This window comes from Thermobia domestica, chromosome 2 (assembly GCF_964235325.1).
Source record: "Thermobia domestica chromosome 2, izTheDome1.hap1.1, whole genome shotgun sequence".
In the NCBI taxonomy this organism is placed as follows: Eukaryota; Metazoa; Arthropoda; class Insecta; order Zygentoma; family Lepismatidae; genus Thermobia; species Thermobia domestica.
In genome coordinates this window covers 43,012,797-43,148,130 of record NC_137455.1, presented here as the reverse complement: position 1 = coordinate 43,148,130, position 135,334 = coordinate 43,012,797, and the positions used below count along the sequence as shown (strand labels likewise).

At 35.1% G+C, this 135,334-nt stretch overlaps 1 protein-coding gene across 3 annotated transcripts; it reads right to left on the bottom strand.

Annotated features, from left to right (window-relative positions):
- Positions 1-44,765: 44,765 nt before the first annotated feature.
- Positions 44,766-121,521, bottom strand: LOC145671517 (uncharacterized protein C13G5.2-like). 3 transcript variants are annotated; one of them, XM_081740717.1, is made up of 3 exons: positions 121,099-121,517; positions 70,980-71,132; positions 44,766-50,854 (listed from the first exon to the last, which is right to left on the bottom strand). In XM_081740717.1, the coding sequence occupies exon 3, from the start codon at positions 50,780-50,782 to the stop codon at positions 50,135-50,137; it is 648 nt and encodes a 215-aa protein (XP_081596843.1). In that variant the 5' UTR covers positions 50,783-50,854; positions 70,980-71,132; positions 121,099-121,517; the 3' UTR covers positions 44,766-50,134. The 3 variants fall into 3 exon arrangements, with proteins under 3 accessions (XP_081596843.1, XP_081596839.1, XP_081596835.1); XM_081740709.1 differs by lacking the exon at positions 44,766-50,854 and adding an exon at positions 58,574-60,069 and having other exon boundaries at positions 121,099-121,512; XM_081740713.1 differs by lacking the exons at positions 44,766-50,854; positions 70,980-71,132 and adding an exon at positions 58,573-60,069 and having other exon boundaries at positions 121,099-121,521.
- Between the last annotated feature and the right edge of the window lie 13,813 nt (positions 121,522-135,334).

Genomic DNA, 135,334 nt, shown 5'->3' with positions numbered 1-135,334 from the left:
TTATTATTATTATTATTATTATTATTATTATTATTATTATTATTATTATTATTATTATTATCATATTTGGAATTGTAGACTTTAGTGCTTGACCTTACGTGATGTGTCTGTAGAGGTAAGAAATGAAATAAGGAAAAAGCGCGCCCAAATATATGGCCTTAAATTTAAAGGAATAGAGATAAAATATGTGGCTTTATTCCTCTACAAATACAATTTTCTATTTCAATACAATTTCAATTTTCTAATATTTATATAATTCTATCGCTTTATTATTATTATTATTATTATTATTATTATTATTATTATTATTATTATTATTATTATTATTATTATTATTATTATTATTATTATTATTATCATATTTGGAATTGTAGACTTTAGTGCTTGACCTTACGTGATGTGTCTGTAGAAGTAAGAAATGAAATAAGGAAAAAGCGCGTCCAAATATATGGCCTTAAATTTAAAGGAATAGAGATAAAATATGTGGCTTTATTTCTCTACAAATACAATTTTCTATTTCAATACAATTTCAATTTTCAAATATTTATATACTTCTATCGCTTTATTATTATTATTATCAATATTATTATTATTATTATTATTATAATAATAATTATTATTATTATTATAAACATTTAAACATTATTATTATTATTATTATTATTATTATTATTATTATCATATTTGGAATTGTAGACTTTAGTGCTTGACCTTACGTGATGTGTCTGTAGAGGTAAGAAATGAAATAAGGAAAAAGCGCGTCCAAATATATGGCCTTAAATGTAAAGGAATAGAGATAAAATATGTGGCTTTATTTCTCTACAAATACATTTTTCTATTCCAATACAATTTCAATTTTCAAATATTTATATACTTCTATCGCTTTATTATTATTATTATTATTATTATTATTATTATTATTATTATTATTATTATTATTATTATTATTATTATTATTATTATTATTATTATTATTATTATCATATTTGGAATTGTAGACTTTAGTGCTTCACCTTACGTGATGTGTCTGTAGAGGTAAGAAATGAAATAATGAAAAAGCGCGTCCAAATATATGGCCTTAAATTTAAAGGAATAGAGATAAAATATGTGGCTTTATTCCTCTACAAATACAATTTTCTATTTCAATACAATTTCAATTTTCAAATATTTATATACTTCTATCGCTTTATTATTATTATTATTATTATTATTATTATTATTATTATTATTATTATTATTATTATTATTATCATATTTGGAATTGTAGACTTTAGTGCTTGACCTTACGTGATGTGTCTGTAGAGGTAAGAAATGAAATAAGGAAAAAGCGCGTCCAAATATATGGCCTTAAATTTAAAGGAATAGAGATAAAATATGTGGCTTTATTCCTCTACAAATACAATTTTCTATTCCAATACAATTTCAATTTTCAAATATTTATATACTTCTATCGCTTTTTTATTATTATTATTATTATTATTATTATTATTATTATTATCATATTTGGAATTGTAGACTTTAGTGCTTGACCTTACGTGATGTGTCTGTAGAGGTAAGAAATGAAATAAGGAAAAAGCGCGTCCAAATATATGGCCTTAAATTTAAAGGAATAGAGATAAAATATGTGGCTTTATTCCTCTACAAATACAATTTTCTATTTCAATACAATTTCAATTTTCAAATATTTATATACTTCTATCGCTTTATTATTATTATTATTATTATTATTATTTTTATTATTATTATTATTATTATTATTATTATTATTATTATTATTATTATTATTATTATTATTATCATATTTGGAATTGTAGACTTTAGTGCTTGACCTTACGTGATGTGTCTTTAGAGGTAAGAAATAAAATAAGGAAAAAACGCACCCAAATATATGGCCTTAAATTTAAAGGAATAGAGATAAAGTATGTGGCTTTATTCCTCTACAAATACAATTTTCTATTTCAATACAATTTCAATTTTCAAATATTTATATACTTCTATCGCTTTATTATTATTATTATTATTATTATTATTATTATTATTATTATTATTATTATTATTATTATTATTATTATTATTATTATTATTATTATTATCATATTTGGAATTGTAGACTTTAGTGCTTGACCTTACGTGATGTGTCTGTAGAGGTAAGAAATGAAATAAGGAAAAAGCGCGTCCAAATATATGGCCTTAAATTTAAAGGAATAGAGATAAAATATGTGGCTTTATTCCTCTACAAATACAATTTTCTATTTCAATATAATTTCAATTTTCAAATATTTATATACTTCTATCGCTTTATTATTATTATTATTATTATTATTATTATTATTATTATTATTATTATCATATTTGGAATTGTAGACTTTAGTGCTTGACCTTACGTGATGTGTCTGTAGAGGTAAGAAATGAAATAAGGAAAAAGCGCGTCCAAATATATGGCCTTAAATTTAAAGGAATAGAGATAAAATATGTGGCTTTATTCCTCTACAAATACAATTTTCTATTTCAATACAATTTCAATTTTCAAATATTTATATAGTTCTATCGCTTTATTATTATTATTATTATTATTATTATTATTATTATTATTATTATTATTATTATTAAGAAAATAAATGAAATTAATGATCCTACCAACAATGTAGATAAAATGTCTGAAAATTTGTATGACAAAATATATGAAGTTTTCGATTCCCATGTACCAAAGAAACTGTATAATAATATGACATATAAGGACCCGTGGATGAATAGAGACCTTAAATCATTAATAAACAAGAAAACAAAATATTTTATAAAGGCCAAACAATCAAATAATAAAATATGGTATCAGAGGTACTCCGATTTAAGAAAGTTGGTCAAAAAGAAATATCTAGAGGCTAGAAAATTTTACTTTTTAACGTTGGAGAACAGTATTTGTAATGACAGTTTGTACTTCTGGAGAACATTCAAACAATCACATAACAAACAAATGCCAAAACAGATAAAATATAATAATACTTCAGTGTCAGAAATTTTAGATATAGCAGAATGTTTTAAAGTTGTATTTCATAATTCTTTTAATTCTGATTCCAACCAAAATAAAAAATGTAAGGTTCTGAAACTGACAGAAAATAATGATAATTATGTACCCATTTGTACCCCATCTTTCACGCAAAAAGAAATAATTGAAACAATCAGTAAAATTAAGGGAAGTACTACACCTGGGCCTGATAACATTCCATATTATATCATTAAAGCCTGTAGTAATGAAATAGCGTCAAATTTAGCTATTATATGTAACGCATCGTTAAAGACTGGAGTATTTCCTTCAAAATGGAAGCAAACATATGTTGTGCCAATATACAAATCTGGTGATAGATATGATGTTAAAAATTATAGGTCTATTAGTTTGGTAAGTGCATTCTCTAAGATTTTTGAATTAATCGTACACCAACATTTATATTTTAATGTAAAGAATATTTTAAGTGATACGCAACATGGTTTTTATAAAGGTAGATCGATTGCAACGAATCTCATTCATTTTACAGATTTTACGTACTTTGCACTAAAAAGTAATTTACAGGTTGATGTTATATATATTGATATGTCAAAGGCCTTTGACTCTATTGATCATAAATTACTTCTGAATAAATTATCAAACATTGGCCTATCACCGTCTTATATTAAATGGTTTGAAAGTTACTTATCAAATAGAACTTTTAAGGTAAAAATTGGCAAGGTAACATCTACTCAAGGTCAAATAGGGAAGGGAATACCTCAAGGGTCTCCCCTGGGTCCGCTTCTTTTTTCTCTATTCATCAATGACCTACCAGGAAAAGTAAGGTATTCAAAAATACTATTATACGCAGACGACATAAAGCTCTTTAGAATAGTTAATAATGAGTATGATAATTATCTCCTGCAGAAAGACTTAGATGCAGTAAACCATTGGTGCGAGAATAATTTATTAACTATTAACTCTGGAAAAACTAGATATATGACATTTACTAATAAGACTCAGTACTTTGTCAGTAAATATAAAATTCATGGAGTAAGAATAAACAAAGTAGAACAAATTAAAGATCTCGGTATCATTTATGACAGACAATTGAGATTTAGTAATCACATAAATGATTTAGTACAATCAACGACAAAAACCATAGGTTTTATCTTTAATCAATGGCCTGATTTTTTAAATGGTAGTTCTTATGTGTACTTATATAAGACACTTGTTAGATCCAAACTTGAATTTGGTTCAGTCGTTTGGAACAGCTTGTCTAATATACTTATTAACAAACTTGAAGCAGTACAGAAATGTTTTATACGACTACTATGTTATAAAATGAAAAAGGACTACTATTCACACGAGTATGAATATTGGCTAACTTTTTGGGGACTTCATTCTCTAGTAGAAAGAAGAAATTTTATGGATAAATGTTTTATTCAAATGGTATTGGATAATAAATATAGTAGCAATTACTGCTTAGAAAATATAGGAATAAGAGTGCCGTGTTATAGTGTAAGAAATCAGTCAACATTGGTAGCACTAAATTCAAAACGCGAAATATTGAGAAGAGTGACAATGTCTTATAACAGCTTAAAATGAACATATGTTGGGAGAAACAATAGGGCAATTATTTTATTTTATTATATTTTTTTTTCCAAAGATTAATCTGTTTTAACTTCACGACAAGGGCCTTCATTTTATTATTATTATATATCTTCAGAATATCTTTATTTATAACATTTTATTCAAAGAAAAAATATTTTATGTGGAAATGTGACAATAGGTAACCAGGATCTTTTACATAGAAGATACGAAATTTTAAGCAAAGTTGACTCATTATTTTAACGATAGTTAAATGAAACTTTGATTTCCATAGTTCTGTTAATAGTATTTTATGATATTGACTGTATCTATTTTAATCTTATTTTATAATCAGCTTTAATCTTGTAATGTGAATATATTAAACTTCTGACAAGGGTCTTAACCTACTAATATTCATTTTATATCACAAATTTTCTGGTCTGTTTAAAATGATTGTATAATAGTCTTAACATAGTGCTGTATTTTTGCCAATGAGCTGTTCACGGCACTGAAAATAAAGTTATTATTATTATTATTATTATTATTATTATTATTATTATTATTATTATTATTATTATCATATTTGGAATTGTAGACTTTAGTGCTTGACCTTACGTGATGTGTCTGTAGAGGTAAGAAATGAAATAAGGAAAAAACGCGTCCAAATATATGGCCTTAAATTTAAAGGAATAGAGATAAAATATGTGGCTTTATTCCTCTACAAATACAATTTTCTATTTCAATACAATTTCAATTTTCAAATATTTATATACTTCTATCGCTTTATTATTATTATTATTATTATTATTATTATTATTATTATTATTATTATCATATTTGGAATTGTAGACTTTAGTGCTTGACCTTACGTGATGTGTCTGTAGAGGTAAGAAATGAAATAAGGAAAAAGCGCGTCCAAATATATGGCCTTAAATTTAAAGGAATAGAGATAAAATATGTGGCTTTATTCCTCTACAAATACAATTTTCTATTTCAATACAATTTCAATTTTCAAATATGTATATACTTCTATCGCTTTATTATTATTATTATGATTATTCTGATTCTGTAATATCTGGACGCAATAGCTGATTACAAGACGCAACACGTCAAGCGTTCGAGACACGATGTAGACCATGGGCAATTTTAACTACCTTCGCAGTTTTGGTGTTCATGTCCTTCCAGAAAAAATAAGACATTAAATACAATTCAGTATTAAACCATGGAGTCACATAATGAATTTAAAACATCAGTAGAGCACCCCCTTCTGATGGGATTGGTTTCTGGTTCGCTTCCGGACTGCTTAAACCTAAATTATGTTAAATGAAATTCAGGTTTAACATCTCTCAAAAATGTGCTCCGTATTTTAAGGGAGACGGTAATGATGATAACGGATGAAATGGCGGAACGAAGAAAGTGGGAGAAAAAACGGGATATACCGAGAAAACTCTCTCAAACAGTATTTGTACCATAAAGCCCACTTTGCACGAACAAGAATCGAACCAGAATCTCCATGAACTAGATATGAGCGCTCGCGGGACGTAAGGCTAGAAACTTCATTTTATTTATTATTATTATGCTTAACTAGCGTCAATTATTCGCTTCACTGGTTTAAAATAAGAAAAATTAGTTGTATGTTTCGTTAATCAATCGCATTTTACTATTAGTAAAGCGCTTTTTGATATCAGTCATTTTCGATCATTATATATATATATATCCATTCCCCAAGTTACGGGGCTGAATTTGGATTTAAACGTCATTGGAAATGTCATTGTTCATCTCAGCGACCCAGAAAACTATGGATTCGACTAATATCGGTCATTTTCAATCATTTTTATATATCTCCTCCTTCCACTGCCCTGATTGCTCTGTCAAAGTGAAATGACAAAAACTATCACAGGCCTGAACCTGAACTATGTTGAAAACTTCATCGAGATCGGTCTGGTGGTTCAAAAGGTATTAAATACAGTTATTTTCATTTTTTATGTATATAGATAGCTAGTGGTAATCTGATATTTAGCTCGAGAATAGCTTATTTTGCCTCGATGAAACATCTAACTATCGATCAGAACACTATTATTTCTGCCTTGATTAACCTTTAATTCACTACTTCGTTAGTCAAGTGATTTCCCACTTGTTCTTAGAAGCTGAATTCAAATATAAACCAACGGTAATTCCTGAGCCTTTCTTAGTGAATAACTCACTCCCAAAGTGAATTTAAAAAAAAAAAAAAAGAAAGAAAGAAAGAAAGAAAAATTGTTTAAATCATATACCATCCAGAAAAAAAACGCGTCTAAGGGGTAAACAAACCCTCGTAAATTTTCAACGTTGATTTTTTTTAAAATAGAACATTTATTAATAAAATATTAACAAAATTGTCTGATTTGTTTTTTGAGAAAATCGTCTAGGAAAATCTCATTCCTAAGTCTGGTAACTTTCCGATTTTAAATTTTCTATATTAATACTAATTTTATTCAACTCTTTATTTACGCGAGGAAGTTGAATATAAGAAATTCTCATTTACAAAACCCAGTTGAACAGAACATTTTTTACACATTACGTCGTATCTATTGTCAAGAATGCCTACCTTTTTGAGTATCTTATTCGTTTATATGAACTGATTTTTTTATATAATAAAATTACAGTTAAAGCTCTGACTAAACTTAAGCACTGCAGTCATCTCAGAGTAAAACTCCTACTTATTAATATTACTATTACTACTCACATTTAAACCTTTATCAGTTCAGATACACTTTCAGCGTCTTGAAGAACTAATGTATTTTCTGTACCGGTAACTAAATCAATAATGTATTTCTTGAGTTGAGTTGATTTTGAGTTTAACGTCCCTTTCAGCAGCGGGGCTATGTGAGACGTGGACCTACTGATTAACGTGGAATCCGAACCACATGAGCTCCCGGAATAATATATTTCATATTTCCATTATTGCCTAATGGTAAAACAAAACTCCATTCCGAGGTGATAGGAAGTGACACATCCTTTACTAGGGATGGCCACAAAGTTCCGGTTTCGGCTGAACCTGTTCCGCGAAAAAAACAGTTCTTGCAAATTCGGTTTTCAGAACCAGTTCCAGACCTGGATCCGTAAACCCGGTTCCGGAACCGAATCTTCTAAAACAGGATCCGTTCAGAGCCGAAAACCCGTTCCATAGGAATCGGTTACGACCATCCATAGTGAAAACAAAAAATGTAATGTATTTAGAATTCCATTGTAATGTATTTAGAATTTGCAGGGAATTGAAATTGTCCGTAGATACATTCTTGTGGTAATTTTTCATCAGAAATATTTAAATACACACAGGGAAAGTAAAAGTTACTTGTGTAGTGAAAGCTGGAACGAGTCGAGCTATTCATGTTCAGTAGTGATTTTGTATTACACCATTTGTTTCAGAAATCGATTGCGAAAAATAAAATCAGCTGTAGCTTACACACAAAAAATTCCTGTTCGATTCCGTTCACACATTCCTCCTTACAAGACAACATCGTACATAAATTCAGAACCGTTTCCGGAAACGGATTTCAGGAACCGGTTCCAGACATGGATCCGAAAACCCGGTTCCGGAACAGGATCTTCTAGAACCGGACCCGTTCATAGCCGAAAACCGGTTCCGGCATCTCTATCCGTTACCCGCTGCTCTAGGCAGTTGTCGCAAAACCAAGGTTCAGTATTTATTTATTTATTAATATCACGTTTGCCTAAATTTTAACACATCGTCGATCACATCTATTGCATGCGATACTATCTTCCTTTATGACATTTTTACAACACGCATATTCACTGCCAGCACAGTTTACAACACTCAATCGAATTCTAGTCATTACTAACGTTCATAAATTTCCCCAGGTAGACATCCACATACATCGCCAACAGTAAACAGTAATCTTTATCAGAGCAGAAATAACTTTCTAACAATACAACAACACATTTTCGCCGTACCATAAAACCATAGTAACGTTCGTGAAAATTGCATCCGGAATGTGAATAGCTAAAACTGTACCATCCGACTTAGTAACAAAATAAATTAAAAAGATGAAAAAGGGATGAATGATGGGTCAATATTGTACGTGTATAAAAATGAAAATGACTGAGTTTGTGACTTCAAACATCTTGAACCACTTGGCCGATCTCGATCAAATTTTCAACATAGATGAGATTCGTTTCAATATTGCTCTATATAAAGCAAAAAAGATGAGTGATACCGAGAACCATTTTGTTTAAACGATTTAGCGTTTAAAGAATAAGATTGAGGGATTTTACTCTCAATTCAAACCGAAGTATAAGAAGTTAACGACTTCAAATTTTAATGTTGATGACTATAGACTGAAAGTGATAATAGATAACGAAAACCGGTTTCCAGCAGTCGACTATAAGCAGTCCAAATATATATATATATATATATATATATATATATATATATATATATATATATATATATATATATATATACCATCTCCACTCGAATTTATGTCCTCTTTCGGTTTCAGTATTAATTAAGAAAATATCAAGAAAATTTCTGGAAATGTTGTGCACGTAGTGCAACTACTTGTATTTCTTTATTATTATTATTATTATTATTATTATTATTATTATTATTATTAGTAGTAGTAGTAGTAGTAGTAGTAGTAGTAGTAGTAGTAGTAGTAGTAGTAGTAGTAGTAGTAGTAGTAGTAGTAGTATTTTATTAATTTATTTATTTTTAACTTGATCGTTTTGTCTGAATATTTCTTTCGGTCCTTATTACCAATAAACGGTACGATAATGGTTCTTTGCATCGTTGAAAAAGGTATGAAGTTAGTTATTTCTTGTTTCCAGAAACGTGAGTGCTTTGTTGGACGAATATTCCGTAAAATTAAACTGTATCGATTATACGAAACAACATGTTTCACACGTTTTTGTTTCTTCGTATTTAACTTTTAAAAAATACGTATCATGCAATAATTTATATAGACTAACTTATGAACTATGGGCATAAGGTGTTCCCAAGTTAGCCTCCTTCTCCAAAAAAAAGGGCCCCTGCCTCTATTTTTTCTTCTGACTACGAACCTAGATTATACCCACTGTCTTCAGTCATAAAATCTTTCAGTTATACGTCCCACGATTATGCCGGCTAGGCTAAAGGAGAAGGTGTTGAGAAATGGTGAAATGAGGAATACGGGAGGAAACAGGAGAACCCCTAGAAAACCCACACACACGGTGTTTGTCCACCACAAAGTTCACTTGGCGCTAGCTGGGATCGAACCAGGGACTCCATGCACCAGAGGTGAACGCTCTACCACAGGGCCATCGCGACTCCTGATACCCACTGTCGTTAACACTGGTAACTGTAAATAATAGTTTTTATTATAAATCTGAACACAATAAGTGGGCAAGCATCAAGAAAATAAGTGTGTTACAGGCATTAGAATACTATTTCCACCAAGAAATGTGATGTTAAGCGTTCTAACGCTGTGATCACATATTCTTAATCTGCACCGAAACTTTATTTGTTAGAAACGCATGAAATCAAGCTAATTACGCGAAAACAAAATATATTTAAGAGTAACCTTTCAGCGGACGCGCATCACGCCATAACACCACGGGCGCGTTGAGCACTGTGTGATATAGAGTAATACTGACAGTACCTATTAATTTTAACAGAAAAGTGTTTTTTTCGTGTAGGTTTCAATTATTTATATGTTTCTTCACAATATTAGCACAGAAATATTACACATGACATTGAAAATTAGAACACAAAATATATTTAGTACTCAATAGAATATTATGTTTTGAATGAAGTTATGTTTTACAGAACGGAAATATATTTTCACTGAATATTCTGCTTAGAAGGTGTTATAATATGATAAAGTCACACTTGATTCAATATACATTACTTCTTTCTTTTACTCGAAGACATCTAACCTATTCCACACACCTCTCAGATTATGACTTAATGTTATCTTGAATTTCCGGTATTTATGCACAATCAGAATCATTTGCATTGCATTCAACGCAAACAATAATTTTTGATGAGTGATTTTGCAGGTGTAAAAACACTTACTACATTTCATTGTTGTGGTCTTAGCTCATCGGCAGCGCGCAAAATCTATAGATGACAAAATCTCATATTCAGTATCAGGCATTTCTTATTCTGAATTACTTTCATATTGATTTATTTATGTTTTTTTCACGTAGGTCACTATCACTATCAATTTCATATTCTACGTCATCATCTGACTTTACCTTATCAACCCGTCACACACAAGGGCACCGATTTCTCTGTAAATTTGGGGGGGGACTCAGACGAAGAAGGTATATATATGAGGATGTTGAGACAAATTACATTCAAATTATGCCAAATATTGTATATTCATAAATACACTAGAGGGGGCGCACATGAGCAGAATCGGTACCCTTGGTCACAGATCAGTTGTCTGTAAATTTCTTCCGCTATCGTAAAAATGCATCTACCTCAGACGGAAAACAGAATAACACGAGCTGGCGCGCTGCGCATTTTGTGCGATACAATCCACTTCCCTTCAATAACATGTAATAATGAAAAATAGACGCGTGGGAGGACAATAATGACTATTAGAATATGTAACTGAAGAACCTCGTGAGGAATAGAAACAAGCCATGTTTCGCTCAAACTGATGAAAGAGCTGCATTTTTGAAAAGTGATATTTTTCGCACTTTTTGCGCATTCGCGCCTGCTCGTGGTTAAAATTAGTTTCCACCTATTCGAAATTACTAAAACTAATAATTACATAAATTAGTTAGCATGTATTTGAAATTCTCTTGTTCTTCTTATCTCCTCTTTCTTTCTCCTTTTGCCTCAGACCTGCAATAATCTGTATTCAGTGCGAAGATTTCTACAACTAAAGAAATATCTACAGCTGGCAAATTTCCGAAGTTTGCGTTTATAAATCCAATGATTGTATAAAAATAATCATGCTTTTTCACTAGCCCATGCTAAAGGGCGATCGAAAAGTCCCCGAACCCAAACTTAAAAAAAAAAAAAATGCCGGTAAGGTGAATATTTCTGTGTAAACTGATTTGCTAGGGTTTTGGCTCAGAGATGTGCGTCTACGCGTAAAAAACGATAGTTTACGTTTACGTGTCAACAATGCGTAGACAATGTAAACAACGTAGACTATGTAGAATATGTCAACAACACGTAATTTAATATGGCGTCGTGGACAATAAAGGAGCTTTCTTTTGTCGTTACCTTGCGATATTGCGTACAAAATAAAATGCCTAGACCAGCGAATAGTAACTTCCGAATACTTAGTTTCGTCTTGATAAAAGAAAATGACGAATATTATGCATTTTGTAAAATACCGTAAAACGGGGCTACTTTGACATTTAGTGTTACTTTGACATAGAGTGGGGCTACTTTGACAGATGAGCAATCCGTGCTTCCTGTGAGAATTGTTGCATATAATTTCATAGATAAAGGCTGATATGGTGTTCACGGTGCGAATTGCCGGAGGGGATGAAGGATTTCTCCCATTGTATTTCTACCCCCTCTCAATATCCTTCCTGTCCCCCAATATATAATATAAGGACTTCTAGATCCGCCACTGTTTATTCCCCCCAAAAATGAATAATCTAATTCGCACTCTGATGATATAGAGAGTGGATTCAATGTGTGCTGTGCAAAAAATGGGTGTATGGGTTTTGTAATGGTGGATCAAACATCCTCAATATGCTTGTTACGACTGTGATATTGACGACTAAGGTTTTTCTTTCCATTGTTACATGTAAAGATAACATACCGGTACATATGTAATTATGTTAAAAGTAAAGTAAAGTAAAAAAAATGAAGTAGAGTAAAAAATAAAGTAACAATGTAAGGTAAAGCACCGTGTATGTTCAAAGTAAAATATGTTAAAAGTAAAGCTTTAGAAAAACTTGTATAGTGGTGTATAATGATATACCACAACAAAATAAAGATTTCGTGCTTATCAAGTATACAGCATACCGTACCTTACACATGACCAAAACAGTGTTTTATACACTTTACATAAATTCCATGTCAAAATAACTCCATACATTGAGTAACTTTGACCTTGTGCAGCAAATACATAAGATGTCAAAGTAGCCCCACCCCCGGGGCTACTTTGACCGGTATTCCTTAATTTCTTCCCGCCAAAACTTACTTGTAGAAACTTAGTTTTAGTAGTGGATGTGATAGTCTAGATACCTATTGTTATGATGAGAATAGTGTCATTCATTAGTTGCAGAAAGTGTCCCGTGTACGCATCTAAACTAGTCCAAAACCTGTCAAAGTAGCCCCGTTTTACGGTATGCAAGAAAAAATTGGCAAATACAGCAGCTTCAAGACTGAAAGCCCACAGGTGAGAATTAGTTTCGTAAGTTTCATTATAAAAGCAGTGCTCAAAGTGGAAAATCTAAGGAAGTGGTATGTGCAGAGCAGAGTAAACATACCCGCTTGTTATCCGGAACGTGAAAAAAAGCAAGGTAACTCTTTACTTTGGGTTGCACTTGCAAGTAGTAGTAGGGCAGGTTAGAAGCCTCACAGGGCGCGCTGTGTTCTGATCTCGAAATTGATTACACTAATAGTAGTAGTAGTAGTAGTAGTAGTAGTAGTAGTAGTAGTAGTGGATGCAGTAGTAGTAGAAGGACTGATTAGACGCGGTTGAAGTCACTGTGCGACCCAAAGTCGCTGATCGTAATTCTCCTGAGAAGGTGGCATGCTATATCCCCACTTCGAGCACTGGATAAAAGTGATCCAATGTGTTTGTGTTCAAGGAGTGTACAATTTTTACAAGGGTTAAGTTTAGAGTTACCCCTCCGCTTTTTATAAAAATCAGGAAAATTTACAGGAGAAATGAGGTAAGAAATGATAATTTAAAGTTTTTATTTGATGTTTAAGAATGTAAGTTCGGCAGGAGAGTTATGTTTAATGCGAGAAAAGATAATGTGGAAGTTAGTACTATTTGCCGGATGTGGAAGCATTCGCGGAAGGTTTCAGCACATTGGTAGTTGTAAAATATGGCGAATATGGCGAACAGGTGTAACGGATGCGCAAAAATAATGAGGAAAACTTTTAATTTTTGTGAAGCCCACGGAGTACTGAAGTTACGTAAAGGGCCATTCCATCGTCACGGGCAGGACATTTACACTACATTTTTGATGCTTTAAAGTTGTATATTTCTAAAAGTACAACATACATTCTGCTAATTGTATGATATATGAGCAGTACAGACTTAGGAGTGTATGTAGCTGATGCTTTCAATATTTTTTTCTGCTTAGAGTAGAAAATATTAATTCCTAAATGTCTGTCACGGGTGGGGACAAAAAAGAGAAGTGACTTTCGACACACCAAGTGAATGTTACAAAACTCTGTGAATTCTTCGCTCAAAATGTTTTTATTTAAACGGAAATGTATAAAGGATGAAATTTTTTTAACAAACTTCACATAAGAGAAATTTGTCAAATATTTATTTAATGAATAAACTAAACTTTACTGTGTCACGGGCAGGACACATGATTGTCACGGGCAGGACACCGTGTGAATCAACACACAACACCTCAATAAGAATGATTTCAAAAATGAAATAAAATGGAAAATAAGTTAATTTCTGCTGTTCTGTTATAGCATTTTACATAAATAATTATATTTACTTTACTTGAGGCTCGCTTTTACCACGTAAAAATAATAATATGCCGTACACTTATTTCTCACCACCTACACTTTAGGAAATGGTTTTATTTGCCCATTTACACCCACCTTGTAGGGAAATTCGTACAAAACACTGTCTAACAGTATATAAAATAGGTGCTGGTATCCAGTGCCCGTGCCGTGGAAAATCAGCGCCCGGGGCGAGAGTATACGACGCGTCGCGACGGCGCCCCCGTAAATATGAGTGAGATCGACAGACCAGCAGCAAAGCGTCACCATGGTTGGCGCGATGCGTAAGAAAATTTTCAAAAATAAACCCTGCTTTTCCTTGATTTTGAGCACTTTTTAATACTGTTTTTCTTCCATTTTATATATATATATATATATATATATATATATATATATATATATATATATATATATATATATACATATTATTTTTCCTCTTGAATTTTGCGCCCCCTTACTTTGACTTGACGCCCGGGGCCGTAACCACGCTCGTCCCCCCCAGGGGCACAGCACTGCTGGTATCAAAGGTATTATTTGATCGAAATGCACGTAAGACACATCTTCAACAGTCTTGAAAATTTTACCGCAATCGCTTACGGTCTTCATACGAATTTCCTTGACTTCTTCGTCCTCTTCCACTGGGCTTTGTGCGATAGTTGCATGTCTATGTTTTCTTTTTCTGTCCACTAGAGAAAAATTCCATCAACAAAAATGTTTATTGTGTTATATCTTCAACAGCTGGTCTAACACAAGCCTTGTTAACATGCAAACCTAAGTCGTCGCTCAGGATAGCTTCATGGCTTTCGGAATCATCATTTTCAGAATCTGAATAAAAGTCTGTTAGAAATTTAAAGATTTTTATACGGATGAAGCTCTAATTTACAAGTTCGACGAACTACCAAATTTTCGCTGTCAAATTGCAGGAATAATTGTTTTGATTGGGGACATTCAATTGACAAGAGCATTTTCCCGTCTTTTATTCAAACGTCTTTTTTTTTTTTTTTTTTTTCAATTTCTACTTATGATAGTAGTAAAACAGATATATTTTGAAACGAAGAGTTTAAAGCTGCTACGAAATTAGCAGTACATTCTACAATTACTTTGTTTTGTTACACAAAGTTCCATATTGGCCGTTTTGTACGTACTTCAATCCCATCTACTGCTCCCTTGAAACGAACAGAAAGGTGACACTAATGATAATATTTATATGACATTTATTTTAAGTTAAAACATCATACTGACAGTAATATATAATCCTCTATTTAAGTAACTAATGTTCATGCTTAGAAAACTTTATTTTAGTACACATGGAATAATTTTCTATCGTGAATAACCAATGTACTCAAACTATCCCACCAGTGGCATGCCCACTGTCACGGGCAGGACAAGTTTTCAAATTGAAATAAATCGAAATATATTGTTAGCATTAGTCCAAAATTTGGTAAATGTGAAGTGCACGTGAAAATTGTTACTTCTACTAAGTACGAACCACATTCACAAATTTAGTAATTCAGTACAATAACTTTTGGTAGTTTTCTGTCACGGGCAGGACACTCAAGTTGACGTTTATATCTTTAATGATATTATAAACAATTTTTATCCTGTAAACACTATTTCAACTGCAGCTTGTAGCAAAAAGTAGCATCTTGAATAGCTCGAAGTTACTTCAGCCAAACATGCACAATATACCGTAAAATGTGGCCGATAACAAGAATAAAAAATTTCCTCCCAGCTGACATGTTACAAATTCACAACTCAGACTTAAAATTTTAAATGAATTCTAAGTATAAAGAAGTTTTTCTTTGTGATAAAGTAAATTTCGTTCTATTTACTTCATATATACGTAAAAATGCATTGATTTTGACAGTTTTCGAAAATTTGGGTTCAGGCTCACTTTCGCGTGGAATGGCCCTAAAATGTAACAATTTTTAATACTTTAATCATTGTTTTTGTATGTTGCAAAGTACAAGGGCACCTTCAGACTGGAGGGGCAACTCTTATTTTAAATTCTTCCTTACATTTGATCGTGGTTGTCTACATAGTCTACACGAGAAAAGGTGTAATGTAGATTACGTATAGATTACAGTAGACAATCGCGTAGACGTAAAATTATAGTTTACGGCACATCACTGTTTTGGCTATACATGATCCAAGAGATGGCGCTGGAGAGTGGCGCTAGCAGTCGTGGCGAAGAAATAAACTACATAAAGTGCTGTTAGCAAAATAATCAGTCCAGCTGCAAGGATGAATTTGTCGGTGAAAGAGCGTGTGTTTTGTTAGATGAGTACAGTGAAACCTCTGAATAACGGACACCAGTGAGACATGAATTTTTGTCCGTTATTGAGAGGTGTCCGTTACAGAGAGGTTACAGAAATTTAATTTCTCACAATGGTAGGTCTAATTGTATTCAATAATATACAGTAAAAGCATTATGTATGAGCATAGATACATAAAATTTAATATGAAAATACCCTATTTAGTGCATATTTGAATTACTGGGAGGGATGAAGGAGAAATTCATTTCTTTTAAATAATATTATTACTGTTAGATGTGTTAATATATTCTTTCTTTGGCGGAATGGATGAAAAGGCAAGTTATTGGGTGTGCATATGTCTATCGATCCAGTCCAAATCACAAAGAATATCCTCTTAGTGACAATGAAAAGGAAGCAGGAAAAACTCCAACTCAGAATTGTTACAGTATCATGAGTAAAAGAAAAATGTTGCTTTTCCAAAAACGTAAGAGGAAGCATTGCTCGTTGAAAATGTTATTGTAAAACAATGTTTTGTTACCTATGAAATTGTCGGGAAAGATCCAAGGACCAGATGAAAAAGTACTAAAATTTGTTAGGGAAGAGAATATATTCTCCATAGAATTCTTGGCCACACGACTGACCCTGCACAAGTGTTATTGCTTATTGAAGGTTTTCTAGGACTTCCACTAGAAAGCAGTTTATTGCGGACAGAAAAAAGAATTTCAAGTTCAGCTTGAAGCTGTTCTGTTTGATGGTTCACCAGGTCTAGACTCATGATATATACATGTGTGGGGAAAAGACTTTTCTGTCTCTTGTAATATATCGCAGAACCGAGAATAATTTCTGTCCGTTATATAGAGGTTATTGAAACGTTTGGGGAGAAAAAGGACTGTCCGCGTCCGTATCTGAGAGTGTCCGTAAAAGGGAGGGTTTCGTTCCGAAGAGAACATATATTTTTGCCGGGGCAAAAAAATCTGTCCGTATTATAGAGGTGTCCGTTAAGGGAGGTTTCACTGTATTTTAAAACTGCATCATACAGTGCTGCAAACGTGAAATTTGTGAATCGTTTCGGGCGTTCTGTGAGTAAATCAACTATTCATGCATTATTCACGAGATTTCGTGAGCATGGCAGTGTGTATGATAAGCCGCGTAGTGGGCGCCCTACGGTTTTGACGAATAATGTTTTGGAAGACTTCGCCGGACAATTGCAATAATCACAACAGAAAGGACTTCGGCGGTTATTACAACAAGTGGACGTATCATATAACTCTGTACAAAAGACAACAAAACGGTCAAAATTACGACCATATCACGTGAAAGTCGTTCATGAGCTGTGACCAGGTGACAATGGTGCTCGAATGACGTATTGTCGATGGTTTCAACGATTCACTCGCAACAATATTGCTGTCCTTGATAAGGTGTACTTCACGGACGAGGCCTGGTTCCATTTGACAGGTCATTTTAATACACAGAACACTCGCTACTGGTCCACTAACAATCCACATATCTTACATGAGACGCCTCTCCACGCGCAGAGAATTAGTGACTGGTGTTCCTTGTCCAGATCACGAATTATTGGACCGATTTTTTCGAAACCCGAGTGAACTCCTTTGTGTACTAGGACATTAACCAGCAGTTATCGTGCTTTTCGACGCTGGTGAATGAGATGTGTGGTCACAGCAAGAAGGGGCAATATGCCATACATCCAATGACACCATGGCATTTCTGCATGAGTTTTTTGATGACCGATTGATTTCAAAAGGCCTCTGGCCGCCAAGATCACCCGATTTTTTCCTGTGGGATTATTTGAAGGGGAAAGTCTACGAAAATAATCCCTCCGATTTACATACACCGAAAACCAGGCCTGTCCATGAATTGGCTCCCGGAGCCGAAGCGCGAGCGAGCACGAGCGGAGAAAAGAGTAGGTGAACACAGATGGTGGTAGCTTCGCCCCTTCCACTGCATCCGATAAGTATTGCCAACCACACATGATGGCAAAAAACCTACGGCCAAGCCTGGTCAGAAATTCGCACGATGTTGAAGCATTGAGCAGACGCAAGCGTGAAATGTGCAAGTGTGCTCTCCCCCTCCCCATTTCGAAAGCAGTGATGCGAAAACACTGCAGGAAATAAAATTGGTACGTTTTTTGGTCGAGGAAGACGCATGAAAGAGGTTACAGTTAGCGTTGAAGTAACTAACAAATGAACAAGAAAGAAAGAAAGAAAGAAACTAATATTAAACATGTCAGCTTACAGACGTAAAAACGACTGCAAAAATCGGAAACGAATTGTTTCAGACCTTTTTAGCTTGCTTACACAATTCGTGATGTTGTATTACATTATCACTCGGTCTGTAAGTTGTCACTCGCTTCACGTTTGCTCAGTTGTAAACGCCTTTCGTTCCTAGATTGATAGCAGAACGACGGGAGATTAATAATAATAATAATAATAATAATAATAATAATAATAATAATAATAATAATAATGCGTATTATTATTATTATTATTATTATTATTAGTAGTAGTAGTAGTAGTAGTAGTAGTATTCGGACCAAAGAGGGATGAAAATGGGGATTGGAGGAAATTCATAATGAGTAATTGCATAGTTTATACCGCTCACCTAACATTGTTAGGGTCATTAGGTGTAGAAGGCTCAGGTGGGCAGGCCATGTAGCCAGAATGGAAGAAATTAGAAACGCTTTCATAATTTTAACTGAAAACCCAATTGGAAGAAGACCACTAGGAAGACCTAGGCGTAGATGGAAAGACAATATTAAGATGGATCTTGCAGAAATAAGAGTACAGAGTAGAAACTGGATCCAGTTGGCTAAGGACAGAAGTTAGTGGAAATATTTTGTAAACGCGGCATTGAACCTTCGGGTTCCATAGGGCATATAGTTAGTTAGTTAGTTAGTTATTATTATCTAAAAGAAATGTTCAAATGTTGTTAAGAGACAATTACACAGAAGAACTGAGTTCCGACCAAACACTAATTTGCCGAAAGGAAATTCCAGTGCAGTCCAGCCCACTTTAAGCGTTATCCGTGCAACCCACGTTTCATGTTCAAGATATTGGGAATAATTGTTCGTATCATTCAGTTGGAACGTTTCCTTCCGATTTTACGCTGTTACAGTAGCCCTACAACATTGTGACTTTCAAAATCAATCAGTAACTATCGAAGAAAGACAAGCGTGTAGCTTCAGTCGTTGATATGATTTAACATTCTTTTTCACTTTTAACAAGCCACCGGCAAGCAACCAGCCAGGCACAATATGTTTTTCATTATTAAAAAGACACTCCTTGTTAAAAAAAAAACACTAATGGTCACTCTTAAAAATGGAAAATCGCTTTGGCTCTCTTAATATTTTGTTTGATTCTTTGCGATCAAAGTAACTTTAAAAGTGGAGTAAGAAATATTATTCTTCCTATTGATGGTGTAATAGTGGCTTCTAATCTCCACAACCAACCCCTTGCTAAGCCTATTCGTACACACATACATTCATAAGCTAATTTTCTGGAGATAATACTTTGATAATTACAAACAAATGCTACAGTATTTTTTTTTTTTTGTATCAACAGATTCTCTCTTTTCCCAAAAAGCGAAACAACATAATATAACAAACCCACACTCGGATTAAGAACTTGATTATATATATATATATATATATATATATATATATATATATATATATATATATATATATCTTGAAAACCGGTTTTCCATTGGGCAAACTAGCAATTTTTTATAAATGTAAGCGTTGATTTGATTCCACCACATCCTTCTTTAACAAAAGGAAAGAAAAAAGAAGAAAAGGAACGTACATAGTTTATCATTTGATTGCTGTTACAAGTTTGTGTTGTCTATAGTTAACGGTTACCACATTGTAAAAAACACTTTACACTAAATGGCAATCAGTTACCATACATACTTTTTTTTTTATTTGGTGGGCTAGTGATTACCGCCAAGGTTGACAACACTTCCGCTCCTCGATGGACGAAACCCGAAGATTCACGGAGCACGAACAATGGTATTTGCACGTAGAATGCTCGTGAGCGCTCACGAGGAGAGTTTTCACTATCTGCTCGCCGTGGCCAGGGCTGCCGAAAACGAACATCACTCAGTGGATTACTGTAATTGATATGCCTATGCTGCATCGCGTAGCACGAAACATGTGTTATCGCATACGTTTATGCATGCTGCAGCAATGGAGCCATTTTCATCATCTCTTGTGATGTGCTTACATCCACCCAGATATCCTCCGAGAGAGATCACCTGAGTAACTTGTTAGCTGATTATTTTGCTAACAGCACTTTATGTAGTTCATTTCTTCGCCATTCCCCAGCGCCATCTCTTGGGTCCTGTATAGACAAGACCCTAGCAAATCAGTTTACACAGAAATATTTACCTTCTCACAATAATTACCGCCATTTTTTTTTTTTTTTTTTTTTTTTTTTTTTTGAAGTTTGGGTTCGGGGACTTTCCGATCGCTCTGTATCTATGCCGAGCAATGGCACATATTTTCTACACTTGACACTTCTGGTGTCGACCGATAAAATTGCGTTTTGTTTGTTTGTTTGTTTCTTCGTGGAAATTTCTGATTATATTTCTCTCCTTGCTATTTCCAAGTATTGAAAAGTGTTAGAATTAATAATTTTCATATATATATATATATATGGTAATGTTTTAAACTTACTTTTTGATTTAAATCTTAAGTCTGTATTTTTGTGAAAATCGTTATTCAGCTATAAGTAGTTAATGAAATACAGACATCATCTACCGAATCGTTTTTGAGAAGCTTCCAGCTTTCCATTTCTACTTTCAGCAAACTCATTTTATTTTGGTATGAAGACCCAACATCAATAATCCCACACCACAACCACCTTAGGAATACCTCATTATGACAATCAGTTTAAAATTTGATATTGACATGACGATATCTCGCCATGAACTATATATAATTACATGTATATAGGACGAAAGAACAAATAAACAGGTGAAAATACACCCACAATTTAATATTTCGAATTTAATTATTTAAGGATAATAAAACGATCATGATTTCTTTCAGATTTGTCGCAGGCCTACATATAAATGAAATGTGCGCTGTCTAAAATATCATTACAATAAAACTGCTGAAGCATTTGAAATAATTTTTAATAATAACCCTTAAAATATAACAGTAGTGGCTTAACCTAAGGGAAATTACCGGGCGAGAAATAAAGCGTTGCGATCTATGTCATCCCCTGAGAATATGCAGGGTGACCCAAAAGTACATATACACCCCTGCACTGATCAAGTATAATATTCTAGTTTATGTGTTCATTTGCTTCGGCTCTTCTGAGCTTAAGATATAAGTCAAAAGGCATTAAGAACAAATAATACAGAAATTAAGTCTACCTGATGCATAACAATAAGAAATGATATAAAATGCAATGAGCTGATCAGTACGGTACTGTATACCTAATTTTGGACCACCCTGTATAAGGAGTAAAAGGCGGGACTTCCAACAGTGGTAAAAGTATATCGGTACAGTTCATGTCTATTGCACCGGTAGCTTCTTCTGGGAGAAAGGGATATAAACTGAAGTGGAAACCAGTGACAGTGTAAGTTCGTTATCATCCTCAGCAGTTATTTACGCAAAGTTTGATGGGAATTTTCTGGTACTTCTCATGAACACGGACATTTATTACAATTAAGACGTTGTTTCTTCTCAGTTTCAAGCAATCCTACTTACAAGGAAACCTTCCGAAAATGATATTTGCAGTGAAAGATGTGACCTATACCAATTGAAAGAGCTGTAAGAGAGGTGAGCATTCCCAAAATATTAGCTGCCCATAGCAATAGGATCAAGAATTATAAGAACGGGAAATTCGGGAAACAGCAAGGTTGGACAAGGGGGGAAAGTGCAAATTCCACAAAAAAAAAAGGGGGCACGGCAAAATACAATGCTGACAAGTGATGTATAGAAAGAGACTTGCCACAATAGGGAACAAATGAAGGCCACCAGTGTGGTTACCAGTGTTGTCAACTGTAATGAAAAGTACATGTTTTGCAAAGAGCACTATATGAAGTGAGTTCAATATTCAGTATCAACCTGTCATGTAGAACATAAGATATGACGTGTATGATCAGTGGTACAATCTAACAAAATAAAATAGAAAAAACAGAAGTACGAAAAATACGAAAAAGACGGAGTTGGCCATAATGCGCCACATTTGATCACGAGCTGTACATATTAGAATGAACAAAACAAGAAAGAACCAACTATGCAGGAAACCGACGTACCTAGAGTCGAAAAGAAAAACGAGTTCCAAAGTTGGCAACACTGCTCATGAAAATCCAGACAATTCTAATATAGTTAGGCCACTCGCTTCACAAAAAGAAAATTCCGGCAACAGGCATCATGCTGGAGTGATTGAGGCAATGTCAAGTCGGGGAACATGAAATGGTTGGGTTGAGACAACAACCGATAATAGAAGTAGTGAATTATGTCATGGTTGGGTCGTATGGGGGAATATACAGGGTGTCCCACCAAACTTTGTGACCTGAAAATTTTGCGAAACAAACAAACATGTGACTGATCCAGTTGTGCAGGAATGTACCAATGTCAGGGGGTGATAAAAGTCTGTAAGAAACAAGTGCCCACAGGATCCCCATCATAGGGCCCCAGGAGCGAACTTCAAACTTTCAAATGGCAACAGGGACCGAGTGGTACCTCTTTCGATAGATCATGAAATGTGCAACAATACCTATAGGAAACATTTGCTATATGAAGCATGGTTTTCAAAATGGCCGCCACAAATATATGTTGTGCCTTAACATGGCATCGAACATTGTGATCTCAAATTGCTGCGGAGCGAAAAGAGATGTTACAAATCCAATTGCAGAGGAATGCACTTATGTCGAGGGCCAAGGAAAGTTTGTAAGAAGCAAGTCCCCCAGGGCCCCCATCATAAGGCTCGAGGGGTCAAACGCAACATTTCAAATGGGAACAGGGGGCGGATGGTATTTCTATGGATAGATGCAACACCGCCTATAAGAAACATTTGCTATATGAAGCACGGGTTTCCAAATGGCCGCCAAAAATGCACGTTGTTCTTGTCACCGAGCAGATATTTTTGGCGGCCATTTTTGACTTTTTGTCGACTCTTCCGAATATTAAGGCCTTCCCAAATACAACCACAAACATGCGGAAGAGTGATTTAAGCGTGTTTTATGCCAACGTGTTTTGGCCAAGTTTAGCAGAAAGAAACCTAACTGATGTTGTGCTACTTGTTGATTCTTGGACAGGGAACAAAAACACCAACTTGCTCTACGAGCATGTACCATCCGGAGTGAATTTCAAAGTTAAGCTGATCCCTCCTGGTTGTACGGGTCTAATACAACCACTTGATGTTTATTTTTTTAGGCCATACAAGAACTTTGTGCGCTACGTAACAGAGCTTGTGTTATCAGATACTCACTTTAAAATTTTGTCCCGCGAGAATTTTCTGAAACTTCAAGCCTTAACCCATTACCAGTTTGCGACATTTTTATTCAAGCCCTTGATTATGTATGCTTTCTGCAGGTGTGGATATGTGATAGAAAGACCACCAAAGATTCCGACACCTCTAGAGTAGTGTTTTGAGACATTCACAGGCGATCATTGTACCATGTGTGATGGATTGGCAGTATCCGCTGTGCTCACTGCAAATGTATCTTCTGTTTGGACTATTGTCTCATCGAACAATTGCACGTACAATGTTGACGAGCATGCACAAATGATGCAAAGGCTAATGCCTGTTGCCGGAATTTTCTTTTTGTGACGCAAGTGGCCTAACTATATTAGAATTGTCTGGATTTTCATGAGCAGTGTTGCCAACTTTGGAACTCGTTTTTCTTTTCGACTCTAGGTACGTCGGTTTCCTGCATAGTTGGTTCTTTCTTGTTTTGTTCATTCTAATATGTACAGCTCGTGATCAAATGTGGCGCATTATGGCCAACTCCGTCTTTTTCGTATTTTTCGTACTTCTGTCTTTTTCTATTTCTTTTGTTAGATTGTACCACTGATTATACACGTCATATCTTATGTTCTACATGACAGGTTGATATTGAATATTGAACTCACTTCATATAGTGGTCTTTGCAAAACATGTACTTTTCATTACAGTTGACAACACTGTTAACCACACTGGTGGCCTTCATTTGTTCCCTATTGTGGCAAGTCTCTTTCTATACATCACTTGTCAGCATTGTATTTTGCCGTGCCCCCTTTTTTGCGGAATTTGCACTTTCCCCCTTTGTCCAACCTTGCTGTTTCCCGAATTTTCCGTCCTTATATTTCTTGATCCTATTGCTATGGGCAGCTAATATTTTGGGAATGCTCACCGCTCTTACAGCTCTTTCGATTGGTATAGGTCCCATCTTTCATTGCAACTATCATTTTCGGAAGGTTCCCTTGTTAGTAAGGCCATGTCCAATTTCGTCGATAAAGGGGCTAAGAGTCGTTTCTTGATTTTTATGATTTTACAGAAGATTGATTTCAAGTTTCACGTTGAACGATATAGCGTGCTATTCATTTTAAGATAACGTCATTTCCAGAAAGTTCATGTCTCGGTTAATGTAAAGAATTCAACTATGAATGATTTATGGTTGATAGAGTAGGTTAAATAAGAATGGATGGTATTCATAAATCAAATCATGAATTTTTGAGTTACATCATTTCGCCCCTTTACCGACGATGTGTTCCAGAGCAAGCTTATGCTCGTAAACTGAAGATGAGCTGTACCTTAATAATCAAATTACCAAAAATACTATTTTGTTTGTTCAGCACCTTGCAAAAACGCTATATTTATTGGAAATGATTGGATAATGGAGACGTCTTAAACTACACGCTAGATGATATTTTTTTAAAATCATAAATCTCCACACACAAAGAGGCCGACAAAGAACTTTCAGTGTAAACAAGCTAGTTTCGTATGTACTTGCTTTATCTACTTTATGTTGCACTTTCGACACCTTTTGCTTTATTTCAATTGTTGTATTCGTGCACAATGACTATTTTGTTTATTCCTATTTCATTGTACTTTATTAATTTCAGTTATTGCTAATTTGTTCAATGGGAGTTAGTTTTTGTTGTTCTGCATTTGTTCTTCAAAGAAATATGGTCAAACTTCTTAAAAATAACCTTTTTTGAAAAACAAATAAGCTGAAAAGAATTATTGAAAATTGTAAAAATAGTCTTTAGAAACCTAATACTGATAAATACTCGGTATTTCAAAACAACACCGACAACGTTTGAGACGTGGTTCCTAACACCGAGATAAGACAAGAAGTATAGACCAACCTGGATGCACAAATGCTTCCTTTCGGAGATATAGCCTGCCTAAAACATGAAAAAATGAACTTTAAAGGCCCATGGCTTCAATACTATAGGAGCAACCGTAATCAGATTAAGACTTTATTTAGGAACTAGTATGTGCCCTATCTAAATATCCATGTTTCAGAATCCTGGGGTACTTCCGCAACAAGTTTTTTAGAGGTAGTTGTTGAATACTTCAAAACCGATGCCCGTAGCCGAACTCCTTCTATAAAAATTATTGCGTGAGTACCTTAGGATTCTGAAATATGTACTTTTGGATAGTGCACATGTTAGTTTCCAAGTGAAGTCTTGACCCGACTACAGTAGGTCCCGTAATATTGGAGCTATGGACCTTTAAATCTGATTTTTCCCCCGTGTTTTCGGCAGCCTATAACTCCGAAAGAAAGCATTTGTGCACAAAGGATAGTCTACACTTTTTGTCTTATCTTGGTGTCAGAAATCAGTTCCCAAACGTTGTCAATGGTGTTTTTAAACGCCCTGTATAACAAGGTTTAATAATAAGGGTAAAAGTGGATCTGAAAAGTTAGGGGGACGTCACGCCGTTCCCCTCCCTATCTTTGTCCATTGTAATTTTTTTAGGAACTGAGGGGACATCGTACATATTTTTCCGAAGTCGGAGGATGGCTTCCCCCCGCATTCTCCTCACGTTTCCCCCTGGGTTTAATGCATATTTCCTTGAAAATATTATTTGCCCAAAGTAGCTGCTATTGATGGGGTAACACTGGGAAAGAAATGAAGGAATAACTCAGTGGATTGTGCTGTGAAAGTAAAATTATGCTCATATTTAGAAAGCGGAAGGTTGATCCTTTGTGCTCAGATAATTTTGAATCGAAATTACTTAATCCCGTTTTACGACATATGTATCTCAATTTCGATGTAACTTTTCTCGTGGCCCCAAGGACATATTATTTTCTAAAATAGTTCTACTTGATTCCGTGTTCACAAGAAAGTGTCCGTTACCATAGAAAGTGCAATTAGAAGTTGTCAAAGTATGGACACTTTCGTACCATTGGCATAAGCGGAAGTTCTTTACAAAAGCAACTGTGAAACAGAGAGACACACGAATCATTCTACGAAATCAATCGGTAGAATTTCGCTTATGCTTGTTTCAATAATATTACTTACCTTCAGAAGAGCTCACAGCGGCGTATAAAATGTTGACTCAAAAAATTACCAAATTCTAGTTATTTGTGAATTTCTTTCCTTGTTCATACAAAAAAGTTCTGTTTCAAACTTTCAAGATGCTAGCAAATTCAGTATTGCTGTATCGAGCAATCAACAAAGACTTGCTTTTCCCATTCTCTTATTTGAGTGCATCTCGCGTGATAGTATTGCGCAATCATATATGCCAGGACTGCAAAACATTGAATCTTCCGGTAGATTGCAAGCCAAACTAAACCTTTTCATGTTAAATGATACAATGCACAATATCCGTTCTGCCAACACAAAAAAATCCTCTTTTTTGTAATATTTTTACTGATATAAAATATTCCTGAATTAGTGAGTAGATTTTCCAACTAAAAAGAGTTCCCCGATTTTCATTAGTACATTAAAATATAAAATATTCACACTTTGAGCATGTAGCGGCAATTAACAACACAAACATATTTCAAATTGAGGGCCTGAATTGGAAAATATCCCAAGTTCACAGAAATGTAAATATATTTTTAAATTGATAAATCTGTTTCACACAGTTGAAATTTTAAGGAGGGACAACCAGGACAATAATTAATAAGACAGGCCATAGGAAAACACTTCCAAACAAGAGCATTCAATATTATAATGCTTCTTGTTCCTCCTTTTGTAAAAATGGTGAACTTGTGTTCCGTCACTGAGAATAGTGTAGGGAAAGCACAGAAGGCAACTTAAAAAAATATAAGAAAATCGATGCCCAACAAATTGGGAATATTGTCTCCACCACCAACTTTATGAAAAACTGGAAACATGAATAATAAATTGTATAGTTCTTTCATGAAGATGCAAAAATACTGAATTCGGGATGTAGTTTTAACAGAACTAGTATTGCAGTTATAAATGAAATACAGAAAATACATAATTAAAAGATGGAGCACAATTTGGGTAGGTAAAATAAAATCTTAGGTTAGTAAAGTGTAATGGTTTGTAATGTAAAGTCCCTTCAATATGTCAGCTGATTACAATACCTTCAAGTATTGAGGTAACTCCATGACCTGTCGTCCAACGTAGTTTCTCCGTCAAAACCTTATTCACACTCCCGACAAACTCCGTGTTCGTGGTTTTATTCAAAAGCTGGGTTTACAAAACCCAACCCTCCTTCTTCTCTTTTCCATAAAAGGTAGCAAACTTCAAATGATCGGGAACACTCATAATCACGTTGTCTTGACGTAAATCGAGAATTCTAGAAGGTTTAGGATATAAACCTCCAAAGTTCAGTACCACAAGCGTTACCCTCACTCGACCTCACAGGAGGTGACATCGTCCAACGTGACCTTACCAATATAGCTGATATAGTAGAAAATAAGGATTTCAACAATAAAATAATGTTTATGTTTGCAGATATAAATCACTTCACTCTGTAGAAAGAGCATTATCTGGCATGTTAGTCAATATCAAAATATTGACTCAATAAAGTAACAAAACAAAATATAGCTGACACATGACACGACGTGTAATGTGTAAAGTAGCAAGTAAGGGGGAAAAGGCAGAACCAGGAATAAGATGTAGACATGTGCAGGGTATAGGACTTCTGCCGTTGCATCTAGTTTAATGAACCAAACAAGTTTTACAAAATGCTTGAAAGAAGCTTGAGGCTACATGAGTTCTAATCTTCCTGAAAAAAATAAAATTTGTAAGTGACATCCACAAGAATCGAACGATGGACTTCAGGGACCATATCTCTCACCATGTAACATGGTCGCCCCAAAAATGTAGTATTCCGACTCCAAAGGAACTAGTTAGTTTAATCAAAACGGAATCGTAGACTCGCAGAATTAAGCATGATGATTCACGACCTCTGCGAGTAGACTTGACATCAACGTGGCAGAAAAGGAAGAAAAAGAAAAAACAATGGTGAGTAAAAATATTTTAAAATTATAAATTAATTAGTAATGATTACAAATGAAGATGTGATAAGTAAAATAAAGAACAAAAAAGAGTAGAATATTTTTTAAAAATGATGTCAGAAACATAAATCTTAATTGAAAACCTTATATGTTGTAGGAATAGTATAGGTGCAAAGAAACAAGAATATGCACACTTTGAATAACAGCAAACATACGCTATATTATAATTTAAAATATATACTTAAATATATTGAAACATGAGTAAAGGGAAAATAAAATAACAATTAACAAGGTAACAGGAGGGGGGTAAATCTTAAAGTGCAAATGATATGAGCACTAAACAGGAGGGAAGGAGTGGTATTGAATAAGTGGAAAATAGTGCAAGGAAAATGTAAGAAAATAACTATAAGCAAAGCACATTTAAAAACTCTAACTGAAGAAAATCACTTTAATTTGGTATGCGGGCTAAGTATCTAATCAAAAAAAAAAAAAAAAGATGGATGGGAAATAAAAAAATGTGAATGGGTTTCAACTCTCAATCCTCGAAAAAGAAAAACTTGAGGTGTTTGAAGTCTCAAGTGACGAAAGAATACAGGTTTATAGCGACCAGGGCTCGCTTGTGAGGGTGGAGAGAGAGAAACGAAAGGCCATCACCACTGCTATATCTAACTAAACACAGGCTAATTCGAAGAATCGTAGTAATATACGATGATAACTGCAGTTCATAAACTTGTAGTTCAGGAAATATCAACGTGAAATAATCAGCAAGCTGTCCGTAAAATAAGAAAATACATCCATCTTTCTACAATACGCTGGCACAAATTCAAATTCTGCATCCATAATATCACTGTACACTGAAGGTAGTTTAATGTTCATCAAATTCCACAAAATCAAAGAAAACATACCAAACACAGTAGTCCTAACACACTGTCCAGCATAATATCATTATGCAAGTAGTAGAATTCAACTCGAAGATGGCGAAAATCCAAATAGATTGTATAACACGAATATCATATCCACATGTAAACAGTACGTACAATATATTAGTTCTTTTGTTCCAAAAAACACACCAACAAGTCACAAAAAACACAAATATGTAAATATTTCCGTAGATTCACTCAGTTTGTAATCATTCCATAGAATCATTAATCGTTCACTTAATGGCTGTAGCAAATATCATAGTATTAACACACTTGTAAATATTGACCATATAAATCACACAACTAACTAACTTCGTAAAATAATATATTCACTATAATAAATCTCACATTAAACATAATAAAGGTATTAGTTCCATACTATGAAACGTAGAATTCTTCTTAAAGTATTACTTCAATTTTCTGGTAACAAAACTAGTGTACGTGGAACAAAATTTAAGGTCGTCCATCCAACGGAGCAATACAATGTCGTCATAGGCATAAAAATAACTAAATTCAATACTTCATTATAATTTTCACTAACTTCTGTTACCTTTTCCTCCTTTCTCCTTCTAAACGTAAAATATAGTGCAAATAAAATAAAATATATGCATATATGTACATTTATATATATAAACTATTCCTTGAAATACATCACAAAATATAAAAATATACACAATAAAAACCAAATATGCATAAGAGTGTGCTAAATAATCAACAAGACAATAAAATAAATTCAAATGTAATAAATAAAAGCAAAATACTAAAACCGGTTAATAATAAGTCGTATAATCGTTCAAATACGACACAGACATAGGAATATTGGTAGATGATCGTGCATTTTTTGTATTAGAAGTAGTAGGAGGAGGGTCTGATGGCGAGTTTGATGCAAGAACAAGATGAGGGTTTATTCAAACAACAACACGTAATTTGTCCAGCTTAAACAGAAGGAAAGGGCTAATAGAAGTAAAGTGATCTCAATAATGTGGACTACAATCCATAAAACGTCTTAATCCATGAAATCTTATCAGCTCTTGCACTACGAAAGCACAATACACATAAACAAATCCTTCTCAATGCAACAAGTAAGCTACAGCAACAAACAAAATAACATTCCATATCATGAAAAAAATTGGTATAAAATTTTCTCTATAATATAGATTTATAAGGGACAATAGAAACTACAGAATAACTGGAAATGTTTAAATGGGGTACAGAAAGCTCCAATTAATTTTCAATAAATTAGAGGAGTTAAAAATTTCATCAGACTTAAATCTTTGCTTTAAATGAATGAAATTATTAGAAGCGAGAAATGCAGGGAGCAAATGAAGAACTGTTGGGGAAACAGCATGTGGTTGAAAACACGGGAATACAGCTTTAGCAAAAAGGTAAGCATTTACTTTTAAAAGCATGTTGTAGGGAAGCGAAATCGAAAGAGAATCAAATCTTGCTTTTCCTGAGATGTCCATTAAAGTAGTATTGTAACCAATAATTAATTCACAGTAGAATGTGGGTCAGTAACAACGTATGTGTGAGGTTTCAATTCCAAAAGCTGAGAATGCGTATTATCTTGGCATACATATGAACATGTAGAAATAATGTCATTAACTGTAGTTCCGAAAAACCCATTAAATATACAACGTGCAACTGAGAGGATACAGCTGTATGAGAAGGAATTTTACACAAGTTAGAAACTTGAAGATTGTAATATAATAAATCTGAACCAACTAAAGGTAGGGCCAAAACTTGTGATTGAAACACAACATAGTTTGGTTCCAAGTTAATAGAGCAGGTCTGATTGTGGCAGCCGAAATGTACCGCTCTAACAGAATACAACTTAAACAAAATGTCACGTATTCTAAGAGTGTAACGGTATTGTATATATTTCATATAATAACTTGTATTTGCGGGCAAAATGTGCTTTTAAACTATGCACAAGCTGTTCAAAAGCAAGAAGAAGAAAATATAAAGAGAGATAGATGTAATTTCTTTTCTGTTATTATGATTGATGTTCGGTTGTGATAGTGATATGACATGTTTTGTAAGTTGTCATCGCAACGAAAAAATATATAATATATAGAGAATCCATCTTGCGAAACTTACATGTACAATGTGTGTAGATGTTTAACTTATTACGTACTACAATAAAAAGGATAATATCGAAATGAAGTGTTTATATGAATTTTGATAAAACAGTAACCTAGATTATATAAATATACGGACTGTGGGCTATAACGACATATAAAATAATGCAAAACAAGCATTAAGCTCGTTATAAACAAACTGGTGTATTCCGTAGTTATACACATTTAGTGGTAGTTATAAGACGTACTTTAAGTTGTGCATAAAGTAAGTATCAGTAATTGTACAAGAGAATAATTTCACAGTGTAATATACATCAATATCAGAGGACGGTATAGCAAGTATCATTGGATAAGCAGACAAAGACTCTTCTAATAAATGTAACTGGGCTTCCGATACATCGTAGGGAACTAAATTTGGATCAAACTTTCCCAAGCGGCAACTTTGAATAGCGGTTTCATATTTTTGCAATTCTACCATCTTTAAAATATGCATAGATAACTGATATATCTCGCCCAAAAGCGAAAAAATTGAAGTTGATTTCTATCAGAAAAGCTTTGCAATGATTTAGCTAAAATTGTGGATTGGTCGAGTAGCGTTTTCGAAAATACTTCCATCTTGAAAATTCTGGCCTAATTTTGATTGAAATTTTAAGAGTTCCGCAGAAGCATTATAAATATGAATTGAATTACGTAGTAATTGCTGACGAAGCTGTAAAACAGTTTCTTCCAATTTGTCCTGTTTTTTATGACAGGATGATACTTGACCTTGCGTGGCTATTTATTTGTTTATTTATTTATTTATTTCGGAAGAACAACAGGCAAACGCCTAATTACAGTTTTCCCTTATTGTAAAGTGTATTTAATACACTGTAAAATACATATATAATAACATACTAATATGACCTCAATTCTATTGTAATACACTCTAAAATACACATATAATAAAATAATAATATGAAAGTAAAATATACGTTAAAATACAAATAGCACGATATGCAGGATACAACAAATTTATGTAGAATGAAAATTTTGTTTGTAACTAAAAATATCTATATCTGGGTGTTCTTGTGACATCTTATTATACAATATACACATTTGTCTGATAGGCGATACATCTAATGCATTAGTCCTTTGCGCTGAAAGGTGGAATTTTGATTTCTGATAACAAATATTCTGAATCTATTGCACCATGAATTATTTTATGTAAGAAAGATAATGTGAAATGACTTCTTCTGCTTTCAAGAGATTGTAATGAATATTTGTTTCGAAGACCTTCGTATTTCTCAAATTTTGGATATATAGCCTACCTGTTTCTTTGTATGTCAAAAAGCGCACAAATTTATTTTGAATGTTTTCGATTTTATTTATATATTTCTTACTATTAGAACCCCATATTATCGCTGCATATTTCACCTTAGTCCGTACATAGGCAGTGTATAATGTTTTGAGAGCATTAGTATTAGAAAAATCACCTCCTAATCTCATCACAAAGCCAAGATTCCTAAAGGCCTCACCAATTAATCTGTTGACGTGAATATCGAATGATAGGTTTGACTGCAGAGTGACTCCAAGATCAGTAACATAATCCACTCTCTCAATTGGCGTTTGATTAATAGTATACACATTGCGTACATAGTTTATTTTCCTGGTGTATGATACTACTTTACATTTTCTAATATTTAGTAGCAACTTGTTCGATTCACACCATTGGGAAATAACATTAATGTCATTTTGCAAAGAAATTGCGTCTAATTCCGTGGAGATACTGCGATAGATTTTTAGATCGTCAGCAAACAAAAGTTTGTGGAAAGATGTTATTACAGGTGGTAAATCGTTAACAAATAGTATAAATAACAGAGGTCCTAAGTTCGATCCCTGAGGCACACCAGAGTCTACGACATATTCCTTAGTTAAAATATTCTTGTATCGAACGCGATGTTTCCGTTGGTAAAGAAAGGATGCTATAAGTTGTGGAAGATTTTGTGAAAAATTGAATGTCACAAGTTTGCTTAGAAGTATATCGTAATTAATTACGTCGAACGCCTTGGAGAAATCTGTATAAATTACATCTACTTGTTTCTTTTTATCAACTTGATTAGCTATAAAATGTGTAAGTTCTGAGAGATTAGTTACAGTTGACCTCTTTGGCATGAAATCATGTTGAAAGGTAGATATTACTGACCGTACATGTGAATAAATTTTTTCGTATATAATAATTTCAAATATCTTAGATGGGGCAGATAGTAGGGTTACCGGTCGATAATTTTTTATTTGGTCTGTAGGACAGCTTGTTTTGGGAATGGGACAGACGTCACCAATCTTCCATTTCGTAGGAAATGTAGAAGAAGCTATTGACTTGTTAAAAATAACTTGTAGGGGATGTTTCAGTATTTCTAAGCAGCCTTTAATGATATATGGTGGTATTTTGTCTGGTCCACAAGATTACCGTGGTTTAAATTTTTTAATAGCATTCTCCACATCTTCGATATCTATAAAGTTAATGCTTAATTTGTCCAGGATTTCCGAATTATTGTGTTGCTCCATAGGAATAAGATTGTAGTTCGATTTATTGTGTGTCACTTGAAAATTTGTCATAAACGCGTTTGCAATATCAGCATCGTCACTCAAAGTTTGACCATCATAATGAAAGATATTACTTCTCGAATTACTCTTTTTATTCTTAACATACGCCCAGAAAGTCTTAGGATTATTTATAATATTGACCTCACAGTTGTTTAAATATATATTGTATGCATTAGAAATTTCTTTTTTAGAAAGAGCTCTCAATTCTTTAAATTTATTATAGTGATAAAGTGCGTCCCGAGAACCCTGCTTCCATTTCTTATGGTGATATGATTTGCTCTTAATTAATCTAATTATGGCACTTGAAAACCAACTAGGATAATTGAATTTAGCTCTTTTTCTCGGGATGCATCGGTCAAAAATAGAATAGAGTATATTATAGAAAAAATCCACAGAGTCATCTACAGTCAAATTATCTGTGATAGGTTCCCAATTTGTTAGTGATATTTCGCGATACAGTTTATCAAAGTCACCTTTTAAAAAATTATAGTCTCTTGCTTCGCTTTTGTTTGTACACTTAGCATTTCTAGAATTAACACATTTATATTCAGCTAGGAGGGCTGGGTGATGAGCATCCTCCGGTAAAAGGGGAGGGTGTTCGTGTATGACCTCTACGCTGGTAAGATTCGAGAGTATTAGGTCAATCGTTTTGCCATACGAGTTTTTAATATTATTGTAGGTTTGTAAATTATAAAAATTCATTAAGTGAAATAATTCTTGACAGGTTCCAGTAGATGTTAAAAAATTGAAATCAGTTCCCGTGACCTGTGAGAGATTATAGTCGCCTGTCAGAAGAATGTTACTCTTTGGTTGTAGTACACTAAATATGTATACAAAATATTCTCTATATGCTGATTGATTTGACCCAGGTGAAATATATACAAGACCAATATATATATACAATTAACCGTATCTACAAAAACTTTTACTGTAATACAATCAACACCAGGAATGTTTGGGGAAGGAATTTTCTGCACACGATATTTTTTTATTTACAGCTAATACAACACCACCACCCAATTTCTTACCAGAAGTAACAATATTTCTGTCAGCTCTTACCACGACATACCGCGAATCAAAGATGTCAGAGTCATTATGACTGTTAGTAAGCCAAGATGCAGTTAATGCAATTGCCTGATAATTGTTACTTAATACATTTTCGGTCAGCGCTCTTAATTTGGTACGAGTTCCCCTTACGTTTTGAATATATATATTAAAATAGCCATCTTTCCCCTTAACTATATTGTCACTTTCACCTCTCACTTCGAATGTTTTTGTACTTACGGGAGTGTCCTTGGTGCACCCCCCTCATGCTGATATACTTCTGCCTGCCTTGGAATGTCCAGATAGAGGGCTGGGGGAGGGAGCGGATGCTTGGTTTTCTTGTCGCAGCTATAGCACAGCAATAAGAAAAAAGATTTCCTACAAATCTTAATAAAGCACGTTTTGAACGAGAACCTTCCTTATGCCTATACGGTTTGTTAGTAGTCAACAAATTATTTGCTATGTGAGAATGTAGGGCATCCAAAGATAAGGCTAGACTACATGTCTGTATCGGGTAAGAAGAATAATCCTCACAATGTAAATCTTTAACCCACAAACGCCCAAGACCAGTTTTATCCGTTAGCAACTGCCTTGAACAATACCGTGTTACATCGAAAACCTGAGAAGAAAACTGAACAAAATTCGTACAACAAGAGAACGGGTAATGTGCCTGAAGTGGAACAACGGTGGTTTGGCTAAATGAATGATATAGAACGTGTAACGTAGTGAAAAATAAAGTGGGTCACTGGTGGCACAAGGGGCGTTTGTGGGTTAAACATAGATGAAGCAGGAATAGCCTGAGGAAATTCAAAACTTACATTTAAAAAAGTGGGGCTGAGTGTTGATATAGAACTTGCCCATGCAGTTCGTTAAAATAGAATCCACTCGATATGGATACTTCTATGTTTGATGAAACATATGCTACAAAGAAGCACAGGATCATCTGAAAGTATGATACAAAGAAACATACAAATATAAAAACAAAAGGAAACTATTTCCCTAAAATTACAACACAAATACAGTATATAAGTATAATAATAAAAAAAATATCTATTGTTTTCTCTTAAATAAGCTAGATCCAAGTTCGTGAAATAAAATACACCTGTTTAGAAAATCTTGGAAAAAATAAGTTCTTTCCCAATAAACTTACGTATATATATATGTCTCAATTCTTTTTTATTCCTTCACTTCACAGTAAATACGGAATTATTAAGTATCGAATTCACAGTAGACAGTATCAAACACCAAGCATCCAATGTAAAATATAATAAAATATAAAATCATGTCATAATTCAGGTAAAATAAATATGTTAAAAAACCCTAGGATGTCATGTCCATGAAAAATCAAAATTATGGAAGAAACTCAATAGGCATTTTATGAGCTCATAACTATGTAAACAATGTATTCTGAGTAAATAACAATACCTCAGATAAATAAAGTACCAAATATACAAATCCATATAATTGCAGATGATATTAGCAATTCTCAAATTAGGCGTTAAGTTAAAAATAGTCAAATTAGGAAATAAATATTATCTAATATAATATTATAAATATATCAAATATTAGTTCATATGCACATATGGAAAGAGTTGATTTTGAGTTTAACGTCCCTTTTCAGCAGCGAGGCTATATGAGACGTGGACCTACTGATTAACGTGGAATCCGAACCACATGAGCTCCCGCCGGCACATATGGAAAGAAAAAGTCCCAAACAATCAGTTATGGATGGTAATTTCATAATTGAAGGGGAAACGTCTAATAGATATTAGATATAAGTTATCTTAGGGATAAAAAGCAAATAGTCTAACCAAGGTATTCTCTTATTTTTCAGGTAAGAATATTCTTCTATCAAAATCAAGGATGTATGAATAAGCCGAGAAGGGGAGTGGTAACTATGTCTAAATAAAATAGTATGTCCTTAGATACTAGACATTTCTCTTCAGATAACATAGCTAATATGCAGATCAGGGGCGTCATTTCAGACTTTGCTTGGGGGGGGCAAGAGCATCACCGACATAAGACTTTCACGTTTTGTACTAGTATATTAGTAGGCAATCTATTAAAGTATATGTATTCCTGAAACTCTTGGGGGGGGCAATTGCCCCCTCCTGCCCTCCCTAAATGACGCCCCTGATGCAGATAACAACGTTAAAAAACTAAGATATTTCCCTTATATGTTTTATCTAGAATAAACTAAGCAGACTTATATTCAGTCATAGGAAAATACATGGAAATATTGTCATAATAGAGTTTTGGCGCACATGTAAATAAAACAATATCTGCTGGCAAATTGAAACCAGGAAAAATTTTGACTTCACCGGGTTTCAAAGAACCTAGTTTTACACAAACTCCTCGTAATTGTGGCCCGGCTGCAAAATGCAAGGCACCGTCCTCTCCTGAAAGGGGTGTTAAAGTTTCATTTTCACCATTAACGACTTCATCAAATTTCAGTGTGGCAATATTTCAATGATAAATACTAATTTTGTCGTTAATTTCCTTATTATAATTATACAACGGTTTTAACCGGAAGTTTTTATTTCATTTGAATAATAGTTGGTAACTTCAACACGTCGATCACAGAAAAATTTTCAGTAAGTGGATCAGAATCTATTGTGAGCGCAGCATGATAAGATACATTGTGTCGTTGATCTTCTGAGTCAGGATCACAAAAATATAAGAAAATCGATGCCCAACAAATTGGGGATGTTATCTCCACCACCAGCTTTATGAAAAACTGGAAACATGAATAGTAAATTGTATAGTTCTTTCATGAAGATGCAAGAATACTAAATTCGGGATGTAGCTTTAACAGAACTAGCATTGCAGTTATAAATGAAATACACAAAATACATAATTAAAAGATGGAGCACAATTTGGGTAGGTAAAATAAAATCTTAGGTCTGTAAAGTGTAATGGTTCGTAATGTAAAGTCCTTTCAATATCTCAGCTGATTACAATACCTTCAAGTATTGAGGTAGCTCCATGAACTGTCGTCGAACGTAGTTTCTTCGTCAAAATCTTATTCACACTCCCGACAAACTCGGTGTTCGTGATTTTATTCAAAGGCTGGTTTTTCAAAACCCAATCCCATTTCTTCTCTTTTCCCTAAAAGGTAGCAAACTTCAAATGACCGGGAATCACCACAATCACGTTTTGACGTAAATCGAAAATTCTAGAAGGTTTAGGATATAAACCTCCAAAGTTCAGTACCAAGCGTTACCCTCACTCGACCTCACAGAAGGTGACATCGTCCAACGTGAACTTACCAATATAACTGATATAGTAGAAAATAAGGATTTCAACAATAAAATAATGTTTATGTTTGCGAATAGAAATCACTTCACTCTGTAGAAAGAGCATTATCTGGCATGTTAGTCAATATCAAAATATTGACTCAATAAAGTAACAAAACAAAGTATAGCTGACATATGACACGATGTGTAATGTATAAAGTAGCAAGTAAGGGAAAAAAAGGCAGGAAAAGGAAGGAATAAGATGTAGACATGTGCAGGGTAAAGGACTTCTGCCATTGCATCTAGTTTAATGAACCAAACCAGTTTTACAAATTGCTAAAAGAAGCTTGAGGCTACATAATTTCAAATCTTCTTAGAAAAAAATAAAATTTGTGATATCCACAAGAATCGAACAACGGACTTCCGGGACCATATCTCTCATCATGTAAAACTTGGGACGTTTTTCAATTCAGGTTTTCATATGCTGGGGAAGGGTAATTTCTTTCTAATTACCGATAAAATAACAAAACACTCACGAGATGCATTGTTTCCAACTGGCCTGGTACATATGACATAGGAGCACGTGTTTATGATTGGAGAAGCGACAAAGAGAATAAATAACAGCAAAGAGGAGATTACAAGGTATGAAAATCATATAAACAGGTGTTTGTAGGGTATGAGTAACCATGGATCCATATGTGTAATGTATCTGCAAAATCCATTGACTACACCACCAATACTCTTGCTTGCCTATCACCATTTATATCTTCCAACACCAAATTTCCTATCTGCTGTTCTCCTCTCTGTGTGATTCACACGGGGAATGGGAGGATCACACTGTGATGTCATAAAGCATCCAGTTGAAAATGATTGTAAAACTTACTGGTAAAACAATTATGAACTCAGTAAAATGGATGATAGTAAACAATTCGGAGCAAAGTTCTATTTTGTCTGCTGACGAAAAATGTTTCTGATCAAAAAACCACGAAGGCACTACATGATGAAAAATTAAATAAAAATGATAGTGATTTTCCACTTAGTACCACAGACTATGTAAACTGTCTTGATTGCCTTGAAGGTTGAACGTCTCTTCCAGTACCGCGGATGTATGATATGGACCTAAAGAGTAATGTAGGGCCCAGACTTCATGATCATTTTCTACCTTGAAGCAAATTACAGTTACACTCACCACATAGCCACGCGGGATCTCAATGTAACTTGCTTGTGTTTAGCGATTGGTTCAGTGTTAATTACACTGTTGCGAGTGTGAAGCGATCGAAAGGAAGATTAACAGAAAGAAACATGGAGAAAAGTTTAGTTAAAAATTAAACTAGAGGATAAATAAGAAAATATGAGCCATTATAGACAACAGAACAGGAAAGCTAAAGAAAGCAATTATTTTGTAAGAGAAGTTAACTTTAAGTGACTATACATCAAGGACCTTCGCTAACTACACTCCCCAGATTATTATTTTCGTAAATAACTGAAATAAATAAACAATAGCAATCATGCATTTTGAATGGAAGCAATTAAGGAAGTTTACTACCTTCAGGGCAACAACTTTTATACAATTTATTAAAAACAATGAAGAACGTAAAATATTAAGAAAGTAATATAGCTTGTAGTGTCAGGCGCAATGTAAAATTTAATTAAAATACAGTTTGTAGAAAAACTTATAAATTAAAAGTGTTATATAAAATTGGCCGATGAACCCATCCAAGATTGAATATGACTACATTCAAATTACGTCAGATTATAAGGTAAAATAGTTACACACACACACTTCTAATCTACAGAATTAGGTTTAAACTATTTCTTTTTCTAGAGGGCCGCGGTGGCTCAGTAGTAAAGCGTTTACCTCTTGTGCATGGAATCTATGGTTCAATCCCAGATTATGCGCTAATTTAACTTTGTGGTGGACAAACACCATGTGCGTGTGCTTTCTCGGAGTTCTCCTGTTTCCTCCCACTGTTTCATTCCAACATTTCATTCATTTCTCATCATCACCGTCTCCTTTAGCCTACAACCATATAATCGTGGAACGTGAAACTTAAAGATTTCATTTCATTTTGACATCTCCTCTTCTTTTTCCAACGGTATTGAGCTACGCACTCTCTTTTAGTGAGGACAAATACAATATATTTAAATTCATTTCTCATTTCTCTTTTGGATTTAAAATTATCTTCTTAATCAAAGTTTTGTTTTTATGTACAAGTTCAATGGCAATTTTCTTTTCGGAAAATCAATTTTCAATATCGTTGTTTAATTTTCAGTTTTCAAAATAATTGATGTACGTTTAACTGGTTTTTTTTTCTGAAATTCGATTTTCCTTTTTTATCCTCAAAAAGATTATTTGCTTGTATCACTTTGTTTCAGAAATCATTCTCTATAATTCAAAGTTGCTTCACTAATAGGTCTCTGGCCTATGGCGTATATCAAAAATATCTTGCGACACATACAAAGTTACTAGCTTTTCAAGCTTTTTCCAATCTCTTTCGTATTTCGAATACACTACAAAATACTATAAAATAAATTAAGAACTATTTGGAGACCACTCGTTACAGATCAGAAATTTGGATGCGCAATTAATGGTGTTACAATTAAGCAGCACTTAAAAGTTTTACACAACACGATAGGTGTTTTAAAAAATAGTAGTTCACATTACAGCATAAATATTAAATCGCACACTTCCAAAATTATCGTATCACCCTTGTTTATTAACTTTACCTTCTTAACCCTAGATTACTAGACTGGGTGAAAATTCACTCAGAGTTTGCTTTCATAGCGTGTCACTAGAGGGTACCATCATGTAATTTCATGTAGCGCCTGGTATTCTCCTTTCTTTCTGTGCAGTGTGTGACCGAGTGTTGAGAATAGTGTTTTGAGATTTAGTTCAACGTCAAATACAGGCGGGTAGGTGATTTTTCACCCAGTCTAGTGTTTGAGTTACTTTTGATGGAGCAACTCTGGCTAACAAAATTTCAATTTATCACAGATTTTACGCTTCTCGGTTCACCGTTGGCCTTGTCCAACAGTGCGAAATATCTAGGCGTCATTTTTGATAAACATCTCACCTGGACAGCCCACCTTTCTCAGTTACAAATTAACATTCGACGCCGAATAAATTTGTTGCGAAGCCTCTGCGGCACCAACTGGGGTCTCAAAACCAGGCTCCTTCTCCATACGTATAAGGTATTTGTCCGCCCAGCTCTTACCCATGGTCATGTTGCTTGGTTGTCTGCTCCACAGCACTTCTACACAAAATCACAAGTCCTGGAACGTCATGCTCTGCGCACCGCTTATTTCTTACCGACAAATACTCCTACTAGGGAGGTCTATCGGCACACCACCATACCCACGCTTTTAAATCTCTATCGTCTCCGCACTCGCTATATACAGAGCCGTATAGCTGAGGCACATCCAATCCTTGGTGCTCTGCTAGATCAGACTCCTGCATGACCACGGCATGCCTATCCACCAGTTGACCATCTACTTCCACTGCATGAACTTGACCAGGCCACACCAACCTATAACCCACGTCGTCGCATCTATCAAGGCCATCTGCATATCTACAGTCCATAATCTCTCACCTGCACCGCACTTCTTCTACCGCATCTAAAGATATAGTAATGCTTGTACACCAACACCATCCATAGCTTCCTGTATACCATCTATAAACCGACGCTTCTAACAATTCTGTTTTCCCCTGGCCCCAGAAGAGGCGTTACCTTCTGTGGCCCGCCCAGTTTCGACTGGGAATGAAGTTGCAGTTTTAAAAAAACGTAGTCACAAGTCGTATACTGCAACAGTAACAAGTGCTCAAGAAATAAACATTTTCTTAATATGAACTCTAAATTTTTCAAGAAAAAATGGGTGAATTTTCACCCAGTCTACTATTGAATATAAAGACAATACCTTACACTTTCCTCAAACGCACCTTTTCTCGTATTGTCAAAAAAAATGTATTTGAATATACGAGTACGTCCAAAGAAATAAAATACACACAATGAAAACTTATTGAAATATTTGTTTCAGTTTTATAAACATTTTGGGTAAAGCATAAAGTCTTATTATTAGTGAACAGATAAATGCTGACAAATGTTTTTGTGGTGAAGATGGGATTTTTGTTTAGTTTTAAAGAGGTTCCCTTTGACATTGTTTACCAAAAAATTGTCCGTGAGTAACATAAATATATCTATCTTAAAACGTAATTATTAGCTTCAAATAAAGTAAATTATACCTAGAAAAAAAGGTAAACAAAAAATCTGGGTGAATTTTCATCCAGTCTAGTATTAGAAGACAAAAAAAATAAGTCTAGTAATCTAGGGTTAAGGCCCATATTGGATTATGTTATTTTTCTTACGAAATTGCTGCTCAACTTTCTTCTATATTCTCTAATGCATTTACATATTGCTTCGCAGAGGTTCACATATTGTATTTTAGATATCGTATAGTCACTATTATCGTTCTTTTCTTCATCAGTTGCCGTGTTTCTTTGGAGATTATCTTTTCATTCTTCTTTCTCATTCTGAAGTTTTTGAACAAACTTCATTTCTACGTACTTCCCAATATCCCTACAAGCTTTCTTATATTCAGAGATAAACTTTTCGCCAAACTATTCGATTGTTGCTTCCTGTGTTGAACCTGTTCAGAATGTTCTAGTTTTCAACCACGTGCTTTCTGTTTTAACATGTTGTAGTACATTTTACTTGCCCTTCCATCCACTCATCACTTCCATTTTTTTTTCTTTTTTGGAACTTTTCATAGAGGTAATTCGTATAGTAAATCTCAACTTCTGCAAATTCTACTAAGGGGTTTCTACGTTTGCCTCGTTCATAATATCGGAAATTTCTGTTTGAATTTTTGTTTTTCTTTTTGTCCGATTGTTGAGTTCAAGTCTCCCATGAAAATATTTATGTAATTATTCCTCTGTTATTAAACTCTTTTATTTCTTGCACTCCCTTTCGTAAATGGCGTATTGTGGGAGCCTTAAAAGGTTATCTGATGTTTGACAGGAAGGAGACTTAGAATGAGTTGAAGATACGTGAAATCGACCGGATTTACACACCAAATCCTTTATCCGTGCATTCCAGTTGCACAGACTGGAACTTTCCATTACATTGTAAAAGTTATAGGTTTAACTAGTAATCTGAGGGCGGACAGGGGGGGCAACCACCAACAAGTGGCAAACATGATAATCTTTTTAAATATCTTCTTCACTAGTCATGACGGGATAAGCTTATCTTCTGGAAATCGAATAATAACTAGGCAAGGCAACGTTCAGAATCACACGCTACTTAAGAGTAACAGACTATGTTGGTATTTAAAACTGATCATTGCTACGATTAAATCGAAATTTCTGTCACTAACAGCAAGGAGGCTACGGAAAATCAACTAGGGCGTAATAATAAAACGAGATGAATTAGTCAAAATGAAGTGTGTTAACTTATTTTACTACAGAGATTCCGAAAGTGGTTAGACGGCGGAGTTGGCTTTCTTATTAATGAATAAATGAAAAGGAATGACTTTGAGATAGATAGTACATTTATATAGATAGATAAATATTTGTATAGATATATAGACAGAGTCGAGCAGCGAGGCTTATCATCAAATTTCCTGTATATATCAAAGTTGATCGAAAAATTTTCCTCTGATTTAGGCGCCAGTTTCAAAAACTAGAGAACGTAATAATACAATTGCAATTCGATAGAGAGTCCCGTATGTCTCGGTTTAAATTTCTAGCCGCCAGACTCGTATTCACCATGTCAGTATGATTTGGCTACCAGGAATTGTTGAGCCCTCTGTATGAAAAAGATGTGGATCAATGTATAGTAAAATCAACTGAACTTAGTAACCTTTGGGGAAGTTGCTCCCTGTGGATCCATCACTGGATAGGATGAATGAAATTTTTGAGTTTTACGTCCTACGGTTATGCCGGTTAGGCTAAAGATCCACCACTGGATAGGATACAACACTTTTGTCTATACAATACTCAATAAAGAAAACACCAGCTTCATGTCAAGTCACTACGTTTAATGTTGCTTGTAATCACAATATGTTTTACATAAACAACATGCAATCCGATTTAAGTATTGATTGGTTACAAATGCAGTAGAATTTTTTTCCGTTAATACAGAAATCAATCAGGATGCTCAAGAAAAGAAAATTCACTTTTCAATTTCAGCCTCAAAAATGAGTTTACTCGTTGAATATAAGACACTCGTAAGAAAATATCTAAACCAGTAGAATTGTTTTGCAATGTGAGTAGTGTATGGGAGATGATAAGAAATGTCAAAAAAAAAAGAAGAAAAAGAAAAGAAATTAAAGGTACACATATTACAAAACCCTTTAATGTACTCTAAAACATTTAATACTACAATTTTATGTTCAACGTTCCTATTTATGTCACAAACGTTGCTGAGCTTCTAAATAGAAAGACAAATACATCTTTTATTAGAGTGATCAGTCACCATTTTCAATTACAATATGAAATAATATTAATACCAAACTTCTTTGTTTCCATTCTGTCGACTGCGCTTCCGTTTAAAGACTTTACAGTTTTACTTTCTATACCAGCTTCGTACACGCCTCCAAACAACGCACCAATGCAACTGCAAAACAGCACATACAAGTATATATTCAACACCCCAGAATTTCTTCTAAAACTTACAAAATTTGGGATAAGTAATGTATGTTTACGGATTGCCTTACTATGTGATAGGTATGTTAAATAATTAGGTCTATAGAAACTATTATTTGTTTTCTTTTTCTTCTTTTTATTATTATTATTATTATTATTATTATTATTATTATTATTATTATTATTATTATTATTATTATTATTAGAGGAAAGTACCTAAATATGGAATAGGGTTGAGAATATGGAATACCACCGTATCTACCCTGGTAGGTGGTGCACTTTCGTAAAGGTGCCCAGAAACGCTTGATTATGTATCCTGTCATGCGTTTCTGGTCAGTTTGTGGTCAAGTAAGCTGTTTGTTGCACGCAATACTTCAAGGAGTGGATGTTCGCAATTGTTGATTATCGAAGCTGAGTGTTTCAGAAGTAATTTTCTTATTTTCATTGTAATTTGAAATTATTGACAATGAATCACGCGGAAAGTTGGTGTTTTCTAGCTATAGGCTATGCAAGTTAGATTATTTTATACCTAGGCTAAGTACCATTTTTGTGGTTATGAAAGAAAATATGGCGGGGCTTGCAATATGGAATACCATAAGGTTTTAAATATGGAATAGTATTCCATATTTAGAGTTTTATGCAATCTTTTTGTTTCGTTTCCCAGATGAATAAACAGCGGAAGACTTGGGATCACAATGCAATGAGGAGTGCAATTCAGATGTGAGCAAGAAGAAAATGGGATTTTTGAGGGCGGCCAAGATATACAATGCACCTCGGACAACACTTTTTTGCTTGGCGTCATCTAAATTGAGTCCTGAAGAAGCTGTTGTGAAGAAGCAAGGAAGAAAACCAATTCTAACACCGGAAATGCAGGAGGAATTGGTCCAGTACCTGTTAGTTATGGAAGACAGATTTTTTGGTCTTACTCCGAGGGATGAGCGAACTATGGCATATCAATTAGCGAAACAAAATGAACTTGCATACTCATTTTCAAAGTGCCACGAGTTTCCAGGAAAGACTTGGCTGAAATTGTTTATGAAGAGATACAAGGGAAAACTTTCATTCAGAAAACCAACACAAACCTCATACAATCGAACCGTTGGTATTTGTAAAGATAAAGTGACCCACTTCTTTGATCTTTTTGCAATCGGAGGTTGATAATAAGAACATTTCTGCTGATCGCATATTTAACGTTGATGAGACAGGCCTGACTGTCGTTTCGTCAAAAATTCCTCAAGTTCTTGCACACAAAGGAAAACGTCAAATAGGCGCAGTTAGCTCTGCACAACGAGGCTCTTTAGTGACCGTAATAACGTGTATGGGTGCCACGGGATATTTGTGTTCCTCCCATGCTAATATTTCCAAGGAAATGTAGTCAAATCACCTCATGCGCGGTGCTCCTGAAGGATCTATTGGAGCGTGTCAACCTTCTGGGTGGGTACAGAGTAATCTCTTCACTGAATGGTTCAGACATTTTCTTAAACACACAAGGCCATCTGAAAAATCTCCAGTGTTGCTCATTCTTGATGGCCATTATGCCCGCTCAAGGAATTTAGAAGTTTTATACTTGGCGAGAAGCAATAATGTTTCCATACTTTGTATTCCTCCACACTCATCGCACAAACTGCAGCCTCTTGACAGAACCTTCATGAGTCCCTTAAAACGACTACAGTGAAGAGACCAGGGTTTGGATGAGAACTGTTAAGACAAAAGACGGTTGTGTGCGGCCTCTCTCTGCATTTGAGGTAGCAGAACTCTGGAAAAGCGTACGAGAAAGCACAAACTGCTTCAAAGGCCTATAATGGTTTTAGAACGATGGGAATTTGGCTCCTCAATCCTCACATTCTCAATGATAGTGACTTTCTTGAAGCAAAGCACGCACAACATAGATCAGTACCTGGCTTTGAACCTTCACGAGATCTCTGTTCCCCTCCTATACCACTACTAGACTCTGAACCCTCATCTGGACTCCCTCCTCCTTCTACATCAATCATACCAAACACTTCTTCCTCATGTACTTCAGACAACCTTTCTACTACCTCTGCTTGTCCAATTGCAATTCAAGCTTCAGGAAGTGGATCATCTGGCAGCAGTATAACTCCATGGCAAATATCACCAGTGCCCGCAGTGAAGAAGAGGGAAGGCAGTCGAGGAAGAAAGGCGCTCTGCAGTCATAATTACTTCATCACATTACAAAAATCAGTTAGAGAAGTCTGTGAAAGCTGTCGATAATGGAAAAAAATTAAAAATGAGGAACAGTGCAAAAAACAAGGGTAAGACACAGAAGAATGCAACAAAAGAAAAGGTAAAATTAACTAAGAAATGCACGAAAAGTACGTTACGAAACAAATGTGATGACAGTTGTCCCCAGAGTGAAACTTCAGATTCCGAAACATCTATGTCCATCAGCGCATATGATGATCACTCATCAACGTTTAGTAGCATTCCCGATAATGATCAACCAGAGACAGGAGATGCTGAGTGCCTCTTCTGCTCATAAAAATTTTCTGAAGATAAAGGCGATGAAAAGTGTATGATGTGCCAATCCTGGGTTCACAATGAATGCGCTGGATATGACGAAGGTGTTTATATCTGTGTCTTCTGCAAATAGACATAGATTTCTCACTGTATATTTTGCAGCATATCTAACACTAGGCAGAGTATCTAATATTTTTTCTTTTACCTAACTTTACAACTCCTCTAAGATATAAATGTCTCTTTGCAAATTTTGCTTCTATGCTTCTTTTTGTAACTTTACAGCTCATTTACTACATTTTTTGCATTTTTCAAATCATTTTTGAGTTATTTGCATCTTTATATCATGTAATTAAAATATTTCTATTGTCAACTTCCTTTGTTTTACTTAGCATATCTATATTAGAAGCATGTAGAACATTCTGGTATATTTCATGAAAGTTGTCTATGGTATTCCATATTTAGAGCACTTTTTTTCGAGTAACAATTTTGTACTATTTTGATTTTCATTTATTTTTTGAGTCTCTTTTTTATTATTGATTGACTTGAAATGGCAGAAGTTATTACCATATGTGTATAGAATGCACACAAATTTTTTCATATGTAGAAACGTGTAAGGTGAGCTACAGTTGCCAAAAAATGGATCGGTATTCCATATTTAGGTACTTTCCTCTATTATTAAAGGAAATTGTTTTGACTCTTAATACTAACATAAAATCTTTTAAAGCAAATTTAGTGGTACAGTACAACCTCTCAAATCCGAACCCCGGAAATCCGAAAACCCGGCAAATCCGAACACGTTCTCAGGGAAAAAAATAACTACAGCTGGAAAATGAAAAAAATAGATTTAATCATACAAATTTAGTTTTTTTAAAGGTTTTAACATTTTTAGACTTAATGCTTATTAATGCATATTAAGCATGCATTAATGCATATACAAGCATATTAATGCATGTATATACATTCATGTCCAAAATTATTGTGGTATACAGTATCTATAAATATGTTGTTGTAGCAATATAATTTGATAATGAATTTGTCCGGTATTTCTTATAATGTTAGTATGTTTATAATCGACAAAGACATGTATGTTGCAAATTTCATGTCAAAAGAGCAGTAATTAAGAACAATAAAACAAAAACAAAACTTTCTCTTCCATTTAGCAACATTTTGATTTACTTACTCTAATTTTCGTATTTATAATTGCATTCCTGTGAAATTTGCCACAAATATACATTCCCGATTATACACATAGTATTAGCATTAAAAGTATCATGCAAAATCATTATCTAATTATATTCTTATAAGAAGACAGTTATAGATATGCGACAATCATTTTGGACATGAGTGTACACCCGCCAGTCAAAGTCACTGTCCTTTCGACCACTGGGCCACCCTGTCTAACCTCAGTCGTTGTTTTACCGCCAATTCAGAGACGAAATAAGTACGTAATATTATTTCCCGGGTAATCCGAACCCCCCGAAATCCGAACAGGCTTCAGCCCCAATTAGTTCGGATTTGAGGGGTTGTACTGTATTCCTTTTTTTTTCTGATACAAGTATTCCGTGAAAATGCATAGCGATAAAATTAGTTGATACAAGTTTCCTTAATCAAGTACAAGTTGAAAGAAAAGAAAATTGTCAATGCAATATGGAATAATAGAAAAAAAGGTTTTAAAAAAAGGATACCAGATTTATATCAAGTTATAACGTTTGCAGTTTCTCGTAATTACAATAAAAAATAATATATTCTTTAAAATTTTCAAAATGCAGTGAAATTTTAATTATTAATTAGTAAAAAAAGTGGAGCGTTCGAGATTTACTTTTTGTTCACACATAAATCACTCAATAAAATGCTGAACATAAAGAAATGAATGTCACTGTTAACTTCAGTCTCACTGACAGGATGCTGTACTAAAGAATAATGAATGTCACTTTTTTTTTTTTTGAAAACATGATACTTCAATGAAAATACCTAAACGAGCAGAATTATTTTACAATGTGAGTAGTTGAATACGGATCAGATGAAATATCAAATAAAGTAAGAGTACATTAATTACAAAACTCCAACTTATTCTTAGAATATTTGATATTAGAATTTTCTGCCAAATATTAATATTTATGTGACAAAATATCCTGAATTTCTAAGAAAAAGAGAAAAATTACTTGTATTAGACAAATGATCTAAGAAAGACCAAGTACTATTTCCTATTACAAACTAGAATAGCATTACTAATAGCAATAATACCAAGTTTTCTCTTTTATTTTGTCGCCTGCTTAAAGATTGCACTTTAGCTTTCTTAAACATTTCACAGTTTTACTTCCTATACCAGCTCCATACACGCCTCCAATCAACGCACCAATGCAGCTGGAAGCAGTATGTACAGGTATAGCTCCAGCACCTCCGAAGAAAAATCCGATCCCTGCACCAGCTAGTCCTCCAATCTTAGCTCCAATCGACGATCCAACACACGCACCTCCATAGCCACCTGCTACATCAGAGGCTGCAACCATAGTTTCTTTAGGGATAGATTTATTTCCTTCGTATATTTCTTTACTATCATTAACAGCAGCTCTACCAATCTTATACGTGTCAACTACCAATGCTGTATAGCAGGCCACATTAGCTGCCTGCGCTAATGATGTGGTAGTTGCTGATGCAACGGCTTCTGACCCTTTCGGAAGGCGTACATGGGGATCTCTTACTCCAGACAGCTTCGCGTTAATATTGATGTGTGGGAAACGAACATTTTTATGTGGAGCGTCGACACGAACCGCCCACTTGCCTTTAGCAGCATCCTTAAGCCCAAATGCTGAAGATCTTAGCTCATCTCCTGTCATGAGTACATATCGACCTGCCTTCTTTGCACCATATATTCCTTTCCATAGATAAGTACATTTTTCAGCATTCTCGTTGTCTGCCATATTGGGAAGGAAATAAACTAGTAGAAGAATGAAGAGTTTGGATCTACTTATTTTTCCTCAATACAAATGAACCTGAAACAGAATAAAGTATCTTCTATTAAAATCTTAAATTATGCTATTATTTCTAACATTATTATTATTATTATTATTATTATTATTATTATTATTATTATTATTATTATTATTATTATTATTATTATTATTATTCATATAACTGTAGACTCCAGCACTTGGTTTTGTGAAATGTGTAAAAGTAACAAATGAAATAAGGGAAAAGTCAGTTCAAAACTATGCCTTTAAAATTGACTGAATACAGTAAAAATACCCGTTGTTAGTCGTCTAGAATATAATTTCAACACTTAGAAGAAATATTTGTAAACTTTCATCGGTTTTACATTATCACTATTGTGTAATTTTCCGCTCCTCATCTGAGCAGGCGATATAGTATAATATACGGGCCATCCAAATATATTACTTTTCTTCTCTAGTGTTCAAGGGCGCCGTTTCTCTGTAACTTTTGGGGAGATATTCAGATATGTATTTGATAGCAGACAAGGGTCTAAGAAGGCATATATGAGGATTTTAAAACAAATTGAATTCAAATTCTACCAAATATTGTACATTCATATAAAAATTCACATATAAAAGATTCATAAAAATACATGATGTCCCACATAAGCATTAGGGAATCCGGGTTCCCCCGGCCCCCTAGGATCGGCGCCCTTGTTGGTGTTCCCTTTATTTTAGGGGCTTACAGGAGATTTCTTACAATTCTACACGTGTCCAATATTCTTTATGACTTTTTCTTCAATTCCAAATGTTATAAGATCATTTTTCAACGTCTTGTGAACCACTATGATATTCGATATTATTACTGGTATTATTTTCACATTTTAGGTTTTCCACTGTTCTTTTATATTCTGGGCTAGTTGTTTGTATTTTTCTATTTTTATTCTCTATGTGTTTTCTGCATGTTTGTTGTATTTGGTATTCTGATGTCTATTAGATGTAACTCTCCTTTATCTTTGCTACTATCCGGCCTGCTTTGATGTACGTACTTCATCAGTTATAGGAGAACCTGCAAGAAAAGGTCCCTGACAGCTTGCAGTGACATTGGCACTACTCACATATCAAGGTTTTTTGTTGCAAGGCTGAAGGACCGTGGTTGGTAACACTAGTGTCAAAGTAGGAGCTGCACTGTCCCTCCACATGTGGAGGAAACGTCAGAGATCATCTCTTGTTGGCCCTGCTATAGTATTGTTCTGCCCCAATAAAGGTTGTCTGTTTCTACTTTGGCTTCCAGTTGGTATTTGTATTATGGTTTGTATCATTCTCTGTATCATTGCTACGAGGGCAATCAAGAAAAAACTCCGTTTCCGCACGTGTGAGAAATGGTCCAGAAGAGCGACGTCAGTCCTGTGGCACTGTGTGCAGTAGTTTAGTAGACAGTTAGCAATGGAAAGAGAAGATTGTGTTGCAGTTCACCCGTCTGCAATAACAATTGAAAATGAACGCTCCAATAGAAAACCCACCAAATGTGAAGTGCATGCGGTAATACGGTTTCTGAGAGTGAAAAAAGCTTTTGGCAGCTGCGATTCATCGCACACTGTGTGGTGTTTACGGACGAAACGTGATGACTGAAGGTGTTGCATGTGGATGGTGTCGCATGTTTAAAGATGGACGAACTGAAGTGCACGATGCGGCAAGAAGTGTTCACTCATCTGTAGTCACTCGGCTGCACCACTTCAGGCACCGGCTTCGACAATGACAATGCGCTCCACAATGCTGTTAGCGGGTGGCTTTTTCCTCAGGCAGTTTTTTTTTTTCAGATGGAATTTCAAACCTTATAGAACTTATGACAAGTACTTCTATTTTATTGTTGAATATGTTGAAAAGTAAAGCAATGTTGTACTTTTCAAAAGTGCATAATAAAAGTTCTGTATCTGTGAGTGTATTTATCAATAACCAAACGGCAACGGTTTTTTTTTTTTTTTTCGAATTGCCCTCGTATTTCTTGATGCATGATTTTTGCCAATTTGTCCTGTTTTTCTTTATATTTAATTTGTGTTATCGTTGACCATCCACTTGTGACATGTTGTATTATTCCTTGATATATTTAGCATCTTCAGCGTTTGTCATCTTGTATGGCTGTTTTTTCAGGAGGTGTCTTTTATAATGTTTTGTATTTATTACTTGGTCCGAGTATGTCTGCTATTTTCATTCACTGAATTATCGTATCTCTATGTTTCTGGTTAGCATGTTCCGAGAATTGCCCTTATAGTGTTTTTTTCTATCTCCACTGCTTCCTTATGCGCTCTGTTGTTTGTAATATTGGTATTACTTTCGATTGCTCCGTCTAGTTTAGGTGAAGTGGTGTATTTGGGGTCCGCTGCTAGTATTGTTTTGTGTAGTTCTGAATTTCCGTGTTTTCCACAGAAATAATTTGGTGGTATTGGAAGGACATCGCTTGTAGCATCGCAAGCTGCAGCGGACAGATAGAATGATAGACACAGATCTGTACTGTTGATAATTAGCACAAGCGCACCTTTTAATTGAAAATAAATTGCCGAAACTGGTCAACAGATAGGGTGTTGTCTACACGCTGACAACACAAGACCTCTTTAACGACCCGTCAGAAATTTTGATAACTTGGCTAGGATGTTTTAATGCCAGAGTCAAAAACCGTATGACACTATCATTTGCTTCGGTCTCTCCAGAACTCCCTGAATTGTAATAAGCCAGTTCCAAATAGGCCTACTTTTCTCACTATTTAAAAAAAAATATAGGTTCGAGATTATAGTGTCACCGGAAAAAAAGGTTATAAGGTCATCAAACAAAATGATGCATACCCGCATATAGTTTCATAATGTTATTTTCAAATCAAAATAAATTTCTTCTCAGTTCCCAGCAGGACATTGAAAAATATATAGGACAGTTTGGGTAAAACAATAGAATATTACGCTCTGAAGCACAGAAAAAAAAATCTATTGTAAGAAAAGGTCACCATTCAAACAAATGAACAACTCGAAACAACAATATGTAATATTTCCCTCTGAAATAAATAACGTTAACAGCATTTCATTCATCATATCTCTGAAAATTACATATTCACTTCTGACAACTGTTATATAACATAAATTTCAGAACATTTCCAGCTCATAAATAATTTCCAGGATTTTCACCATTTTCTGCATTCTACGACTTTTCTAGGGCGTTTCCAGGATACATTTTTATTACCAGATTTTCCAGGACGGTAGGAACCCTGCATATTATGTACAGCAATATTGAAAGGCGTTGGGCTGAATACCAACACACTCAGTGCCTAGCCAATACTACTCACGCACTGCTGAAAGAAAATGCTAACACAGCTTGCGCTACAAGAAATTGGAGCATGGCAAGGTTCCTCAACTAAGCTTCATTGGGGAAAAATAAGCACATAAAAAGCAAAGAAAACAAGAGTGGACATGAGAAAATAGGAAAAAGCAATTTTTTTAAAAGTAATAGTGAGTTGTAGTGATTAATCCCTTAGAAAAAATGCTAAGACACATTTAGCACATTGCTAATATGTAGCAATTTGTAATATCACTGAGACTGTCCTTACTTTGTGTTTTTTAATATTCAATCACTTAAAATTATAGGAAATATAGGACAAGATTAAAATATAGGATACATATACGACAAATATACACATATGTCCACAATATAGGGGAAAAAATAAGAAAACAGGACAGCTGGGAGCCCTGCAGTTTATTAATCGGAACAATCAGTTAATATATTAACGGATTTGGTCAATTTCAACGGTGAGTGTCTGTAGGACATACATGAAAGCGAATTTTTTCTTTTATTTTGTTTTTGCAACAGATAGCTACAACAATTACCTCGGCCGAATTCGTTAATTGGGACTTTCAGTTACATTAACGGATAACGGCGATTTTAACGGTGAGTTTCTGTAGCCCATACATGAAAGCTAATTTCTCTCTTATTCTGTTTTTGCAACAGATAGCTACAGCAATTAGCTCGGCCGAATTCGTTAATGGGGACAATCAGTTACATTAACGGATAACGGCGAGTCTGTGTAGCCCATACATGAAAGCGAATTTCTCTCTTAATCTGTTTTTGCAACAGATAGCTGCAGCAATTACCTCGGCCGAATTCGTTAATGGGGACAATCAGTTAACATTAACTGATAACGGCGATTTTAGCGATGAGTGTCTGTAACCCATACATGAAAGTAAATTTTTCTTTTGTTCCGTTTTTGCAACAGACAACTACAGCAATTACCTCGGCCGAATTCCTTAATGGGGACAATCAGTTAACATTAACTGATAGCGGCGGACAGTAGACCCTTAACTGTGAAACCTGCTACTCCAAGTGAACGTTATGGAACAGGATTTGGAAAACCTCGGTTTCCTGAACAAATTACCAATATTACATCTCTAACCAAATTGGTTGCACCAGACTCCTGCTTTACATTTCACACCCTGAAACTCGAAGATGACTTCCTCGGTGACGAAGTTACAGGCTGGCCAGAAAACCTTTATTTCAAAACTCACTTCTCAATATCAATGCCGCGAATGTAATCAACAGTGCAGAACGTGGAATCAAGCTGACTGCGAATGTTCTTTCTTCAGCAAAAGAAGAGGAACATGTTCATAAACATCCTTTCAATAAATGCTTTTACTAATCAAATTTGCATTTCAATTTTTTAACACACTTTGAGCCTTTGACACTTGTAATATATATTTTAACTACTTTATTTTAATATATTCTTAGAAATGAGAGAATTTGTGTAATCATTGCAAAAAAGTTTCTATTTATCAAACTCGCATTTCAATTACTTCAATATCTTTTGCCACTTCTATTATATGTTAGAGCTGCTGGTGGACCCCCTAAACTTTCGTAAATTTTGTTAAATTTTTGCACGAAGTCTTAACTCACGAAATGGAACAAAACTGACCCAGGGACAAGAATCCCCGGCTAATTTTTCAAAATTGTGGGGGGTTTGATGCACCTTTATATATAATGTGTTTTACAACACCGACAACATTTGGGAGTTGATTTCTGACAGCAAGATAAGACAAAAAGTATAGACCAACCTTGGTGCACAAATGCTTCCTTTCAGAGTTATATGCTGCCAAAAACATGAAAAAATGAGCTTTAAAGGTCCATAAAGTATAGGACCTACCGTAGTCTGGTCAATACTTTACTTAGGAACTAATATGTGCGCTATCCAAAAATCCACGTTTCAGAATCGCTCAACAATTTTTATAGAGGGAGTTTAGCTTACGGGCATATAATTTGAATTACCAACTAGCTCTGTCTTCATCAGAATGTTTGTGATTTCCCTGTTAGCTTCTGAAATGTTCATGCCTTCTTGGAGTGAACTTTTTTCAGTCCCAGCTGAAATATGTTATGCATGTTTTGAATAATCTTCTTTTCTACATAATTCGCTGTATCCCTATAACGTTTCATATTGAGAAATAAAGTTTTCTCCAAACCATTAATTTGTTACTTCCTGTGTTGAACTGTTCAGAATGTTTCAGTTTTCAGACATATGTTTCCTGTTTTAACATGATGTGTTAGGTTTTCCTTGCTCTTCCACTCACCATTTCCATTTCTGTAGAACGTTTCTTAGAATAAATTCACACAGTATCTCAGCTTCTCTAAATTCTACTAAGGGCTTTTCATGTTTGTCTTCACCAAATCGGAAATTTCTGTTCGAATTTTTGTTTGCTTCTTTTTAACCGATTCCGGAGTTGAAGTCTCCCATGATAATATAAAGGTAACCAAGAAAGTTCTATCGCTTTATATGGATATGTGTTCCATTGGTCCTCATACCGTGAGTTAAATGCGAATGGAGATAAGGAGGTCTGCTGTTGGTGTGGGTATATCCAACATACTACCTGGTTGTTGCAGTTCAGTTACACCGTGAACTTACGTAAGGACACAATGAACCTGGGACTTCCTCAGAATATCACAAGGGCGTGTATGCTGTACGAGTTCAAACTGGGGTCAAACGCCTCTGCATCGGGGCGGATGATGTGCCAGGCTTTTGATGAGGGTGTCGTCACTACGCGGACAGTGCAGCGATGGTTTAACAAATTTAAGGACGGTGACGAAACACTCGAAGACGCACTACTTGGCAGAAGACCAATACATGTACGAAACGAAGATCTTCAGGCAACAATTGGGGCGAATAGTAACTAGACATATGACGAATCGGGACTTTAATTCAGTGTGAGTGAAGAAACCATTCGGCAGCACCTCTATCAAACTGGGAAGCACTACATGTTGGGTCGATATGTCTCACATGATTTGATTGCGGGCCAGAAGGCAACAGGAGCAGACATATGTGTTTCTTTGCTTTCTCGTCTGAGGAAGGAGTCATTTCTGGACGGGATGTTGGCATGTCATAAGAAGTGTGTCACGTACGAAGACCCATCGTGCCATCATTGGTTAGCATAATGTGAACCGGTTCCAAAACATCCGAAACCAGCACTGCACCAGAACGTCCTGCTGTGTATTTGGTGGACTGTTCACGGCATCGTGCATCGGGACCTCCTACCAACTCGTCAGAGCATCAATGCAACTGTGTACTGTCAGCAGTTGAGCCGTGTTCAAGAAAACAAAACTCTGGAACCGGCACTTCTGAATCGCAAAGGAGCCCTCCTGTTACAGGAAAACGCTGAGCTCCAGGTGGCTAGGATGACCCGGGACACCATTCTACGCCTTGATGAGAAACTGTTTCATCCGCCATACCCTCGGACATTGCACTGTCCGATTATCACCTGTTCCATTCCTTGGACAATCACCTTAGAGGATGCCAGTTCAAATCCCTAGTATTAGTGCAAAATGCAGTTCATGCCTTCTTTGGTTCACGGTCCACCATGTTCTACCGCGAAGGAATCCTTGGCCTTCCAGAACGTTGGCAGAAGGTCGTCCATGTTTATAGGGACTATTTTTGATCCTCCAGGTACCTAATTGGTGACATATCGATGTTCAAAGGTGGTGGGTGAAAAACCGACAGAACTTTCTTGCTTATCTTTACATTTACGTAATTATTCCTCTGTTATTAAACTCTTTAATTTCTTGCACTCTCTTTCGGAAATGGCGTATTGTGAGAGCCTGAATAGGTTATCTGATATTTGGCAGAAAAGAGACTGAGTTGAAGATACGTGAAATCGGCCAGATTTACACACCAAATGCTTTACCTGTGCCTTTCAGTTGCACAGGCTAGACTTTTCCATTACAAGGTAAAATTTATAGGTTTAATTAATAATGTTAAGACGAACAAGGAGTGTTACCACAACAAGTGGCAGAATGTTGTTTTTTCTTTTTTTTTCTTTTTTAATATCTCCTTTCACCAGTCATGAGATGATAAGCCAAAATCATTATCTTCTGGAAGTCGAATTGTGACTAGGCAAGGCAACGTTCACAATCATGCCCTACTTAAGAGTTACAGATTACGTTGGTATTTAAAACTCTTTACTGCTACGCGTAATTCGAAATTTCTGTTATCTAAAGCAAGGACGTTGCGGAAGATGAACTGGGACATAATAAGGAAAAACCGAGATGAACTAACTAAAGTGAAATGAAGTAACTTATTCTATTACAGAGAATCAGAATGTGGTAAGACTACTAGTGTTAAATTTATCAATGGAAATATGAAGAGTAATGACTTCCAGATATATTATACATTTAGCATATTAAGGTTTATAATCAAATTTCAAGTATATATGAAAGTTGCTATATTTTTTTCTGATTTATGCGTCAGTTTCAAAAACAAGGAGACACAATAATACAAATTCAATTCGATAAAGAATTCCGTATGACTCGACTTAAATTATCTAGGAGCCAGACTTGGTATTTTTAGTCGCCATGATGACTTGCCGTTTACGAATTTTCAAACCCTCTGTATGAAAAAGACGTGGATAAATATATAGTAATATCAACTGAACTTAGTAATCTTTGAGAACGTCGCTCCCCATAGATTCACCACTGGATACGATACAACACTTCTGTCTATACAATATACAATAATAAAAAAAAGACCACCAGATTCATGTCAAGTCATAACGTTTAATGTTGCTTGTAATCACAATTAAGATCATCTACCTTTTACATAAACAAAATGCTATGCGGTGTAGGTATTGATTGATTACAAGTGCAGTAGATTTTTTTTCGTTAACACATAAATTACATCATTCAATCAGGATGCTGAAGAAAATAAAAATTTCACTTTTCAATTTCAGTCTCAAATATGAGTTTATCCCTTGAATGTAAGACACTCGTATGAAAATACATAAACTGGTAGAATTATTCTAGAATGGCAGCAGTGTAGCTGAGATAATAAGAAATATCGAACAAACTAAGAGTACATATATTACAAAAATCATTTAACGTACTGCAAAAAATTTAATGCTACAATTTTATGTTTATTGTTTCTATTTATGTCACAAAAGTTGCTGTATTTCTAAAAAGAAAGAAAAATAAATTTTATTAGACTGATCCATCGCCATTTTCTATTACAAAATAGAATAATATTAATACCAAGTATTCTTCTTTGTTTCCATTTTGTCTACAGCACTTTCGCTTAAAGACTTCACAGTTTTACTTCCTATACCAGCTCCATACACGCCTCCAATCAACGCACCAATGCAGCTGAAAGCAGCACATACAGGTATAGCTCCAGCACTTCCCAAGAAAAATCCGATCCCTGCACCAGTTAGTCCTCCAATCTTAGCTCCAATCGACGATCCAACATACGCACCCCCATAGCCACCTGCTACATCAGAGGCTGCAACCATGGTTTCTTTAGGGATAGATTTATTTCCTTCGTATATTTCTTTACCATCATTAACAACAGCTCTACCAATCTTATACGTGTCAACTGCCATTGCTGTATAGCAGGCCACATTAGCTGCCTGCATTAATGATGTCGTAGTTGCTGATGCAACGGCTTCTGACCCTTTCGGAAGGCGTACATGGGGATCTCTTACTCCAGACAGCTTCGCATTAATATTGATGTGTGGGAAACGAACATTTTTATGTGGAGCGTCGACACGAACCGCCCACTTGCCTTTAGCAGCATCCTTAAGCCCAAATGCTGAAGATCTTAGCTCATCTCCTGTCATGAGTACATATTGACCTGCCTTCTTTGCACCATATATTCCTTTCCATAGATAAGTACATTTTTCAGCATTCTCGTTGTCTGCCATATTAGGAAGGAAATAAAGTGCCAGAAGAAGTAGTTTGGATCTACTAATTTTTCTTCAATACAAATAAACCTGCAAGAGAACAAAGTATTTTCAATCAAAACTTTACATTGTACGATTATACCTAACTTATTATTATTATTATTATTATTATTATTATTATTATTATTATTATTATTATTATTATTTTATTATTATTATTATTATATCATTCATATAACTGTAGACTCAGGCACTTGGTCTTGTGAAATGTGTAAAAGTAACAAATAAAATGAGGGAAAAGTCAGTTCAAAACTATGCCTTTAAAATTGACTGAATACAGTAAAAATACCCGTTGTTAGTCGTCTAGAATTTAATTTCAACACTTAGAAGAAATATTGGTAAACTTTCATCGGTTTTACATTATCACTATTGTGTAATTTTCCGCTCCTCATCTGAGCAGGCGATATAGTATAATATACGGGCCATCCAAATATATTACTTTTCTTCTCTAGTGTTCAAGGGCGCCGTTTCTCTGTAACTTTTGGGGAGGCATTCAGATATGTATTTGATAGCAGACAAGGGTCTAAGAAGGCATATATGAGGATTTTAAAACAAATTGAATTCAAATTCTACGAAATATTGTACATTCATATAAAAATTCACATATAAAAGATTGTTCATAAAAATACATGATGTCCCATGATGTCGGCGCCCTTGTTGGTGTTCCCTTTATTTTAGGAGCTTACAGGAGATTTACTACAATTCTACACGTGTCCAATCTTCTTTATGACTTTTTCTTCAATTCCAAATGTTTCAAGATCATTTTTCAACGTCTTGTGAATCACGATGATATTCGATATTATTACTGGTATTATTTTCACATTTTAGGTTTTCCACTGTTTTTTTATATTCTGGGCTAGTTGTTTGTATTTTTCTATTTTTATTCTCTATGTGCTTTCTGCATGTTTGTTGTATTTGGTATTCTGATGTCTATTAGATGTAACTCTTCTTTCTCTTTGCTACTGTCCGGCCTGCTTTGATGTACGTACTTCATCAGTTATAGAGAAGGTCCCTGACAGCTTGCAGTGACATTGCCACTACTCACATATCAAGGTTTTTCGGTGCATCTATAGTGGCAATTTAATGATGTAAGGCTGAATGATCGTGGTTGGTAACACTAGTGTCAAAGTAGGAGTTGCACTGTCCCTCCAGATGTCGGAAGAAACTTCAGAGACCAGCTCTTGTTGACCCTGCTATAGTATTCTTCTGCCCCAATAAAGATTGTCTGTTTCTAGTTTGGCTTCCAGTTGGTATTTGTATTATGGTTTGTATCATTCTCTGTATCATTGCTACGAGGGCAATAAAAAAAACTCCGTTTGCGCACGTGCGAGAAATGGTCCAGAAGAGCGACGTCAGTCCTGTGGCACTATGTGCAGTAGTTTAGTAGACAGTTAGTAATGGAAGAAGAAGATTGTGTTGCAGTTCACTCGTCTGCAATAACAACTGAAAATGAACGCCCAAATAGAAAAAAAAACACCAAATGTGAAGTGCGTGCGGTAATACGGTTTCTGAGAGTGAAAAAAAGCTTTTGGCATCTGCGATTCATCGCAAACTGCGTGGTGTTTACGGACGAAACGTGATGACTGAAGGTGTTGCATGTGGATGGTGTCGCATGTTTAAAGATGGACGAACTGACGTGCACGATGTGGCAAGAAGTGTTCCCTCATCTGTAGTCACTCGGTTGCACCTCTTCAGGCACCGGCTTCGACAATGACAATGCGCTTCACAATGCTGTTAGCGGGTGGCTTTATCCTCAGGCAGCATTTTGTTTTTTCAGATGGAATTTCAAACCTTATAGAACGTTATGACAAGTCCTTGAACTTTATTGTTGAATATGTTGAAAAGTAAAACAATGTTGTACTTTTCAAAAGTGCATAATAAAAGTTCTGTATCTGTGAGTGTATTTATTAATAACCAAACGGCGTTTTTTTTTTCGAATTGCCCTTGTATTTCTTGATGCATAATTTTTGCCAATTTGTCCTGTTTTTCTTTATATTTAATTTGTATTATCGTTGGGCACCCACTTGTGATATGTTGTATTATTTCTTGATATATTTAGCATCTTCAGCGTTTGTCATCTTATATGGCTGTTTTTCCAGAAGGTGTCTTTTATAATGTTTTGTATTTATTACTTGGCCGAGTATGTCTGCTATTTGCATTCACTGAATTATCGTATCTCTATGTTTCTGGTTAGCATGTTCCGAGAATTGCCCTTATAGTGTTTTTTTTTTACTCCACTGCTTCATTATGCGCTCTGTTGTTTGTAATGCTGCTATTACTTTCGATTGTTCCGTCTAGTTTAGTTGTAGTGGTGTATAGTATTTGTGGTCCGCTGCTAGTATTGTTTTGTGTAGTTCTGAATTTCCTTGTTTTCCACAGAAATAATTTGGTGGTATTAGAAGACATCGCGTGTAGCATCGCAAGCTGCAGCGGACAGGTAGAATGATAGACACAGATCTGTACTGTTGATAATTAGCACAAGCGCATCTTGTAATTTAAAATAAATTACCGAAACTGGTCAACAGATGGGGTGTTGTCTAGTGCTGACAACGCAAGACCTCTTGAACGACCCGTCAGAAATTTTGATAACTTGGCTAGCATGTTTTAATGCATACATCGTATAGCCAGGGTCAAAAACCGTATGACACTATAATTTGCTTCGGTCTCTCCAGAACTCCCTGAATTGTAATAAGCCAGTTTCAAATAGGCCTACTTTTCTCACTATTTAAAAAAAAAATATAGGTTCGAGATTATAGTGTCACCGGAAAAAAAGGTTATAAGATCATCAAACAAAATGGTGCATACCCGCATATAGTTTCATAATGTTATTTTCAAATCAAAATAAATGTCTTCTCAGTTCTGACCTCAATACTTTTTAGACAAGCTAATAGTTGCTTTTCATAGCGTGAAATGGTGAGTATAATAAACATGTGTTTTGGTTGGATCCTAGGTTCGCACTTCACATAGAGAACTGGCAGGATCTTAAAAACCTTAGTGGATGGTAATCGGAACTGTCCGAACAATCATATCCTCTTACTAGTGACATTGTAACTTAACTTATGTTCAACGACGTTGCCATAGCTTAGGTCCCCATTACACTGTGATTAATGGCTTACACATGTGGGTTCTTTCTTTCTATATAGAGAAGGGGAAATAAACAAACACTGACCAATTTGCCTGCATATATAGATCATTCCTTCTCAATGCAAAAAGAAATATTCTGTTGAAAGCAGGTTGAAAGTGTCAAATAACAGCAACACCAAGCACTCGGAGTTTCCAGACTACTTTTTTCTTTGCCAAAACATTTGAGACATTCCATTCCATATTCATATGACGGAGAAGATCAGGTTTTGCTCACCCCCTATTTTTGCCGAGAGCTGCCGTCCAGTTCGAATTTTGTTCCTCTCCAAAAGAAGAAGGAAGATTTTTCCACTCAAAGTGTCAAATAACAAAACAACACAAACCATTCGGAGTTTCCACGCTTTTTTTTTCGCCAAAAACTTTCTCAAGTGACAGAGAGGAATACACACTCACCCCTCTGGTCGAAAATTGTCAGCTAGCTTGAATTTCTTGGCAACGCCGGATTTCGGAGAAAATGTTTGTTTTACTACCATGTAGTGGGAGGAGAAGGTTAATAGGTCAATTTTCCATACCTCCCCTCAAGGTTTTTAAGACGTGAACGGTAACACCTCAATCAGTTTGATTTATTCTTAAAGTTGTTCCTTGCACTAACTAGCTAGAGCGGTTACCTCAGCCGAATTCGTTAATGGATATAATCAGTTAACATATTGACGGATAACGGTGACTTTTAATGGTGGGTGTCTGTAGACCATACATGTAAGCGACCTTTTTTAATTGTTTTTGCAACAGATAGCTGCAGCAATTACCTTGAGTGAGTTTCAGGGTTCCCAGCAGGACATTGAAAAAAATATAGGACAGTTTGGGTTAAACAATAGAATATTATGTTTACAGAAAAGAAAATATAAAACTATTGTAAGAAAAGGTCAACATTCAAACCAATGAATAACTGGAAACAATATTTAGATTAATACAGGATAAAAGTATATATATAACCTTTTACTTTTTAAACTTCATATCTTTCTAATGAAACAAGAAGATTGATAACTTACTTCTCTGTAATGAAATATTTTATTGTAATTAAGCACTGAATTATTTGATCAACGTATTTCCATCTGAAATAAATAACGTTAACAGTATTTCATTCCTCATAGCTGTGCAAATTATATATTCACTTCTAACAACTGTTATGTAACATAAATTTCAGGGCATTTCCAGCTCAAATAATTTCCAGGATTTTCACCATTTTCTGCTTTCTACGACTTTTCTAGGGCGTTTCCAGATCACACTTTTATTACCAGGTTTTCCAGGACGGTAGGAACCCTGCATATTATGTACAGCAATATTGGAAGGTGTTGGGATATGTTGGTGAATACCAACACACCTCAGTGCCTAGCCAATACTACTCACGCACTGCTGAAAGAAAATGCTAACACAGCTTGCGTTACAAGAAACTGGAGCATGGCAAGGTTCCTCAGCTAAGTTTCATTGGGGAAAAATAAGCACATAAAAAGCAAAGAAAAAAGAGTGGACATGGGAAAATAGGAAAAAGCGATTTAAAAAAAAAGTAATAGTGAGTTGTAGTGATTAATCCCTTAGAAAAAATGCTAAGACACATTTAGCACATTGCTAATATGTAGCAATTTGTAATATCAGTGAGACTGTCCTTACTTTGTGTTTTTTAATAGTTCAATCACTTAAAATTATAGGAAATATAGGAGAAGATTAAAATATAGAACACATATACGACAAATATACATGGATGTCCAAAATATAGGGGAAAAAATAAGAAAATAGGACGGCTGGGGACATACATGAAAGCGAATTTTTTCTTTTATTTTTTTTTGCAACAGATAGCTACAGCAATTAGCTCGGCCGAATTCGTTAATGGGGACGTTCAGTTCATTAACGGATAACGGCGATTTTAACGGTGAGTGTCTGTAGCCCATACATGAAAGCGAATTTCTCTCTTAATCTGTTTTTGCAACAGATAGCTACAGCAATTACCTCGGCCGAATTCGTTAATGGGGACAATCAATTAACATTAACGAATTTTAGGTGATTTTAACGGTGAGTGTCTGTAGCCCATACATGAAAGTGAATTCTTTTCTTTTATTATGTTTTTGCAACAGACAGCTACAGCAATTACCTCGGCCAAATTCGTTATTGGAGTCAGTTCGTTAACATTTGAAGTTGGTGACGGTCGGTGACTTTTACGGTGGCTCTCCTATATCATACATACATTACATGTGACTCTTTCTACTGTCTTCTACCGAGTTTACTGAGTTAAGTTTTTTTCCAAAACACCGAGAATTTGAAGGATGAGGCCTACTATAATCGTGGGCCCTGAATTACCATTGGAGCTTCATTCCGTTACAGTTAGCGCGTATACAGTTTAGGAACCCCATAGCCGTTGATGATACGCCCTTAAATTAAGGTAGTGACTGAAACTTAGCTCAAGGTAAATACTAATTACGTTCCAAATTAAATTCAAAGTTTTCAGATACTTTCCCGGAATGTGATTACCATGCAAAAGTAACCCTCAAAATAAACATTTCATTTAAAAAAAAATCCGGAATTTAATACACAGTATAAAACTGAAAGTGACTATGTGACTTCATGACTCATGAACTATCCAACGGAACTCAATCAAATTTTCAGCATAGATGAGATTCGGCCTGGGACGTTTTTTATCATTTCACTTTGACGGTGCAATTTAGGGAAGAGGAAGGGATATATATATACATATATATATATATATATATATATATATATATATATATATATATAGAGAGAGAGAGAGAGAGAGAGAGAGAGATGCAAGGGCTCGGGAAAAAACCGGCTTTTTGGAAAAAACTCGGTTTTTTCTGCTTCGCTTTTTTGCTTGGGAAATTTTGGGCTTTTTTCAAAATTCTGCTTTAAATTGATAAAGCAGACTTTGGTTCGCTTCTCTATAACACAAAAAGTCATTTAATTAGTGGTTGATGCTGATAATAATATAAAACCTCGAAAATAAACTATGAATTTCGAAAAGATATTTCAAACAATTTTTCTTCAACATATTTACATTATGAATTCCACAGGATTAACCAATGTATATAATAAGAATTTTTTAACCTCCTATATACAAAAGTAAGCAGAGTTGGCAAGAACCATGGTTGTTTTTGAAAATGCCAAAAACCCGTTTTTTGGTGGATGTTTAAACCAGGCTTTTTTGGTTTAATCCAGGCTTTTTTGATTTATTTTTTTGCTTTATGTATTTATATTACATATTCACAGAAATAAGTTTGTTTCGCCTTGGTGTTATTATGCAACAGCGGGGTTATGCCGGAAGAACTCCCATAAGCTTAAAGAAGTCCGGTCAGTAAATTTCTTAAATTGAGAATCTCCCGCCCTAGCCATCGGGAAAATCCCGTCATTACTTGAAATGTAAGACAATAACGGGAAAATCATGTTATTGCTTTGCATGTAAAATTTAAAGGTCAACGTATCATAATCAATACGCTAAAACAGAGGTATTAAATTACAAATTTAGTATGTAGATATCATTGAAAGTCCAATCCAAGCTAATGTTGGAAGCTACGTAGACAATCGATAATTTATGCAAATTCCTATCAATATATTTAAGCAATCTTGGCTTCTTTATAAAACAACAGGCATTTAGGCATGCAGAAATATACAGTTTGGTTTCGTTTCGCATGTTTAGGCTTAACATCCTTACGAAATACCGAAGTTATCAAGGAGAAGACTTTCGCTTAAACTGACATCCGAACCGCTACTTGGTTTACGCATGAAACAAGAGTTGTGGTTCGACCGAGAATCGAACATGGGACACCTTGATTAAAAAGTGAAAGGGAAATAAAACTATTGCAGGTGGTTTGATATCTGCAAACGTCACCATGAAGGTCACACGATTCGCATTTTTCATTCTTTTTTTTATTTTTTTATTTTTTATTTATTTATTATTTTTTTTTGGGTTTAAACCAGTTATTAAAAAAAATGTTGGTGTAAACCAGCCAACCCTAAAAGAAAACACTTCTTTTTTTAAAAAAATACACAAATAACTAGCAAAATAGTATGTAGTATTTTTACTTCAAAATATTCCATACCCTCTTTTTGAAACAAAATAAAATTAAAACATAAGAGAAATACTTAGATTTATATGATACACCTAAAGGCTGCACATCTACAGCTTTTGGTTCTGTATATTCTTCAAATCTACAGTTAAGTTCTATATAACTACCATCACGGTTTACCCAATCCTCAAGTTTTCTGAATTTTTAACAGGAGGGATTCAACATATCATTACGAAACTCCCCCACCCCCCCTAAAAATAAAAGGACTGCGGAATATATTCAAGCTAAGCTAAATACAACTGCACAACAAACATGACTGAGTGATTAGCTTTTGCGCTTCTATCGGTAAGTCCGGGATTCAACCAGCATTCGACCATTCTGACAAAGCTTTTCTTCATTCCATCTGTGAATGTAGAAATAGTGCGTTTACTGTGAGTTGTCCGACTTCCTTTCGTATTGTTTTTAAATCGTTATTACTAATTACCAGCAGTGATGGTTTTGCGAAGGTTAGGGGGGCGGTCTTTCGGACTGAAGCCCGTTCCCCAAAGTTACGGAATGTCTGCATCAAACGAAATATCTATTAGTTATGCCTTTACTCATAAACTTAGAGCTCCCGTCAAATAACAATTACGAATGTTTAGAAAAACTAAACATTAGTACGAAAATCCCTTCCCAAAATACTTTTCTAAATCCGCCACTGATTCTCAGTATAAAATGATTTTTAAGGTTGTATCCGGAAGATTATTGATAAACATATAAAACGAAATATTAGTTATGCCTGTACTCATAAACTTCAGGCACCTCCCAAATAAAATTAGGAATTTTTAGGAAACGAAACAATCAGAAAAACCCCTCCTAAAGTACTTTTCTAAATCCACTACTGAATATTTGTATAAATTGGTATTCAAGGTTCTGTCCGGAAAATTATTGCTAAATCACTTCACAGCTACAGTATAACAGAAATATGGAAGTACGGCTTGACAGATATATTGAAAAACGTACGCTTTGACGGATAAATAGAAAAACGGGCAAGTTTAACTTTTGCGCTAGAAGCTAGAGTACCTGTACTAAGCTCTTAGAAATGAAACACGGATGACAAACTAAAATGATCTAGAGAAGAAAAAAGATGTCGATAACTCAAAAGTTAAAATAAAGTTAAATAGCCTCTAAAATTGCCCTCAAATACTACATTCTTCATGTTAGCTTTAATTCATAAAACATGTGCTCCATCCATCTTGATGGAGAATTTCAGAGCGAAATATCGCATTTAGGTCATGGAATTCTTATCTAACTATAGAATATACTATAAGAAAGCTATTTAGATAGAAAAATCATGAAAATGAAAAAAGCCAAAATTTCCAAAATTCTCGTTTTTTTTCCCAAAAAAGCCGGTTTTTATGTGAAAAAAACCATCGATTCAAAAAAGCCGGCTTTTTTGCATCTATCTATCTATATATATATATATATATATATATATATATATATATATATGATTGAAAATGACTGATATTAGTGTCAAATCAGCTCGCGCCAAGTGAACTTTGTGGTGTACAAACACCGTGTGTGTAGGTTTCCTCGAGGTTCTCGAGTTTCTTCTCACTTTATTCATTCCACCATTCAATTCATTTCTCATCATCGTCGTCTCCTTTAGCCTGGCCGGCATAACCATGGAATGTAAAACTCAAAAATTTCATTTTCATTTTCTTTGTGGTTAAGTGTTTAGAACTTTGCTGCCCTTACAGGAGTCGGGTTCGATTTACGGTGGCAGGTACTGTGGTTTGTAGATCTACGCCCCATGTAGCCTAGTAGCGTAGGTGTTGAAATAAAGTTGAACTCTAAGTAATAAAAATATATAAACAAAAATATTGGTAAGTGGAAGAGCATTACCTGCGTTTAACAAAATAATATAAATTGAGAAATTAATTACAAAATTTGTTGACTTTGGAGCTACAATACCTCAAAAAAAATGTATGGAAATAATATGCATATGCATATATAGTCCTAATGACAGGATTCCTTTCATGCAAAATCCTTTTCTAAGGCAAATCTCTTGGCAGAAAGAGATCCGTCCTGCGAATCCTCACGAACCTCATTCAAACTGGTTCAGGCCAACTGTCATTCGGAGAACCTTAATATCCCCCTTCATCTCAGCATCTTCGAAATCCAGGGGACTCACTCAATTAAAAGGATTCAGTTCTAAATATCTAAAAAAAAAAAAAAAATGTCCCGGAAGTCGGAACAATCTGGCCTAATTCTCTTAAAAAATGATAATAAATAAATTGTAGCTAGTTAAAATAAAAATCGAGCAGCCTCCATAATTGATGATTGCGACATTTTCTATCAGGAGCAGACAACCTTTAAGAGTCCGTACAAAAAAATAACTAATTCAACTTTATTTAGATTTCGAATAGTCATCAGCCACTGATCGATCTACCAGGGGCGACTCCAGGGAGGGGCGATCGCCCCCCCCAGGAGAGGAAACTTTCTTATTTTATATATATAAATAAAACCCATCCCAAAGATTGGAGCCCTTAAAAGTAGCAGTATGACAACCCACCGCCCCCCCCCAGAAGTCGGTCCTGGATCCGCCCCTGCGATCTACTATCAGTAGAAACAGTAAGTGTGTCTCCAAGATTCAGACAGAGCACAAAAGACATAATATTAGCAATAATTGGTACTTCGTCCAAGTAATATATATTTTAAGTCATGCTTCATTTTGTCGTTGAATTTTGTTTTCATTTAGGTATATTATCGTTTTTGGTTCCTTCTGTCTGTTTGCTGGGACTGTAGATGGTCGTGTGGATTGGGGTCATGGTTGAGAGTTGTGTGCAAATGCCAGAAAGACAGCGAGATATGATACTCTCAAGAGGGGGTGAATGCCCTTATAAAGGCACCGAACAGAAGCCAAACACGGCTATATAATAAAAAGTATGATACTGGCCAGTTTGCAATCTCGTTGATAGCATAGGATGCACAGACATTATGTTTTTTTCTACGTTTCTTCTTTTTGAGCAGTAAAATAAGAAGAAGTGCTTGCTTACTATTAACAGCCATTTCTCAAAGTGGAATAACTTGAGACGGTGGAAATGCTTCTACGAACTATATGAACCGGATAGTCGCCGAATGGACACTGAAATCTCGAACCATGAATGGCTATATGTGCGCTTCTGCGTATTCCATGTATTTCTGTGTCCTGGCAACACCATTCATAACATGGGCAATAAAAGGGGTGGGGAAACAGAAAAGAACAAGAAACCTCGGTACCTGCTGTCGGTTGCTCGTCTTTTCACAAGCAGTGAAACACAATGAGGAAAGATGGAGAGGGGATGACGTAGGAAAGCGGTTTTACAATCTGATAAAAGCAGAGAAAAACATACGGAAAGAAGGGAAGAGAATGGCGTAAAAGAGTGGTTTCAGAATCTGACAAAGCAGAGAGAAACATAATAAGAAAACAGGGAAAAGGTCATGTAGGAGGCAAAGTCTTGACAGTGTACTTGTGGTCATCGATCCACAAGTAGTATACTGCAAGAAAAATCATGTTTTATCGATGTTCTTTGTTTCCTGTCACCACTGTCTCTTATTAACGTCCGATTATCTTCCAACTCTTTCTCCTCTTAGAAATCACAGTTCTACAATAATGAACCGAATATTCAGTTCGATTTTCAAGCTCTTCACTACTATACCTATATAATGCCGACCAATTATTCTATATGCTAAGAACATAAATTTCCATTCGGCATTGATAAATATGTGTGCTTCTTTACAGTCATATGGTAATATACTCACCTATCGTATCTATTCTTCTGGAAAGGGAATGACCCACAAGAGCACCAATAAACAAGATAATAAATAAACAAATTTGCTGGTTGGGCTTTCAGTTTCACCTCCAATGGTTACGTCGGCCACGTAAACAAAGAAGATCTCTATCAGGACTGTTGCCTGTAACGAACAACATTAGCGCAAACTATTAGAACTGAATATATTTCGGATAATCTGTTTAGCATTTTTTTCACTTGATAATACAATGCATGTGTTTAAGAAATATGATAAGATAAGATATGCATTATTGTCATTAAACAACATTTGTTGCAATAGACATTGTCAAAGATAACATATATATATATATATATATATATATATATATATATATATATATATATATATATATATATATATATATATATATATATAAAAGTTTTATCACACTATCAAGGAAATTTTAACTATGTATCATTGTTTTTGCTTTCAACTCTTGATAACATTTTTTTTCAAATTCAGTGATACTATATACAGAATTGCTTATAAGGAAGGATTTACAAAAGTTTTTGAAGTTGTCGTGAGGCATTGTGCGTACATTTTGTGGTAACACATTAAATAATTTCATACCTGTATACTTATAACTCTTTTGAGTAGTGGTTAACCTAACTTGTAACATATTAAGGTCGTCTTTATGCCTAGTATTGTAGGAATGAACATCACTTCGGCGATTAAAATTATCTAAATTTACTTTAATATACATGAGACATCGATAAATAAATAAAGAAGGCACTGCCATAATTTTAATTTCTTTAAACACTTCCTTGCATGATGCTGTTTTAGGCAATCCCTTAATTATTCTTACTGCTTTTTTTTTTTCCATTTGAAGACATTTTGTGCACCAGAAGAATTACCCCAGAATATTATTCCATACTCCAAATGTGAATGAAAAAAGCATTGTACGATGTTATAAGAGATTTCTCACTAATTACAGTTTTTAATTTACGCAATAAAAACAATACTCTGAATAACTTTCTACATAAATTTTCTGTATGTTCATTCCAATTTAACTTTGAATCGACGTACATTCCTAACAGTTTTACAGATTTGCATGTATCTGAATGACTAGTAGAATTACTAAGATTAATGTACATAGTTTCTGTTTTATCCTGATTTACTGTAAGTCCGTTACATTTAAACCATATAGAAGATAACTCTAATATTTCGCTATTCCTACTTTGAACATCAATTATATTTTTGTCTGAATTTACAACAGTGGCAGCATATAAAACAGAACTATTGGGCAAAAAACTTGGAAAATCATTTATATATACAAGAAAAAGAAAGGGGCCCAATACTACCTTCTGGAACACCATTTGTTACACACATGAAACTTGATTTTCGTTTCCAATGCGAACAGCCTGTTTTCTATTACTAATATACGATTCAATTAAAGATAATTGCAAGCCTGTAATACCATAATAGTGTATATAATATATTCTGTGACACGGTATCGAATGCCTTACTCAAATCTAATAATGTAACCCCAACATGAAGGTTATTCTCCAAATTATCTAACACTTCTGATATTATACGAGGGTCACTACGAAAGTTTTGAGATACGCATTGTTGTGGCACAGTATTTGATTTCCAACAATTGCGTTCGGTAGTGGTATCCAGAACGAAGAAGCGAAGCAAGTTTCAACTCGCCTCGCTTATCGGCGTGGCCGTATCCCCTTCACTTGTTTGTTGATGTGAGCAGTATTCGGCTGTCTAAAATGGAGCTCGAAAGGGAACATTTTCGGGCAATGATCCTTTACGACTTCAAAAGTGGTTTGAACGAGACACAAAGCCTTGATCGTTTGCAGGGAGCATTTGGGGACCTTGCTCCTTCCCGTGCTACAATTTTTCGGTGGTTTGGTGAATTCAGAAGAGGCCGAAAAGATGAAGAGAGAGCTGGACGTCCGGTAACAGCTTTGTCAGATCAAAATTGCCGCTATGGAACAAATGATTCGAGAAAATCCTCGAACAACTTTCAAGGACATTGAATCTACAATGAACATTGGATCGCCAGCAGTAACAAAAATTCTTCATAATCATCTTCGGCTCAGGAAGGTTTCATCTCGTTAAGTGCCTAACACTTTGACTGAACAGCAGAAGCGCATGCGTGTGGAATGGTGTGAAGAAATGCTTGCAAGATTTGATGGAGGCAGTTCTCGACGCGTCTCTGACATTGTTAGTGGTGATGAGACTTGGATCTATCAATTTGACCCTGAAAATAAACGTCAGTCTACGGTTTGGATTTTCCAGATGAAAATCCACCCACGAAAGTGAAGCGACCGCGAAATGTGGGGAAGAAGATGGTGGCAACTTTCTTCTCCAAATCTGGTCATGTTGCAACTGTTCCACTTGAAGAACAAAGGACTGTTACTGCTCAGTGGTACACCACTGTTTGCCTAACAAAAGTGTTCCAGAAGCTTCGGGAACGGCGTCCAAGAACTGGATTGCGTGGAATCCTGCTTCATCATGACAACGCGTCCGCACACACGGCCAACATCACAATTCAGTTTTTAGAATCTACGGAGGTCAAACTTATGACTCATCCGCCGTATAGCCCTGACCTGGCCCCGTGTGATCCTTTTCTGTTCCCCAGGATCAAAGATCGCATGCGTAGGAAGTTGCAGCCCTGAAGAAGCTGTAGTGGTCTACGAGAATGAACTTTCAACACTTGAAGAAAAAGACTGGCAACACTGCTTCCAAAAGTAGTTTTCGAGGATGCAAAAGTGTGTAAAGTGTAATGATGAATACTTTGAGAAAATGTAAGTGTTAAATTGATTTTAAGTATGTAAATTATTTCACATTTCAAAACTTTCGTAGTGACCCTCGTATTTTTCACGGCTTTAGTCGTCGAACATCTAGGTCTAAATCCAAATTGCATATTATGAAATAACTTATTTTCCTCAAAATATCTTGACAATTGATTCCTAATACATTGCTCAAAAACCTTAGATATTATTGGTACCAATGATATTGGACGATAGTTATTAAGCTCAGTTTTATCATTTTTCTTGTAAATCGGAACTGCAACAGTCAATTTAAGGCACTCCGGAAATTCACCTTCGAGAAGTACGCAATTGAATAAATAGGTCAAAGGTTCAACTATTATGTCTATTATTTTCTTTAGCATGTTGTTAGAAAACCCATATATATCCTCACTATTCGAACGTTTTAATTTGTTGACCACTGAGAGTACAGTTCTAATATTTGTAGGGGTCCATAGAAAATGAGTACTAGATTGATTAATATTTGTCTGTGTCAATGAGCAAGCGAAATCTACTTGTGAACTAATGCCAGTTTTGTACCTACCAGTTAGTTTGTTTGCACTATTTGTAAAATATTCATTGAATTTATTTTGGGATATCTTTATCGAGTCTTCAACAACCTGTTTCCCTAGCTCCCTGTTAATAATAGACCAGGCCACAGAGCACTTATTTTTTGAATTATTTATGAAATTCTCATTCGCAGCAATTTTCGAAAATCTTAATTTATTTTATGTACAATTTTCTTGATATTTTATATTTATCTTTGTCACTGGCTGACCCTGTCGCATTAGCTATGTTATAAAGAGCTATTATTTTATTCCGGAGCAGTTGAAGGCGAGGTGTAAACCATTTGGGATTTCCTCTGGTCAATTTGTTAACGCGCTTGCTGGAAGTAGTTCTTTCTTTTACAGGACAACATTCATATAGATATTTAGTGAAAGTTTACATGAAATTATGAAAGACTTCAGAAATATTTTTACCGTTTAAAACTACGTTTTCCCAGTTAGCTTCCCTTAGATTATTTCGTAATGTTTGTATGTTAACTTCCGCCATTATTCCAAACTTTTTAGTTCTAACATAGTTAGAATCCATGCATACTGTCACAGGAATCAGAAGCCACAAACCTTCATGATCAGATAGCAAAGGCTGTATGATACCACACGTCATTCTGATCTTATCTTCGTTAGTAAGTACATTATCTAGGCATGCAGATTTTTTAGTTGGTTGATCATTAACGTAATATACTAATAGTTGTGAGATGTGAGGATATCGCAGAATAGACTTCGTACCTGTGAATTAGTTAGAACGGCAATGTTCACGTCACCAATAAAGAATACTTTGTAATGTTTGTATTTATTAAGATAAATGTTTAACTCTTCCCAATTAGCAATGAAAATATTGATATCTGCGTTTGGGGTTCGGTATATGGAAACAATTATTACTTTTATGCTTTTTAGTAATAACCCAACTACTTCAAAACTCTGTTCAATACAAAAACATTCTACATTCGAAACAACGAATTCAATATTAAACGAATTTTTCAGATATATACCTACACCACCATGGAGTATTGAATCTCTACAAAATATAGCGGCTAACCTATATCCTGTTGGAATGTATTTCTTCATTTGCAAGCTAGTGTTCATTGATGCATAAGATATCACAGGGAAATGTATCTAAGAAAATTTCAAGTTCAGCCAACTTGTTTCTTATTGATTGTAAATTTAAGTGGAGTATTAGTACATTCTGTAGAGCTGTGTCAGTACCATAGTTCTTAGAAAAGCTATTATTATTATTTCTTACCTCTATTATACCTAGTGCTCTCAACGGGTCGGGTCGGATTGAAGACCGACCCGACCCGACCCGTGATCCGAATTGACTGACCCGACCCGACTGACCCGAACCGTGATCCGATCTGATTGACCTGACCCGATAACCCGACCCGAGCTGACCCGATACGAAAACCCGACCCGACAACCCGACGTGAGTAGCCTGACCCGACAACCCGACCCGTTTGAGAGCACTGTGGTCACGACACTGGGTGAACGCCAAAATGCACTCACATTGGGAATTAATCCCGGACCACGTGTACCGAAGTCTTACACGTTAACCACTAGCTAGATCAAGCGGGGGATTTGTATATGCATCTTAATGAATATTTGGCACTTTTGAGGTTTAGTTATTTCTTTTTATAACTGATACCAATGTCCGACGTGGGAGAATTTTTTTCTTGCTTTAGTTCTATGTGACGAAATTTTTCTTCAAGGTTAGTGTTCTCACCTGCTCGGACGGCAAGGGGTCTTCTCGGAAGGCAGTAGCAAGAGTATCTTGGCGGAGACAAAAGGAAATCGTTTAACTACAATGATAAGGGTTGAGGAAACGGGAGAACAACTGTGATTTTTTCCAACCCTTCAACTTTCATTCCAAAATAGGTTCCTATGATTCCGGGACCCGTGCCACTTTGATTATTCTTTCTCGGTAATTAAAACGTATTTTACAGTATATATAGTTGCACGTAACAAGATACATAATATGAATTTTGTAATTTAAAATTTAAAAATACAGTATGATAATTAATTATAAAGTACTAATTTTATTTCATCACTTTCAGCCCAACAAATGAAATTCCAACAATTCGCTCCCTGGGTCTTGGTCATCATTACTGCGTCTTATCCTTTGTCTTGCAGTCAAGTCTTGGTCCTGCATTTCGTAGTCTTGGTTATCTTTCATTCTATACAAGAGCCAAGGATGTTCGCCTCATCGGTACAAATGAAGACCAAATGTGATTTTGATTATGGTCTTCCATACTATACGGAAAGCAAGAAAATACGCTCATCGCTACTTGGTGATCACCAAACAAGGCCAAGAGCAAGATTACTATGCACTTCGTCTTGCATATCCAACCTTTATCTTGTTCTTGTATCGGTGTCCTTGGGCTTGGTGAAATAAAATGAAATATTCAGTTTAAGGTCCCTCGATTCTGCACCGAGGCTAACGGATATGGTGTTCATGAGAAATGAATGAAATGGTGGAATGAAGAAAGTGGGAGGAAACAGGAGAACCCCGAGAAAACCCACTACACGGCGTTTTTCCAGCACAAAGCCCACTTAGCACAAGCTGGGAGCGAACCATGGACACCATCAGTGGCGGAGCCAAGGGAGGGCCAACGGAGGCCAGGCCCCCTTGCTCAAATTCTTGGCCCCCTTAGTGCCCCCCACATACAGATGATGCTATTATAGGTCGACAAACGGTGAGTTGCCAGTGGCTACAAGTGAAACTACTTCCAAAACATCTCTCGACAACAAAGTTACGAACTGCAGAATACCGTTGCGTTCCGAATAAAATAGCTCCACTCGTTTTAGTTTGTGTTACGGGAAGATGTAATTCACGGAAATCTGTGGGATGCTTGCATTGACCTCGCCACCTGGGCATTCATTTTAACCTCTGTCCATTATCTAGTTATCTCCTTTGTTTTTGACAAACAACCAGAAAAATAGAAAATCAGTCGGCATTCTCATTCGCTTCAATGTTGAAAGTTATACTAAACTATGATATGCATACTTACAAATAACATGCACTGCAGTAAAACATTACACTTGTGTTGGACGAAAAAAGTCTTCGTACACTAAGTAATTGATTTCCATTGATTATGGCCACATAGAACAAATGCATAGCATCCATTAAATGATTTGGTATTATTATTATTATTATTATTATTATTATTATTATTATTATTATTATTATTATTATTATTATTATTATGAGTTTATCTACCAAACACATATTTATTGATTAATAAAAATGATTAATCAATTATATTTAGTTACGTATGGTAGATGACTTCAGATTATATTATTTACTGACCGACAGTATCCCACGCTGTCGTATCTGTGCATAAGAGGTAAGTTCTAATCTTTTCTTTGTAGAAGTTAAGTAAAAGAACCTGTTTTACCTCGAAATGCTTAATTACAATTTATTTACACAAAGACAATTCTAACATACAAGATGATATTAACGATGCTATTTGCATATACGAGTTACTTGTCAAAAAAACTAATTACGCTAGGAAACTAAAACTATGCTCAAACTGTCTTTCTTAGCTAACTTTTACAAGTGGTAGCAATTGAAACTCACATGAGTATATGGTAACCTCTCACCCGAAGTCCAAGGTTAATCTCTTTGCACATGGCTAGCTAAAAAAAAAAAAAAAAAAAAAAAAAAAAACTCTCTGTTGCCTCCGTTTTCACCTTCCCTCTCTGCCAGCCTGAATCCCCATTATATTACCAAATGTTATCGATCTTTAATTTCAAATTAAGTGGTTTATGATTTTTTTGCAATTATAAAGTCTCATTAGTTTCTATCACCGTTGTCCCTTAGGACAAGTTATTATAAAAAAGGAAAAACATATTAATGGTTCCTCTTGATTACTTTTCAAGGCTTTTTCTTATAATTCACTTAAGCACTATCACTTTTTTTACAAATTATCATATCCATTTATTCCTTTTTTTCCCATAAAATCTGTTTTCAACACATATTATCATGCGGTATTAAAACAAATCTGGAACTTCTGATATTTATTTACCTCCATCATTCCATCCGGAAAATTAGTGTGATTTGTACACGAGGGAATGTTTTCGGGCTGCTAAAATTAAGATTACTTGTGCCATGCTATAACTTTGAGTTTCGCCTTATCTCAAGTAGATGCAGACATGTCAGAAGGTTTGATCCTTGTAGATTCACTAGTTCAAACGCTGTCAAGATGAGTCTGGTAAATATGACTCTCAACGAACAATATTCGAACAAATTTATCAAGAATGTTTGGAGATGTGCAAAGAAAATGGTCTCGAATTCCAGAGCCGGAAACAAATAGAATATAGGGGTTCCTCGTGGAAACGAACTAGACATCCGCCATCGAAATATCACAAATTCATTTTGGATGAATCTTTTCCTTCATTGGATGCAGAAAACGAATTTTCTAAAGATATATCTATCAGGAGACATTTTTCTCCCTACTATTGATAGACAATCTCTGATATGGAAAACCGCTTTGTATCATGTTGCAAAATCATCAGATCAATCACCACTCTACATCCAAAAAGTAAAAACTTTTTTAAAATTACAACATTGTCGAGCCTATAACCCAGCATTATGGAGTGATCTGCAAACATTAAAGTAAGAACTCAAAATCCTCCCAAACACAATTATTAGAGCAACCCAGAAGCATAAAAAGCATATAAAGCATAACAGCAATTTACACATATGGTTGGTACCTTGAACATGATTGTGATTGTCTAAGGGTCCAGAAGAAACTAGTTTTAAAAGCATAATTTTAGAAAATAAAGCATAATTTAAAATATATAGCACAATTCTTGGAAAATTCTCTTTAACTGAAAGTTTAACATACTGTGTTAATATTTTTTAAAACCAATATTTACAATGCAAAATCATTGAGAACAACAATGCAACAATGAAAAGCTTATTTTCATTTCTGTAAACTTTTCGGTGTATCCCTTGATGTGGAGAAAAGAAAAACGTAAAAGAAGAAATTTTTCCACCAATAATGAAAAGTATGCAAGAACTCCATACTATATTGTTATGTTTACTTTTTGAACTTAAGCTCTTTCTGTACTTTTTGGTGGCATCTTTTACTTTCCCTTTCTGTATATATGTACCTGTAAGGCGCACGCACACAAATGATAGAAAAAATTTATCCGAGCAAATCACATCTGTTTACAATGAATTAAGTAGAAAGTTCATTAAATATGAGAGAAATTAATTGCAAAAAAATATGAATAAATAGATCAAGATATTTAGAATATTTAATGTATAATAAATATTATACATTATACACGATTAATGTAAAATAATCATTGAAATTAACAATAAAGCATAATTTAAAAAAAGCATAATTAAACAAGAAATAAAGCATAATGAGGATTGCTCTAACAATTAAGTTGTATGAAGACGAGAAGAAAACCAAAGCTGATTCCTTAACGAATTTAGTTGATCTTTGTGTCTACAAAAACGCATTCCTAGAAACCTACAAGCTAGGTATCATCTCTGTGATTATATCAGTTTCTAGTGCTACATGTGAAAGGTCATTCTCTTCTTTGAAAAGATTAAAGACTTGTGTACGCAATTCAATGACTCATGATAGGTTGAAAAGCTTGGTGTTACTTTATATTGAGAAGAAAATTGCTAAATCGTTAGATCTTTAACAAGTTGTGGATATGTTTGCTGTTGCCTACACGATTAGAAAGATCTTCTTCAAGTAGAGGCATGAACCTATAAGTTATTTTCTTTACCTGTAAAAGTGTGTTTGCTTCCACTTAAGTCAACCAGCTACACATATTTTAAACGCCATGATTAAATAACTGTTTACTTATATTAGAAATCAATTGCATTAATGAATCGTAGTTGTTTGAGGTACTAAATTCTTATATTTTCACTGTTTTCCAAAGAGTAAAATCGTGAACAAAGATGGAAACATTCACCTTGAATACACACACACACACACACACACATATATATATATATATATATATATATATATATATATATATATATATATATAGGAGATGGTCCCCTCAAAATCCTCTTGGGCCCTTCATTGGCCGCCCCTGAAAAAATACTCTAGCTACGCTACTGGACACCATGCACCAGAGATGAATTCTCTACCATTGAGCCACCGCGGCCCTGCTTGGGCTTGGTCGTCCATATCCAATATCTCTTTTGGCGTTGCTTAAACAACTTCTAGTTTTGTTCTAAATCCAGACTCCATATTGGCGTAGATATTAATATTACAGTCGATTGGTAAAATCAATCTTCCACATTTAAAAATTAGAACACACACAAGTACAAAAATAAGCATTTACCATAGACACTAGCTGCAAGTGTTCAAAATAGATTTATGGTTTCTATAAAATCAATTGAAAATTGCTATTTTTAATTAGGCAGCTAGTGAAAAACAGCAGCTTTCGACTCCAGCCGAGTTTAAACTCAACCTAAACTCAGTTGACCAAAGTGAACTGACCCGACCCGACAATCCGACCCGAGCTGACCCGACCAGACAACCCGACCCGAGTTGACCTGACCCGTTTGAGAGCACTAATTATACCACTTATATAACTAAATTAAGAGACGTCGTTAGACTTGAAGTTTTCACCCGGCCCCATGCAATTTTATTCATAGAGTCGGGTGAATTTAGTTTTCCTGTGCTACCCATGGCATCGCTATTGCTTTCTTACTTTCAAATTTACTGGCTACGTCCTTATCAACTATTTCGCAGATCTTGGTACTTAATTCATCCTTACCCTTTTGATTGAGATGCATACCGTGCTGAGTGTACATTTCTCTACCTAACTTACTGATATCCACCATTACAACATTCTTAAAGTGATTGCACATTGTTTTTAATTTTAAGTTAGTGCTTTGTACAGCTTTATTAACACACGAGTCTTCAGTAAGATCATGGCGATAAGGGATATTTACCACAATTGTTTTACAGTTAATCAACATAGAGAGTTGGTTTGTAATTCTACTAACAGCCTCACTACCTTCATTCTTGGCCACATCATTTGTTCCACTTAATATTACTACATAATTACCTTCCTTATTTACAATGTTGGGATTAATACCAGACAACACATCAACGCTTTTAGCTCCAGGCTTGATATTTCCTTGCACTGCCGACTTGTTTAGAATTACTATTCTCTTTTTCGGACAGTCCACGACTGTAACTATCACCATATATGTACACTGTAACTTTAGGCACGTTTGGTTGCATAATAGTTTTTTCCCTTGTACATGGGTATCCTTGCACTGTTCTTTTCGTGTTTCCTACCGGTTTTTTATATGAATTCTCGTCTCCTTCACTTCCGACGTTTTCCAACACACTGTATCTGTTTTCGCATACAATTGTTTTACCTGATACTACATTAGAATATTTGGGTCTGGGCCTACTGTAACTTATTTTTGTCCACTGGTTGGAGATGTTTTGAGTTTCAACAAATGATTCTACAGACTTCACTTTTTGTTGCAATACTTCATTTTCTGATTTTAGTGTCCTCATGTTCTCCTGTAACACATTTATTATTTGTAAAACGCTGTCAGTGTTTTCATTAATATCACAATGGTTTATGCTTACCATATCTGACTGCATGTTTCCCCCTTACACTTGCACTTCATTGCTATTAATCACGTTGCCTTGTTGCTGTTGTTTAAGATCATCAACCATACTGCTTAGTGACTTTACATCACTAAACAAATTATGTATGATTTCTTTTAGGGACGAAACTTCTTGTTCTGTCCGGACGCAGCTAGAACACTTTTCTTTTACTATTTCATTTTCCACTATGGCGAGGTCATTAACCATGATATTTTGTTTCTTTGTTTTGGATCTTTAACATGTTCTGAGGTATTTAACTCTCACAACACATGATTCACATAACTCGCGTATATTTTCATTGTTCTTACATCTTTTACATAAAGTTGTAGCTTTATTTACTATTTTTGCACTAACTGAAACACCGACACTACCGTGATCCACCATCTTGGCATCCATGTATTCATCGGAAAGATGACTGCATAATGAGTAGGCCTTTAACCACTGGCGTCTCTAGCATGTATAATTTGACGGGGGCATCAAAGAAAGTAATTTAAATGGTACGACCTAGCCCAACCTGTTTATTATCTTCGATTCCATTTGTTACCTTTCTGCTTTCCTTCATGAACCTAATGAGGCATATCAAGAACACTGTTGTAATCGTTTCACAGCCTGAATATTATAATACAAATAAATATAATTACTATTATTTATATGTTATTCTGTCGTTAGTAAATAAATTAAATTAGGATAAACTATTTAATATGTTGTACTTCAAAATATTGGGGGGACGAGTCCCCCTCGTCACCCCCGCCAGAGATGCCTGTGGCTTTAACACAGTTTCGAACAAGTTTGAAACTATTTGTATACAAAAAAAAGGGGGGTCCGTGGACAAACACCATCTGTTTGCGTTTTCTTGGGGTTCTCTCTTTTCTTTCCTCTTTCGATGCATTGTTTAGTACCAGACAGAAATTCATTTTTTTTATTTTTCCTCGACTTAAATTTAGCATCTCCATTTGAAATAAAATAAAATGAAAATAAAATACACTAATACTGTATTATCAAATCACTAATATAAAAAATGCTTCAAAAGTAAGCATTTATATGCTCATTTATAATTGATATTCTTACCATTGTTGCAGCTCAAGAAATAGATATCAGTACAATAATTTCAAGCAGATTTCAATGCATTGCAAAGGATTTTTTTTACACTATTTAGTTTAAATCAAAGTAATCTGAAACTTGCATTTAAAAAATTAAAAAAATAAACATATTGTTTTGTTTTTTATGTTTCTGTAACTGTTTCAGAATGGTATTCGTGTACAGTAACGATGCCAGAAGGGGGCGAGCGGAAGACGTCCCTGATAGCTACATCTGTTCTCCGATACTACCTCCAGATAATTATGTTATATTTGTTCAGATATAAAAATACACTTTTCTGTAGGTCTATACAAAAAAAAAAAAAGGTCTAATTTGTTTCTCCGCACCTGTACTTGCCCCTCTTCAATAAACTAAAGCTAAGCTTGCACATGGTTGATTAGAAAATAAGATTTGAGGTTTACAAGCCTAAACGTTGATAGGGATTTTACAACATAAATTAGGCAACAGAACCTCAGGAGTGCCATTTGAGGGTTTGCTTGGTGGGAGAAGGGGGTCACACTCTTTACTCGTAATTTCACGTTTTCCAAGAGGCGGATCTAGGCCTGGGCCGGGGAGCCTAGGCCCCCAATTTTTGAGTGACAAAACTAATTTAAGCTATTAGTTATATATTTTTCAAAGTTTATAATAAACTGATAATATTCCTATCATAGTCTGGCTTCTGGCTACCCCCCCCCCCAGTTTTTACCTTCTAGATCCGCCATTGCGTTTTCCTTTAATCCGTTACTATTTTTATTGCAATTATATTTCTCAAATTCAGAACCTGCCCCCTTAAATGACGCCCCTGCAGGACCCACTAACACACTACTTTTAAATGAAGGGTCCTTCCGTTCTGGTCACGTTCAGTGTTCGTAGTTTCAGGGAAATTTAGCAAAAAGGGAGAAGGGATTTTTTCGATAAAACGTAAAAATCCAGGGAAATTCTCGCACTGACTGATTGACTAATATACATGCTTAAATTTTTCTTTGTTTTTCGGAATAAACCAATTCAATAGCAATAGTCTATCTGTTCAAAGCAGCATAATTTACATCAATTGTATGGCTGAGTGTATTTGTGGGTTTTATGAATAAAAAAAAAAGTTAAGGAAAAATTTTAAAAAATAGAAGCACAAAGCAAATGTAATTGACGTAGCTAAAGTATCTTATCACACAATTTCTATCATACATAATTTCTATCATAGGAATTGAATACTCATTAGACTAGGGAAATTTTGAAACGAAAAGGGAAAATTTAGTGTCAGTCGAGGGAAATTTTCGTAAGAAAACCTACGAACACTGGTATCGTTACTAGTGCGCGCATGCCTCTGGTGCACGATGTCCCGGGTTCGATTTCCGCTGGGACAGCCTTGAAAAAATTCAGGGACCGCTAGCACCACAGAAATTATTTTCATGAACACTAGATTTACGAACCTTAGATTGTAAGTATTAAGTTGTATCTCTTCTGAATGCCGCCGTTTGAAACAGTGGCGGATCTAGGCCAGGGCCAGGGGGTCTATGTCCCCAGTTTTTTGAGAGACAAAAGTAACAAGCTATTATTTATATATTTTTGAAAGTTTAGATCAGTGGTTCTCAAAGTGGGGTCCGCGAGACCTAGCCAAGGGATCCGCGACGCCTAGAAATTGAAATGTGTTGTAATAAAATGGAACTCGGAGCTCTTATGCAAGAAGTATTTTTAAGATTAAGAGGCTGCAGCTGTAAGAAGTACGAATACAAAACAATAACTATTTCTCGTTTCCAGTGCGCAGGGATTTCATTGATTCTTCAGGTGAAAAACTCTCTGCTAAAATGCACAAAACACTTGTAGGACACTTGAGAGCATTAGATTCAAGTTTAAGAATATTTCCCTGTCCCACAACGTGATAATGGTTGGGTTGAAAATCCTTTCATTAATGTAGAAATCCATGACATACAACGTATAAATCTCTCGAACACAGAACAGGGGCTGCGATGGCTCAATGGTAGAACGTTTACCTCTAGTGCATGGAGTTCCTGGAATTTCCTCGGGGTTCTCCTGTTTCCTCCCACTTTCTTCATTCCACCATTTTAATCATTTCTCACTATTACCGTCTTCTTTAGCCTAATCGGCATAATCATGGGACGTTAATCTCAAGATTTCATTTCTAACACAGAACAAGAACAGCTACTGGAACCATCCTGGAACTTCATGGAAAAAACGTTTTCAAAGAAAATGAACTTTTGTAGCTTTAGGTTGCATGTGCGTTGTGAGCATGAAGCGTTGATTAAAAAGACCTTTTCTGCTCTTTGCAGTGTTAGAACCTTAAAGCGAAATCGTCTTAATGTGGAATCGGACCTAAGATTGATGGCCACAAAACTTATTCCAGATTTTAATGCAATTATGGAAAAACACTAAGAATTTCATTCCTCACATTAGTGACGCCACATTTGAGAACATTGTTTATCAAGTGGATTTCCTTATTTAAAAAAAAAAAAAAAAAAAAAAAGTTGATTTCAGTCTTGAAAGGTACTGTATTTTCAATTGAAGTTTTGTTCACTAGGAAACAATCATGTATCTTTATTATAAGTGACTTACTGCATTATTTTTCTTTATCTTTTTCTTGTCAGTGGTAATTCTTATATTTTTAATACCATGTGAAATTTCAGATAGCATTGCAAAAGGATCCGCAGATCACTTTCCGAATGAACAGGGGGTCCGCGTTATCGGAAAGTTTGAGAACCACTGGTCTAGATAGTAAACTCATGATATATCTATCATAATCCGGGTTCTGGCTGCCCCCCGTTTTTACCTTCTACATCCGCCACTGATTTGAATACTTAATTTGATGGCAAAGTACCTAGTTGTGAGCAAATGTAGTTACTCTATTCAAAAGACAAAAATCATGGCTTTTATACTAGTTTAATTAACAAACAATGTGCACATGCACAACTATATTAATTTTATGCATTAAGTACTGAATGAGACGTCTTCAACAATTCAAACAATGACGGAAAAATTCTCCCAACAATCACTACTTCAGTGTCATTATACAACTCATGGACAAGATTAATAAATTATTGAGCACAAGGTTCTAAGAAACATAGAAATAAACATTTATGATATTACTACAATATCTAAATATGAAAAGACTTACGATCAGCAGGTACCAGTACAACCGCATTTTGTCATCTAACAGTGCACTCTAGTGGACTGTTCGTAGGTTTTCTTACGAAATTTTCCCCTTCACTGACACAAAATTTTCCTTTTATCAGATTTTCCCTAATTTTGTTGAGAGTTAAACTTCTTTGACAGAAGTTATTAATTTAGCTATATTAAAGAAAGGGCCAACCACATTTATTTTATTCATTTGCTTTTTACTTTACCCTTTTCTTTTTTTACTTTTTCTTGCAGTATTTTTCTTTTACACCAAAAAAGAAAAATACAAATACAGCCAGACAACAATGAGTGCAAATTACGCTACTTTGAATACCACAAACTATTGTTATTCTATTGGTTTATTTCTGAAGAACAAAGAAACATTTAAGCATTTATTTTGGTTACTCAGTCACTGAGAATTTCCCTGGATTTTCACGCATTATCGAAAATTTTCCTTTTTTCCCTTTAGATAACTTTCCCTAAATTAAAGAAATTTCCCTCAAACTACGAACACTGCTCTAGTGTGTATAGTAGTATTGAATTTAAATATCTTCTTCTTCTTCTTCTTCTACACAGATATCAAAAGGATATTGTTGGGATATTTTTAGTTGCTTCTGTATGGATTAAGTATAAGTAAAACAGATTATGGACCGATTAATGATGTCCAGAATTTTGTTTTAAAAAAATAAAGTTCGCTCCATAGCAACTTCTAAATACTGCTACGGTAATTATAACCCCAATTATAATGCTGCTAAACGATGCTGTACATAAATATCCGAAGTCTTCAATTGCATTGTTTTCCACTTGAGTTTATCGTTCAATTCAGCAGCAAGGCTATATGTGACGTGGACCTACAGCTTAACATGGGAGCCGAACTAGGGATGGTCAAAAATTTTCGGATCCGAATATCTTGAACCCAATGAGATCCGGATGTGGATCTTCCCGGATCCGGACCTAGAGCCAGATCTCGGAACCGAACCTCAGATCCGGATCTCGGACCTGGATCCGAAATCCGATCTCGGAATTGGGTCCGAATCTCGGATTTGGATCCGAAATTCGGATCTCAGATCTTGATTCGTATGCAAACCTACATCTGAAATTGTAGTATAAATTTGAATATCTAGGAAAAAAAGATGCTGTGCTTTTAAATGTTTTCATAACGCATTTGTACTACCTTTGTTCTTTATTTTATTTTAACCTTGTAATATTTATATTAGCACTTTCAGCCGGACTCTAGTAAAATATTTTCAAGTTTTTCTTCTTCCCATTTCAGAGTATAACGAACTTAGTCTGAAAACTGATGTAAATAGTAACAAATTCTGTTTAGCTGGTCTTCAAAACTTAATGCTGGCTTCACATTGAAAATACTTATTTTATTCTTAGAAAATAAATATTACTATTTTCTTGTATATAAATGGAATATCCAATCGTAGGAATACTAGACAAAACAAACTCTTTATTAATTGTAGTTTCTGACTCACTAGAGTCCAACCATCAACAAATGTAATAATGAATATCTTTCACTTCGAAGGTACAACAAAAAATATAAACTGGTTGGCGTGGCACAACAGTTGATTTTTAATGTTTCATGAAGATATATTATGTCATTATTCTTTATTTACTATAAAATACCAGACTGTCATTATTGCTTATTTACTATAAAATACCAGATACATCCTCAGAGGCCATTTTACACTGTATTAATCAACAGATGAAAACAACATTGGAAAAGGAATGGAAGGAAGGTCTCCAGAGCCTTAGATTAAGGTACTAACCTAGTATTTGCCTAGTATAACGAGAAACAACCCTGGAAAATGCTGTCAGGATGGCCGGTCTCCGAATTCGAACCCAGTATTACCCAATTGCGAAACAACATTCCTAACAACTAGCCTAAGCTCTCTCCGTATTATTATTATTATTATTATTATTATTATTATTATTATTATTATTATTTAGTTAATAATTAACGTAATGTTCTAAAATTAGTGCAAATTAAACCCTACTTCCTTTATTGCTGATGTTATAATTAAGAGGCCTACATGAGACATCAGTCTCCCATTAAATGGGCCTTGCTCAAGAAAGAATACTAGAACTGGAATTCAGGAAGCAGGGGTGAAGAGATTACTGAGGATGGGGAAACTATGTACTATGCAAAAACTGAGTAATTATGACTTCATTGCAGATATATTCACTTACATACGTCAATTAATGTTTCTCTGATAGAGGGCACTCTTACTTTCTACAGTGGCAGGAAAAAGGCCCGCTTTTGTAAACGAACACAATTAAGCACGTGCCTATAGGTGCAATGTCCGTGCAAAAAAAAAAAAAAAAAACCGGATAAAACTAGAAAAAAATAGGGAAACAAGGGGAAAATGATAAAACGCCCTTCAACTTAAAAAAAAGTTAAAAATAACTAAACTTAGAGCTACGAAAGACGCGAGACGAAGTTTATTGAAAAGGTTGTTTTTGTGATTAGTTGTGCTAACTATAAGCATGAATTAAAAAGAAAACAAGTAGCTAGCTCTGAATTTCGAAAAATAGCAGAAAAGAAAGTATTGGATAAAATTTAATAATACAGAAGATATGTAAGATAATTAAAACAAACTAAACTCTTGGCATGACAGTCCCTTGGTCCCTGCCAGTCGGCTTACGTTCAAAGTGGGAATGTGTGGTCAGCGAAACGACACCCAAAGTCCCTAATGCTGACTTTCAAGACTGGAGTTTGCTACCTCTTACTTCAGATAACTCCGCAATTGTCCTCACGATGCTGGGTCAACAGAGAAATTTTTGAGTGCCTCTCCGGAAATTGAACGTGACCACGAGCATCGAACGCACGCTCTAACCATTGTGTATTCTTTTTTTAACCGCTTTATACCAAATTATCTCTATTTACCCTGCTGAACGCTTTGCACGGATTACACTGTAATCATTACGACACCACACAGATATAGAAGTAAACGAGGATAGTTAAAACCGATGCCCAAAGTGGGGTTCGAATCCGCAACACTCACAGCAAACGATCCAAAGCCTAATGCCACAGACCAGTCGACTATGGCTGTTAGGTTTTCTCGGCTAAGTGGTAGCACATTTAAGGTAACTGATTATCTTAAATGTTGCTCCTAAGTACTGACACTCTAAGTCTTATGTATCAAATATTTCTTGCGATAATACCATACATTCTCCGTTTTCTATAGACGAAAAGCTATAGTTACCCACATTATCTAGCACAGAAATAAGTTCTGATTCTCTAATAGCTGCTGATGGTGATAGTCACCGAAGCATGATCTCCCAAACCCAAACTCAGATATTGATGTTACTCAAACGGCTGAAAAGTCATCGTGGGTAAGTGATGAAAGGCAGGATTAAGGACACTTGTGATGTGAAATGCGGGGATGTCAGAGGTACTACTTATAATAATTGGATTTATAATTTTCTATGCTGTCGTAAACCCTCTTCAAGAAGATTAACTGTTAATCTTAGCTTTGAAAATGTTACATAAGGAGTTTTATTGCTATCTTTAGGTTGCATATAAACCTCTTCATTCCGGAATTATCGGATTTATTTTAACGCTAAACTTTCACATCTCTTCTGATTTACGAATATTTAAATCATGATTCTCCCCTTAAGGTCAATTTGTGATATTTTATCTCATTTTGACCCAACTATATATATGGTCATTCTCGTTATATGAGAATAATTGAGACCAGAAGCAGTCTACAGACTAAGTCCAGAAAAATCTTGGCCCACCCCCTGACAAACCACGTCTCGGTCTCCTCGCGTTCCCCTGCACTTTTACCCCTGCTCATAAGAATTATCACTATAATCAATGGAATATGCCTTGCTAACTTTTCCCCAATGTGAAAGTACCTAAGATTATTGTTAAAAATAAAAAGGCCTTTATTTCAAACAAGTAGCCACTACAGTTTTTTCGTATTTGAGCACAACACTCATCAAAAGTCATGCTAAAGCGCGACTTAGCCCTAAAAAAGAATAATTATCTTTTTTCAGTTTCTCGTGTTCCCCAAAATACGTGCGGTATTAGTGCAAGTGCCTTCCGCTCGCATTACATCGGCTGCGATCTTGGTACTAGCACATGTTTCGGTTTCCAGATCTCAAATACTTATATTTCAGCCCGATTCTATATACGAATCCGGAATTTCAAATCTAGATAAGGAGCACCAAAATTTATGCTTTATTCTCGGTGCTCACATCGTGATTTACCAAATAATTATTAATTCTAATTGTAAGGTATACATTTAATATTTTAAGCAAACTGAGCAAGACAAATAGACGTAAAAACTGATTAATACTTGTCTTAACTGTTTATGTTTTCTTAACTATCAATGAAATAGGCCTCTTGAGGGATGTTAAATATTCGAGTTTTGTATTCCGATTTCAAATGTATACTAGTTTCAGAAGTTCCAGATCCCAGGTGTGTATCTCGGTCCTGGAACCGGGTACAGACCTAGATTCGACATTCGAATTCTCATCCGGATCAAATTAGATTTTACTTTATTTTAGGTTTTAGTAAGGCAAGCATTTGATCTTTAGGGTAGACTGAGGGAGACAAATGGACTTGTCAATATTCGTCTTAATTTTCTATTTTCTTCTTGAGTCAGGACTTGGTGAAATTACTTTAGACGAATTTCAGATATTCAAGTTTATCACAATTTGGGATGTGGGTTTGGACAAGAATAAAGATCTGAGATCCGTATTTCGGATCCAGATCCGAGATCTGGACCCAGATTCGGGTCCGGCCATTCCTAATTCGAACGATGGGTAGAGATGGAGTTGGTCAATGGGTCGTGGGTAAAGATTTCTAAGTATGTCAGTGTCTTGTTCGTCAACAAGACATGAACCACTGCGACCCAGCACCACCGTGACCCACCATGACATACTCTGACCGACTCTGACCCATCGATTCACTCTGCTCAGTGCATTACAGACAGAATCTTCTGAACACTTGTGAATTTATACATGTTTTACTTTTAAGGCCTCCATTTTCCGTTTTCATTTGTTTCTATTTACTTATCTCAGATGAGTATATCTAAGTAAAGAAAGAACTTCAGGCACTTTTGGATATTGATATTTGTAATTGTATTTATAGCAATTAGACTCACTACTTGGATTCGAGACAGTCGAATTTTACTTTTTTTCCTTTACGTTGGTCTACTTTACCTTGATTTTAGACTCAAATTTCATCCTATTTTCCACTGAAAAATATCTGATATATTGAATTCAAATTCATCGTAATATGGTCCATGACAAACACTTTATCATTTTATATCGTGAAGCTCAGATCCACCGGTATTGTAACAAAGCGGTGCATTAGCGATTGACAGCCAGTTGAGAATAGGGATTAGATTATAGGTCCGAGTTGATGACGATGAGTTTTGGTGGGTTGTGGGTCAGAGTGGGTTACGGTGAGTCGCGGATCAAGTAGGTCACGATATGTGGTGGATGTGGGTCATGGGTCGCTTGTATTGATCGATGCCATCTGTGCCGCTAGGAATCGAACCCAGGACTCCCGCTCCAAAGACGCGTTTGATACCCATATAGTCACACGGGCCAGAAGTTTGAAAGAGCAGTCATATCTGTCTGTCTGTCAACAGGATCAGAGCATGACTGATAAGAAATATCGAGAAGTAGGCCTATATCGAGAGATATTGAAACAATTCAGCTTCCAAAGAATAGGTTCCATCTCGTCCGTTGACCTTCTGTTCAAACAGGGACTAGTAAAAATGAATCAGCATTAGTCGCCAAAGAACAAAAACCGCAACAGATTGCGACTCTCTTTTTTGTATCGATTCAGCACCTCAAGGAAAAATACCAACCTAAGTCACATCTCACTACTAACACTGGAAATATTAATATATATATTACTAGCAGAATATTCGTTCTTTGCTCGGGGAGAATTCATTTTGGACATAAAGGGCTGAATTTGAATTTAAATAGCATCGGAAGTGTCACTGTTCGTCTCAGCGAACCCGAAAACAATGGATTCGATACTAATATCTGTCATTTTCGATCATTATATATACGATCGTATATATATATATATATATATATATATATATATATATATATATATATATATATATATATATATCCCCTCCTTCTTCCCCAAGTTGCAGGGTTGAATTTGGATTTAACCGGAATCGGAAGTATCACTGTTCATCTCAACGACCCCGCAAACTATGGATTCAGCAAAGATATCGGTCATTTTCGACCATTTTTAAATCTCAGACCCCCCCTCCACCCCAAAGTTGCACCGTCAAAGTGAAATGATAAAAATCATCCCAGCCCCGAACCTCATCTATGTTTAAAATTTGATCGAGGTCGGTCGGACGGTTCAAAAATTACGTTACAAATATAATCATTTTCATTTTTGTATATATAGATTACTTCCCTTTTAATATTAATCAGCATAGAGTACAACCAGCATAGCATTAAGTGGAAAGAAATAGCAATGAGTGGTTTCTTGCCAGGGTTTGCTGGTTTAAACTAAGGTGGGATGGTTTAAGCTTTGGTTTAAACCAGCTTTTTTTAACTGGTTTAAACCAAGAAACGAAAGATGTTCGTAAAAATATAAGTGTTCGTAAAATCTTGATGAACACACATTTGAGGATTATCACGTTTCACTCCTGTATATTATTCGTATTATATTCAGACCTAAATTTATTATTCAAAGAGATTATAAAAGCAACTTTTGTTTTCTTTTTATAAGTTTATGAATGTTTCTTTTGTGATTTTTTTATAGTTTGTTATTATTGTTATCCAGTTGCAATGAAAGGAAAATTCTAAACATTGTTTCGTTTTAATAATGTTTACTATTGATAAAATACACCGAAAGGCCGTGCTATTTTGGGGAGAGGGGGTCATACAAACCCCACGAGAGGCATTTATTGAAATCAGAAGTATCTTTTGTATCTATTTATGTATAAATGAATCACAGCCAAAGTGGACTCAAATAATTCGCATCTTTATCACTGTATTGCGAGCGGTGATAATAATTAGTAGAGTAACCCACATGATGCTTTATTTTTGCTTAATTATGCTTTATTTTTTCCAAATTATGCTTTATTATGCTTTATTGTTAGTTTCAATCATTGTTTTACATTAATCGTGTATAACATAATATTTACTATACATTAAATATTCTAAATATCTTGATCTATTTATTAATATTTTATGCAACCAGTTTCTTTCATATTTAATGAACTTTCTACTGAATGCACTGTAAAGAGATATACTTTACTCGAGTCAGTTTTTATTTAATCACTTGTGTGCGCCTTGTAGAAGGCCTATGTCCTTCTCCATCATCTGCATATCAAAATGCAGATGAGGGGCACATTTGGATATCAATATGTAAATAGCTTATTTTGTAACTCAATTTATTGCTTATGTATTAGCATACTTATTGAATATTATCTAGGTATTATGAGTAAATTGTGTAAAGCACCGAGCGTAGTACGGAAATATTAATACAATATTGTATTATATTGTATTTATTCATTTATGTTTATTTCCTTTATAGGCTAATTATATTGTACTTTACCGCTTGCATCTAATTACTGGGTCATTGCTTAATGTATAGCATACATGGGGATGAAGGGAGAATGATATAAAATACTCTACGATGGATAAATTAATGGAAGAAATAAGCATATTCTATAGGAATCATGCATTGAGTATTAGAACCATGGAAGACGGAGCTAGCGCTGACAGAGAATTTTTTTTTTCTGTGTCTCTCACGACTTCTAGTTGCCTAGACTTCTATATGTGAGGTCCTCACGACTCACCACTTCAAGAAATCACTAGATGAGGAACTAAATAAGACTCATTATACACAGGAAGGATCCTACGCCCTTCCTTAGTGAATTGACACTGATTTGGAAACAGTGGGTATAGACGCACAACTTCTATTGTGTAAAAAGTTGTAAAATTTTTTTAGCGTCAACATGTGAGTTTTTGGATTTCTATAGGTGTGATTTTGTGTGCAGCGAGCTCCAGCGTCTCTTCCGCCCCCCTCTTCACCCGGGACCGGTACGGTCAGCGAACGGACCTAGTTTTTTTCCCAAGATGCAAAGCCAGTTTAAAATGTTTTACTCTATTTTGACTTATTTTTCATGTAAAATATTAATATTAACGTATTACGCTCAATCGTTCTTGGAAATACCGTACAAAATTCCTGATTTATTTTATCAACGTGTATCCCATCCGCACAAGACAGTTGGATCTTGTAATTGTCTAAATTAAATATTAACAAAGATGTTTCCTCACTCCCACTCCATACAAACATGGAGCCCATTAGTAGCAGACAACTTGAAGGACAGCCGCAGGAAATTGGGCTTATTTCTGTTACTGGGGAGATGACAGTTTATGTCTAATATATCAATATATTCTATGTAATTTTAACTTTATTTCAGTGTATCATAACATGTATTTTTCCTTTTCGATAGTGTTATTATTAAAGACCGGATGTTAGGCAAAATGCCTATTCTTTAATATTAAAGATACTATCAAAAATAACGTTTTAAAGTTTATATGGGGGTTAAAAATTTCGATTTAAGCCAATTTTATTTTGCCTATTTTGCCTATTTCGACCTTTACTGCCTAAAAAATCGCTTTAGTGCCTAATATTGCCTATTCTATGCATTTTCTTCAAAATAAGCCTTCATTGGGAAAATATATAATTTATATAACATACACATATATATACGTATATTAGGTCTTTGTAAACACAAGCACATGGTACGCTACAATATATATACAGAGTGAACCTCAAAGATATGCACATACTTCGGGAGGTGATTAATGATATCAAAAGAAGACAAAAGGTCCTGTTGTATTTTGTCGAATTCTGTGTCGTGTACAAGTGACAGTGGTGCCAACTTGGAATCGAGAATCGAATCTTGACAATTGGAACGGAACACACAGATGTGCACATACTTCGAAGGTGGTTCGTGACATGAAAAGAAGTCAAAAAGTCCTCTTGAATGTCACGAATCACCTCCCGAAGTATGTGCACACTTTTATGTCTCGTTCCAATCGTCAGAATTCGATTTTCGATTCCAAGTTGGCCCCCCTGACACTCGTACATGACGCGGAATTCCACAGCATGCAAGAGGACTGTTTGTCTTCTTTTGATGTCACGAATCACCTTCTGAAGTATGTGCTAATCTTTCAGCTTCACCCAGTATATATGGAATGCATAACAAGCTTCGTTTTTATATATACAATAAAAGAAGATATTAACAAACAAGTATGTTTCTATATTCTTTGAACATTATCTATGACTTGAATCTATTTTTAATGGTATTAAGTATTTATCTTCATTATTTGGAGATACATTTTAGTGCCTATTTTACTGCCTATTTTTTAAATTTTTAGTGCCTATTTGCCTGCCTATTTTCCAGGTTTTTAGTGCCTAAACATCCGGTCTCTAGTTATTATAAGTGAAGATAATTATATTGTCTAAATAACTCTCATAGACTTCTGCTGGGAGCAGAAGGTTCCAAGTTCACCGCAAACATAAGTACAGCAGCACCTGTCAAAGGGTGCAGGAACAACCTGCAACAAGAAGCGGCTGAACTGGTGGTATTTGCAGCAAGGGCCACACGGAAGCTCGCCTCAGGCACAAAACCTTTTGTTAAAGACTCGAAAGGAAGCGAGTTTCTTCCTTTCTTGGTTTTGTGCGGTAGATATACTTGTTTTTGGTGGTGAACAAGGGAAGTTCGTACTCTGATCTGGAAGTGGAAACACGTACAATCATAGTAAGGAAGTCATCTCTACTTCTTTGCTTAATGGTTAGTGATATCCCAGGAACGTGAGGACACTTTCGGTCCCCGTGGATTCCTGTTGAAATACATCATTTGGTGTATTCGGAACTCGTGTGAGTGATAAACTTTGTCTATACTAATCACTATTGAGTGTGAATTAAAGAACGTGTTGAACAGTGCGCTTATCTAAGCAGTGGAAGCTTAGTCATACTCGTTAACTACAATTTATAATGGAGAGTTACGTTTAATAACTATATTTTTTTTTTTTTTTGCTAACCGAAAACTTGTAGGAGAAGAACTAAAGTAGACCTCTTGTCTAATACCCCACCTCTAGTATGGGAAAACGTTTACACGCCCAGTACGGCAGTGAATACGTAAAAGTAATATATCTCAGTTGAGATATTTTAAGGCCTGTAACGTCACAAATGCAGTGCCTTCCTTGGACTTTCTGAACAAGGTTCCAAGTAGAGATGCAAGGGCTCGGAAAAAAACCGGCTTTTTTGAAAAAAAAAACTCGGTTTTTTCTGCTTTGCTTTTTTGCTTGGGAAATTTTGGGCTTTTTTCAAAATACTGCTTTAAATTGATAAAACAGTTTTTGTATCGCTTCTCTATAACACAAAAAATTATTTAATTAGTGGTTGATGCTGATAATAATATAAAACATCGAAAATAAACTATGAATTTCGAAAAAATATTTCAAACAATTCTTCCTCAACATTCTTTGTATTATGAATTCCACAGGATTAACTAATGTATATAATAACAATTTTTTAACCTCCTATATACAAAAGTAAGCAGAGTTGGCAAGAACCGTGGTTGTTTTTGAAAATGCCAAAAACCCGTTTTTTGGGAGATGTTTAAACCAGGCTTTTTTGGTTTAAACCAGGCTTTTTTGACTTAGATTTTTTGCTTTATGTATTTATATTACATACTCACAGAAATAAGTTTGTTTCGCCTTGATGTTATTATGCAACAGCGGGGTTATGCCGGAAGAACTCTCATAAGCTTAAAGACGTGCGGTCAGTAAATTTCTTAAGTTGAGAATCTCCCGCCCTAGCCATTGGGAAAATCCCGTCATTACTTGAAATGTAAGACAATAACGGGAAAATCCTGTTATTGCTTTGCATGTAAAATTTAAAGGTCAACGTACCATAATCAGTACGCTAAAACTGAGGTATTAAATTACAAATTTAGTACCGGTACGTAGATATCATTGAAAGTCCAATCCAAGCTAATGCTGGAAGCTACGTAGGCAATCGAAAAATTTTGCCAATTTCTATCAATATATTTAAGCAATATTGGCTTCTTTATAAAACAACAGGCATTTAGGCATGCAGAAATATACAATTTGGTTTGTTTCGTATATTTAGGCTTAACATCCTTACGAAATACCGAGGTTATCAAGGAGAAGACTTTCGCTTAAACTGACATCCGAACCGCTACTTGGGTTACGCATGAAAGAAGGTTTGTGGGTCGACCGAGAATTGAACATGGGACACCTTGATTAAAAGGTGAAAGGGAAATAAAACTATTGCAGTTGGTTTGATATCTGGAAACGTCACCATGAAGTTCACACGATTCGCATTTTTCGTTCTTTTTATTTTTGTGGTTTAAACCAGTTATTAAAAAAAAAGTTGGTGTAAACCAGCCAACCCTAAAAGTAAACACTTCTTTTTAAAGAACACAAATAACTAGCAAAATAGTATGTAGTATTTTTACTTCAAAATATTCCATACCCTCTTTTTGAAACAAAATAAAATTAAAATAAAACATAAGAGAAATACTTAGATTTATATGATACACTTAAAGGCTGCACATCTAGAGCTTTTGGTTCTGTATATTCTTGAAATTCTACAGTTAAGTTTTATAGAACCACCATCACAGTCTACCCAATCCTCAAGTTTTCTGAATTTTTAACAAGAGGGATTCAACATATCATTACGGAACTCCCCCCTCCCAAAAAAAAAAGACTACGGAATATATTTAAGTTAAGCTAAATTCAACTGCACAACAAACATGACTGAGTGATTAGCTTTTGAGCTTCTATCGGGAAGTCCGGGATTCAATCAGCATTCGACCATTCTGACAAAGCTTTTCTTTGTTCCATCTGTGAATGTAGAAATAGTGCGTATACTGTGAGTTGGCCGACTTCCTTTCTTATTGTTTTTAAATAGTTATTATTACTAATTACCAGCAGTGACGGTTTTGCGAAGGTTAGGGGGGCGGTCTTTCGGACTGAAGCCTGTTCCCCAAAGTTACGGAATGTCTGCAACAAACGAATAAACAGATCTCAGGTTTATCTGTACAACAGTCATGGTCTAGACGCTACTATAGTGAGTTTATGAAAAATATCAAAAGGTTAAAAAAATCTATGCTTTAAATTAACAGGTAGCAGCCTGTTTTAAAACTCACTATACTCATGAATGTGAGCAATGGTTCTCTGGGCAGTATACTCTCCGGGCCCCATTCAGAGAGCTGGTCAGACATACATACAACAAGGGAAAATGCTTCCTTGTCTCACACTCCTGAAACAGAACATTTTCATTAGCAGTAGGTACTCACCCTGCAGCAAATTGACTTCAACAAAAATTCTGATTAGAGATGGTGGTTTATTTCCAAGATAATGAAACATCAAGCTGAGTATGGATGTTGATGATCACACTCCAATACACTGATTACTAAAACTTCTTTTGTAGTGCACTACTAACACACTGACACTATGATATATATATATATATATATATATATATATATATATATATATATATATATATATATATATATATATAACACTAGTTTCACTATATTAGAAAATTAAAAAGGGAAGGACGAAAACTTATTATTTAAGGTCTGGTTGACCTTAGAAAAATTAAAAGAACATTTTATACAAATTTCTTTACTCCTCTGTTGATGAGTTCATAGTCTCTGTCAGTCTCAGAGAGGAGAAAATACTATCACACGAAAATATCATTTGAGACAATACGTTAAATGAAAAAACAAAATTAAATTGATCGTATATCTGGTATGCTAGCTGCACTGTTCCTGTAGCTGACTAATCGTTCACGTACACAGGTTCTAGCACAAAATCACCATGTCCTTCCACATTCCCATTTCACTGTAGAGGGTGAATGTTCATGTTAACTGTTTATTAGGCTGGACGATGAATTCTCTGGACGTGGACATGTGGTATGTCCATGAGAGCAAGCAATACAAATGCTTGGAACGTTGTTCAGAAAGTCCAAGGAAGGCACTGCATTTGTGACGTTACAGGCCTTAAAATATCTCAACTGAGATATATTACTTTTACGTATTCACTGCCATACCGGGCGTGTAAACGTTTTCCCATACTATAGGTGGGGTATTAGACAAGATGTCTACTTTTAGTTCTTCTCCTACAAGTTTGCGGTTAGCATGATAAAAAAAATACTAGTTATTAAACGTAACTCTCCATTATAAATTTTAGTTAACTTGTATAACTAAGCTTCCACTGCTTAGAAAAACGCACTGTTCAACACATTCTTTAATTCACTAATTCACACTCAATAGTGATTAGTATAGACAAAGTTTATCACTCACACGAGTTCCGAATACATCAAATGATGTATTTCAACAGGAATCCACGGGGACCGAAAGTGTCCTCACCTTCCTGGGATATCACTAACCGTAAAGCAAAGAAGTAGAGATGACTTCCTTACTATGATTGTACGTGTTTCCACTTCCAGATCAGAGTACGAACTTTTTTCGTTCACCCCCAAAAACAGGTATATCTACCGCACAAAACCAAGAAAGGAAGAAACTCGCTTCCTTTCGAGTCTTTTAATAAAAGGTTTTGTGCCTGAGGCGAGCTTCCGGGTGGCCCTTGCTGCAAATACCACCAGTTCAGCCGCTTCTTGTTGCAGATTGTTCCTGCACCCCTTTGACTGGTGCTGCTGTACTTAAGATTGCGGTGAACTTGGAAACTTCTGCTCCCAGCAGAAGTCTATGAGAGTTATTTAAACAATATAATTTGCTTCACTTATAACAACACTATGAATAGGAAAATTACATGTTATAATACACTGAAATGAAGTTAAATATACATAGAATATATTGATATATTAGACATAAACTGTCATCTCTCCCAGTAACAGAAATAAGCCCAATTTCCTGCGGCTGTCCTTCAAGTTGTCTGCTACTAATGGGCTCCATGTTTGTATGGAGTGGGAGTGAGGAAACATCTTTATTAATATTTAATTTAGACAATTACAAGATCCAACTGTCTTGTGCGGATGGGATACACGTTGATAAAATAAATCAGGAATTTTGTACGGTATTTCCAAGAACGATTGAGCGTAATACGTTAATATTAATATTTTACATGAAAAATAAGTCAAAATAGAGTAAAACATTTTAAACTGGCTTTGGATCTTGGGAAAATAAACTAGGTCCGTTCGCTGACGGTACCGGTTCCTGGGTGAAGAGGGGGGCGGAAGAGACGCTTGAGCTTGCTGCACACAAAATCACACCTATAGAAATCCAAAAACTCACATGTTGACGCTAAAAAATTTTACAACTTTTTACACAATAGAAGTTGTGCGTCTATACCCACTGTTTCCAAATCAGTGTCGATTCACTAAGGAAGGGCGTAGGATCCTTCCTGTGTATAATGAGTCTTATTTAGTTCCTCATCTAGTGATTTCTTGAAGTGGTGAGTCGTGAGGACCTCACATATAGAAGTCTAGGCGACGAGAAGTCGTGAGAGACACAGAGAAAAAAAATTCTCTGTCAGCGCTAGCTCCGTCTTCCATGGTTCTAAAACTCAATGCATGATTCCTATAGAATATGCTTATTTCTTCCATTAATTTATCCATTGTAGAGCATTTTATATCATTCTCCCTTCATCCCCATGTATGCTCGTTCTTGGAAATACCGTACAAAATTCCTGATGTATTTTATCAACGTGTATCCCATCCGCACAAGACAGTTGGATCTTGTAATTGTCTAAATTAAATATTAACAAAGATGTTTCCTCACTCCCACTCCATACAAACATGGAGGCCATTAGTAGCAGACAACTTGAAGGACAGCCGCAGGAAATTGGGCTTATTTCTGTTACTGGGGAGATGACAGTTTATGTCTAATATATCAATATATTCTATGTAATTTTAACTTTATTTCAGTGTATCATAACATGTATTTTTCCTTTTCGATAGTGTTATTATAAGTGAAGATAATTATATTGTCTAAATAACTCTCATAGACTTCTGCTGGGAGCAGAAGGTTCCAAGTTCACCGCAAACATAAGTACAGCAGCACCTGTCAAAGGGTGCAGGAACAACCTGCAACAAGAAGCGGCTGAACTGGTGGTATTTGCAGCAAGGGCCACACGGAAGCTCGCCTCAGGCACAAAACCTTTTGTTAAAGACTCGAAAGGAAGCGAGTTTCTTCCTTTCTTGGTTTTGTGCGGTAGATATACTTGTTTTTGGTGGTGAACAAGGGAAGTTCGTACTCTGATCTGGAAATGGAAACACGTACAATCATAGTAAGGAAGTCATCTCTACTTCTTTGCTTAATGGTTAGTGATATCCCAGGAACGTGAGGACACTTTCGGTCCCCGTGGATTCCTGTTGAAATACATCATTTGGTGTATTCGGAACTCGTGTGAGTGATAAACTATGTCTATACTAATCACTATTGAGTGTGAATTAAAGAACGTGTTGAACAGTGCGCTTATCTAAGCAGTGGAAGCTTAGTCATACTCGTTAACTACAATTTATAATGGAGAGTTACGTTTAATAACTATATTTTTTTTTTTTTGCTAACCGAAAACTTGTAGGAGAAGAACTCAAGTAGACCTCTTGTCTAATACCCCACCTCTAGTATGGGAAAACGTTTACACGCCCAGTATGGTAGTGAATACGTAAAAGTAATATATCTTAGTTGAGATATTTTAAGGCCTGTAACGTCACAAATGCAGTGCCTTCCTTGGATTTTCTGAACAAGGTTCCAAGCATTTGTATTGCTTGCTCTCATGGACATACCACATGTCCACGTCCAGAGAATTCATCGTCCAGCCTAATAAACAGTTAACATGAACATTCACCCTCTACAGTGAAATGGGAATGTGGAAGGACATGGTGATTTTGTGCTAGAACTGTGTACGTGAACGATTTGTCATGTACAGGAACAGTGCAGCGAGCATACCAGATATATGATCAATTTAAATTTATTTTGTTTTTTTTATTATCTTTATTTAACGTGTTGTCTCAAATGATATTTTTGTGTGATAGTATTTTCTCCTCTCTAAGACTGACAGAGACTATGAACTCATCAACAGAGGAGTAAAGAAATTTGTATTAAATGTTCTTTTAATTTTTTAAGGTCACCCAGACCTTAATTAAGAAGTTTTCGTCCTTCCCCTTTTTATTTTCTAATAGAGTGAAACAAGTGTTATATATATATATATATATATATATATATATATATATATATATATATATATATATATATATATATATATATATATATCAATATATATCATAGTGTCAGTGTGTTAGTGGTGTACTACAAAAGAAGTTTTAGAATCAGTGTATTGGAGTGTTATCATCAACATCCATACTCAGCTTGATGTTTCATTATCTTGGAAATAAACCGCCATCTCTAATCAGAATTTGTGTTGAAGTCAATTTGCTGCAGGGTGAGTACCTACTGCTAATGAAAATGTTCTGTTTCAGGAGTGTGAGACAAGGAAGCATTTTCCCTTGTTGTGTGTATGTCTGACCAGCTCTCTGAATGGGGCCCGGAGAGTATACTGCCCAGAGAACCATTGCTCACAGTCATGAGTATAGTGAGTTTTAAAATAGGCTGCTACCTGTTAATTTACAGCATAGATTTTTTTTTTAGATTTTTTTTTAACCTTTTGATATTTTTCATAAACTCACTATAGTAGTATCTAGACCATGACTGTTGTACAGATAAACCTGAGATCTGTTGTTCTCATTAACTAAAAATTTTTATGCTCTACCGATTTTCTTGTGGTAGTGGCGGCCTTCACAGGAGAGCACCCTCATCTCCAAGAAGGGAAGTACTTATGCAGATGTTGGCAATTTGCATTTTATGTAAATTTTGTCTGCTAGTTTTGAATATTCCCAGCCACTCCACATTTTTTTTTTTACTTTTTATTTGTGTTGGTGTTCTTTGGTAACCTTAGTTTTGGCTCTGGCTACCTGCACCTCACAGCCTTAGAAGTGCATATATATAGAAAGGGAAAGTAAAAGATGTCACCAAAAGATACAGAATAGACAAAATAGAAAGCTATAATGTAATTGTTTTGAGACGTGGTGTATATAGGTTCAAAAGGTAGCTGAATACGAATTTGATATCAAATGTTTACAAATCAAAATCGGATCCAACATGGAGGACATAAATTACAAAAAAACAAGCTATGGGTATGAAATTGGCTATATAGAGATAATTAAGGTCGCTAAGTATGAGCCGGATACCAAAAGTTTAAAATTCAAAATGGTGGGTCCAAGATGGCGAACAAAATGCGAAACACTTTTATGGAACTGAAAGTGGGGAGGAAGAGGTTTCCATGGTCGCTGAGTAGGAATTCAATGTTAAAAATACAGAATGCAATATGACGGATCTAATGTGGCGGACAAAAACTGCAAAAAAATATGTACAGAACGGGCATATGTGATTTTTACACATGTAGTAGAAAAATTCGTATAGTACCTAACGGAGCAAGTAGGGGCAGGTAATGTTTTACAATAAACAAGGAGCGTGTTTTGTTATACAGTCATGCCAAAAATGAGGCACAGAATGGAGGGAAGGTTTTGTAGCGCACATGTAAGTTTTGATATGAACAAATTATAATCATAGATAATAACTATTTTACTACCAACTCTCACCCCGCTCCCGAAGGGATAATACGCAGGGATTGACATGTGTTACACATTGCTGAAAGCTCGCACCGCGTACACTTTACATCTCTAACATCTCGCCTGAATGGTGCCTGTATAGTACGTTGCGATTATTTGCAGATACCATCTGAAGATCCAAACAATGACTGAAAAGTGAACGTTGGAGTAAAACATCGTTATGCTTTCACAACTGTCTTTCCGGTTTCACACTATGCTGTGTACACTTGTGAGTCATATGTACAAATGTCCATTCTCGTGAGCATGGCGCAAATACTCAGGGGTTGAGGGGGACATGTCTCCTCAATCTCAGAAACTGGGGAGACCGTCCTCCAATAATCCGATTTGAAATGTGTTTTTTTTTGGGGGGGGGAAATGTGATGATTGTGACCGATTGCCACCAGTGGCGAAGAGTGATAGTTTCAAGAGGGTAGGCCCAATGTTCTACTACCATTACTAATAATAATAACGATAATAATAATAATAATAATAATAATAATAATAATAATAATAATAATAATATTTATTATTATTATTATTATTATTATTATTATTATTATTATTATTATTATTATAAAACGAAACAGATTAGACATAAATATTTTACTACAGAAATACAAGAAGACGAATTCACATAAATTTAATGCAATTGTAGCTCATCGACAGCACTTATTCGATCCGGATCTCAATTTTCATAATGAAATTGACGTATCTGACTCATAGATGATCTTAATTCACCATAATGCAATTTAATTGTTTTAATTGGCGTGATCGGGTGGGGAAGATGGACTATCACATTATCTGCGCTTCACAAGAATCATATGTTGTTTAGTCTACATGTACTGAAACAAACTCTGCTTGTAAAATGTTGTATTTAATTATATTGTTCAAAACACATGACAAGCATTCAATCAAGATATTTTGTGTGTCACTTAATTCACTTTTAAAAACAGAATCAGACTTAAATATTTTTCTACACTGCTCATTATTTCAACAACTACAAATATATATATTTATACCAATGCATGCAGAACTCTCTTGCCCTCTGTTTGTTATATTTTCAACACAGGCGTTAGTCTTCGTTCCTTAATAACACATTAATTTTCAAAAGACCACTGACATAGAAGATTCTTTAATAAGAATTATACTACGTATATTCATATTCTCCACTTACTGACATTTTCTCTCATTCACTTTTGCAAATGTAAGAAAAAATTCACACAATATTTCAAAAACATACACTCTTTCTAATGAACTGTACGAGTCTGATTTCGTACGGGTTTGCGCCAACGCAGGGGAATAAAGGATCATTAGTTTGCGTTAATAGGCGTAGCGCCTTTAGAATTTCGTGTTCCAGTTTTTGCGTTGCGTTCGAGTACGCAAACTTTGCAAAGTTGGAACGGAATGGAGCCCACGTTATTTTGTTCTTTATTTGTTTGATATATCGAATCGAAATCTAAGGTCTCGAGAGAAACTAGTAGGTAGAAACGAAAGTCGATACGCGCTGAGGCCGGTCTCTTTCGCAGGTTATATGCTGGTGAATAAAACGTCATTTCCAACACGTTCTCTCGCGGGGTTTTCTGAGTAGCTTGGCGGTAATTCTACTGTCGCCTGAGACACTGCTCGTTGAGCCTCCTAGCAGTGGTGCCAACCACGATTTCTTTATCGAACTCTTTTTTCTACTTAGAAAATATCATGCATTCTGTGCAAAGAAAATAAATTAATTATAAATTATAATTTCTGAAAGTAAATGGGTAGGCCGGGCCTCAGGGCCTCTTACCACCCTTCGCCACTGATTGCCACAAAGGAACGTGAGATGAAATTGATGTCCCCCAGAGTAAGTCTCAAATCTGCCCGCCTCCCATTGTTGAAGACAACTCTTGTCCCCTGATTCTCCACAGCATTGTTTTTCAGCTTCATAAATATTTTAAACACCGATTTAAAAAAATATGAGAAGGAACTTACCCCCCTTCCCAATGCTGAAGACTTGCGCCGCTGCTCGTGAGTAGGGATGGTACTGACACCGAGACTAGTCTCGATCTTGTCTCGGTCTCGTCTGTAATTCGAGACAGAGATGTGCTTTCCCAAATAGAGATGAGACCGAGACGAACCCAAAGCTCGTGTCGATACACATACGTCCATTTTGTACTTTTGCACTTTTTGTCCGCCATACTAGATCCGGCATATTGCATTTTGCACTTTTAACATTGAATTCGTACTCAGAGACCACGAAAACCTCTACCTACTCACTTTCAGTTCCATAGCAATGTTTTGCATTTTGTCCGCCATCTTGGATCCGCCATTTTGAATTTTACACTTTTGGTGTCCGATTCATACATTCCAACGTCAAATATCTCTATATACTCAATTTCACATTCATAGCTTGTTTTTTGTCATTTGTGTCCGCCATCTCTAACAGCACAAGTTGTGCTAGGCACGTGCCATTTAAGTGTCCCAACTACTTTTTAGGTACTCGACACTTAGCACATATGATATTCATGTGCTAAGTATGCACTTCAGCTACCTACAGTTTTAGGTACTTGTTACACCTAATTGATATTTGCAACTATGTACCACGAATATAGCATTTATATACCTGGCTCAGTTTCGCACACTAACAGTCATTTGTTTTTATGTCGTCACTTGGGACATATATCTGTCATGTTCTACGTACGTCCTTTACTACATACTGTTTCAGATACCCGAACAGCACAAGATGTGCTAGACAATCGCCATTTAGGTCCACATTTGATGCATTTGTTGCTTCCTTTTCTAAGCGATTGTGTACTAAAAGTAGAGATGCAAAAAAGCCGGCTTTTTTGAATCGATGGTTTTTTTCACATAAAAAGCCGGCTTTTTTGGGAAAAAAACGAGAATTTTGGAAATTTTGGCTTTTTTCATTTTCATCATTTATCTATCTAAATAGCTTTCTTATAGTATATTCTATAGTTAGATAAGAATTTCATGACCTAAATGCAATATTTCGCTCTGAAATTCACCATCAACATGGGTGGAGCACATGTTTTACGAATTAAAGCTAACATGAAGAATGTAGTATTTGAGGGCAATTTTAGAGGCTATTTAACTTTATTTTAACTTTTGAGTTATCGACATCTCTTTTTTTTCTCTAGATCTAGAGTTTTTCTTCTCTAGATCATTTTAGTTTGTCATCCGTGTTTCATTTCTAAGAGCTTAGTACTCAAGCTTGTAGCGCCAAAGTTAAACTTGCTCGTTTTTCTATTTATCCGTCAAAGCGTACGTTTTTCAATATATCCGTCAAACCGTACTTCCAAATTTCTGTTATACTGTAGTTTTGAAGTGATTTAGCAATAATTTTCCGGACACAACCTTGAATACCAATTTATACAAATAATCAGAAGTGGATTTAGAAAAGTACTTTAGGAGGGGTTTTTCTGATTGTTTCGTTTTCTAAAAAACTCCTAATTTTATTTGGGAGGTGCTTGAAGTTTATGAGTACATGCATAACTAATATTTCGTTTCGTTTATATGTTTAGCAATAATCTTCCGGATACAACCTTAAAGATCATTTTATACTGAGAATCAGTGGCGGATTTAGAAAAGTATTTTGGGAGGGGTTTTTCTTACTAATGTTTAGTTTTTCTAAACATTTGTAATTTTTATTTGACGGTAGTTCAAAGTTTATGAGTAAAGGCATAACTAATAGATATTTCGTTTGTTGCAGACATTCCGTAACTTTGGGGAACGGGCTTCAGTCCGAAAGACCGCACCCCTAACCTTCGTAAAACTGTCACTGCTGGTAATTAGTAATAATAACGATTTAAAAACAATAAGAAAGGAAGTCGGCCAACTCACAGTACACGCACTATTTCTACATTCACAGATGGAATGAAGAAAAACTTTGTCAGAATGGTCGAATGCTGGTTAAATCCCGGACTTCCCGATAAAAGCGCAAAAGCTAATCACTCAGTCATGTTTGTTATGCAGTTGTATTTAGCTTAACTTAAATATATTCCGTAGTCCTTTTTGGGGGGGGAAGGGAGTTCCGTAATGATATGTTGAATCCCTCTTGTTAAAAATTCAGAAAACTTGAGGATTGGGTAAACCATGATGGTGGTTATGTAAAACTTAACTGTAGAATTTCAAGAATATACAGAACCAGAGGCTCTAGATGTGCAGTTTTTAAGTGTATCATATAAATCTAAGTATTTCTCTTATGTTTTATTTTAATTTTATTTTGTTTCAAAAAGAGGGTATGGAATATTTTGAAGTAAAAATACTACATACAATTTTGCTAGTTATTTGTGTATTTTTTTAAAAGAAGTGTTTACTTTTAGGGTTGGTTGGTTTACCCCAACTTTTTTTTTAATAACTGGTTTAAACCAAAAAAATAAAAAGAACGAAAAATGCGAATCGTGTGAACTTCATGGTGACGTTTCCAGATATCAAACCACCTGCAATAGTTTTATTTCCCTTTCACCTTTTAATCAAGGTATCCCATGTTCAATTCTCGGTCGAACCATAACCCTTCTTTCATGCGTAACCCAAGTAGCGGTTCAGATGTCAGTTTAAGCGAAAGTCTTCTCCTTGATAACCTCGGTATTTCGTAAAGATGTTAATCCTAAACATACGAAACGAAACCAAATTGTATATTCCTGCATGCCTAAATGCCTGTTGTTTTATAAAGAAGGCAAGATTGCTTAAATACTGTATATTGATAGAAGTTGGCAAAATTTATCGATTGCCTACGTAGCTTCCAACATCAGCTTGGATTGGACTTTCAATGATATCTACGCACTAAATTTGTAATTTAATACCTCAGTTTTAGCGTACTGATTATGATACGTTGACCTTTAAATTTTATATGCAAAGCAATAACAGGATTTTTCCGTTATTGTCTTACATTTCAAGTAATGACGGGATTTTCCCGATGGTTAGGGCGGGAATTTCTCAATTTAAGAAATTTACTGACCGGACTTCTTTAAGCTTATGGGAGTTCTTCCGGCATAACCCCGCTGTTGCATAGTAACACCAAGACGAAACAAACTTATTTCTGTGAATATGTAATACAAATACATAAAGCAAAGAATCTAAATAAAAAAAAACCTGGTTTAAACCAAAAAAGCCTGGTTTAAACACCCCCCAAAAAACGGGTTTTTGGCATTTTCAAAACCATGGTTCGTGCCAACTCTTCTTACTTTTGTATATAGGAGGTTAAAAAATTCTTATTATATACATTGGTTAATCCTTTGGAATTCATAATGTAAATATGTTGAAGAAAAATCGTTTGAAATATCTTTTCGAAATTCATAGTTTATTTTCGAGATTCTATATTATTATCAGCATCAACCACTAATTAAATGACTTTTTGTGTTATACAGAAGCGAAAGAAAGTCTGCTTTATCAATTTAAAGCAGAAACTTGAAAAAAGCCCAAAATTTCCCAAGCAAAAAAGCGAAGCAGAAAAAACCGAGTTTTTTTTCGAGCCCTTGCATCTCTAACTAAAAGCAATAAACGCATCAACTTTATTCGATGGCAACTATCGGCGATCATTTGAAAATGAATATGGGAGAACCATGAAATAAAGTAAATAGACACTTGTCAATGTGTTATAAAATAACATGGCGTGCAGATTTTATCTGATCCCAAACAATTATAGTCGAATATATGCGGTTAAAGAACACTCTGATTAGCCGAATGCAAAAGACGTCAAAAATTTATCCCTCTACAAGCGACATTCTCTTCATCGTCTCTGTGGCCAAGTCGGAAGAGACGCGGGTAGTAATCCAAAGGTTGATGGTTCGCGCCCACACTAGGGTAGTCCTATATTTCTTTTATTTGCTTAAAGTGTTGTTTAGACTCACCTTAATGTAAACACATTACGCATATAAGCGATTTAACATATTTTTGGGGAGTAATTTTGTGGTTCATTGACGCTTACGGCATGGGGAACATACTAGACACGTTCCCCAGGTACATGTCAGGGATGTGCTAGGGGCGGACATAGACTGTGACTATCACTTATCATCCATACGATTTCTTTCTCAGAAGTATATAAGGCACATTCTGGGTACATTCCCATGTACTGTACCTGAGGGAACATGATAGGCATATACCTGCTATGTAATTGTGCCGTTAGGGATGTTGAACTCGTTTTTTGATTTGTAAACATTTGATATCAGATTTGTATTCAGCTACCTTTGAAACCTATATTGACCCTATACTGTACCACATCTCAAAACAATTACATCATAGTTTTCTATTTTGTCCATTTTTTCTGGTGTTTCGAAGGTACTATGTTTTGATCTTCAAATGGTTGCCACGCGCCCTACAGGCCCCATTCAAGCGAGATATTTCACATAAGAGATGTACTCAGTGTGACCTTTCCAAAGATATATAACACACGTAGATCCCTGTGTATCACTTCAAGTACTTCCGTTCTGAGTAACCGTGGCCCCAAGAAAGAATACGGCTTTAAAGGTAGTACGGAATTCAATGAAACTAATTTTGCCCAATAAAATCCAATTTTCCTCAACAAAAGGTGCAGTTTTACTATACGGATCCACAGATTGTAAAATGTACAGAAAAACTTCGGGAAGTCTTTAATTTTCCCATTTTATGTCGAGAGCTGAACCCAACAAACCCCTGCGGGGCTTCTAACCCGTTCCTATTCCTACAGCTACTTCTACTCCTCCTCCTCCTCCTCCTACTACTACTACTACTACTACTCCAGAGTTGGCGTGGGTCAATATAAACTTGACCCACCACCCACCGTGACCCACTCTGAGCCAAAACCCACCGTGACCTATCACACACCGTGGCCCACTCTGACCCACCACCCACCATGACCCACTGTGACCCACTCTGACCCACCACCCACCATGAACCACTCTTATCCACTGTGACCTACTCTGACTCACCAAAATCCATCATCATCAACTCTGAACTCTGAACACGATCCACAGTCTCTTCTGTACTGACTAAAGAGTTTATACTTGTAATAAAACAAGACTGAAATTGTCACTAATCGGAGTTTGAATTTCTAGTCAATCGCTCAAGCACCACTCGGTTACAATTAACGGTGAATTTGACCTTTACGATATAATATGGTAAAGTGTTTGTCAGTGAGGAAATTGAAACAGTCCGAGATGGAGTGAAATCAGTGTGTGCCTAAAATATACTTGTACTAAGAGAGTATTCTTGCAAGCACTGGCGGATCCACGTGGGGGGCGGAGGGGGCGACCGCCCCCCAAAAGATGTTTTTTTTTTTTTTTACTTTCAGCATTTACTGTTGAGAAATACAAATATGGTCTTTTCCCGACCGATCCAATCTGTGTAACAAGCCTAGCAGAGTCTAATCAAAATGTGTGGTACATAATAGTACTTAATACAGACATATTTGATTTGTGAATACTTCTGTCCCTAGTTCCTTGAAGCCGCCACCATTATCCCCAAAGTAGCGAGAATATAATTCATTCGACGGAAGAACAGCTGTAGGAAGGAGAGAAAGATGGCTAACTCTCTGAACTAAAAATGTATATTTTAGAATTGTGTTTTAGAGAAAGAAATGGAAATGGAATTCGGTTTCCGAAACTTCAATTACCTTTACCTTGAATAAACATAATTAGAGTCTTCAGCGTTCCTTACCGAAAAACTCTTTGAATCTGAAACTTTTTAGTTGGTTGATAGATTGATATGTATTTATGTCGTTTGTCAAAAGCGATGCTTTAGAGAACGAAAACTAGAGTTTAAGTTGAATCTGAACCATTGTACTGCGTTTGATGCATACACACCTGGAATCAAACCACAGAACCTCATGCATCAAAGATCAAAGGTAGCTTTGCTAGCTACTAGATCAACAAAGAGAGCAGTGTCTCTTGGGGTAAAACACGGAAACTTTAGGAAGGCATCAGGGATTCATTGTGACTTTTAATAGCATTTAATCTTTTCTTGGGAAATAACACAAGCTGTTATTGTAATTCATATATAAAAGACGAAGTCCTGAGTGAAAAACTGATCTTCGCACAGGCCAAACCGCTTGAGCTAGAAACTTGAAATTCGGACAGTAGAAAAGATTTGTGACGTAGGGTATCACTAAGAAAGGACTTTTTTGGAAATTCGAAGAAAGGAAGGGGCAATGAGGTGGAAATTATTTTAATAAGGTGGCCATCTCTCCGAATCCCTTAAGGTTAGAGACTTGAAATTTGATATTTGGATTTCTCATTTAAAATTATTTGACACGCGTTTCAACGTTTTTTGATAATTTATTAAAATAAGGGAAAAGAGGTGGAGGAATTACAATTATTATAATATGATATCAATATCTAAGAATCTTTGAAGGTTAGAAACATGAAATTTACCAGGAACAAGAAAGGACGTAGATTTGATTTTGTGCTGTACTTTTTACAGAGATGGACTGCAAGGTGACTAAGACCGTTCTGTGGGTTTCCGCTCGTCATGGTTTTTGCCCATAGTCATTTTCAACTCGTGGGTACTCCCCGAAAGTCATGAGTCTGAGTCTACAGTTGAACTCCTTGGATGTATCTGAATCGCAAACAAAATCAAGAAAGATGAATGAACTCAAAAAATAAAAAAAGTTTTGAGTTTGCTTTTCTAAATTTTTAAATGAAACAAAAGGGCACAACCACAATCGTAAACAAATGTGTATATATAGTATATTTTAATAAACAGTTATATATTATGCATACTATATTTGCTTTGTTTGTTTAACGTCCCACCGTTGTGCCAAGACAGGTAAAGGAGACGTGGACCTACTGATTATAATGGAATCCCACATTTTTTCGTTTAACTGTAATCCCACCGGGAATCGAACCCAGGACCACGCTCACCAAAGGTAAGTGTGTTAGCCATTAGGCCAAAAGGGGTTCATATTATATCTGAGATGAAAGAAAACTAAGTTATACGTATTTTATTCTCCACTGTAATTTCGTTTAACGGTGAAATTTTCAATATTAAATTTTAATTTGCATTTTTGAAATATCTGATAATGTCAAATAATATCGCCAGTCGGTATGTAAAAGAAGCATGGTTTGTGCGCAGTAATGAACGGAAATGTCATTTTGGTTTTACATTTCTGATCTTTCGTTCATTTTATTGTAGGCTTTGCTAATCTTCCAAAGGATTTTTTTTTATTATTATTATTATTATTATTATTACTATCTATGCATTATAATGGCTTATATTGTGATTCCATATAATTTTAATTCATGTTAAACGTATACACATTTCGTACTAGATTGACAAAATTTCTGTTGAGTTTTTATAAGAGAACACTTAGTATTGATATTTTTGTTATTACATTATTTGGAGTATTTTATTGAATAAATTATGCACTTTCCTTTGTAGTAACTAGTAATTTATATGGTTAAGGAGTACTGCAATATATTTATATAGAATTTATATTTACAATTCATTTCTTTATATGTTACTGCTGTAGTTTGACTTCAAACCGTCGCTCTGGGTTCCTGTTAGTAGTTCAATAGTGTTTAAATCCAGTGATGATTAGTATTATGCATCCGAAAGTGTATCCATTCCATTCTCCTGTACTTGATCTGTGCTCTTGAGTGAGCAGGTTATTTCTTTTAAGGGAAAAACCATAACATTTTTATTTCGGAAAAAAACACGAAAATCATGTTCGGGCAATCGCCAAGGGGAATATTCACGGTGCCACTATAACATCCTTGGAGTTCAGTTTGAATATCATATTTTTTCTTTTAAATTTTCAATCTGCTGAATTATATCCTGCTATAAATAGAAATGAATGCAAGCTTTCCTATGTTTTGGCCCACTTGGAACACTGTGTACTATATACTACTGAACATCACTTTATAATTAATTATTGTATTATTTTTAAGCTACCAAGAAATGCATAGAAATATCATAATGCCTTTTCTAATTTGTTAACATTCTGTATTATTCTTTATGCATGTATACCGTTATCTATTTTTGCGTAGACCGGCCCTTTTTTTTTTCAACTGTTGTCCCGCAATTGTTATTCAAAATATAAATTATTAGAGCAAATTGTACACTCTTTCGTTAAAATGAATGCCATTGTCAATATAGTATTTTGTTTTGTACAAGTACTGTGCAAGACAGCGCATCTGATATATGGCGGAGACTATCTGTGAAGTGAATCATGACACCGCCACGCCTCTAAAACGGAAGTGCATATTTAATTTAAGTCGACAGAATGAATACACTTTCATTTAAAAAAAAAAAAAAAAAATGCAAATTCGGATCCCAAATGAAATCTGGGAATCAGGTTTACCCCCCCTTCCTTCAGCCCCGGATTCATTAGCGTCCCATTCTTGCAAACTAAAATTATGGTCACCTTGAGTCTACACTCATCTTCCAGGAAGCGAACCGCCCCCTCCAAACGATCCTTCTGGATCCGCTAGTGCTTGCAAGTGTTAATTTCTGAACGCATTCCAAAAGAAACTTCTATTCGCAGGAAAATACCCCTGTACAATATGGAAAAGGTTATGGTTTCTCAGTTCACAGTATTTTTCTCACAAAAGACTTGAAAAATCAGTTGTTCATAGTGTATAAAGGTGCTTGGGTACCCTATGTGAGAGCATCTCCATAGAGTATGCTCACAATTGTAATTTGTGTAATCACGAAAACACCACGTTAAATTTAAGTTACAAATATGCATTATTGCAATTATTATGAATACCATTTATTCAAAGTAGTTTACCTAAAGTAAAGAAGAGAATTACGAAAATTAGGCACAAAGTTGAATAACACAAATAAGCCATTAGTAATACAAATATACATTTTCCGTTAAAACAAATCTGAAATCGGGTTTATTTCTTGTTGGTAACTTTTTCGTGGTAAATCATCCGCAGCGGAATGATGTTCATCCTTCAGCCAAGAAATAACTAGCTCGTCTACTTCGAGCTTGTCTAGCGGTGGGCCATTAACATTGATGAACAACAAGTTAGACAATGTTTGAGTACTTAGTCTATTTCTAATATCAGTCATCTGTAAATTCATAAGGGGGAAATCCTCGTTCGCACTCTGTCGTGGAAATTGATAATACTTCTACCCGATTTCTGCAACTTCTCGCCGACAATTTGCTTGTTAGACTTAAGGCTGATAACGATTTTTCTCGGTCAGTTTTGAAATACTCAGCAAGAAGTATCATCTCTCTATCACCATACAACATCTTTTCCACATCGACCATGTCAGTTGGCAATGTCGACTCATTCAGAACAGAAACTTCATCTATCACACCTTCGAAAGTTAATCTTTTGCATAAGTATCAATTAAAGCCTGATAAAGTGACGATTTCTTATTTGTTTATAAATTTAATTTTTGTAATTACACATGAAGGTTTGATGCCATTACCAAGTTCCCTCCCCCGTCTAGAAAACGGAAGGGAACGAGGTTCCTGGAAAGTGTTCAGAGGTGAATGGGAATTTCCCTCCTTCTTCCCCTTCAATTGCCGATGTTTGCCATGTGCCAAATTACGAGGAATTTCAATTAAATTATCATAGTATAATTATTTCCTTGTTGAATTATCGATACTTTTCAGTGGAAAAAAGGATGAAATGTGAAAATTCCAAATCAAGGTAAGTAGACCAACGTAAAGGGGAAAAAAGATGTAAAATTTTCCATATAATTATGCTTACAATCCAAACTTAAAATTTCCGTGTAATTAAGCTTACAGTACAAATTTTATGCCTATTTTTCTCACAACTTTATGGGTTGATTGTCTGTGCTGTAAGCGTTCCATATAATAAACATAAGCTTAAGCAATTACTATAGTAGAAAGCAATTGATATATGAAGCCAAGCATTGTATTTTTTGTTTCTGATTTTTTTCTTAAATAACATCGATCGTTTTCCATCATTTTTACAAACCAACTCACTATCAATTTTCCATATATAGAAAGTGCCCCCCCCCCTAATAAAGGAGAATTTTAAAAAAATACTAGGACACATTCTGTTTATTTTCAATAAAGAGTTAGTACACTGAATTTCAGCTCCATAAGTTTAACGGCGTGCGAGCTACTAATTTTTTCCGCAAAAATTCGGATCCTCACTACCTCCTTAGGATATTATGCATTATAATGAAAGCAATATAATATTCCAGTTTGGATTAAGACCTAACTTATACCAAAAGTAATTTCATTTGACTTTGCAATTTGACCGTGATGATCAGGCACACATAGTTCCATTCATTTTTTTATATATATATAATAATTTATATATTACAGTGATTCAAAACTGTATTTTTTCCAGTAGTTAGCTCCTCTAAAAACTCACAGGTGTCGAAAGCCAAGTAGTAGTATAAGTCCTATTGCTATTATTACAATTAAAAATATAAATATCCAAAAGTGCCTGAAGTTCTTTTTTCACTTGATTAGATATACTCACCTCAGGTAAGTCGACAGAAACAAATGGAAAAGGAAGAGAAATGGAGGTCTTGGAAGTAAAACGAAGACAAATTTACCAGTCTTCAGAAGATACTGTCTACAATGCAGTGAGCAGAGTGGGTCGGGAGATCATACTGAGTCGGTGGGTCGCAGTAGGTCATGGTGGGTGGTGGGTCACATGATGTTGACCCACGACCCACTGACCCACTCAAAAACGACCCACTGACCCATTCTATCTCTGACTACTACTACTACGTTTTCCAGGGTGGGCAAAAACCATGTTTTTTATTGAAAAAACCAAAAAACCCGGTTTTTTGGTTTAAAGCAGTTTTTTTTTCTTTAAGTAATTTACTCTATGTATTTATATCACATATGGACAGAAATAAGTTTGTTTCACTTTGGTGTTATTGTGCAACAACCGGGTTGTTCTGGAACGGATCACATAAGGTTAAAGCGGAGTCCAAACCGTTTCTCGTCTCTTACGTCCGAAACAAATTGAACTTGAAACCGGGACTAACTGGCCACACTGTAACCAATAACCGTGAAAATAAGTGCCTCGTACCATAAAAAATATACGGTTTACCGTTTTACCGTAGGAGACCGTTTTCCTGTCAGATGCTTGTGTCGGGCATGCGCATTGGAGAGAAAAAGCACATGTTCGAAGCGAGGATTGATGGCGCGTAGGTTCGGATGTGTTGTGCTTTGTTATGTTTTGTTTCTTTCTTTCTTTTGTTTGTTTGTTTGTTTGTTTAGTGTGTGGTTTTCTGGTGTGATATATACAATAGGCCTACCACTGTTAAAGATATTCTGGAAATTCAACATTAAGCAAGGTAATGTATGGGAAAGCACCATGTTAATATTTGAACTTTGTTCGGTGACAAACAAAACTTTAGTTGGCTATCGTGGCAAGCAGATCGCTCCAAAGTGCAACGATTCAAAACGAAGAAGCTGCTGGATGTATAAAGTCTTATGTTAATGTAGCCAACTACGAGTGGTTTGTGAAGCTAGAATTAGAATCACAATGTTAAATACTTATAATAATAATAATAAAAAAAAAACATTTAGGAAAAGTGCTTCGTAGTTTACCGTAACAGCATTACATAAATTGTGTTGCATCAACTGGAAGTTTTCATGTTACAGAAACAAAAGTATACTGTCACTCATGTGTGCCCGCAGGAGGTCGCTCCCCTAGCTAGTGAAAACGTATTAAATTTCTTAATACAAATAAAAAATATCAGGGTATATAGTGACCAGGGAGTTGAGTCCCCTAGAAAATTTTCATTGGGCGCCCATGCTGTCATTATTTTTTCTGAATAAATAAATTGTTAGATTTGAAAAATATTTCTGTAAATGTTTTTATCTTTAATTTTGTTCTGAGTACCTATAATCTGTTCTGGTGTCTTGTTAATACATTTGAGCGTTTACTAGTCTAAATATGTAAAATTCGATACTCTGGAAGTTTGGTGACTTTTTTTTTTTTTTAAGCATTGATGCCACTGTTACATAATTATGCAAACACGTATTTATTAATTTGAGATAGCGGATACTGGATACTGTAGGCAGTGTTGTGAGAAGTCATATGGTTTTACACTTGTTTAGTCGTAGGCCTACTTCTGATCATTTTAAGCTATGTTGTCGAGTGCCTGCTTGGTTATCTGAAACCGTAATAATGCGACTAATCGAATGAATCGCTGATTAGAATATTTGAGGTCTATTAGTCTACTGGTACTTATAGCGAAAATACATGCAATAAAGTTAGTCTTAACACTGTAACAGAATATCGATTTATGAATATCTTAAGAGGGCATGGATACATCCCTTCCAACTACATCTTCAAAGCGTGCGAAAACTCAGCTATAAAATTCAAGATTATTATTTTTATTTTACTTTTATTTTTTATTTATTTATTTATTTACTTATTTTTTTTTTTTTTTTTGTATGTAATATCGAATCCTCTTCTGGTGTTTTGTTCAATACATGACAAAATTAGTAATTTTGAAAAGAAAAAGCAATGTATGTTCAAGATGATATCAGAACAAGGGTTCGATATTACAAACTAAGAATTAATTTCAACTTTTATTCTTATGGATATTATGCACGTCGTAGGTGCAACGCTTCTTTCGTTCACTTTTGTTTTCTTTAGTTAAGTAGTCTTTAACAGCAGTGGAACAGTGTGCACTCTAGTTGCATCCATCCAGCAAAAATTATTGCTAGCCACTCTGTGTACTGATACAGTTTCCAGCAATTCGATGAAAATTGGGTCAATATATATTGACCAGCAAGAATTCTTACTGGATCTAGCAAGAGGGCACAGGTGTGTTATTACCGTAAATCTTGTACGGTAATAACACACCTGTGCTTTTTTAAAAAAACGATCCCTAAATTTTATGGTAAATTACCATAAAATATACGGTACCAAATTTGTTTCTAAACACGGTCAATATTATTTTGCTTCTAAATATACGGTCTGCCGTTTTTATGAAAAAACGGTGGTCCGTAAAATTTAGGGTAATCGGATGGCAGCGAGAGTTGACGGTAATCGGTCAGTAAATTTAAGGCGAAATTTTTTACAGTGCACAACTGCGATACGTCTGCAGACTCACTCACGAAGAACTCCTGATACGTTGTACTGCTCTTTACATACTTTTAATATAATTGTCTAATTGTGAAGTCATTTGAGAAGGACAAAAAGATAAACAGTTGCACAAGTGAAACCATTATACAGAATTACATATGGACAATTTCAAAATACTGCAGAGTACAGAACTAATTAAGTCCAAGTTAGTTCACTACAACTTTGATTAGTCCAAGTTAAAGAAATACGACGACTTAATTTGCGTATCAGTAAGAAAAGTGAATAAAGATAAGAATTATTTGAGTCCACTTTGGCTCTGACCCATCTATACATAAATAGATACCAAAGATATTTCAGTAAATGCCTCTGGTGGGGTTTGTATGATCCCCCTCCCCAAAGTACGGTATTTCGATGTATATTATCAATAGCAAACATTACTAAAACAATGCAATATTTAGAATTTTCCTTTGATTGCAATTACATCAGGGCCGTACCGTGGGGGGGCGAGCGGGGCAATGGCCCCGGGCGCCGAAATAAGGGAACGAAAAATTCGGGAGAGAAAAAAAGAAAAAAAAGATAGGAAAAATTTCTTGGAATATATGTGTGGGGGCGCCGTCGTATACTCTCGCCCCAGGCGCTGATTTTCCACGGCACGGCCCTGAATTGCATAACAATAATAACAAATTATAAAAAAATCACAAAAGAAACATTCATAACCTTACAAAAAAAAAGTTGATTTTGTAGTATAGGGCTAATTTCTTTGAGTAATGAATGGGGAATATAATACGAATAATATGTGGGAGTGACACGCGATAACCCACAAATGTGTGTGTTGAAGATTTTACGAAAACACACTTTTACAAACATTTTTCGTTTTTTGGTTCAAACCAGCCAACCCTGACATATACTATGGATTCGTATAGTAAAACTGCACGCAATAAAACCCATTGGGCTGATTTTTAAAAACTTTTTTTGACATCCTGCTTTAAATTGAATTTGATACTAATATCAGTAATTTTGAACATATTTTTCACGCCCCACCAACCCCCATCAAAATGGTTAATAAAGTTGGATTTGAAAGGCTTTCGAAATATTATTATTGATCCCAGTGCCCCTAAAACTATGAATTTAAGACTAATATTATGGGCATGTTATTTTCCACGTCCCCCCGCCAAACACTCCAAGATGACGAGGGCTAAAATTGGACTTGAACTGCATCAATAATACAAAATTATCCATCTTAGAGATCTCGAAAACTGCGTGTATAATCTCCTTTTATGCATACATGTTGACCCCTGTGCCGAAATTTGAAAAACAGGTTTTCGTACAGAATAAGATCAGATGATGATCTCTCCGTGGTGTTTCTAGACAACTACTATCTATGCGAAAAGCTGATGATAGACGGATAGACAGACAGACATATATAAATTTTATGGGCCTATGTTTAGCAGAAGGGGTCTAGCTCTTTTTTCTAAAAAATGTTACAATTTTGGTAATTTCTGTTCACACTAGATTAGTTTGCGTTAAGTTAGGTTAGTTTAGGCATGTTATGTTCGTGTAGAGGTCCAGCATAATTTTCCAAAAAATAGAATAGAATTTCGCTTATTTCTACAATACTAATATTAAGTACTTGCATCATCCATTTCTCCTGTAAATTTTGTGTTTTTTACGTGCTTCTGGACCCCTTCTGCTAAACATAATCCATTTTATGTATTAGTGTACATTAACATCGTTAAGAGTACATTGCCCTTAGCATATTGCCACTTGTTTATAAAATATTCTATAAATAGGAAATCGTTTCTGACTATACAAGGAAAAAGAGGGCTTAAGTTTAGAGTTGCCCCTCCAGTCTGAAGGTGCCCTTGGACTTTGCAACATACAAAAAACAATGCTTAACGTATTAAAAATTGTTACATTTCACGTAACTTCAGTACTCCGTGGGCTTCACAAAAATTTAAAAGTTTTTCTTCATTATTTTTGCGCATCCGTTACACCTGTTTGCCATATATGCCATATTTTACAACTACCATGCTGCTGAAACCTTCCGCGAATACTTCCGCATCCGGCAAATAGTACTAATTTTCACATATCTTTTCTCGCATTAAACATAACTCTCCTGCCGAACTTACATTCCTAAACATCAAATAAAAACTTGAAATTATCATTTCTTATCTCATTTCTCCTGTAAATTTTCCTGATTTTTATAAAAAGCGGAGGGGTAACTCTAAACTTAACCCAAAAAGAGTTACCATTAAAAAAAAAAAAAAAATCTTAAAACTTATTAGATTAAGAATTTCGTATGTTCCCCAAAACTTACCTAATGTTTTCTGAAGATGCTATTACTTTCGATGCTCGGTGAAGAAAATAAGTTGTCTGAGATCTTCCACTTTGATGAAACTAAAAATCGGCAATAATTCACTTTATAACTTAAATTGGTGCTTTCACTAAAATAAGCTGTTATTTATATTAGCTGAAAATTTACACTTCCGTTTTAACATAATGATATTGTACGTTAAAATTGCTTTCACTACTGAGCTTGGTGAAAGCAGTCTGTCTGTGATCAATAATCAATGTGGCTGCCACCCGTAACGTTTCATTCATGTCGTATTTTTGATCCCAAAACACCATCTTTAAAGAAAAAAATTTTAATCCTCCTGAGAGAAATAAGTAAATTTAAATGTTAAATGTAAAAAACTATATATTAATCAATTCTGCTACAATGTGTAGTGAAAGAGAATATCTGGTCTCTAAAACGGGATTGTCCCGTTCTCAGTTTTGCCAACTTTAGCGGTTTCTTGCTGTCTGACTGCCTTCTTTTTAAACTTCGACCAAGGTTTATTGGGTGTGTGCCAGCTACTGTCATGTGCGCTATATACTGTAAGTAGTAATGAACCTTATGCAAAATCGTTTTGACGTATGATTAGCGTCATATTAAAGGCCTGTCTACTGCAGAAAACGTATGTTAGTTGAATTCTTTAGTATGGCACTAATCACGCGTCAGAACGACTCTGCATAAGGCCCGATATCTTAATGTAAAAATTGTTTTCAAATACTTTCAATAAAGTTAACACAGACGCATGTCTGAATTGAGGGGCCGCGGTGGCTAGAGCGTTCACCTCTGGTGCATGAAGTGCCTGGTTCGATCCCAACTCGCGCCAAGTGAACTTTGTGTTGGACAAACACCGTGTGCGTGTGTGGGTTCTCTCACTCTCTTCATTCCACCTTTCATTCATTTCCCACCATAATCGTGGGACGTAAAACTCAAAAATTTTTGCATGTCTGAATTGCTGGTTTTCATTTATAAATTGTAGTTTGTAATATTGTTTGTCTTATTTAAGTAATAACTAACTGAACTGACCGTTCTCCGCACGGGGAAACAGGTTTAAGGAAAATATTTGAATCCCTTTCTCCCTTAGGACATTTATTTTAATGAAAATGTAATGATAAATGTACAGGAGATACGCTACTTTTAGCGTAATGAAATTACTTTTGACATTTTACTCCCCATTCGCCCTCCCTATGCGGATGAGGTTGAACTTTGACTTAAACGGAGTTGTGAACGTCACTGTTCAATTCAGCGATCCCGAGAAATACGTCTTGCTTACTGATATCGGTCGTTTTGGATTAGTTACACTGAGAAAAAAAATGTAGGTGGCATACGTAAAGAGGTAGGTTACATACGTAATTCCTGTAGTTTTTGGACAACGTACAGCAGACGTATAACTGAAAACGCATGTTTTATAATACTTTCAGTACAAGTGTTCCATCTATACAGTACGTACTTTCCGTATGTAACAATACAGGCGGTCAGGATATTACATACAAATATACGTATATAACATACAGCTGAGGAATGTAACATAAGTATAGGCATGTGATATACGGAAAACTGTTAGATGTCAGACATCCTGCAACGTCATGATGAAACAACTAATTGCAGTGCATATGTAGCATATGGATAACGTATGCTCCGCCCTGATTTCTGTAGTAAGCAAGAGGATACCGTATATTTGTACAATATACCGCTGTCCGGAGAACGGATTTTTCTCAGTTTATATATGTCACCCACTTCTTCTAACTCCCACAGTAGGTCTACTTTTCCAATTGTAGGTCATATGCTTGCTAAGTTTGGTTGAAATTGCTTCAAATATTCCAGATTTACGTTGGAATATACTTGTATAGTAATTACGTTCATACAAATACACACACACACACACACACACACACATATATATATATATATATATATATATATATATATAGGCGCCGACTTTGGGGGGCAGGGCACATTTGGCCCCCCCAATATTTAAAGGTGGGGTCCTCGCCCCCCCCCCCCCCAATATAATCCAGTTGAGGAAGAATTACCAAAGAGGAGCAAGAATTTCTGTCGTAAATTACGTCGTGCCTTTAATTCAATATTAGGAACAGCCTTCTTATTCGATAAAAAGCACCGTTTTCAAATCGGCGTTTAACCTTTTTAGGATTTTCACTTTTTGAGGTAAATTTTAGACTTTCACTCAAACAGCTACTGCTTCCTTACTATTTACCGTAGGATCATGGTTCATACCTCGTTTTTCTCAGGACGGATCATACTTTCCAACGGTACCACTCTCTTGTCCGTATTGTACACCAAAAATAAGAAAATTGAAAAAAATGAGCTTTTTCGAAAAAAAATCGAAATTTTTGTGCCCCTCTGGCCCGGGCCTGGGTTCACGTAGGAATCTGAATCTTTTAAAAAAAAATCTTGTTATATACAAAATACGTGCGCAAAATTTCGTTCTTGTATCTTGAAAACTGAGGTCGGGAGAAATTTTTGTAAGTCTGAAGGTGACCCATCTTTTCGTATATGTATATAAATAGAGGAAGTTCGGGTATTATGGAATAGTCGGATAATATGGAATACCTCATTAGCTCGCCTGTGATGTGTTGCTTCCAAGTGGAGAGGAAAGAAACTACTATCTCACGTTCCCATGATGCTCTACAGTCAGTCTCCGTGTGATTGAGACATTCGTTGTGTTGGTAGGAATCTGATTTCTTATTCAGGGATACTTTTACAGGTAAGTGGTATACAACCTGTAGTTTCCTATTGAAATGTAATAGAACAACAATTCTTTATTTACTATGACGTTGGATATACAGAGTGATAGTTTGATAAGCGCCATTATCCTATACGCCTTCGAATGCGTTTAACAGCTCTTTAGTTTCCAAGCTGGCGTGAAGGGCAATATAGAATACCCGCAAGAAAAGCATGGTATTCCGTATTCCGTATGGTATTCCGATTACAGAAATATCTATCGGTATTGGTCAATTAAATTATCATTTATGATGACAACAATGCTAAGTGTATTTTTTATTACAGCAAATTGTCTGATGATACAAGGGGTGAGCTTGGGTCCAGCGTTCATCATGTTTAATGTGAGCACACAATGACTGTGCCGATTCTGAAGCAGAACATTATATTTATGACTTTTGCAAGTAATTACAATCAGTTATGGCTTAGCATTCAGAATTTTCATATATTGTCACTATATTCATTGTATGTTCAACAGAAAACTTTTTTCTTTTCTATATAGCATTTGTATTCCATATTACCCGACTCTTTCATATTACCCTCCAAAGTGGTTTCTTTACAAAGTATAAATTTTACCCACCCCTGTAACGAAACTTCTTTATCAAGATATACATAAATAAAGCCAAATATGTAAGGTGTATACTTGTTTTCCTTTTTGTTTCAATGCGCAATTATTAACTGAGTTACAAGCGAAACAAAAATGGTATTCCATAATATCCGAACTTCCTCTATATATACCTAGGTATAAAATATTTAAAAAAAATGTACTGCGTCATTCCTATTTAGCCTAGAGTCATGGTTCAAACGCCATTTTCTTCAGTATAATAAGCCCTTTCCAACGGTATCACTCACATGTCCGTATCATACACCTAAACCAGATAATTAGGGAAAAACTCGGAAGCATTTTTGCAAAACCAACCAAAACATTTTGCCCCTTTGGCCTAGGTCTGGGTTGACGTAGGGATCTGATTTTTTTTCTAAAAATACATTGTTATAGTAGTAGGGACCCCGTTATATCTCGCCGAGTCAGCAAAAATTTTTGTGACGTCATAGGTCAAAGGTCAATGACCTTGGCCAGGGGTCAATGACCTAGGGGTACCTAGGACCACCCCCTCTAAATTTTGGCAGGGGTACCTTGGCCCACCCCCTAAATTTTGGCAGGGGTACATAGGACCACCTCCCCCTTAAATTTTGGAAATTGCCAAATTTAAAAATTGGGTGTGGTAGCCTAGGACCATAGTATGTACCTCTATCAGTATTGGGTGTCTATGTCGTTCCCTTTCATGGGTAAAAAATTGCCAAAAATTGAATTTTCGGAGGTTTTTGACCTAATTTATCTCCTTGGATGAGGTGTTTTTACCCTATATGGCTATATGGGCGTATACAGGTGTCCATTACCTTTCATAACATATGGGTATATTAATGCACCCCTTGAAAAATTTGGGAGGGGTACCTTGGCCCACCCCTTCAATTTTGGAAATTGCCCAATTTAAACATTGGGTATTATAGTACAGGACCCTAATATGTAGCATGATAAATTTGGGTGGTCCACCACGTCCCCTTTTAGGGGTACAAAATTGCCAAAAATATAAACGTAAGCAATACGTTGTACCACGTGTTTGGTTTTCGACCTAATTTATCTCCTTGGATGAGGTCCTATTACCTTATATGATTATATGGTCATGTATAGGGGTCCATTCCTTTCATAAGACATAGGTACATTAATGCACCCCTTGAAAATTTTGGCAGGGGTACATAGGACCACCCCCCACCCCCCTTAAATTTTGGAAATTGCCAAATCTAAAAATTTGGTATGGTAGCCTAGGACCTTAGTATGTACCTCTATCAGTATTGGGTGTCTATGTCGTTCCCTTTCATGGGTAAAAAATTGCCAAAAATTCAAATTTCGGGGGTTTTTGACCTAATTTATCCCCTTGGATGAGGTGTTATTACCTTATATAGTTATATGGGCGTATACAGGGGTCCATTACCTTTCATAAGATATGGGTATATTTGTGCACTCCTTTAAAAATTTGGGAGGGGTACCTTGGACCACCCCTTAAATTTTGGAAATTGACCAATTTAAACATTGGGTATTATAGCACAGGACCCTAATATGTATCGTGATAAATTTGGGCGGTCCACCTCATTCCCTTCTAGGGGTACAAAATTGCCAAAATATAAACGTAAGCAATACGTTATACCACGTGTTTGGTTTTTGGTCGATTTTATCCCCTTTGATGAGGTGTTATTATCCTATATAGTTATATGGTCATGTATAGGGGTCCATTACCTTTCATAAGATATGGGTATATTTGTGCACTCCTTTAAAAATTTGGGAGGGGTACTTTGGCCCACCCCTTAAATTTTGGAAATTGACCAATTTAAACATTGGGTATTATAGCACAGGACCCTAATATGTATCTTGATAAATTTGGGCGGTCCACCTCATTCCCTTTTAGGGGTACAAAATTGCCAAAATATAAACGTAAGCAATACGTTATACCACGTGTTTGGTTTTTGGTCGATTTTATTCCCTTTGATGATGTGTTATTATCCTATATAGTTATATGGTCATGTATAGGGGTCCATTACCTTTCATAAGATATGGGTATATTCGTGCACTCCTTTAAAAATTTGGGAGGGGTACTTTGGCCCACCCCTTAAATTTTGGAAATTGCCCAATTTAAACATTTGGTATTATAGTACCGGATCCTAACATGTATTATGATAAATTTGGATGGTCCACCTCGTTTCCTTCTAGGGGTACAAAATTGTCAAAATATAAACGTAAGCAATACGTTGTACCACGTGTTTGGTTTTACCTAAGTTATCCCCTTGGATGAGGTTCTATTACCTTATATGGTTATATGGTTATGTATAGGGGTCTATTCCCTATCATAAGACATAGGTACATTTGTGCACCCTGGGAGGGGTACTTTGGCCCACCCCTTTAATTTTGGAAATTGCCCCTTTTTACATGTTTGGTATTATAGTATAGAACCCTAATATATATTACTATAAATTTGGGTGGTTTACCACGTTTCCTTTGATGGGTACGAAATTGCCAAATTTTAGTACAACCACGTGTTTGGTTTTGGCTCAATTTATCCCCTTGGATGAGGTCCTATTACCTTATATGGTTATATGATCATGTATAGGGGTCCATTCCATATCCCCTTAAATTTTGGAAATTTTTCAATTTAAGCATTCGGTATCATAGTACATGACCTCAACATGTATCATGATAAATTTGGGTGGTCCATCTTGTTCCCTTTCATGGGTAAAAATTACTAAAATATAAACATAAGCAATATGTTGTACCATGCGTTTGGTTTTTGGCCCAATTTCTTCCCTTTGATGGGGTTCTATTACCTTATATGGTTATATGGTCATGTATATGGGTTCATTTCCTATCATAAGACATGGGTACATTGACGCACCCCTTGAAAAATTTGGGAGGGGTATCTTGGCTCATCCACTCGGTTTTAGAAATTGTTTTAATATAAGCATTTGGTATCATAGTACAGGACTTCAATATGTACCACTATAAATTTGGATGGTCCACATCGTTCCCTTTCATGGGTAAAGAACTACCAAAAATCGAATTTCGGAGGTTATTGACACCTATTTAGCACGTTATATGGTTTATTACCTTTATATGTTTATGTTCCCTTTTAAATTTGGGAATTATCAAATAACAAAATTCGGTAAACGTTTTCTAGGACCCATTGGTGTTCCTCTTATGGCCAAATATTCAAAATTTAAAGGTTATTGACCGGCTTTATTATTGAATAAGTACAGGATTTATTACTTTTTCATAAGACACAGGTGTATTTGTGTACCAATCTTTAATTTTGGGAGGGGTACATTTCTTATTGTCATATCAATAATTGGTAATTGTTCTTTGGGTAAATCATTATGATCACGTGATCAGTTATTGACCTATGATGGGATTAGGAGTCCAGGACATTGGTACATTGAAACTTTGTAGGATAATTTGAGAATGCGTCATTGGTATTGATTATTACAGCCAAATATAAACGTAAGCAATACGATGTACCACGTGATTGACCTTGATGAGGTAGTGTACAGGGATACATAGCTAACCTTATTGAATCTTATGACTCATAGTCTTAAGGGAATACATGCTACAACACTGGCAAAGTTATTGTTGATGCAATTTGATTGATTGATCACTATCTTTCGTGCAATCTGATTGGCTGATCACTATCTTTCGTGCAATCTGATTGGTTGCTGATTTTCAAATCTTTGCTGCATTCAGTTTTTAAGTTTTGTTTAACATTTAAAAATCTTGGTTTCGTTCAACATTTTGGACTCACTGATAAATATGATCAAAACCGTTTATTTGTTAATCGAATAGTTAAAAACCGGATAAAGTTTGACGGTTAACCGTGAAACGTAAATTTTTTTTAGTTTGAAATTTTTTTTTGTTTCAGAATTTTGTTTGAAATTTGTTTCAAAATTTTTTGTTTGAAAATTTTTTTGTTTCAAATTTTTTGTTGCAAAATTTTGTTTGAAATTTTTTGTTTAAAATTTTTTGTTCGAAATTTTTGTTTTGAAATTTTTCGTTTCAGAATTTTGTTTGAAAATTTTTTTTTGTAAATTTTTTGTTTAAAATTTTTTTGTTTGAAATTTTTTTTCGTTTCAAATTTTTGTTTAAAATTTTTGTTTGAAATTTTTCGTTTCCAAATTTTGTTTGAAATTTTTTGTTTCAAAATTTTGTTTGAAATTTTTTTTGTTTCAAAATTTTGTTTGAATTTCTTTCGTTTGAAATTTTTTTTGTTTGAATGTTTTTCGTTTCAAAATTTTGTTTCAAAGATTTTTGTTTGAAATTTTTTGTTTCAAAGTTTGGTTTGACATTTTTAAAGTTTGTGCACTCATTAGTAAAGAACCGGAACTGTTTAGAACTAAAACCTCTGGCAACATTGTGGTGCAATAGTACACGTTAGAACATGATGCAATAGTACACGTCAGAATATGGGGTTGTACTTGAAAAAAACACAATTCATTGAAATGGATCATTTTATTACACTCCACATACATCCATACCAGATAGTGATTCTGGATATTGTCGATACAATGTATTTTGAACTTCTTGCACTAGTTTGTCTTTAGCATATAATTTTAATTCCAGTTGAAGTCTTTTAAGGTCTAATGCAATATCAATTGGTGGAAACTCAATGTCCATTTGATCACAAATAAACTGTTTATCAATACAATTATGCACCCACGAACGATGTTGACAACCATCACAATATCTAGATACATGTTGTACAATATGCATAACACATTTTTCAAAATAGTACTTTTTCAGGAATATACTAGTTTTGTTGCACACTTCCACTGCATGTTTCACACACTGAAATACGCTGATGAATTTGTTCCATTCCGTTTGTGTTAGATACACCATGTTGCGAGGGGCATGAAATGTACTCTTTTTACGTAACAGCACCATCTTCTCTTCGAGCACCACTTCATGATTTGAGCCTAATGATTTGACTATGGTCACATTTAGCTCATCATTCATTTGGGCGATTCGTGCCATTCTTCACAGGTCAGTTGTACACCAAATTGTTCTGCTTTGCCCAATCGAATCACAGGTTCAAATGTTCTAGCACTGATACCAATCATCACATGTTTTGTTTATTGGATAATAGCTTGCGAAGATGAACTCTTTATCGTTAGAAGTACACATCTTTCCTCCTGAAAAGCACTTGCTCAAATGATTTCACGGTATTGGTTGATTTATAGAACTACGGCTGACGTCATGTGCTGACGTTTGAATTCATGGTTTCATCACAGTTGCTGACGTCATGCTGACCAACCACATTCATACAACTATGTCTGATGTGCTGACGTTTGAATTCATGATTTGCTGACGAATCTGGCTGTGTACTAAATTCAAGTTGACTTCGACCCAAGAATCCTTTGTAACATAAAGATATAGATCCAGTATTTAAGAAACGCAGCAGTTCTTCTTGTTTTGATGCTTCCATGGGTAAATATCTTGCTGGTAAAATTATATACTTATCATTTTCAAGCTTCACTACGATTCTTAATCCAAATTTTGTAGGGATTTTTTCGCTAGCTAAGATTCTATAAGGTACATTCTGTTGTAAATCAGTAATCTTGGTAAATGATTTCATCACATCACGCGTGTTTAGAAACTGCAGACAAGTAGCGATGATGATGTTATCATGAATACTAACGCGAACGATGATGCAAAACTGATGACGTTTCATAATCATGTTCTGACGTGTACTATTGCATCATGTTCTAACGTGTACTATTGCACCACAATGTTGCCAGAGGTTTTAGTTCTAAACAGTTCCGGTTCTTTACTAATGAGTGCACAAACTTTAAAAATGTCAAACCAAACTTTGAAACAAAAAATTTCAAACAAAAATCTTTGAAACAAAATTTTGAAACGAAAAACATTCAAACAAAAAAATTTCAAACGAAAGAAATTCAAACAAAATTTTGAAACAAAAAAAATTTCAAACAAAATTTTGAAACAAAAAATTTCAAACAAAATTTGGAAACGAAAAATTTCAAACAAAAATTTTAAACAAAAATTTGAAACGAAAAAAAATTTCAAACAAAAAAATTTTAAACAAAAAATTTACAAAAAAAAATTTTCAAACAAAATTCTGAAACGAAAAATTTCAAAACAAAAATTTCGAACAAAAAATTTTAAACAAAAAAATTTCAAACAAAATTTTGCAAGAAAAAATTTCAAAAAACATTTTCAAACAAAAAATTTTGAAACAAATTTCAAACAAAATTCTGAAACAAAAAAAAATAAAACAAAAAATTTCAAACTAAAAAAATTTTACGTTTCACGGTTAACCGTCAAACTTTATCCGGTTTTTAACTATTCGATTAACAAATAAACGGTTTTGATCATATTTATCAGTGAGTCCAAAATGTTGAACGAAACCAAGATTTTTAAATGTTAAACAAAACTTAAAAACTGAATGCAGCAAAGATTTGAAAATCAGCAACCAATCAGATTGCACGAAAGATAGTGATCAGCCAATCAGATTGCACGAAAGATAGTGATCAATCAATCAAATTGCATCAACAATAACTTTGCCAGTGTTGTAGCATGTATTCCCTTAAGACTATGAGTCATAAGATTCAATAAGGTTAGCTATGTATCCCTGTACACTACCTCATCAAGGTCAATCACGTGGTACATCGTATTGCTTACGTTTATATTTGGCTGTAATAATCAATACCAATGACGCATTCTCAAATTATCCTACAAAGTTTCAATGTACCAATGTCCTGGACTCCTAATCCCATCATAGGTCAATAACTGATCACGTGATCATAATGATTTACCCAAAGAACAATTACCAATTATTGATATGACAATAAGAAATGTACCCCTCCCAAAATTAAAGATAGGTACACAAATACACCTGTGTCTTATGAAAAAGTAATAAATCCTGTACTTATTCAATAATAAAGCCGGTCAATAACCTTTAAATTTTGAATATTTGGCCATAAGAGGAACACCAATGGGTCCTAGAAAACGTTTACCGAATTTTGTTATTTGATAATTCCCAAATTTAAAAGGGAACATAAACATATAAAGGTAATAAACCATATAAAGTGCTAAATAGGTGTCAATAACCTCCGAAATTCGATTTTTGGTAGTTCTTTACCCATGAAAGGGAACGATGTGGACCATCCAAATTTATAGTGGTACATATTGAAGTCCTGTACTATGATACCAAGTGCTTATATTAAAACAATTTCTAAAACCGAGTGGATGAGCCAAGATACCCCTCCCAAATTTTTCAAGGGGTGCGTCAATGTACCCATGTCTTATGATAGGAAATGAACCCATATACATGACCATATAACCATATAAGGTAATAGAACCCCATCAAAGGGAAGAAATTGGGCCAAAAACCAAACGCATGGTACAACATATTGCTTATGTTTATATTTTAGTAATTTTTACCCATGAAAGGGAACAAGATGGACCACCCAAATTTATCATGATACATGTTGAGGTCATGTACTATGATACCGAATGCTTAAATTGAAAAATTTCCAAAATTTAAGGGGATATGGAATGGACCCCTATACATGATCATATAACCATATAAGGTAATAGGACCTCATCCAAGGGGATAAATTGAGCCGAAACCAAACACGTGGTTGTACTAAAATTTGGCAATTTCGTACCCATCAAAGGAAACGTGGTAAACCACCCAAATTTATAGTAATATATATTAGGGTTCTATACTATAATACCAAACATGTAAAAAGGGGCAATTTCCAAAATTAAAGGGGTGGGCCAAAGTATGTTCTAGCATTGATGCCAATCATCACATGTTTTGTTTATTGGATAATAGCTTGCGAAGATGAACTCTTTATCGTTAGAAGTACACATCTTTCCTCCTGAAAAGCACTTGCTCAAATGATTTCACGGTATTGGTTGATTTATAGAACTACGGCTGACGTCATGTGCTGACGTTTGAATTCATGGTTTTATCACAGTTGCTGACGTCATGCTGACCAACCACATTCATACAACTATGTCTGATGTGCTGACGTTTGAATTCATGATTTGCTGACGAATCTGGCTGTGTACTAAATTCAAGTTGACTTCGACCCAAGAATCCTTTGTAACATAAAGATATAGATCCAGTATTTAAGAAACGCAGCAGTTCTTCTTGTTTTGATGCTTCCATGGGTAAATATCTTGCTGGTAAAATTATATACTTATCATTTTCAAGCTTCACTACGATTCTTAATCCAAATTTTGTAGGGATTTTTTCGCTAGCTAAGATTCTATAAGGTACATTCTGTTGTAAATCAGTAATCTTGGTAAATGATTTCATCACATCACGCGTGTTTAGAAACTGCAGACAAGTAGCCATGATGATGTTATCATGAATACTAACGCGAACGATGATGCAAAACTGATGACGTTTCATAATCATGTTCTGACGTGTACTATTGCATCATGTTCTAACGTGTACTATTGCACCACAATGTTGCCAGAGGTTTTAGTTCTAAACAGTTCCGGTTCTTTACTAATGAGCGCACAAACTTTAAAAATGTCAAACCAAACTTTGAAACAAAAAATTTCAAACAAAAATCTTTGAAACAAAATTTTGAAACGAAAAACATTCAAACAAAAAAATTTCAAACGAAAGAAATTCAAACAAAATTTTGAAACAAAAAAAATTTCAAACAAAATTTTGAAACAAAAAATTTCAAACAAAATTTGGAAACGAAAAATTTCAAACAAAAATTTTAAACAAAAATTTGAAACGAAAAAAAATTTCAAACAAAAAAATTTTAAACAAAAAATTTACAAAAAAAATTTTCAAACAAAATTCTGAAACGAAAAATTTCAAAACAAAAATTTCGAACAAAAAATTTTAAACAAAAAAATTTCAAACAAAATTTTGCAAGAAAAAATTTCAAAAAAAATTTTCAAACAAAAAATTTTGAAACAAATTTCAAACAAAATTCTGAAACAAAAAAAAATAAAACAAAAAATTTCAAACTAAAAAAATTTTACGTTTCACGGTTAACCGTCAAACTTTATCCGGTTTTTAACTATTCGATTAACAAATAAACGGTTTTGATCATATTTATCAGTGAGTCCAAAATGTTGAACGAAACCAAGATTTTTAAATGTTAAACAAAACTTAAAAACTGAATGCAGCAAAGATTTGAAAATCAGCAACCAATCAGATTGCACGAAAGATAGTGATCAGCCAATCAGATTGCACGAAAGATAGTGATCAATCAATCAAATTGCATCAACAATAACTTTGCCAGTGTTGTAGCATGTATTCCCTTAAGACTATGAGTCATAAGATTCAATAAGGTTAGCTATGTATCCCTGTACACTACCTCATCAAGGTCAATCACGTGGTACATCGTATTGCTTACGTTTATATTTGGCTGTAATAATCAATACCAATGACGCATTCTCAAATTATCCTACAAAGTTTCAATGTACCAATGTCCTGGACTCCTAATCCCATCATAGGTCAATAACTGATCACGTGATCATAATGATTTACCCAAAGAACAATTACCAATTATTGATATGACAATAAGAAATGTACCCCTCCCAAAATTAAAGATTGGTACACAAATACACCTGTGTCTTATGAAAAAGTAATAAATCCTGTACTTATTCAATAATAAAGCCGGTCAATAACCTTTAAATTTTGAATATTTGGCCATAAGAGGAACACCAATGGGTCCTAGAAAACGTTTACCGAATTTTGTTATTTGATAATTCCCAAATTTAAAAGGGAACATAAACATATAAAGGTAATAAACCATATAACGTGCTAAATAGGTGTCAATAACCTCCGAAATTCGATTTTTGGTAGTTCTTTACCCATGAAAGGGAACGATGTGGACCATCCAAATTTATAGTGGTACATATTGAAGTCCTGTACTATGATACCAAATGCTTATATTAAAACAATTTCTAAAACCGAGTGGATGAGCCAAGATACCCCTCCCAAATTTTTCAAGGGGTGCGTCAATGTACCCATGTCTTATGATAGGAAATGAACCCATATACATGACCATATAACCATATAAGGTAATAGAACCCCATCAAAGGGAAGAAATTGGGCCAAAAACCAAACGCATGGTACAACATATTGCTTATGTTTATATTTTAGTAATTTTTACCCATGAAAGGGAACAAGATGGACCACCCAAATTTATCATGATACATGTTGAGGTCATGTACTATGATACCGAATGCTTAAATTGAAAAATTTCCAAAATTTAAGGGGATATGGAATGGACCCCTATACATGATCATATAACCATATAAGGTAATAGGACCTCATCCAAGGGGATAAATTGAGCCAAAACCAAACACGTGGTTGTACTAAAATTTGGCAATTTCGTACCCATCAAAGGAAACGTGGTAAACCACCCAAATTTATAGTAATATATATTAGGGTTCTATACTATAATACCAAACATGTAAAAAGGGGCAATTTCCAAAATTAAAGGGGTGGGCCAAAGTACCCCTCCCGGGGTGCACAAATGTACCTATGTCTTATGATAGGGAATAGACCCCTATACATAACCATATAACCATATAAGGTAATAGAACCTCATCCAAGGGGATAACTTAGGTAAAACCAAACACGTGGTACAACGTATTGCTTACGTTTATATTTTGACAATTTTGTACCCCTAGAAGGAAACGAGGTGGACCATCCAAATTTATCATAATACATGTTAGGATCCGGTACTATAATACCAAATGTTTAAATTGGGCAATTTCCAAAATTTAAGGGGTGGGCCAAAGTACCCCTCCCAAATTTTTAAAGGAGTGCACGAATATACCCATATCTTATGAAAGGTAATGGACCCCTATACATGACCATATAACTATATAGGATAATAACACATCATCAAAGGGAATAAAATCGACCAAAAACCA

Bases quoted from the DNA above. Each gene is read 5' to 3' on its own strand.
- LOC145671517 (XM_081740713.1), bottom strand. From the start codon at position 60,000: ATGGCAGACAACGAGAATGCTGAAAAATGTACTTATCTATGGAAAGGA.